This window comes from Capra hircus, chromosome 17 (genome assembly GCF_001704415.2).
Source record: "Capra hircus breed San Clemente chromosome 17, ASM170441v1, whole genome shotgun sequence".
Lineage (NCBI taxonomy): Eukaryota > Metazoa > Chordata > Mammalia > Artiodactyla > Bovidae > Capra > Capra hircus.
The window spans coordinates 52,746,626-52,890,804 of NC_030824.1; the positions used below are offsets into that span (position 1 = coordinate 52,746,626).

The 144,179-nt window shown below is 43.6% G+C and overlaps 2 protein-coding genes and 1 pseudogene across 3 annotated transcripts in view; 2 read left to right on the forward strand and 1 right to left on the reverse strand.

The window, feature by feature from the left end:
• LOC106503018 overlaps window positions 1-197 on the forward strand; it is a 563-nt pseudogene extending 366 nt beyond the window's left edge.
• The window catches only part of RAB33B (RAB33B, member RAS oncogene family), an 18,790-nt gene extending 8,751 nt beyond the window's left edge, over window positions 1-10,039 (forward strand). Inside the window, exon 2 of the mRNA XM_005691232.3 lies at window positions 7,237-10,039. Within this exon, the coding sequence (XP_005691289.2) occupies window positions 7,237-7,677 (441 nt within the window). The 3' untranslated portion in view covers window positions 7,678-10,039. The remainder of the gene's footprint in view (window positions 1-7,236) is intronic.
• On the reverse strand, window positions 47,587-96,223 carry SETD7 (SET domain containing lysine methyltransferase 7). 2 transcript variants are annotated; one of them, XM_018061554.1, is made up of 9 exons: window positions 95,749-96,223; window positions 94,911-95,043; window positions 85,428-85,557; window positions 70,857-71,058; window positions 65,976-66,165; window positions 60,261-60,342; window positions 57,703-57,820; window positions 56,053-56,210; window positions 47,587-50,236 (listed from the first exon to the last, which is right to left on the reverse strand). In XM_018061554.1, the coding sequence occupies exons 1-9, from the start codon at window positions 95,776-95,778 to the stop codon at window positions 50,056-50,058; spliced, it is 1,224 nt and encodes a 407-aa protein (XP_017917043.1). In that variant the 5' UTR covers window positions 95,779-96,223; the 3' UTR covers window positions 47,587-50,055. The 2 variants fall into 2 exon arrangements, with proteins under 2 accessions (XP_017917043.1, XP_017917044.1); XM_018061555.1 differs by lacking the exon at window positions 95,749-96,223 and adding an exon at window positions 95,424-95,711.

A 144,179-nucleotide genomic window follows, 5' to 3' on the forward strand; every position in this document is an offset into this window, starting at 1 on the left:
AACAACACAGTAACTTCTGGTGGAAAAACTAACGAAAGCAGAGGTATGTGGGGAAAGGTAAGTGGCACTTGTGGAGACAGTGGCATGATTTGTATAAAATTCTGAAGCAACCTTCCTGTTAAGGTCCTTGGATGCAGAATCCCTGTGTTGCTGTACCCATCAAGAATTTAAATTTGTCGAACAAAAAGTAAATAAAAGTGTGGATTTGTTAAAAAAAAAAAAAAAAAAGGCTTCGTAGCATAACCGAATCACTGTGGTGTACACCTGAAACTAACACAACTTTGTAAACCAGTTAAATTGTAAACTGTACTTCAATTTAAAAAAGGGCTTCATAGTCTCTGTGTCCTCGGGTGAGTTACCTAACCTTAGCAAACCTCAAGTTGCTCATCTGCAAGACTGGGTAATTGTTACATTAGGGCCATGTACATTAAATAAGGACTCAGCATAGTGCCTGGAACATGCTTGGGCTGTGCAAAACCCCAGGTAAATATGAGTAGTTTAAATTCAGTTCAGCTCAGTCATGTCTGACTCTGCACCCTCATGGACTCCAGCACGCCAGGCCTCCCTGTCCATCACCAACTGACGGAGCTTGCTCAGACTCATGTCTATCGAGTCGGTGATGCCATCCAACCATCCCATCCTCTGTCATTCCCTTCTTCTCCTGCCTTCAGTCTTTCCAAGCATCAGGGTCTTTTCCAGTGAGTCAGTTCTTCGCATCAGGTGGCTAAAGTATTGGAATTTCAGCTTCAGCATCAGTCCTTCCAATGAATATTCAGGACTGATTTCCTTTAGGATTGACTGGTTTGATCTCGTTGCAGTCCAAGGGACTCCCAAGGGTCTTCTCCAACACCACAGTTCAAAAGCATCAATTCTTTGAGTGAACACTAATACCTTCGGGAGAGATGGTAATAATGGAAAATGCATAAATAAGCAGAGAAAGAATAGGAAGGGAAGATAGCTAAGATTGCTGTTTCCAAATTATGTTTATTCTTTACTCTTAAGACCACAGCTAATGAAAAGAAGATGAGCTTATTATGTTACGTAAATTAGCCCTGATTTTAAGGTTAAAACAGACTTTTGAAAAGGTGAATGACTGGATCAAGGCCACAAATTGGTGGCTGGGCTGGAATTTACAGCCCAGCTCTTGCTTCCTTTCTCTCCTTGCTGACTTCCTTTAAAGTATTTCTAGTCACGCAAAATGTGTCACTTCTCCTTGTTAGGGAAGCTAAAATTATTTTTAAAATTTGCCATGTGGATCTATTTGTCAGATGTACATATTACTACCCTGTACAGTATGCTCAAAGGAAAGAGTTCTGTTACAGTGTTACTAATGTTAGTTATGATGTTGATTTACATCATCAAGCTATTAATAGAAGCTTTTATGTAATCATCAGATGATCTCTCATATAGGCTGCTTAGAAGCAAAAATAATAAAAATGTATTCTTTGAAAGAACAGTGCCATGCTTAGTCACTCAGTTGTGTCCTACTCTTTGCAACCCCATGGACTGTATAGCCTGCCAGGCTCCGCTGTCCTTGGGAATTCTCCAGGCAGGAATACTGGAGGGGGTTGCCATGCCCTCCTCCGGGGGAATCTTCCTGCATTGCAGGCAGATTATCATCTGAGCCACCAGGGAAATCCAAGAAGACTGGGTAGCCTATCCCTTCTCCAGGGGATCTTCCTGACCCAGGAATCAAACCGGGGTCTCTTGCATTGCAGGCGGATGCTTTACCAGCTGCAAGTGAAAGTCACTCAGTCATGTCCAACATTGCGACCCCATGGACTATATAGTGCGTGGAATTCTCCAGGCTAGAATACTGGAGTGGGTAGCCTTTCCCTTCTCCAGGGGATCTTCCCAACCCAGGTATTGAACCCAGGTCTCCCGCATTGTGGGCAGATTCTTTACCAGTTGAGCTCCAAGGGAAGCCCAAGAATACTGGAGTGGATAGCCTATCCCTTCTCCAGGGGATCTTCCCAAGCCACGAATCAACCTGGGGCCTCCTGCATTGCAGGCGGATTCTTTACCAACTGAGCTGTTACCAGCTGAGCTACAATAAAAATGTGGTCTTTGAAAGAATAGGGGAAGAGGAAATTTGATAGCTGATCAAAGAAAGAAAGATCATTTGGGCTAATACTTTATCTTCTTTAGTCAAGCAAAAAAGTATTAAATCAGTTTGCCAGATCATTTCTCATTTTGGTAATAAAACTACTAAAAAGAGCTTTCACGAATAGTAAGAAACTTCTCTTAAGATATAGCAAACAGGTTGCCATTTGTATTGGAACTTGATACTTGGATTTAAAGTAGGCATTCATGAAATATTTTTAAAGTATATTTTATGTGGTCTTTATAGTGTCTCAAACGGGAGAATATCTTGTAAAAGCACATTTGAGTCATTCTCTTTCCTAAGATATTAAGTATTAAATTGGGAATAATTGCTCTGAAAACACTTCCTAACTTAACATCTGCCAGACGTAAGCATGTCACTTCCTTAGTTTCCAGTGTCATTGTTTCTTCTTTTCCTAAGCATTGTGAACCACTGCACTCAGAGCTAAACCTAAGGATTTTTCTAGGTTATCATGAGGTTTGTTCCCCACTGGGAAGCTATATCTGTCTCTCTTTCAGTGATGGTTCTCTCTAGCCTTCGTGGCTGACAGCTTTTATCAGTCGTCCTGTCCTCTCTTTGCCCTCACCTCATTGCAGACCTGAGAGGCAGCAGACAGCCCAACAGTGTGTCCTAGGCTTTCACTTGTTCTTGTAATTCAGTGAGTGAAATTTTGAAGCTTCCTTTTAAATTCAGTTGACCCTCTGTATCTGTGGGAGAATATTTTGGGAAAAAAATTCCCCAAAGCAAAACTTGAATTTGCCCACTGCTGGCAACTGTTTACATAGCATTTACATTGCATTAGGTATTATAAGTAATTTAAAGATGACTTAAAGTATACAGATGTAAGTTAAATGCAAATACTATGCCATTTTATATAAAGGACTTGAGCATCCGTGGATTTTGGTGTTAGATTTTGGTGGGGGTTCCTGGAACCAATCCCCCATGGATACTGAGAGACAGCGGCATTTCTTTGTAAGTGACTCACTAACATAGTATATACTTTTAAGGCTCTCCAGTAAAGTGTGAGATGTTCTTATCCCACACTTCTTGTTTCCTGGAAGTCTTGATATGATCAGAATGTTTTGAGTAAGATTGATGGGAAGAAGCTTATTGTTGGGTCAATCCTAGCTTTAACAGTTTTCTTAAAGATGAATATCCTCATCATCACCACTTGCATTTATTGAGGACTTTGACATTTCTTTGAGACAGGTCTAAATTCTGCATGTTTTTTTTTTTTTTTTAACTTCAGTTTGTTAAAACAAATGTATGTTTGTTATGGAAAACAGAAAAGTAGAAATAAAGGGGGGAAAATTTGCCTTAAAAACCATTAAAAAATTACTTTTAATTGGAGGATAATTGTTTTACAGTATTGTGTTTTTTTCTGCCTTTTATCAGTATGAATCAGCTTTGGGTAATATATATGTCCCCTCCCTCCTGAACCTCCCTCCCACCTCCCACCCCATCCCACTCTAGGTTGTCACAGTGTGCTAGGCTGAGCTCCCTGCACTGTACAGCGACTTCCCACTGGCTCTCTGTCTCACACATGGTAATGTGTATATTTCAGTGTATTTCAGTCCTGCTCTCGCAATTCGCCCCACCCTCTCCTTCCCCTGCTGTGTCCGTGGTCTGTTCTCTACGAAAGACAACCAGTGTTCACGTTTTGGTCAGTTACCTTCCTGTGTACTTTTAATTGTTTTAACTTAAATATGTCCTCTGGTTAAAACATTATAAATCATTATTCTTCATCGATGAAATGAATTTTGAATACTTGAGCTGGGAAAACGTTATTAAAAGAGGAAGAAGTCAGTTCCAGTTCTTTGGACGGCTTTTATATAGATCATCCAAAATATCTTTCTGAATGTTAAGGATACAGTTTGAAGTGGGATTTTTTTTCATTCTAAAACACTGAGATATTTAAGATTTGTGCTTTGAAGATAAGCCGTTCAGTGGTTTTTAGTGTATTCACAAGCCTGTGTCACACCATCACTTACGAACTGCAGAGCACCTCACCAGTCCAGAAAGAAGCCACTTACCCATCATCAGTCACTCCTCATTCTTCCCGTTCCCTCAGACCCTGGCAGCCACGAGTCTGTTTACTATCTCTGGAGACTTGCCTTATGGTGGACGTTTCCTGTCCATGGAATCTTATGATGTGTGCTCTTTTGTGTCTGGCTGCTTCATCTATGTTGTAGCACGTGTCAATATTTCATTCCTTTTTATGGCTGAATAATGTTCCATTATTCCCTGGTGGCTCAGAGGATAAAGCATCTGCCTGCAATTCGGGAGACCCAGGTTTGATCCCTGGGTTGGGAAGATCCCCTGGAGAAGGAAATGGCAACCCACTCCAGTATTCTTGCCTGGAGAATCCCATGGACAGAGGAGCCTGGTGGGCTACAGTTCACGGGGTCACAAAGAGTCAGACACGACTGAGTGACTTCACTTCACTTTAATGTTCCATTATTTCCTTCTCCAGGGGATCTTTCTAACTCAAGGATTGAGCCAGGGTCTCCTGCATTGGAGGTGGATTCTTTACCAATATAGTGTAAACGTAATTTTTATATGCAGTAGGAAACAAAAAATTCATGTGACTTGCATTATTGTGATATTTGCTTTATTGCAGTGGTCTGGAACTGAATCCACAACATCTCCAGGATATGCCTTATATTATATTTCTATCTTGAACAAAGTGAGACTTAGGAAGAAGGGGAGACTATTTCAAAAATGGATACACTTAGACTGAGAAGCGCTACCATAAAAAAAAAGATGAAAAAATAAGAACTGAAAAATTAAGATAGCCTGAGAATGGTGATCAATATTTCCATCTCTAACCACATTTTTAAAGTGTATTCATTAATTCATTACATCTTAATTGAACACTTACTGCCATGTTTCAGCACTTCTTCTTTTATATGCTACTTACTTTGGGGGTCATCTACAGTATCCCCTCAGTTTTCCTCTCCTTTGGTATTGCTTTCAGTTCACTCACTCAGTGATGTCTGACTCTTTGCCATTCCATAGACTGCAGAATGCTGGGCTTCCCTATCCATCACCAGCTCCTGGAGCTTTCTCAAACTCATGTCCATGGAGTCGGTGATGCTATCCAACCATCTCATCCTCTGTCGTCCCCTTCTCTTCCTGCCTTCAGTCTTTCCCAGCATCAGGGTCTTCTTTTCTAATGAGTCAGTTCTTCACATCAGGTAGCCAAACTATTGGGAATTTCAGCTTCAACATCAGTCCTTCCAATGAATATTCAGGACTGATTTCCTTTAGGATTGACAGGTTTGACTGATCTCCTTGTGGTCCAAGGGACTCTCAAGAGTCTTCTCCAGCACCGCAGTTCAAAAGCATCAATTCTTTGGGGCTCAGCTTTCTTTATAGTCCAACTCTCACATCCATACATGACCACTGGAAAAACCATTGCCTTGACTAGTTAGATCTTTGTTGGCAAAGTAATGTCTCTGCTTTTTAATCTGCTGTCTAGGTTGATCATACCTTTTCTTCTAAGGAGCAAGCATCTTTTAATTTCATGACTGCAGTCCCCATCTGCAGTGATTTTGGAGCCCGAGAAAAGAAAGTCTGCCCCTGTTTCCATTGTTTTCCCATCTATTTGCCATGAAGTGATGGGACCAGATGCCATGATCTTAGTTTTTTGAATGTTGAGTTTTAAGCCAGCTTTTTCACTCTCCTCTTTCACTTTCATCAAGAGGCTCTTTAGTTCCTCTTTGCTTTCTGCCCTGAGGATGGTGTCATCTGCATATCTGAGGTTATTGATATTCTCTAGAGAAGTCATCTATTTAGGCTTCCGTACTTGGAGTATCTATAAATAATACAAGTCTTTCAGTTAAAAATTATCTAAGGGACTTCTCTGGTGGCACAGTGGATAAGAGTCCTCCAACCAGTGCTGGAGACACAGGTTCAATCCCTGGTCTTGGAAGATCCTACGTGGGTCAGAGCAGCTAAGCCCATGTGCCACAGTTACTGAAGCCCGTTTACCTAGAGCCCATGTTCCACAACATGAAGCCCCCACTGGCTGAAACTAGAGAAAGCCCATGTGTAATGATAACCCAGCACAACCAAAATTAAAAAAAAAAAAGAAGCTGTCTGAGCATCTCTGTCCCTAGTCTTTTCCATTGTGATTAGTACTCTCATCATTTAATTTTTCTTAGGAACAAAGCACAGGCACAATAAATTCCATGTTTTAAGAGAATCGTAACACATGACTTGTATTTAGTTTTAGATATCATTCCCCCTCTACCACCCTGTATTTCCACTGGGAGGTATTGGAATCTTTTTATTGGTAGAGATGTTTAGGTAGATGGTAGAGATGTTTAGAATAGATAAGTGATTTCCTAGTCATTTAAATTTTTTAAAAGGGGCCTGGATTTTGTCAGATGTATATATATGTTGATGTGGGGGGCTAGACCTCATGACTTTTCACATCTATCCTAATTCTACTATTTTAAATTACATGAGTGAAAGGCAGGGAAGGGCATATTGTAACCAAATTTGTGGAAATTCGACACTTAACATGTTTTTAAAATCTAATATCTGTTTCTTTTAGCATTTTAAAATCAATTTTTGAGGTATAATTTTTCCAAACTTGACTTACTGAATTGAAGTGCTAAATTAAAGTACTTGTTCTGACGCTTGTGTTAATCATGAAGTAACTGGACTAGTATCATGACATTTAAATCACATAAATAACACCAAAAAGGCATTTTAGAAGGGAGCAACGGAGAAGGCAATGGCACCCCACTCCAGTACTCTCACCTGGAGAATCGCATGGATGGAGGAGCCTGGTGGGCTGCAATCCATGGGGTCACTAAGAGTCGGGTACGACTGAGTGACTTCACTTTCACTTTTCACTTTGATGCATTGGAGAAGGAAATGGCAACCCACTCCAGTGTTCTTGCCTGGAGAATCCCAGAGACAGGGGAGCCTGGTGGGCTGCCGTCCATGGAGTCGCACAGAGTCGGACACGACTGAAGCGACTTAGCAGCAGCAACAGCAGCAGAAGGGAGCAAAATAGTATAAGCGAAGAAGTACAAAGGGCCGTGCAAAGGTAGTGAAATTTTTCTATGTGTGTAACTGGATGAAATTTTCAGTTTTTCTCTTCTTTTTTCCACTTTCAGATCCAGTTATGGGACACGGCGGGACAAGAACGATTCAGAAAAAGCATGGTCCAGCACTACTACAGAAATGTGCACGCTGTTGTCTTCGTGTATGATATGACCAACATGGCGAGTTTTCATAGCCTGCCGTCTTGGATAGAAGAATGCAAACAGCATTTGCTAGCCACCGATATACCACGGATTCTTGTTGGAAATAAATGTGACTTGAGAAGTGCCATTCAGGTACCCACAGACTTGGCACAAAAATTTGCTGACACACACAGTATGCCTTTGTTTGAAACCTCTGCTAAAAACCCCAATGATAATGACCATGTGGAAGCTATATTTATGACCTTGGCTCATAAGCTTAAGAGCCACAAACCCTTAATGCTTAGTCAACCCCCTGATAACGGAATTACCCTGAAGCCTGAACCAAAGCCTGCAATGACATGCTGGTGCTAAATCACAGTCTTTATTACAGTATCTAATATTGACTAAAGAAATACTTCCGAAGTATGACGGTGATAAGTCATAGAATTTAATCTCAGATACAATGGATCATCCTGACACGTTACTGTTTATCATTGTCATGCTTAATTTTGTATTTTGTGTCTACTTAATCAAGTTTGTCACTGTGACACCACAAGGAATAAGTTGTTCAGGTGAGGTTGAAATGAAGCAATATTAGGATGAATCAGAACATCTTTGCGTTGAGAGCTCAAGGAGGAGGCTTCATTTGAGAGCATAATGGGATTTTAAGAGTCAGTGATTGTTTAATCCTGTGCTCCTGAAATTGAAAAAATATGTTAAGGGTTTAGGACACTTACTGGTATGTCCTTTGAATAGGAAGTCTTCTCAATAGGATAAAAACTGGTATTTGCCTCTCCATAGAGTTCTTTCTTTGTATTGTTAGTATATTACCTGCATTATTTCTGGTACATTTTAAGAGCCAAGACTGCAGATCTGGTGGAAGAAGTCCTAGAATGTTTTCTGGTTCTCAGCCCAGAAAGAATGACTTTCCCAACAGTTCTAGACGTTTGATCTTTGTAATCAGTGTCAATCAGGTCTATAAAAATATTATCATTATTTTTAAAAAGAGTAATTCTATAAAATATGCAGAAGTAAATCAGATTTTAATGCAAATGAAATGACATCATAAGGTGCTTTATACTTTACTTTGATATATTTAAATAGTAAAAAACTAACTGAAAGATTTGAGAAAGTTATAGTTGAGGGGAAATAAGTGAACATGGCTCCTGGCTGCCACGAGAGACCTTCCAATCCCTGGCTTTTAGTCATTTCAAGCTGTGTATCTGACATAGGATCTCATGCTCCCCCCATCCCCAGTCAGCTTAATGCCTAAACACATTCATCTTCTCTTAAATTTGGATTGTAACTCTGAGGGCATACCTATAATTGCTGTGAGTCTACATTTATTTCTGTAATAGAATTGTGTCATAGTATACTGCTGTTTAAATCTTTAGATTTTATGGTCACAACAAACTACTCCTCCTCAGTATGAAAAATAAATTAGGTATTAAAAAATACCTAGTCAGTCCGTCAGTGGTGGAAAGAATATTTCAGAAAGTATTTTGCCCTAAATACTTTGGTTTTGAATGTAAGACTTTGCACAGAGGAAATAATAAGCGTGCATAGGAAGCTATTACGTGAATGGAATGTAAGCCATGAGCTCTGTCTGAAGTGTGCACATTCACTGATTCTGAAAGATTGCTGAATTTACCACTTAAGAGGAAATTAGACCGAAAGGTGATTATACTTAAAATATTTTCAGAATGTGGGAAACCAATGAAATATGAGATCTAATCTAGTTTAGAATTTTTTACTTAATCATCATGGTGGTCCTGGCTGAGTAATTTAGTTATAAAAACCAGATAGTTCTATTAAATAAACTAACTGAAAATAATAATTAGAGGAAATAATTATCCTATTTTAAACATGAGACCTTAAGGAAAGAGAAATTGTCTTTGTTTTTAATGGGATTAATCCATTTTTCTTATGCTAGAATTAGAAGTGGTTTGACTTTATCTAAATTGATATTAATTTGTAACTATTTTTATAGTAAAACAATGACAGCTGTTACAATTGTTGTGGGTGTTAACAGTTTTTTAAAGAAGGGAATCTGTTTATTGCTTATCAAAACATTTTCTAAAGTGGGGGAAGAAAGTTTACAGACTTTCCAAGCACATTTATGTTTTTTCAGTGCTGTTATTAATAATTTTTTTAAAAGTAATTTAATTTCATTTCTTTTTGTAAGGAGTTAGTAGTAAATATCCTTTAAAGTTCTCTGAAAGGACTTATTTTTTCCACTTTAATATTTATTAATTTAAAAATATTTGTACCCCATTGGTGGTGATTTTTTGTTTTAATTTTTTCGATACATGTTTTCATTTTTTAAAAGAACATACTTATTAGTTGAATGGGGATGAAGCTTTTAGATATTTTCCAAAATATTTATAAAACACTTCACCAACTATTGACAAATCACTTGCAAAATGGTGGCTATTATTAATTTTTAAAGCACAAATCACAAGTTTTATAACTTCAATGTGAGTTTATTTTAACTGTGTCCTATAGTTGAAAACCTCAGATATGTTTTGGAAAAGTCATAGTTTGGGAGAACACCAAAGGAAGCTAATCCAGGCTGTAATAAAGTTAGTTCTTAATGACAGTGCTTTATTGACAGTATGTTGCTAATACATTTCTTCATGAAATCTAAACCAGAGTTAAATAATTTTGTTGTGGAGTAGCGTCACTGTAATTTTGCCCTCATGAAGTTCAATAAACCAGCTTTGACATAAGGAAATGGTAGCTTATTTTCTTTCTTTGGTTGAGTAGAAAATAAAACAAACAAAAAAAAAGGTTTTTTTTTCTTTGGCTTCTAGGTAATGTGTAATATATTAAACAAACAAAAACATTCATTTGAAAATTTATTTGGAAAGACATTCGAGGTTAAAGAAGTTTTCAGGTAAAATCCCTAAATTTTAAAATGAGCTGATAGGGTAGCTTTTTTATTTGTGAGGCTGAGTAGTCCACCTTGTTCAAGAACAAACACTTCAGTGCAGTTGGCAGATACCGCAGGAGTGATTGACATTTCCAGATTTAGAGGCCAGAGGATTTAGAAGAGTGAATAACTATAAAACGTGTGAGAAAGAAGATGTGCCAAGTGTGAAATTACCGTCTCTGTATCAGATAACTGCTTTAGGAGAGTGTGGCCTGGGGCTTGGGGCCTCTGCAGCTCATACTGCTTTCCCTGGTCAGTTTATCTCATATATGTTCCTCTTCTGTTCAAACACAAAACTGCATTATTCATGAAAAGACTGCTTTTTTAAGTGAATAATAAGATAGTAGGTTGGTCTTTTGGGGGCAGACTTACTAGAGCCTGTGTATGTGCACGTTCAGTCACTCGTCGTGTCCGACTCTTTGCGACCCCCTGGATATTGTAGCCTGCCAAGCACCTCTGTCCATGGAATTGTCCAGGCAAGAATACTGGAGTGGGTTGCCATTTCCTCTCCCAAGGGATCAGTCTTCCCAACCAGGGATCAAACCCGAGTCTCCTGCCTCTCCTGCATTTCCAAGCTGATTCTTTACCACTGCGCCACCTGGGAAGCCTCTGTGGCAAACGCTAACACTGCGTTTGCTGAAATAACCTGATTTGTCAAACATTTGTCAAGTACCTGCTATGCACTTTCCAGTTGTGTTAGGCGGTGAGCTGCATAGATAGACAAGATTGTCCTTGAAGAACTTAGAAAATAATACATAAACCAGTAGGGATTCTACAATGTCATGTGGTAGATGTAATTAAAGAGGCAGATACGAAAGACAGTGAGCACAGAAAGGGCACGACCTTGTGGCTCTAGTGCAGAGGAGTGAGTGTGTGGTGAAATGAAGGGGTGGTCGGAACACTGGAAAATGAAACCAGCAAGGCAGGGTGTGGTTGAACCTCCAAGTTGCCATATGTAGTGGAATTAGGACTGACTTGGGTGCAGGTATCAGAAACTCAGTTCACATCAGCCTGCTGCTGCTGCTAAGTTGCTTCAGTCGTGTCCGACTCTGTGCGACCCCATCCCTGGGATTCTCCAGGCAAGAATACTGGAGTGGGTTGCCACTTCCTTCTCCAATGCATGAAAGTGAAAAGTCAAAGTGAAGTTGCTCAGTCGTGTCTGACTCTTAGCGACGTCATGGACTGCAGCCTACCAGGCTCCTCCATCTATGGGATTTTCCAGGCAAGAGTACTGGAGTGGGGTGCCATTGCCTTCTCCACACATCAGTCTACAAGGGGACATTTATGGCCAGAGTCTGACTTGTCTGACTTTGGGTCAAGCTGCATCCTTGTCCTGGAGTCTAAAGAAGAGCTGGGATGGAGCAGTTTCCTATCTGTGGTCTCAACTTGCTGCATACCTTCATTCTCTCTCTCTCCATACCTTCATTCTCTCTCTCCTTTGTTAACTGGATTTCTCCACTTTTCTGGTTCACTTGGCAGAAAACATGGCCACTGACAGCTTCTGAGCTTTTGCATGCTGCAGAAATCCAAAGAGAAACTGACTGTCAGTCCCAAGTTAAAATGTCTAGGATGACTTGGCTAGATTCAGGAGCCCAGCATAAGACCAGTAGCTAAGAAAAGATCAGTTAGCAAATTTCCATGTTTGGGGAAGAAGGAATTTTGGAGAACTGAAGGGAAAAAGCCACACAAAATCATTTGAGCTTTACTGTTGAGACAATGGGTTGTTCAGTTGCTAAGTTGTGTCTGACTCCTTATGCCCCCATAGACTGTAGCATGCCAGGCTTCCCTGTCCTTCACTATCTCCCAGAGTTTGCTCAAACTCACGTCCATTGAGTTGGTGATGGCTATTGGTAGAAAAAGCATTTAAACATGAAATGCTTAAGAAAGCATGAAAGCATTTTAGCAAGGAAGTAAGTAAAATAGTCAGATTTATGCCTAAAATTCCATTAGCAAGGGGAACGTTGAGAATGGAGACACGGGGGCCAGTTTACTCTAGTAGCCTAGAAGAAAGAACTTTCAACTGGGATGTTGACAGAACAATATGCCATACAGCACTTATCTTCCTCTGGCTGGCTTATTTCACTTCGCACGAGGCCCTCCAGATTTATCCATGTTGTCTCAAATGTCCGGATCTCCATCTTTCTAAGACAATAATATTCCTGCATGGGAGTATATGTATCATATTTTCTTTATTCATTTGTCAGTGGGCACTTAGATTGTTTCCATGCCTTGGCTATTGTGAATTAAGGGTCCAATGAGTATGGTAGTATAGATCCTTTTGAGATAGTGATTGCTTTGTATACCCAGAAGTGGGATTGTTGGATCATATGGTAGGTCCATGTTTAATTTCTTGAGATATCGCCATACTGTTGTCCACAGTAGCTGTAGAGTTTACTTTCCCAGCAGCAGTACACAAAGGCTCTCTTTTCTCCACATAGTCATCCTAAGAGATGTAAGGTGATATCTCATTGTGGTTTTGATTTGCATTTCCCTGATGATTAGTGATATTGAGCACCTTCTCAGGTACCTGTCAGCCTCTGGTATTTCTTCTTTAGAAGCATGTTCAGGCTCTTCTACTTTTACACTATTTACTTACTTTTGCTATTGAGTTGCATGAGATTCTTGTGTATTTTGGATATTAACTGCTTACTGGATACGAGGTGTGTAAAGTTTCTGCCATTCCACAGGTTGTCTTTTAATTTGTTGATGGTTTCCTTTGCTGTACAGAAGCTGTTTAGTTTCACGGAGTCCCACTTGCTTATTTTTGCTTTTGTTGTCATGTAGTCATTTGCTTAAAGAAAGGGTCAACCAAAGTAAAATCCACCAAAAAGAAATCAGGTCTCCCCAAACCCGGATACTCATCTGAAGTGGTGTATTCACTCTGCGGGATACTTGAAACACACAAGTGGTTCATCAGTGTTCCTAGCGTTTATGTCTGCCCGTCCCGTTCCATCACGTGCCCTCTAGGTTTGGCTTACTGACAGAGAGCCTCCAGTTTCTCAGGCCCGCAATTCACAAACTTCTTAAGCAAATATAAGATTAGTAAATGTTATCTGCTTTGTGGAGTCTATTAGTTCACTGTATATCCACAGACGCTGTATTGCACGCATTTAAACGTTCTGAAAACTCTGGGAACTTAATCACAGAAGGTCACGTGTATCATAAACTGGACAAGGAGGCACTCCCTAAGCCTTCGTCCTTCTTGCTCTTCTCTTCTAGCTGAACACCCTTTCCCTTTATGAGCTCATCTTCAGAGGGCTCTTGATTCCCCAACCCACTTCCAGGGCCTTGACTTGGCCCCTGAATTCCTGTGGGCCATCTTCCTTTTAGGGTACCAGTGACACACGCAACTAGATACGTCAAAATCCAAACTTATAATCCTCTGCCCTAAACTACCCCCCCCCGCCCCGCCCATGTTTCCTCAAAACCCCCAGGCTCTGTTTGAGGCGTCCTTTCCTGCACCTCCCGTGTCTGGTCCCCCACCAGGATCCATTGCTCAATGAGTTAGTATGTGTGTTCTCCAGTTGCTGTATAACAAATATTTCCACAACTTAATAAAACCACACTCGTGTGTTACCTCTCACTGTTCTGGTGAGTTAGGAGTTGGGGAGCTGTCCAGCAAGGCAGTTCTGGCTTGGGTCTCTCATGAGGCTGTAGGCATCTAACAGCTGGGGCTGGAACAGTTGGCACTCCCCAGACATCTCCTTCTGTCTGGTATCCCCACATGGTGGCCTCACGGTAGCCAGACTTCTGCTAGGATGGCTGGATGTACCCTGAGCAACAGCCCCAGATACACCTGCAGATGCCCAGGGTCTCTTCTCACTTAGCTCAGAAGTCCTGCTCTATTATCTTGATCGAGGAAAACCTGCTGGGGAAAGAAGATCTAAAGAAAGAGAAAGAATGAAGATGGATTAGAATAAGAGCTGACTCATTGGAAGGGACCCTGATGCCAGGAAACATTGAGGGCAAGAGGATAAGATGGCTGGATGGCATCACTGACTCAGTGAACATGAGTTTGAGCAAACTCCGGGAGACAGTGAAGGACAGGGAAGCCTGGCGTGCTGCAGACCATGGTGTCACAAAGGGTTGGACACGACTTAGTAACTGAACAACAACAAAGAGAATAAAAGGGAGGCAGGGAAGGGAATAATAGGAATCCTAAAGGACAAATATAGAGGATAAAATGATGAATCAAAGAGGCACTGGTGGAATGCTGTAAAACAAAAACCCCACGAGAAACCTGCCAGGATTGAAAGTGGGGAGATATAAACTCCAACTCTGCACGGAGGCCTGTCAGCACACCTGTGGACCTTTCTCAAAACCATCGCAGAGAGTGCCCGTGAGTGTTTTGTTCAGATGACTCACTGCGTACCTCATGGCAGTCTTATTAAAAGACTGGGACTGAGATGTGCTGTATGATTTTCTGTCACAAAAAGATACGATCCAAATTCCTGGCCATTTCTATAATGATGGGTGTCTGGAATGTATTTCATACTAAAGAATATGCTACCTTAATAGTTGTTTTTAGAAAAGCACTATTTCTTCCTAGAGGGTGTCTGAAAATGTTTTTATCTGACGTGCTTTTATTTCTAAAGTCTGTGTCACCTCTACAAATTCTATCTGAGCATTCTGAAAGTTGGAATTTTCCATTCTGTTTAAAGTTCTTCCAAACTAAGACTTACACTAGACTTTGGATCTGTTTGTTAAAATGAAACAATTAGTTTGCAAGAATGAACTGGGGAGATGGATATCTAGCAAATGGTTTCCAGTAAAAACCTTTGCATATCTGGTAGGTGGAATTGAGAACTCAGCATCAAGGTTTAATTAGGCCTGTGAATGATGTTCTTCTGTTTGGACCTAAGGATCTTCATGGGTTTTTAATTTTTTTCTTAACTTTGGTAGTCATAAAATGTGAGTATCAATGTAGACTCAGTTTCTAAATAGACTTTTTCCATGCTTTATGTTGAAGTATTAAAGATTTTCAAAATAATGAAGCATATTTAATCCTACCAATTTCACTGAAAATTATTTTCAGCTAAATAGGGCTGTGTGAGAGACAGAATAAAAAGGCTCTTTAAGACTATGTGAAAAATAACAGTAATTATTTAAAACTATACTTCATCTCATTTCTTAAATTTCTATTTTGTGTATGTTTCTTAATCTACTTAAGGTTATCAGTACAGTTTTTTTATTAAACAGTTGCAAATTCCTTTGTTTTTTATTTTTAACATTTTTATTTATTATTTTTTGACCATGTGGTGTGAAGGATCTTTGTTCCCTGACCAGGAATTGAACCTGTGCCCACAGCAGTGGGAGCATGGAGTTGTAACTGCTGGACTGCCAGGGAAGTCCCTTGATTGTGGTTATAGTTTTAGGGGAACCAATGGATAGTCACTGGAAGTGTTACCAAAGCGATCTTGGGTGTGCTCGCCCACGTGCACACTAGAGTCAGTTGACCAACACAAGGCTGCGGTGAAGAAAAGTGCAGTGTTTTGTGCAGGGCGCCAAGCGTGGAGTCCAGGGTAGCTAGTATTTGAAAGACTCACACTCCCCAAAGGCTTTCAAGATTTTTAAAGACAGAGTGAGAAGGGGATTGTGGGATTTTGATCAACTTATGGACATCCTTCTGATTGGTAGTGAGAGAGAATGTCATCAACCTTCTGATTCCAACTGGTCTGGGATCTGTGTTCTTTCTCTGGGGTCAGTTGACTTCTTCCCCCTGTTGGGGGGTTTCAGTATCTGCGAAACACCTCAAAGGGCATGACTCAGAATATTGTTTATAACCCTTGAGGAGGAACTAAAAGTCCTTGGCTTGGCTTAATGGCTAAAAAAAAATTTTTTTTTCGCCTTGCTTGACTGTTTTCCTTTTTTTCCCCCCTGCATTTTCTTACTTCTCTGATGAAGTTTTCCTTTGACCAAAGTTTTTTTATACAGACAGAAGGTCAGCGGAGGACATGGGGGGGAATCTATTTGGGGAAGGCCTCAGAGGGTCCTGCTTAGTTACAGAAGTGCTGGTCACACACTCTTTCTGATAAGAGTGTCTGGTCTGAAGAGTTTGAAGACCACTGAGGTGCACACTTCCATCAGCGTCTGTAAAACACCCTGAGCTGCTGGCACGCATGTCCTCCTGCATGTTGTGGGTCTGGGCTGTGTCTCTCTATGAAAGAAGGCTGAACACCAAGTAATTGATGCTTTTGAATTGTGGTGTAGAGAAAACTCTTGAAAGTCCTTTGGACAGCTAGGAGATCAAACCAGTCAATCCTAAAGGAAATCAACGCTGAATATTCATTGGATGGACTGATGCTGAAGCTCCGATTCTTTTTGGCCAATTGATGCAAAGAGATAATCATTGGAAAAAAAAAAACCTAATGCTGGGAAAGATCAGAGAAGGCAATGCCACCCCACTCTAGTACTCTTGCCTGGAAAATCCCATGGATGGAGGAGCCTGGTAGGCTGCAGTCGATGGGGTCAACTAAGAGTTGGACATGACTGAAGGACTTCACTTTCACTTTCACTTTTCACTTTCGTGCATTGGAGAAGGAAATGCCAACTCACTCCAGTGTTCTTGCCTGGAAAATCCCATGGATGGGGGGAGCCTGGGGGGCTGCCGTCTATGGGGTTGCACACAGTCGGACACGACTGAAGGGACTTAGCAGCACCAGCAGCTGGGAAAAATTGAGGGCAGGGAGAGAAGGGGATGACAGAGGATGAGATGGCTGGATGGCATCACCGACTCAATGGTCATGAGCTTGGGTAAACTCCGAGAGTTGGTGATGGGCAGGGAGGCCTGGCGTGCTGCAATTCATGAGGTAGCAGAGTCGGACATGACTGAAGCGACTTAGCAGCAGCAGCATCTGGGAAAGACTGAGGGCAGGGAGAGCATGGGGCAACGGAGGATGAGATGCTTGGATGGCATCACGACTCAATGGACATGAATTTGAGCAAACTCTGGAAGATAGTGGAGGACAGAGAAGCCTGCTGTGCTGCAGTTCATGGAGTCACAAAGAGCTGGACGTGACTTAGTGACTGAACAGCAGCAACTCTCAACAACGTGGGAAGAGGCAGGAGCCACTGGCTGGGGATTTGTGCTAGGCATACTCCCCTTAATTCATCCCTCCCTAGGATATCACAGGGGGAATGAGAAGGAACCACTTTCCTTAATTCTGCTGATGGTAGCCTTGATTATCTATAATAATCTCCGCATTTTCACAGTCAGCATCTAGTCTTTGAATGTCATTTGTTTCCTCCACAGTCACCCACTTTCCCGAAGTGCTCGCCATTTGAAAATCACTCATATTCAAACAATTCTTCTTGATTCGTTAATGATTTGACTCCAAGGGCTTTCAAAAGGAAAAAAATATTCCTGATATGATGGTTGAGTCATGCCTGGTGAAATGAGCAGTTCAAGCCTGGCGCGATGCTAGAGCAATACTGCGTTCAGAGTTTGGCGAGAACATGTGTCTTCTGGGAATTGTGTTACATGAAAGTAAAAATGAAGTCACTCTGCTTTTAACTCCTTTGCTAAGGTAAAAAAACAATAACTAAACAAAATCAAAGCGGGCTTTCTTAATGTTAGTAAACTTAAAAACACTGAGGTCCTCATGTTTATCTCTTGTATTGTGATGGCAAGTGAGATCAGGTTCTGCCAGCTGAACCTGGGCAAGACCCTACAAGCCGTGTTACACGTCCCTCAGCCTCAGTTTCCCCATCTGTAAAATGGGGCCAGTAACAGTCTGTAATAATACCTACTCCCTTTTATGCCTTAACATAGTTATTATAAAATTGATATATGCTAATGAAATCCTCTTAGAAGTGTAAGACTTCTTTCTTCTGCTGTTGACAAAGTTGTTTCTGATACAAACTTCTCTGCTTTGTATTGTATTTTGTCTGGTGCGAACCATTGTCCCCACATTTCCTACAGCCAGAGTCTCTTTTAGCCTTATGAATTGAATTTAGACCAGATACTCTTGATTTCTGCAATGGATATCCTCCACTGCAGAAATGGAATGAAACAAACAAAAATCCATCAGACTCTTCCAAACTGGTTGTGCCAGTCTGGAGTTCCTGACCGGCACAGAGCCTTGCTCAGATTATATCTGGTTACTGTTTTTTTTTTTTTTTTAGTGTATATGGTATTTATTTTTTAATTTAAAAATTATTTATTTTTAATTGGAGGATAATTGCTTTACAATATTGTGTTGGTTTCTGCCATACATTATCACGAATCAGCCATAGATAAGATATATGTCTCTTCCCTGTTGAACCTCCCTCCCACTCCCCGCCCATCCCATCCCTCTAGGTTATCACAGAGCACCAGATCTGGGCTTCCTGTGTCGTACAGCAAACCAGCACTGAAACATACATTACCATGTGAAACTAGGTAGCCAATGGGAATTTGCTCTATTTGGCTGCTGTCTTAAAGGCTGTTTTCCTCGAAGGTGGCTCATTAACACTGGACTGCATAGGCAGGAATCTCTCACCCTTGCCGCCCTTGGAAACTCAGGACTTCTTACTTCAGCCCAAGTTTTGGAACTTGTGCAATGGCAGCTGTCTCAGGAGGAGGGACTTCCCAGGCTTAAATGGATCTCTGTTTTGGAGGCCCTTCGCTGAGTCACCCATTTCTAACTCCTGCCTCCACAGGCTCTTTACTCTTTAGGCAGCCACTAAATGGAGCCTAGGACAAAGAGCTTTCTGAAGACCGATGACAATTTTTGAGACCTAGAAAAAAAAGGGATTGACCCCAAAATATGAAATAAAACACAACTAAGAATCATTTAATTAAATGTCTACAAACTAATAATTAGGCTATTATTAGCAAAATGTTAATATTCAAAAATCATAATAATTAAAAAAAAAAGGAGGTTAGATTATTCCCCTTCAAAAGGACCATGTACCATGCTTGCTGAGAAATTGATTACAAATGAAATGGCTGACTTGTAGCTAAATTGTTAAAACTTTTTTATCTCAGAAAAACAGTACTGTAGGTGCATTTTGATATATTTGATATGATGTAGAGGGCTTGGGAATTTGAATGAAGACTGTATATATATATATACTAGATGGCATTACAGAATGATTGTTAATTTTCTTAGTTGTGATAATGATATTGAGATTAAGTGGAAGAATCTGAGGAGCTACTTATGAAAGTATATTTAGGGGTAAAGTACCTTGATATTAGCAACTTGCCATCAAAGTGTATGAAAAATAATAACTATATGATGGAAAGAAGGAAGCACTAATTCCATTTCTTCTGCTTATGGGTAGCCTTGATTATGGATAAAAATTTATGTGTCTTTGTGGTCAGTATCTTTTATTTGAATGTCATTTGTTTTCTACACAGTCATCCTTTTCTCTTGGGTGTTTGTCATTTGAAAATTACTCAGCATGTCAGCCACCCACTTTCAAAAGTTTCTGAAAAATGATAATAGCAAATATATGTGTGTTTATATACACACGCATGTACAGGATAAATGCGGTGAAATGTTAATAAGTGTTCTGAAGACTAGAAAAGCAGGTTAGAGGAATAAGAATGATGGAAGCCAAGGGGCATTGTTTGGATAGCGCAATCAGGAAGCCTTTGGGAGGAGTGACATCTGAACTGGACCTGAGTCAGATATGAATGAACAAGATACATGAAGATTTGAAGGAAGTATTTGTTGTTGCTGCTGCTGCTAAGTCACTTCAGTCGTGTCCGACTCTGTGCGACCCCATAGACAGCAGCCCACCAGGCTCCCCCGTCCCTGGGATTCTCCAGGCAAGAACACTGGAGTGGGTTGCCATTTCCTTCTCCAATGCATGAAAGTGAAAAGTCAAAGTGAAGTCGTTCAGTCGTGTCTGACTCTTAGCGACCCCATGGACTGCAGCCTCCCAGGCTCCTCCATCCACGGGATTTTCCAGGCAAGAGCACTGGAGTGGGGTGCCCCTGCCTTCTCTGGAAGTATTTTTCAGGCGTATGCAAAGGCCCTGAGGCAGGACTTCAAAACACCTGATACTGTCCAACAAATTTTTTGCTGTTGTGAATCTAATGACAGTAAAACAGACTTTAATTATTTTGAATTTGTATTTCCCTGTTTACTAATAAGACATTTTTAGCATATTTATTTTCATGTGTGCCTCATTTTTTGTGTGAAATTCTTATCTTTTGTTTATTGTTCTATTGGGTTGTCTTTTTCTTATTGGTCTATAATCCTTATATTCTGGATAATGACTCCTTTGCCCATTATATGTGTGGCATTATCTTCTTCCTATTTATGGATCTTTTCTGTCTTTTTAGGGCATCTTTCAAGGAATAGGTGCTGTTAATTTTAATTCCACTGAGTTTAGCAGTCATTTGATTTATGGTGTGCATTTTTGTGTCTTAATTAAGACCATTTTTCTTACCCTGAAGTGAAAAAAGATGTCCCACTAAGCTACTCTAAGTGTTTTATGATTGTTTTTCACACGATGTCTTTAATCGGCCTAAAATTGATTTTTATACAGTAAAAGGTGAGAACCCACTTTTGTATTTTTTCCATATTGAATATCTAATTTTTCTGGCACCATGTATTAAGTAGTCACTCTCTCTCTAATGATCTGTAGTGATCAATCTTTGTCAATAAGGGCTCCATATATTCCTGGATCTGTTTCTGGGCTAATTTTATTCCATTCATCTATTTGGCTGTTACTGGACCAATTAAGACTACTTGTCTTAATTTCTAGAGCTTTATATCTTGATATTTGGTGAGGCAAGTCCCTTGCCTTTTTGTGGAGTCTTGGTTATTTTTTGACCTTTGTTCTTCTACCTAAAATTTCCATTCAGCTTGCCAAGTTCTATGAAAAGCTCTGTTTGGATTTTGATTGGAAGGCTCTGAACTTAAGGGAATTGACATCTTAACAGTGTTGAGTCTTTGGAATGGTACGTCTTTCTATTTATTTAGACTTTTTATTTTTTTTAATTTATTCATTTATTTGGCTGCATTGGGTCTGTAGTTGCTGCGGGGGAGGCCTTCCTTGCAGCTGGCAGGCTTCTCTCCAAGTTGTGGGCTGTGGGCTTAGTGTTGTGGCACACCAGCATAGCTGCTCCAAGGCATGTGGGGTCTTAGTTCTCTGACCAGGGATTGACCTTGTGCCCCCTGCATTAGAGGGCAGATTCTTAACCACTGACCCACCAGGGAAGTTCCCAGATTTTCCTTTAGTCTTTCAATAATTTATAATTTTTTTCTTAAAGGACTTAACAGGTCTAAGAACTTCATTTTTTTGTTATTTTTTGAAGGTTATCTTTACACAGCTTTTAACTGTTTTTTGCTGTTGTTTGAAAATGCAACTGATATCTGTGGGTTGATTTTATCTAGGAACCACGTAAAACAATAATTCTAATTATTATAGATTCTTTTTGGTGTTTTGCATAAATAATAACTTGCAAATGAGAATAACCTTTATCATTATTTCCAATTCATATACATATTTAACCTTTATCTTTTTCTTATTGCACTGACCAAGATGTCCAACACAATATTAAATAGGGAGGTGACAGCTGACATATATGTCTTATTCCTGATCTTAAAGAAAGCGCTTCAGGCATTTCACAGAATATGAGGTCTGCTGTAGGTTTTCCATGGAAACTTTTTCTAATGTGTGTTTTCCAACACCACCAAGCAATTCTCCAATTCTCAGCAGACACTGACAAGTTGTCCTACAAATTTAACTCAATTCTGACATTCTCAATCTGGAGATAGGTCTCACAGGTTAGGAGCTCAGTCTCTGAAGACAGCCCCCACTTCACATGCCAATCAGAAGCAAGTCTAGGTTGTTACCTGTGCTTCTGGCCAACTGGCGATAAACTGGACGTTCCCGTGACCCCTCCTCGGCTTCAGCTAATTTGCTAGAGACACTCATAGTACTCAGGAAAACCATTTTACTTTCTAGATTACTTTCTAGTTTATGACAGGATCTTAAAGGAATGAAGAGATACATGGGGTGAGGTCTGCAGTGTTCTTGAACACAGGAGCTTCTGTCCTGTGGAGTTCAAGATGGGCCAGCCTCTGGTCACATGGATCCATTCTGATTCACCAACCCTGAAGCTCTCTGAACCCCATAGTTTAGGAAATTTTATTAAGGCCTAATTACATAAGCACAATTGATTAAATCATGGACCATGGGTGATTGATGGTGAATCAATCAGCCCCTGTCTCCTCCCTGGAGGTTAGGGGATGGGCCTGAAATTTCCAACCCTCTAATCACATGGCTGTTTCCGCTGGGAACCAGCCTCCATCCTTAGACGACCTCCAGGTGTCCAGAAGTCACCTTGCATTGACATAAACGTACATGTGGTTAAAAGAGACTTGTTATTAATAACAAGACACCAATTTTATCTTTGTTGTTTAGGAACTGAGGGCAAAAGATCAAATATTATAACAAAAGATGCTCCCTCTGTTTTTTCACTTAGGAAATCCCAAGAGTTTGGGGATCTGTGAGCCAGGAACTGGGAATGAAGACCAAATACACATTTCTTGTTATAAATCAAACATCACACATTTTCCCCCTTCTTTTCCTCATTAAATTCCCTCCAAGGTCACCTGTTTGTTTTCAGTTTATAACTTTATTATTCTGGTCCATCCTGGGCCAGGTGCTTTAAGTATTATTTCCTTCAATCTTGACAATAACCCTTATGAGGTAGGTATTATTCCTTCTCTTAGAGAAGTAACTTTCATAAAACTATATGCTACAAGGGGATTGATCAAAGCTTGTCTAACTTTGCAGGCTCTTTTCATCCCAGAAATCTTTGCTACCTCTTGAGTTGAAATTTACTCAGTACAGGGAATCCTAAGGAGATGAATCAGAGCAGTTGGTTTGAAAAAGGGAGGCGTATTAGGAGGGGAAGTAAAGAGGAATGGAAATTTAAACCGACAGTGAATGACATCTCACAGGCATGTGATGCTGAGTTTGCCAGAAGCAGGCATTTCATTTTGACTGGCTGGGTCACCTTCACTTCCAAATGTCTCCTCCCAAGAACCCCTGCGGTGCTCAGAGCTGGGGCAATCCACACAGCTATTGGGCAACACTGTAAACCATCCATACTTCAATTTTTTACAAAAGTGAAAAAGCAAAATCAAATAACAATCAAAAAACCCAAACAGATATTGGGCAATGAGAGTAACACAGTATTTTTTTTACTACATTCCATTCTTGGCCAATCACAATTGTTCCCTTACAGTTTTGGGTTTTTTTCTGGCTACCAAACTGGCTTCCCTGATTATCCGTTCCTGGAGTTCATCCAGTGGTTATACATATTCTGTGTTAGGCACTTGTTATTCCCACTGTGAATTGTTAGTCCCACGACTCAGTGGACATGAATTTGAGCAAACCCTGGAAGACAGTGAAAGTTAGGGAAGCCTGGCATGCTGCAGTCCATGGGGTCACAAAGAGTCAGACACGACTTAGCGACTGAACAGCGACAAGTGAATAGAAGATGGAGATGGATAGGCAAAACCCATTCACTTATTCAGCAAGTACTGAATGAGTGTCTGCTATATTTCATGTACCAGGCAAGGAGCTAAAGACAGAGCAATAAATGAGACAAAAGGCTGTACCTCAGGAATGCCTTTATTCTAGTGATAGAAGACAGACAACTAACATAAGCAAAGAAACAACATAACTGGGTTGGGATACTAGATAACAATGAAACAAATTGGGTCGGGAGATAGAGAGGCTGAGTGGAGGATGGTCAGGAAGGAAGGGCTGATGGGTTACACTAGCCGCGCAAAGACCTGGAGCAGCGCACTGGGCAGAGGAATCAGCAGGTGTCAAGGCCTCGAGCCAGGGCTACACTTGGCAAGTCTGAGGGACAGAAGGTCCGACTGGAGGATGGGGGCCGGGGAAAGGGCTGGCTGACACTGGGGGATGCAGAGGGAGCCAGGCCAGTGTGCATAGTTCGGATTTTATTCTAAACGCAATGGAAAGGGATTCAATAAGGCGATGGAATGACCCACATCACTACTTGAAAAGCTCGTCTCTGGTTACTGGGTGAAAAGTGGAGAATGTTAGGACTCCCTGGTGGCTCAGAGGGTAAAGAGTCTGCCTGCAATGTTGGAGGACTGAGTTCAATCCCTGGGTCAGGACGATCTCCTGGAGAAGAAAATGGGAACTCACTCCAGTACTCTTGGCTGGAAAATCTCATGGAAGGAGGAGCCTGGCGGGCTATAGTCCATAGGGTCGCAAAGAGCCAGACACGAGTGAGCGACTTCACTTTCACCTTCAGGAGATGAAGGCAGCACGCCTGCTGGAGTCTCTTTCTTTCACCTAGTTTCCCAGAGGCTTGATTCACTGACTCACCACTTGCCGCCAACATCTCTTGGGCCAGAACTGGGTCTTCGGGCCAGCCCTAGCTGCAAGGGATTCTTTTTGTTTTTGTTTTCTAAATTTATTTTAATTGAAATGTAATTGATTTACAATGTTGTGTTGGTTTCTGGTGTGCAGCAAAGTGAATGTTATACATATCTACTTATTTTAAGTATTGTTTAGTCACTAAGTTGTATCCAACTCTTTTGTGACCCCATGGGCTACAGCCCACCAGACCCCTCTGTTCATGGGATTTCCCAGGCAAGAATACTGGAGTGGGTTGCCATTTCCTTCTCCAGGGGAGCTTCCTGACCCTGGGATCCAACCTGCATCTCCTGCATTAGCCCATGGATTCTTTACCACTGAGCCACCTGGGAAACCCATATACATATCTATCTCTCTACATCAGTTCAGTTCAGTTCAGTCGCTCAGTCGTGTCCGACTCTTTGTGGCCCCATGAATCACAGCACGCCAGGCCTCCCTGTCCATCACCATCTCCCGGAGTTCACTCAGACTTGCGTCCATTGAGTCCGTGATGCCATCCAGCCATCTACCTAATGACCTGGGGAGTTCCTCTTTTGGTATCCTATCATTTTGCCTTTTCCTACTGTTCATGGGGTTCTCAAGGCAAGAATACTGAAGTGGCTTGCCATTCCCTTCTCCAGTGGACCGCAATCTGTCAGACCTCTCCACCATGACCCGCCTGTCTTGGGTTGCCCCACAGGCATGGCTTGGTTTCATTGAGTTAGACAAGGCTGTGGTCCTAGTGTGATTAGATTGACTAGTTTTCTGTGAGTATGGTTTCAGTGTGTCTGCCCTCTGATGCCCTCTTGCAACACTTAAAAATATGGAACGCTTCATGAATTTGCTTGTCATATATTTTGTATTATTTTTCATCATGGTTTATTAGAGAATATTGAATACAGTTCCCTGTGCTATATAATAGGACCTTTTTGCTTTTCCATTTTATATATGACAGTTTGCATCTGCTAATTCCAAACTCCCAATCCATTCCTCCCTGTTAGCAACCGTAAATCTGTTCTCTAAGTCTTTGAGGGCTTCCCTGGTGGCTCAGAGGTTAAAGCATCTGCCTGCAATGTGGGAGACTTGGGTTTGATCCCTGGGTCGGGAAGATCCGCTGGAGAAGGAAATGGCAACCCACTCCAGTATTTTTGCCTGGAGAATCCCATGGACGGAGGAGCCTGGTGGGCTACAGTCCACGGGGTCTCAAAGAGTTTGAAGGATTATTTCCTTTTTTCTTTTGGAATTGCCATAATAGAGCATTTTAATTTTTTAATTTTTGTTTTATTGAGGTATAGTTGATGTACAATATTATATGTTTGAAGTGTACAGCATAATAATGTTTAAAGGTTATGATAGCTGACGGTGGACAGTGTCGGATTTGTGATCTCCAAAGAAGATTTAGCTTCGGGACCAGGGACCAGTCTTGATCACTCAAGAGCTTTTGAGTAGCAGAGTTTTATCAAAGCATGAAAAGAGACAGAGAAAGCTTCTGACATAGACATCAGAAGGAGGACAGAGAGTGCCCCCTTGCTGGTCTCAGCAAGGGAGCTATATACTTTTTCAATTGGTTATGGCAGTAAATCAAAAGAATGTCTCAACATTGTAAAGCTCTTACCAGACCCACTCCCACAATTTACATTTTAAGATAATGGGATTAAAAATAACAATAGAAAGATCTTACCAGACCCACTCACATAATATACACTTCAAGATGACAGGATTAAAAAAAAAGATTTAAAAGATTTAATTTAAAAGATTAAAAGATTTAATTTAAAAGATTTAAAAAAAAGATGACAGGATTAGTCAGAAGTTCTCAAGTAGGAGAAACATGTCCTCAAGCAGGATACATTGTTGTTATATAATCATTGGTACAGAGTTTAAGGAAAAACACATCCTTGAGCAAGATGAGTTGTTTTGTTGTTCAGTCATCAGCTCTGGGCTTGAAAAAAAGAAGTTTGTCCTTTTCTCTTCCTTGAGAGCCCCAGACCCCTTTCTCCTCTTTGGGGACCCCAGACTTCTTATCAATCTACCTAAGAGTTGACTCAGTTACAAACATTTGAAGGTTATATTCCAACAAAATATTGGCTGTATTTTCTGGGCTGCATAGTATATCCTTATTACCTGTTCATTTTATACACGGTAGTTTGTACCTCTTAGGCCTCCTATCCCTGTTTTATCCCTCCCTCCTTCCTTCTCCCCACTGGTAACCACGTTTGTTCTCTCTATCTGTAAGTCTGTGTCTGTATTGTTATGTTTGAGTGGTTTACTTTTAAGGTTCCAAATATAAGTGATACTATACAGTATTTGTTTCTCTCTGACTTATTTCATTTAGCATAATACCCTCCAAGTTCATCCATGTTGTTGCAAATGGCAAACTTTCATTCTCTTTTTCTGACTGGGTTGTATCCCATTGTTTATATATATACTACAAGCTCTTTATCCATTCATTGGTTTATGGACATTTAGTTTGCTTCCACATCTTGGCAATTGTAAATAGTGCTACTGTAAGCATTGAGGTGCAAAGGAATTCTTAAAATGTGAGTATTTTAGGCACAGGAAGGCAAGGAAAAATGGCTTGTAAATTACTTTTTGGTAGCCATTCTAGTCTGTCAGTAGGGCCATCTGTACTATTCCTAAAAAGAGCCTGTGAAATAGGTGGGGCAATCTTTTTTTTTTTTAATAAATGTGGTAGACATCTTTTCTTTCTTTGTCACACCACACAACACTCGGGATCTTAGTTCCGCAATCAGGGACGGAGCTTGGGTCTTCTGCATTAAGAGTGTGGAGTCTTAGCCACTGGACCACCAGAGAAGTCCCTGGGTAGGCCAGTTTTTATTGGACTCATTTATAAAAGGAAGATAGCATTAAAAAGCACAAAATTCAAAAGGCTCGGATCTCGATCTTTGGACCTCAAATTGAATGTGCTGTTTTCAATACTTTTCATTATTCTGGGCCCCATAAATGACTGAACCTAGTCACCACATGTCCTGTTACAACTCAGTGTCCATTGTCCCTGAGCAATTATCACAGCTGAATGGACAGTGGAGGGAGATCAGTTCAGCAAAACAAATTTTTGAAATGGAAAGAAACCTTCTAAAAAAGAAGAAAGAAAAATATAATAATAAATAATGTCTTCTGTTATATTAGGAAAAATTGTCCCACCAAACAGGTGGAAAGAGCACACGCCCCGGGAGGTGTGGGAGGCAGTCCACTGGAGTGTGGGAAGGACGCTGAGAATTCTGTGCTTGCATGAATATAGATGATACCCCTATAGACACAGGAGCTCAGCGCTACTGATATCTATTTTTATTAGGCTGCGCTGGCTCCTAGTGGCAGCACGTGGCTCTAGCTCAGGCATTGAACCCGGGCCCCCTGCATTGGAAGCATAGAGTCTTAACCACTGGACTACCAGGGAAGTCCCAGCATCGCTAACATTTAATACATGAATTGACACTGGGTGTCGGACAGGCACATGCCTTACACGTCTGGGATTCAAATCACATCCTTATTCTACAGTCTATACTATGGCGAAGTTAACAGTAGTACTCTTACTGTTTATTTATTCACTGTCAAAGGATTGTGGCAACAGGGGTTGCCAAGTGCCTGATTATGTGGATTTACTAGTAATGTTATCTTAAATGGTAAACTCTTCATATTTTTTTTTAATGAGTTGGAGAGTTTCAGTGAAATAATACTTAGGAGAACAATGCTTAACAATCATTACATATGTGTACATGTATATAGCTACATATAGCCAGACAATCATTATGGATTATATGTAGTAAGAATTCAACATAGGTATGTCATATACACAGGTGTGAATGTAATTACATACTACAGTGTTTTCTACTGTGAAAATTAAGACAGCTAACAGAAAGCACCTTGTACAATGCCTGCCTAGTATGTATTTTCATAAACATTCAATTGATCAAGAAAAACAATCACAAACTGGCTAGAGTGTTTTTCACCTGGCTGGCCTCTTAGTGGATACATCAGGAGATATTCCTTGGGAAGTTTTCCTTGGCTTAATGCTTTTCCTGGGTTCAGACCCTGGATATTTGTCAGCAAATTATTAATAGCTTCACCTTTCAGGACAGATTAATTAATCAAACTTACAAGACCAGAATCAAACCCAGAATGTGAATTTGCTTACATGCTCAGCCACTAAGTCGTGTCCGACTCTTTGCAACCCCATGGACTGTAGCCGGCCAGGCTTCTCTGTCCATGGGATTCTCGAGCCAAGAATACTGGAGTGGGTTGCCATGACCTCCTCCAGGGGATCTTCCCGACCCAAGGATTGAACCTTGCGTTTCTTGCATCTCTTGAATCCGAGTTTAGTGACGGATAATATGACTGTCATATGGATTGTGAAGTGATGCTAGCATGATCAGAATATTTTCTCCCTGAAGATGGACTGACAAGCAAAGAGCACTTGGTGAAGAACAAGGGGAGCTTTCACTTATACACATGTCCTGTTTAATGCCCTCTTATAGATCCATTTCACAATAGGGATTAATTTGCCAACACACTCAGGAAATTCAAGGCAGGCAATTCCTTGGACAGGATCAGGGCAGGTAATGTGTTTGCCTCTGTGGCACTTGATTTTGAAATTGTAGGGGAACAAGACATGCCACCCTCAAACGTGTCTCTGGTATATTCATTATATTGGTTATTTTCTAGGAAACATCAGACATAGGAAAAACTCTGAAAACCAAGTAGACGTTACCCTTTGGTAAGAAACACTCTGATTTATAAGAGAAACCTCCAAGTGGAAGGGTGTCTCCCTGGCTGTACCAGGATGAGAATGACCAGATCTCTAGACACTTTGATGAACGGAGAAGATAACGACTTAAATCTGCGTAAGAACCTTACACTGGCTTACTGTGCTTTTCCAGTTAACTCTCCCTAACTGACTCTTCCCATCCTCTTGTCTTTAGCAAGGGTGATATTTAGGGTGAAGGATTCAGCCATTTCTTTTGGTAAGTCACTCAGTCCCCCTGGGTCTCTCCCATGAACATTCCTGCCCAGTCGCTCACTTGTGTCTGACTCTTTGTGACCCCCTGAACTGCAGCCCACCAGGCACCTCTGTCCATGGAATTTTCCAGGCACGAATACTGGAGTGGGTTGCCATTTCCTCCTCCAGGGGATCTTCCAGAGCCAGGGACAGAACCTGTGTCTCTTAAGTCTCCTGCACTGGCAAGTGGATTATTTACTACTGAAACACCTGGGAAGCCCCCGTGTATACATGCTATTAAACTTGTTGGACTGATTTTCCTCCTGTTACTGTCTCATGTCAACTTTATTCTTTAGACCAGCCAGAAGAACCTAGAAGGATAGAGGAAGATTTCGTCCTCCTTGACAACATGTTTATGATTAATAACATTCTCTTTTTCAGTTCCTTTTTTCTCCTTTAACTCTTTATTATAGAGATTCTAAAACATACACAGTGTAAGTTAATGAGCCGCATGTACCCATCACCTAGCTGCAATCTCTATTCACACATGCTCAGTCAGTCCGGTTTTATTTACATCCTCACCCACATCTCCTAACCTTCTATATTGGAATTTGAGGAAAATTCTAAACATCCTGATTGGTTTTAAAGATATGTTATTGAATCAAGTTCTGCTGGTTTGAGCACCATTATTATTTTTTTTCTTTTTCTGGTGACTTTAGTTATCTCTGCTCTGATCTTAAAGTGCCTCCCAGAGAGTGAGTGTTTAGTTCTCAAGGGAAGCTTAAGGTTTTGTAAACAATTACCATTATCTTTATGCAGGGTACATTCCACTTACTTTTATCTTTCCTTAATTACCCAGAGATATCACTCTGAGCATCATCTTTTAGGATTTGAAATAGCTCAGCTGGAATTCCATCACCTCCACTAGCTTTGTTCCTTGTGATGCTTTCTAAGGCCCACTTGGCTTTGCATTCCAGGATGTCTGGCTCTAGGTGAGTGATTACACCATTGTGGTTATCTGGGTCATGAAGATCTTTTTTTGTATAGTTCTGTGTATTCTTGCCACCTCTTCTTAATATCTTCTGCTTCTGTTAGGTCCATACCATTTCTGTCCTTTATCGAGCCCATCTTTGCCTGAAATGTTCCCTTGGTGTCTCTAATTTTCTTGAAGAGATCTCTAGTCTTTCCCATCCTATTGTTTTCCTCTATTTCTTTGCGCTGATCACTGAGGAAGGCTTTCTTATCTCTCCTTGCTATTCTTTGGAACTCTGCATTCCAATGGGTTTATCTTTCCTTTTCTCCTTTGCCATTATCTTCTCTTCTTTTCTCAGCTATTTGTAAGGCCTCCTCAGACAACCATTTGCCTTTTTGCATTTCTTTTTCTTGGGGATGGTCTTGATCACTGCCTCCTGTACAATGTCACGAACCTCTGTCCATAGTTCTTCAGGCACTCTGTCTATCAGATCTAATCCCTTGAATCTACTTGTCACTTTCACTGTATAATCATAAGGGATTTGATTTATGTATACCTGAATGGCCTAGTGGTATTCCCTACTTTCTTCAATTTAAGTCTGAATTTGGCAATAAGGAGTTCATGATGTGAACCACAGTCAGCTCCCAGTCTTGTTTTTGCTGACTGTAGAGAGCTTCTCCATCTTTGGCTGCAAAGAATATAATCAATCTGATTTCCGCATTGACCATCTGGTGATGTCCATGTGTAGAGTCATCTCTTGTGTTGTTGGAAAACGGTGTTGGTATTTGCTATGACTAGTACGTTCTCTTGGCAAAACTCTGTTAACCTTTTCCCTGCTTCATTTTGTACTCCAAGGCCAAATGTGCCTGTTACTCCAGCTAGCTCTTAACTTCCTACTTTCGCATTCCTGTCCCCTATGATGAAAAGGACATCTTTTCTTGGTATTAGTTCTAGAAGGTCTTGTAGGTCATCATAGAACTGTTCAACTTCAACTTCTTCAGCGTTAGTGGTTGGGGCATAGACTAGGATTACTGTGACATTGAATGGTTTGCCTTGGACATGAACAGAGATCATTCTGTTATTTTTGAGATTGCACCCAAGTACTGCATTTCAGACTCTTTTGTTGACTCTGAGGGCTACTCCATTTCTTCTAAAGGATTCTTGCCCACAGTAATAGATGTAATGGTCATCTGAATTAAATTTCCCCATTCTGGTCCATCTTAGTTCATTGATTCCTAAAATGTCTGTGTTCACTATTGCCATCTCCTGTTTGACAATTTCCAATTTACCTTGATTCATGGACCTAACATTCCAGGATCCTATGCAAATCCTAAAAGTTGATGCTGTGAAACTGCTGTACTCAATATGCCAGCAAATCTGGAAAACTCAGCAGTGGCCACAGGACTGGAAAAGGTAAATTTTCATTCCAATCCCAAAGAAAGGCAATGCCAAAGAATGTTCAATCTATCTCACAATTGAACTCATCTCACATGCTAGCAAAGTAATGCTCAAAATTCTCCAAGCTAGGCTTCAACAGTACATGAACCATGAACTTCCAGATGTTCAAGCTAGATTTAGAAAAGGCAGAGGTACCAGAGATCAAATTGCCAACATCTGCTGGATTATAGAAAAAGCAAGACAGTTCCAGAAAAATGTCTACTTCTGCTTTGTCGACTACACCAAAGTCTTTGACTGTGTGGATCACAACAAGTTGTGAAAAATTCTTAAAGAGAAGGAAAAACCAGACCACCTTACCTGCCTCTTGAGAAATGTGTATGCAGGTCAAGAAGCAACAGTTAGAACCAGACATGGAACAATGGACTGGTTCCAAATTGGGAAAGGAGTATGACAAGGCTGTCTATTGTCACCCTGCTTATTTAACTTATATCCAGAGTACATCATGTGAAATGCCAGGCTGGATGAAGCACAAGCTGGAATCAAGATTTCAGGGAGAAATGTCAATAACTTCAGATATGCAGATGACAACACCCTTATGGCAGAAAGTGAAGAAGTAAAGACCCTCTTGATGAAAATGAAAGAGGAGAGTGAAAAAGCTGGCTTAAAACTCAGCATTCAAAATACTAAGATCATGGCATCTGGTCCCATCACTTTATGGCAAACAGATGGGGAAACAATGGAAACAGTGACAGATTTTATTTTCTTGGGTTTCAAGATCACTGTAGATGGTGACTGCAGCCATGAAATTAAATGATGCTTGCTCCTTGGAAGAAAAGCTATGACAAACCTAGAGAGGATATTAAAAAGCAGAGACATCACTTTGCCGACAAAGGTCCATTTAGTCAAAGCTATGGTTTTTCCAGTAGTCATGTATAGATGTGAGAATTGGACCATAAAGAAAGCTGAACGCAGAAGAATTGATGCTTTTGAGCTGTGGTGTTGGAGAAGACTCTTGAGAGTTCCTTCAGCTGCAAGGAGATCAAACCAGTCAATCCTAAAGGAAATCAGTCCTGTATATTCATTGGAAGGACTGATGCTGAAGCCAAAGCTCCAATCCTTTGGCCACCTGATGTGAAGAACTGACTCATTGGAAAAGATCCTGAGGGAAAGATTAAAGGCAAGAGAAGGGGATGACAGAGGATGAGGTGGTTGGATGGCATCACCAACTCGATGGATATGAATTTGAGTAAGCCCCGGGAGTTGGTGATGGACAGGGAGGCCTGGCCTGCTGCAGTCCATGGAGTCGCAAAGAGTCGGACACGCCTGAGCGACTGAAGTCAACTGAACTGATCACTCTGAGCATCACTTACTGGACTGCATGGCAAAGCATACATGCCAGACGTCTGCGCTTTGCCCAGGGGACTGGATCCACATGCAGGGTCTCTGAGAGCTAGGTCCAGGAAACTGCATCCGTAACGAATTCCCAGGTGACTCTGCCCTTGAGGTTGGAGAATGCTGCCAGAGTTTGCTAGGGCTTCAAAGTACTTAGGTTTCCAGCCACGGTGCTGAAAAACTGAAAGAGACTTTTAGAAAACCAGCTGCATTTTTCTGGTGCTTCCTTCTTCCTTCTGTTGCTAGTTGTCACACCTCTTGGGTCAGAGGCCCTGAGGCTGGAATCTATTCCTTGGTGGCTGTGCCAAGGTAGTTCTGCGGAGCAAAGTGCATGAACTTCGAAATAGCGATTGGCTGCTTAGAAATCCCTGATTTCAAGTTCCTGGCTGTGTCCTACGTAGCTGTGGGTGCTGTAGGTCTTACCTAGGTAAGTGGTGTTCCTTGGTGGTAAAGTATCAGCCTGCCAATGCAAGAGACCCGGGTTCGATCCCTGGGTTGGGCAGATCTCCTGGAGGAGAAGCCCGTGGACAGAGGAGCCTGGCACTTTACAGTCCATGGGGTCGCAAAGAGTCGGACACGACTAAGCAACTGAATACACACACAAACACACACAGGCTGAGTACTAGATTTGCTTTTTTTTAAAATTGAAGTATTGTTGATTATTAATGTTGAGGTAGTTTCAAGTGTACAGCAAAGTGATTCAACTATATTCTTTTTCCTTTATTTTCCATTATAGTTTACTATAAGACATTGAATATATCTCCTTGTTCTATAGGTCCTTGTTGTTTATATATTTTATATTTAGTAGCATGTATCAGCTAATCCCACACTCCTAATTTATCTCTCCCTTCAGCCCCTCACCCTTCCCCTTTGATAACCATAGGTTTGTTTTCTCTGTCTGTGAGGCTGTTTGCATTTTGTAAATAAGTTCACTTGTATCATTTTTTAAGATCCCACCTATAAGTGATATCATATGATATTTGCCTGTCTCTGTCTGATGTACTTCACTGAGTCTGAGAATCTCTAGGTTTATCCATGTTGCTGCAAGTGGCATCATCTTATTCTTTTTTATGGCTAAGTAACATTCTATTACATACATGTACCATATCTTCTTATCCATTCCTCTGTCGATGGACATCTTGGCTATTGTAAATAGTGTTGCTATGAACATTGGGGTGCATGTATCTTTTCAAATTAGAGTCTTCCCTGGATATGTGCCCAGGACTGGGATTTCTGGATCACATGCTACTAGAGTGTTATATTTTGAATGGTTCTCCTATATAGCACCATTTTGAGAAATTTCTCTAATATCTCGGTTCTCCTGGGATAAATTTTCCTTTGAGTGACCAGATTCAGTAGCATGGGATGAACACTCATACTCCCCGAAGTGTTCATCCCAGTCCTGACTCTGTTTTTTATTTCAAGCTTCTTAAGATTTCCTTGTTTTGGAGAAACTATATTCCTCTGTAGACTCCCCGGTGGCTCAGTGGTAAAGAATCCGCCTGCAATGCAGGAGACTCGGATTTGATCCCTGGGTTGGAAAGATCCCTTTGAGGAGGAAATGGCAACTCACTTCAGTAGTCTTACCTGGGAAATCACATGGACAGAGGAGCCTGGTGGGCTACAGTCCATGGGGTCTCAGAAAGAGTGTAGTTTGTGCAAGTGGGTGGCTGGGAGATAACTTCCCCTGCTGATCCATGACCCTCTCATGACACCATGGGGGTGACTCATTAAAAAAAAAAAAAAAAGATATGTCAGGGAAATACAAGATAAGATTGATTTAGGCCGAATGAACTCACAACCCATATTTTGCAGAAAACAGTGCTTTTAAAGAGCTATATGACCTTAAAATGCTTTTTAGATTTTGTTTTAGTTTGAAAGGAAAACAAGCTTTGTTCAACATAGTTTATTGCGAGTTCCCAAACTGCTATTCTGTGCTTAGTCACTCAGTCATGTCCGCCTCTGTGACCCCAAAGTCTGTAGCCCGCCAGGCTCCTGGAAATTCGTGCGGATTTTCCAGGCAAGAATACTGGAGTGGGTTGCCATGGTCAAATCCAAGACTCCAGCATTGCAGGCAGATTCTTTACCATCTGAGCTACCAGGGAAGCCCTTGCGTAATTTGGGTGTATTTAAAAAATAAAAAAAGCCCTGGAAATTGTGTCTTCATTTGTCTGTTCAGTGTTCAACCTGATGATGGGAATAAATATCAGCTCAGTTTTCATGTTTGTTTTCAAAATGTATTAAATCATCCTCTTGCTTAAGTTCTTTCTGTTCTACAGCCTCAGGTCAGAAACAGTATGAGAATAAATCCTTACCACAAGAGGGAGCTGGATCATGAAGAAACTAACGGGTTGTTTTGGAAATAGAAATGAAAACTGGGAGAGTGCTGGTGTTTCATGGCAAGACCGTCAGCATCAGCAGTGGTGACAGAAGCGATTTTCACAAGCGATTATTTCATTCTTGTAGTTGTTCAGACTGAGAGCAGAGTCGTCCTTGATTCCTTACTTCCCAATGAGTTACGAGTGTCTTTCTCTTCTGATGCTGTTGACATCTGAGGCCTTGCTGAGCTGGGCCGCCGATTCCTTTAGCAAACAATTTGTCCTTTCATATGCAAACCAACCCATCCAGAGCCCATCCTGCAACCCGCTTCTTCATCTTATTTTTTAATCCATAAAGATGCTCATTGCAGTGTTATTTATAATTCCATAGTGCTAAGCAACTTGAATATTCAATAGGGGATAGGTTAAAGAAATCATGCTACTGTCATATAATATAGCACAGTGTAGCTTTTAAAAATTATGCCTGCGTGCTAAGCCACTTCAGTCGTACCTGACTCTTTGTGAACCCATGGACTGTAGCCCACCAGGCTCCTCTATCCATGGGATTCTCCAGGCAAGAATACTGGAGTGGGCAGCCACGCCCTCCTCCAGGGGTTCTTCCCCACCCAGGGATCAAACCTGGGTCTCTTTAAGTTTCCTGCACTGGGAGGTGTGTTCTTTACCACTAGCGCCATCTGGGAAGCCTAGAACCCAAATTTTGCAATGGAAATATATTTATGATATATGTTATTTTAAAAATTTATTTAAATTAGTTTTTATTGGAGCATAGTTGCTTTACAAACCAGCTTTCTTTTTGGCTCTTACACTCCAGACCTCCATCACCCCAGGGCCAGGTACTGAGCAGCTAAAAGCACCCCCGACACTCCACAGCCTGTTGAAATTATTCAAACTTGTTTAGTTGCTAAGTTGTAACTGACTCTGTGACCCCATGGACTGTGGCCCGCCAGGCTCCTCTGTCCGTGGGATTCTTCAGGCAAGAATACTGGAGTGGGTTGCCATTTCCTTCTCCAGGGGATCTTCCGGGTGTTCTGCATTGCAGGCAGACACTTTATCCTCTGAGCTACCTGGGAAGCCCCATTTGTGGAATACTCTGTGACAGACACTGTTCTAAGAGCTAAATCTCACAACCACCGTATAAGAGAGGAAGCAGCCTTTTTCCCATGTCTCTCCCTTTCTTACTCTGCCTCTCAGACTTTGAATATGCCGTTCCCTGCCTAAAATACTCTCTCTTCCCTTGCTTTTTGTCCCTTCTCCTCATAATTCACACTTACATGTAAGGTCTCCGCTTATTCAGCACTTTCTCCATGAAGCAGTCCTTGATCTTCCTAAATCTGGGTTACTTATCCCACCCCATGTGTGTTTTGCATTGGCAGGCAGATTCTTCACCGCTAAGCCACACCCCAGAGCCCACTGAAATTATTCAAAATAGTTAATTCTAAACCTTCCGTGCCTGTTCCTTCCCCTAGAAACCACGGTCCAGCCTCTAGTCCCCATTTTCCCTGGTCCTCTCTGCCTCCTGATCCACCCTGGGTCCCCCCTCCTCCAACCCCCGCCGCCACACACACACCATGGCTTGGTACCCCCTCCCCTTGGGAACTGTGAGTTGACAGCACTGATCAGTTGGCCTCATCACCTGAGTGATAATAAAACCAACACCTTAAAATCTCTAACCTCGCATCTCAGCAAATCCTATTGCCACTGTCTTTACGGCATACCCTCAAGTCAAGCCCTCCTCATCGTCAGCGCCCCTTCTGTGTCTTGTTCTTCCAGCTCCCACCTGGGTCCCCCGCCCCCCATTTAGTCTGTTCCCCACCCTGTGTGCAGTTAAGCTGAACCTGTTACACAGGTAAGGCCAGTCTTATCACTCTTCTCTTTGGAGCCCTCCAATTGAAGGGCTAACCGCAATTACAGTTTCAACAGCATTTTTGGAACTGTCAGCTACAAATGGGCGCTTGCCAAGCTCGTCGCCAGAGGCTGAACAACAACAAGGGCACTTCCATCTGCCTCTACCGAGACTGAACCCTGTGCTGCTGTTCCTGCTGACCTTTGACCCCCCTTCAGGGGGATTCAGGGCAGAGAGCGAGGCACTCTGTGCTCTGGGGAAATTGATGGAACAGGTCTTTAGATAATTAGATATTTTCGGGAACTGATTTCATGACCCCAATCCTTGCATCTCCTCATATCTAGAAAATCACTAAATCCCTTCTTGATGACATCAGCTCCTTGTGACTAGCAGAAAACCTTTTGTAAAGTAAGCACTTGATTGCTTTGAACTCCCCTTTCTCAAAAACCTTATATATTGACCTTCCCCCACTGCCTCTTTGGAGCAGTCTCTCTGAGGTGCTATCTCCCAGGCTGCAGTCCTCATCTTGCCCGGAGGAAAACTTAACTCGAAACTCTCAAGTTGTGAATCTTTTAATTGATAGAACCGTCAGAAAACTAAGATTGGATAAAGCTGTTTTGTTTTTTTAAAAAAAAAACACAGAAGTAGTTTTTGTCATTGGTTGACTTTTCATCCATTCTGAGTTAAAAACCAAGTCCTTAAAATGGCTTTGGGGGCCCCTATTGAACTGGAAGACAGTGAGAGTGGCTGGAGAGGAAGCAAGAGGGTCAGGGGAAGAACAGGGCTTGCAAAGGTTCAATCTTCACAACCTCCGAGCAACTCTGTGCCACAGGTGTTATCCACTTTTGCTAGACAGCAGTCTAAAGTCCACTGTCCTGTGGGCAGAGCTGATACAAACCAGTCTAACTCCAGAGCCAGGTCCTCCCCACCTCATAACTCTCCCTGCTGCCACCACGGAGAGGTGGGAATAGTGAACCATCCCTAAGGGAGCTTCAGGTAGTGAAGGTGAGGAATGAGAAATAGGCTGGGGTGGAGAACTGAAGAAAGTAGGGAAAACCACTAGACCAGTCAGGTATGACCTAAATCAAATCCCTTATGATAATACAGTGGAAGTGAGAAATAGATTTAAGGGCCTAGATCTGATAGATAGAGTGCCTGATGAACTATGGGATGAGGTTCGTGACATTGTACAGGAGACAGGGATCAAGACCATCCCCATGGAAAAGAAATGCAAAAAAGCAAAATGGCTGTCTGGGGAGGCCTTACAAATAGCTGTGAAAAGAAAAGAGGCGAAAAGGAAAGATATAAGTATCTGAATGCAGAGTTCCAAAGAATAGCAAGAAGAGATAAGAAAGCCTTCCTCAGTGATCAATGCAAAGAAATAGAGGAAAACAACAGAATGGGAAAGACTAATGGCACCCCATTCCAGTACTCTTGCCTGGAAAATCCCATGGGTGGAGGAAAGATCTCTTCAAGAAAATTAGAGATACCAAGGGAACATTTCATGCAAAGATGGGCTCAATAAAGGACAGAAATGGTATGGACCTAACAGAAGCAGAAGATATTAAGAAGAGGTGGCAAGAATACACAGAACAACTGTACAAAAAAGATCTTCACGACCAAGATAATCAACGATGGTGTGATCACTCACCTAGAGCCAGACATCCTGGAATGTGAAGTCAAGTGGGCCTTAGAAAGCATCACAAGGAACAAAATTAGTGGAGGTGATGGCATTCCAGTTGAGCTATTTCAAATCCGGAAAGATGATTCTGTGAAAGTGCTGCACTCAATATGCCAGCAAATTTGGAAAACTCAGCAGTGGCCACAGGATTGGAAAAGGTCAGTTTTCATCCTAATCCCAAAGAAAGGTAATGCCAAAGAATGCTCAAACTACTGCACAATTGCACTCACCTCACACGCTAGTAAAGTAATGCTCAAAATTCTCCAAGCCAGGCTTCAGCAATATATGAACCGTGAACTCCCTGATGTTCAAGCTGGGTTTAGAAAAGGCAGAGGAACCAGAGATCAAATTGCCAACATCCGCTGGATCATGGAAAAAGCAAGAGAGTTCCAGAAAAACATCTATTTCTGCTTTAGTGACTATGTCAAAGCCTTTGACTGTGTGGATTACAATAAACTGTGGAAAATTCTGAGAGAGATGGGAATACCTGACCACCTGACCTGCCTCTTGAGAAATTTGTATGCAGGTCAGGAAGCAACAGTTAGAACTGGACATGGAACAACAGACTGGTTCCAAATAGGAAAAGGAGTACATCAAGGCTGTATATTGTCACCCTGCCTATTTAACTTATATCCAGAGTACATCATGAGAAATGCTGGACTGGAAGAAGCACTAGCTAGAATCAAGATTGCTGGGAGAAATATCAATAACCGAGGATATGCAGATGACACCACCCTTATGGCAGAAACTGAAGAGGAACTACAAAGCCTCTTGATGAAAGTGAAAGTGGAGAGTGAAAAAGTTGGTTTAAAGCTCAACATTCAGAAAACGAAGATCATGGCATCTGGTCCCATCACTTCATGGGAAATAGATGGGGAAACGGGAAACAGTGTCAGACTATTTTTATGGGCTCCAAAATCACTGCAGATGGTGATTGCAGCCATGAAATTAAAAGACGCTTACTCCTTGGAAGAAAAGTTATGATCAACCTAGATAGCGTATTGAAAAACAGAGACATTACTTTGCCAACAAAGGTCCGTCTAGTCAAGGCTATGGTTTTTCCAGGGGTCATGTATGGATGTGAGAGTTGGACTGTGAAGAAGGCTGAGCGCCGAAGAATTGATGCGTTTGAACTGTGGTGTTGGAGAAGACTCTTGAGAGTCCCTTGGACTGCAAGGAGATCCAACCAGTCCATTCTGAAGGAGATCAGCCCTGGGATTTCTTTGGAAGGAATGATGCTAAAGCTGAAACGCCAGTATTTTGGCCACCTCATGTGAAGAGCTGACTCATTGGAAAAGACTCTGAAGCTGGGAGGGATTGGGGGCAGGAGGAGAAGGGGACGACAGAGGATGAGATGGCCGGATGGCGGCACTGACTCGATGGACCTGAGTCTGAGTGAACTCCGGGAGTTGGTGATGGACAGGGAGGCCTGGTGTGCTGCGATTCATGGGGTCGCAAAGAGTGGGACACGACTGAGCGACTGAACTGAACTGAACTGAACTGGGGAAGCTACGACAGGAATCCAGGCAGAGGCTGTGCAAGTTCTGGGTCAGGGCAGACGGTGATGTGTGCAGGAGCATGGGAAGCTGGTCCGGGTGTTGATGCCAAAAGCTCCGCTTCTCTGCACACCAGCGCTGAATCAAATCAGAAACAAGAGTTTTAGGTGAAGCGAAAAAAGGATAGTTTTATTGCTTTGCCAGCTGAAGGGGGATACAGTGAGTTCCTGTCTTTGAAAATCACATGTCCCAATCCAGGAGGAGTTTTACAGCAATAGTTCAAGGGAGGGGTTGCTGACAAGATTAGGGTGTGTGCAAGGTCTCAGGTGGTTGGTCTCCTAGTCTTGATGAGCTTCTCAGACTCCTTTAATCTCTCCTCAAGTAGCTGCTTCTCCCTTGGTTAGTAATGGTTTGAATCTGCCCTTTGGAACACAGGGAGGTTCACGGAGGCTGGAGTACTGCCTATAAAAAAAGGCCTCCTTGCCTGGGAGCCCCATAGGGCCCAAACTCTGTTTCACTATTGCATGAATTGGACCAAGTAGGTCCTGGGTCCTGGGACATCAGTTCATCGGGTGGCTAAGTAAATGATCAAGGGGATAGAAGCTGGCTTTACCCTGTGGAGAGCATGAAGAAGTGAAGGGCAGAAGGAGAAAGGAGCTCCTTCTGTATGGTCTGGAAAGCAGCCTGGAGCCCAGCGGTCTGGCTTCATGCTTTGCCTCTGCCGCTTCCTTGTTAGTTCTGTGACTGCTTACTTAACTGCAGTTAAGTAACATCTCTCAACATAGAGATGTTAAGGTAACATCTCTCAACATAGAGATGCTACGGTAACATCTCTATGCCTCGGTCTTTCCTTCTCTAAAATGGGGTGATTAGCAGTACCTATACACATGGCTGTTTGAGAAATAAACGAATAACCTAAACATTTAAAACTGCCTTATAAACTTGACCTACATGTATCTTTGTAGAACCTCTCCCACACCAGTCACTGGAAAATTCTGAGTTGATTTGATTAATTAGAAAATCCATTTGGGGATTTCCCTACTGGTCCAGTGGCTAAGAAAACATGCTCCTAGTGCAGGCAGCGTGGGTTTGATTTCTGGTCAGAGAACTAGTTCCCACATTCAAGTAAAGATCCCACGTGCTGCAACTAAGACCAGGTGCAGCCAAATAATTTTTTAAAAAGAAAGCAAAGAAAACCCATTTATTTATTTGAAGAGACTAATCTCCTTTCTTCTCAGAAGAAAATAAGACAAAATCTGTGTTGCAAAAGAGACAAACACTGTGGGTGGTCAGCCCAACCCTTATTTCTCTTTCCTTCCTTGCTGGGAGAATCTCAGCTTTGTTCAGGCCCTGCTATCCTTCCCCTCACAGCTATATGCTTCCCTCAGATACTAATGATGCTCCTAGGGTCCTCCCATGGAGGACCAAGGTTTCCTCCATGGTAGAGACCATACAAGAGACTTACCTTTTCACCCACAGTATATTGCAAAATCTGGCTGTGATGTTTGGAACTGTGACAGCCACTTCGTGACCGTAGGGTGAACTGGTCCCTAAAGGCAAACCTGACCTGCTAAGAATTGCAAAGCAGAAAGACAGAAATTTTGTTAGAATTAACCAACTCCAGGGCCACTCAACACTTCTTGTTATGTGAAAGAGTAAATCTGAATTGCATCAGCTATATTGAGGCAGGTTTCTATGTTACTTAAAGCTAGAAACATTCTGATACTTGCAAAAGTAAAAATTTGGTAGCAATGTAGATGGAGCCATTCATCCTTTGGTATGTATATTGTAAGAAGTGAAGCTCTAAATTAAAAATCATGGCTTTTGGTTTCACACCAATATGTTGCAGGGGAGTTTGCATCATCTTTTTATATGTTGCTTTCTAAAATACATGGGGCAAAACTTTCTAGTTGAACAACCCCAACCCCCAATCTTCTGAATGACTGTTATCTAACTCTAGTTCTAGAGATGACCCCTGAAATAATTTCAAATTTAGTATGAATTATCAGCCTGAGTGATCTGGAACATTAAAGCCCCAAAGCAGATATTTTATAAGCAGTATATGTGGGGCGATTACTGAGCATAAAACAATTTGGTCTCAATCTTCCTCACAATCCCTTATTCTACAACCCTTTAGCCCACATCCATCTTAAACCCACAAAAAATTTGCCTGATCCTTCACTTTTGAGAGTTTAGCCTCTTAGATTTATTCCAGTTTTATTCATTTTAATCTCATAGTCCTCTTCCTCACACACAGGAAGAATACTGTGCGTTGGTGAGTGAAACTCTGCCTTAAGGAGCCAGGGTATGGATGTGTCTTCATCCAAGTGGTAAAGCTGGTCCAGGGCTGGTTTGGACTGAGTCATCTCAGTTGCTTCAATGGAAGGAAGTGTGATAAGAGCTAGGAATGGGCAGCCAAGGGGGCTAAGAGAAAGCAGGCGTGCTCACGTATTGCTTTAGTTTGACACCCAACTGACTCACATAGCTTGGCCCAACTTGCTGGAATTCACTGCTTTGGGACCCTGGGCAGATGGCGCAGTCCATAGCGAAGTACTATTTTTATCCCCTTTGTCACTGGCTTTTGTGCTTTGGGAATGTTGTAGGGGAGAATTTGGGGAAGTTGATTGTGATTAGGCAAAAATAAGGGGTTCCAACTGAGTGAAATAAGTCAGAGAAGGAGAGCTACTGTATGACATCCTCCATATGCAGAACCTGAAAAGATATGATACAAATGAACTTATTTACAAACAGGAACAGATGCACAGATGTAGAAAATGATTTATGGTTGTTTGGGGGGGTGGGCAGGGAGAAGAGTTAGGGAGTCTGAGATGGACATGTATACACTGCTACATTTAAAATGGACACCCAACAAGGACCTGTGGGAACTCTGCCCAATGTTGCGTGGCAGCCTGGATGGGAGGGGAGTTTCGATATTTGCATCAGTTCAGTTCAGTCGCTCAGTCGTGTCCGACTCTTTGCGACCCCATGAATCGCAGCATGCCAGGCCTCCCTGTCCATCACCAACTCCGGGAGTTCACTCAGACTCAGGTCCATCGAGTCAGTGATGCCATCCAGCCATCTCATCCTCTGTCGTCTCCTTCTTCTCCTGGCTGAATCCCTTTGCTCGTCGCATGAAATTATCACAACATTGTTAATCGGCTAATACTCCAATTTAAAATAAAACTTTTTTCTTTTTTTAAAGCAATAAGGGGCTCCTGGCTTCCTTGGCTCAAAGCTATCCTAAGATCACCAATATCTATCATGATATCTGACAACATTCCTGTCTCTTAACCATGAGTTTCCCATTCTTCTTACCTTTTCCCTGATTTTTCTCTTTTCCGTTCAATACTCCTAACGTTTATGGAGTCAATCAGGTATATTTGGCCGATGTTGCTAATTTTTCTGGAATCATGGGTGTATGTGGTATTATGCCAAATACACGGCATGCTTCTAATCTTTGCATAGCCCTCTCTCAGTTCTTACTACAATGCTTTGAAAATGGTAAAAGGTGAATACCATTTTGAAACGAGTTCAAATGTAAAGTTTGCATAGTAATTTAAATATATAGATAGACATGGCATGAGAAATGTTACCGCTTTTCTGTCTCAGGCAACCAAAGGAAGACAATGACAGGTGATTGTATATTTTGTTTAATACTTGCATTGTTTCTATAGCGCAATTATAGCAATCTTTAAATTGACTTCTCATTACAAATATTTGTCAAGTTTTGTTTCAGAAACATTTTTCCTACTCTCTTGCACATGCACCCAGACACACTACAAAAAACTCATTCATAACACAGTAAGGGCAAACATTATTCATGTAAACATCTTTCATTAATTTCCCATAATTTAAAAAAACCATAGAATTATAGATATTGAATAAGGCTCATTGATTTAGTTCAAATTCCACAAAAGACCAATCAAAGATGCTCATTAACTGTGATGAGGTTAACTTTTGGTTGCAATAAATGCTGAAAGCATTCCCTTGGCTTCCAATCCTTAAACATACCTCACAACCTAATTGATTTGTTTCAGGATAAAAAGAGAACACAGAAAACGCAGGAGAAAAAACTCTTGAAGTAGGGAGCTTGGAACCATGAACCCAACTCTCTTCTATGATAAGTAGACACGACGTAGTCCCTGTAGCTTCCCAATGCATGAATCGAGATGAGTGACAGTCATCCAAAATGTAACCAAGTTGTATATTAAGATACATCAGTACGTGTGTACATATTGCTAGTATACACAGTGAAAATCTGTCATCATATTTATCATTTCATCCAGGACCAAAGTGGAAAAAAACAAAACCCACTCAAGCTGACTATCATTATAAAGGAGTGTTCTAGTTAAGAGTCAGGGCAGTTGGGAGGTATGTCCTAGGGAGGTGACTGGTCTTGATGTTAAAACGACTTCTAACGATGGTGTGTCAAGTCACAGACAGAGGAAGCAATGATCTGCGTTATCCAAGGATGTCTCTCTCTGGTGGAAAGTTCGGTGCTTGGGTGCATAGTCGCCCAGAGCCGAGACAGGAAGTGGACTGTGCTGAGAAATGGGCCCTGCCTTGCCAGCAGGACCCTCCTCCATCCTCTCTCGAGGTGGAGGCCCGGAGGCAGGGACTGCTGGCAAAACCGAAGAAGCCCCACCCGGGGGATCTGAACCCCAACTCCACTGAGGGCAGCCTCCCTGACGTGTGTGGCTAGGCAGTAAGGGTGGCGGTGGACGGCGGCCAGAAAACCTGTTCCAAGGTTCTCCCGGCCACGTCTGGCTTCTGATTCTGCTGCCCTGCAAAGAAATTGTGCTCCAGATAACTGCACCGGTGTCTCTAATGCCTCTGAGTCACTCCCCGGCCCCTGAAGGCCTGGAGTGATGTCACTAAAGGGTGGACGCAACTCCACGAGCACCTAACTTCCACCAGGAAGCGGCTGAGGCACTGGGGAAGCCTACGAGCTCTCTCCACGTCGGGGGCAACAACGCGGGGAAGTTGCCACGCGTCAGAGTTATTTGTAGGCTTTTGATTCTTTAAAAATCAAAATTGATCTGCATTATATCTCAATAGACTCAGAGAATTCTCACCAAAAATTTTTGCAATTTGTTTAAATAGCACTGGAATAATTCAACTTCATTTAAATATATTCATTCTACCATGAAAATAGTTCATACAAACATCTATTTACATACAAACACATTAAAATTTGTGAAAAGGGTTTCCATCCCTGTGGTTGTATGGCTTGAAATCGTTTTCATTGCTTTGAATATGTCTGCACACATTTGGCAAAATAAAACCTTAACAATTTAGTATTTTTTAAATAAAAACAGACACCGAAGTTCCAAATTCCTAAAAGAACAGAAAAAAAAAAAAAACCAAACTATCAAGGTACCTCAAGTAGATGTAAAAATTTCATATATTTTGTGAACCTTTGATCTGCGGCAAATAAACATTACCACTATCAGTCTTGCAACACAGTTTTGCTTGTTTTTCTAAAACAGAAGATGTCTGGATTCTAAATCACTACTCTTAAGACAGAAACTTGAGGCAACTGTTTTAAAACAAAGCACAACAGAAAAACTATACCTTCCTGGAAGATCTTAAATGCAGTTTGCATTGAGTGATTTAAAATTTCATAGATTAAAGGAAAGTTACTAAAGTGCCACATATGACTCACGGAGAAGACAACCCTTGAACTCACTGTTCACAGTTACTGCAATTTTATGGTTACAACTAAATATCGTCAATGGTTACACTTGGCCTTCACGCTGGCCTTTTTCAGGTTGTTGGTGATGAGGAAATTGTTTTTCAAGTGTGAAGAACCCCCAGAGGGCAGATAAGTTTAAAGACAGCCTCAGACAGGTTCAAAGGGGTCTTCAACAACAAATTTTCTTCTCAGTTTCTCAGGGAGACCAGGGATGAAGCAGGTTAAAATAAGAATAGGTACTGCAAAACTCAAGTCTTCCACGCCAGTTGCTTTTTAATCTCATCATTCCTTTTTCAGAAATTCCGTCCTTACTTTTGTTTTTTTTCTGAGTCCATTCAAATGCCCATTTGGGGACATACTCCTACAGATTAGTTCCTATTCCTAACTCTAACACAAGATAATATTTTGTCATAGAAAAGCGGCTAAGGAAAAATCTAGTCATGCAGGAGTTGGACTGAGATGGCTCTGAGTGAATCTCCTGGGACCATGGCATCACACACCCATCTCAGCGCTGGCCCTTTTTGGGGAGCCAGAAATTTACTCCTCTATCCCCACTACATGGATTCTTCCAAATTTCTGTGCTGTTGCTCGTGAAGCTACCTGCTTCCTGACACAGCTCCTTCCACAGCGGATATCAAGACTCAGTAGAAAAATATATCCCTCAGCTTTGGCTCAAACAGGGAAAAAACACCCTTATTCCCTCAGCAGTTCATTTCCTAGGGGACCCCGACCCCCTTGGCAGTTTTGTCTACCTACAGAACACAGTGAATCTTAAGGCGCCCTCTGACCCCACCCTGTGACGAAGTCTTACATTTAGGAGTGTGTCGGGGGAGGGCAGGGGACAGGAGGAGCGGTAGATTCAGATATGGATGCAGAATGATGGAGAGAGGTACTCCCGGAGGGAAAGACAGACAGACAGGTCCCCATGGGCGCACACAGAGGGAGCAGGAGGGGGGGATCAGCTGGTGGGAGGGGGGGATCAGCTGGTGGGAGGGGGGGATCAGCTGGTGGGAGGGGGGGATCAGCTGGTGGGATGGGGGGGTCAGCTGGTGGGAGGGGGGTCAGCTGGTGGGGGGGATCAGCTGGTGGGGGGGGATCAGCTGGTGGGGGGGATCAGCTGGTGGGGGGGATCAGCTGGTGGGAGGGGGGATCAGCTGGTGGGAGGGGGGGATCAGCTGGTGGGAGGGGGGTCAGCTGGTGGGAGGGGTGTCAGCTGGTGGGGGGATCAGCTGGTGGGGGGGATCAGCTGGTGGGAGGGGGATCAGCTGGTGGGAGGGGGGGATCAGCTGGTGGGAGGGGGGGATCAGCTGGCAGGTTGTTATGTAGGCACACTAGGGCATTCTCACAGATGACAGAGAGAGAAGAAAGCGGAGGGCAGGAGAAAGAAGAGCCCAGAGATGCAGAGAGGCTCGGGATGGGGCACTGCCTCCTCTGATGTGTCTGAATGTCACAGACACACCGCCAGGCTCTGAACTCAAAGTGTTGTCATTCACGATCTCATCTGAAAAATGGATTTGTGCTGGTTAATCACTACTATGTAATTCACTTCAATAGCTTTTATCAAAAGAAAAGAGAAATTCCATTTGAAGGGGGTAGCCCATTGATATAGAAATGACACCCCAGGGCAGCCTGAAGTCCTTGCTATGGGGTCGGTCCTGTGCCAGGCTTCCCCCTGACCTCACTCCCAACGCCACCGACCAGGGTTAGTTCAAGCCATCTTTCTCTGGAGACAGTCACTCACTTTGGGACACGTCTGAATGAAAGCACCTGTCGGAATACAAGTCCCAAGACTCCGTCCGTCTGTCACAGTTCACTGAACGGTCTCTTTCTACAGAATAGAAGCGATCCTATCCTGGTGCCTTTTAATCTGAAAACTTCTCAGCTCCCTTCCTGGAAGATCTTTCTGGCAGCCCTCAGAACTTCTCACAAGCGAACCAGCAGCATATCTCCCTGAAACCAAGGCCACTTAGCCACTCTGCCGGGGGGGACACAGGGGCTCTGGGAAAGCCTGCCAGAGGGAAAGGCTGAATCCTGTGCCTGGAGCAAACTGCCAGAACTGAAAGCTGTGAGCAGCCCTGGTTCAAGCACTTCTGTGAAGTTCTTCCAAGAGCACGTGTAACTGACACAAAACAGAAAACTTCCTCCTGCCTGTTTCTCTTCTGCTTTCTGAGCCTTCCCTAGTTACAGGAGCTACAGCGTGGAAGGCTTCAGCTTTCAAGACCAGACTGACTTGGTGACAGGTGCCCTGCCGCTGACAGCTGCGACTTGGAACAAATGTTAATCTCTAGACGCCCAGCTCCACAGCGAGGCATCTAGGGAAGGCAGAGCTGTGGCATGCGGCGAGGGCGCTTGCCATAATCCCCAAACTCTCAGACTCCATTCAGAGCAATCCCAGTTAAATTACACACCTAATTAGCTAAACTAAAAAATAGGGGGTTTTCTCTTTATTTCTGCAGTTGTGATTACACATGGCTAGCAAAATGACTGAAATGCTATCGATACTGTTGCTTTTAAACTATACAGGTGTTAATCTTAATTCACAAGGCTTAGAAGCAGGTAAATGCTTTGAAATTACAATGATGAGTTTTAGCGGTTAAGGTTTGATTTGTACCTAGTGATCAGTACGTCTCTCTTAATAGTAGCGATTTAAAAAAGAAACGAAACAAAGGACTTTCAAATTCTGGATTAGAATTCAAGTTGGCTATTTGACTTTTGAATTCAATGCACTGCGCCACAAGCCAGACTGCTCTATGTTATGTACATTTAATGTGTATCTAAGGAGAAAAAAAATGACTAGCACTATTGAAGATACTGCAGAATCGCCACAGTTACTGCTTAGAAATACTAATTTCCCTCTCTTCTTCCTTAAAGTATATATTACAACTCTTCCATAACTTAATGCAAACAAAGTAAATTCATTTCTTCTCACATCTTAAAGCAAAGATATCTTTGTTTACATGCGAGAATAATAATTCTATAATAATAGCCTGGCCCTAGGAGCCAGGTCTTTATATTAGGACATAATAACGAAACAATGACAGATTGATAGAAAGAGCCAGAGAGACCTACACGCTGGCGCTGACACGGAATCTGTTTGGAAGTTTTCTCTTGTGAAAGATACCTAAGAGAGAGAAGAGGACTAAGGGGTGAACTGACCCCAAAAGTGGGGTTCTGTTCACTAGGGGGGAAAAAACAAAGCCATTCTATTGCAAGAGACAGATCAAAGGTTAAAAGGCAAATTATACTACATTTAGAGAATAAAAATGTAGTAATTCTCCCCTTCGTATGGCGCATATGCAAGCGTGGCAGCACAATTTGCATTGGCCATAGAAATAAACCTCATGGAAAACCCACTGACTAAAAATGACTGAAAAACCCCCTTATTTTCCCTTTTTTCAGTCTAATCATTTGGCATCTCTGAAGCGGTACAGATTTAGACTTGAACCACCCAAGAACATCATGCTGTCTTCTGTCAAGTGCTCGACAGTACCTCTCAGGAGGGTGTTGTTGCGAGGCTAGCTAATTTTAAATCTGGTATGAGTAATACAGTCAGACCTAGTTAGTATTCGAGAAAGTCGGAGCGAACGCAGAGTGAGAGGGTGTGATGTCACAGCATGAGCAGTCCCTGGTTGTCCCGTTGTCGGATAAACGTAGTGCATAGATCCAAGTTTCTATTCCAGGTCCCCTGAGGCCCGGAGCCAGGCCTTTCACTTCTGCTGGGTGGCTTGGAAGGCCTTCAGCTCCACCTGGTACCACTCGGGGGCTTCTGGCCCGCTCTTCCCTGGGGGGCTGTGGTCGTAGCCGTAGGCAACGGTGAGTTCCTCGTCGGCCTCCACGGCTCGGAGGGTGCGGATGCATTTGATGGGCCCGAACCGGGGGTGGACAAACCTAGACATCAAGATGCAGACAGTCATTCCCGGGTGGACCAGAAGGTCAAACGCAAAGCCTAGAAGGGCTGAGACCGAATCACCCACGTGCTGTGGCCTGGACACCAGGGGCAGGTCCTCGGGGTGAGGGTCACAGAGGAGCCAGCATCAGCGTTCCCTGGGAGCCTGGTGGTCACGGTGACACAGGCTACCCGACCCAGACCCGCAGCGGAGTCTGCATTTGCACACCACCTCCCCCTCCGCGAGCCGACTCTAATGTGCGCATGCTCAGTCGCTCAGGCATGTCTGACTCTCCGTGGCCGCATGAACCGTAGCCGCCAGTCTCCTCTGTCCTTGGGATTCTCCAGGCAAGAATGCTGGAGTGGGTTGACATTTCTTCCCCCAGGGGATCTTCCTGATCCAGGGATTGAACCCTCATCTCCTGCCTCCTACACTGCAGGCAGATTCTTTACCACTGCATTGCGGCTTAAAAAGCACGGCCCTGGGACTTCCCTGGCGGTCCAGCTGTTAAGACTCTCTGCTTCCAATGCAAGAGGCTGGGTTGGATCCCTGGTTCCAACTAAGATCCCACCTGCCATTTGGGATGGCCAAAATAAGGAAGTAAGTAAATAAAAAGTATGGCCCTATCTTCCTTTTTGAGCATATTTGGCACTCTGTATTTATAAATCAACAGCCAGATCTACCCCCAAAATCTGTCTTTAATGAGAAATCAGATTCAGTGTAGTCTGTCAGCATTTCAGCTCATCCGGCCTGTGGCATCAGATTACTTGGCTGTGTCTCAGGACAAGGGCACTTCTGGAGTTTGAAGAGAGAGCCCTGTGGATTTTCAAAAGCAAAAAATGCTGTATTCCATCCTGTACCTCTTGAGGAAGCGTTATTTTGTAGTTTTGAAAGTAAATGAAGATTTCTTTCCAAGAGGGAAGTCCTGCCATCCTGCTTCTTTCAGATTTCCCGCTGACCCACCGCTGTGAAGGGAGAGGGTGGGCTCATGCTAGGATTATGCTCATCTGCCGAAGGCTCCCAGCCTGGCTCACCTGCACAGCTCCTTGCAGGGGAGCAGGGGCTAAATAAGTATTAATAGATTCGTCTCCTCTAACAAGGGACTCCCAAGTGGTGCCAGCGGTAAAGAACCTGCCTGCCAATGCAGGAGATGTAAGAGACCTGGGTTTGATTCCTGGGTTGGGAAGATCCCCTGGAGGAGGGCACGGCAGTCCACCCCAGTATTCTTGCCTGGAGAATCCCATGGAGAGAGGAGCCTGGAGGGCTGCAGATACATGGAAGGCAGGGCCAGAAAAAATCTTCTGTTTTTGTATGCATATGGCTGAGTCTGTCTGGTTCACTTACAGTTACATTTTGAACAAAGGGCACTGACACATCGCAGAAGGTCCTAGACCCTAGGTTAGACGGCACATGATGCATGACGGCAAGCACTTGGCGGGAGAGGTGTGTCTGCGGCGCATGGACATACTTTGTGTGGGATGAAGAGGAACAACCGCACCCTCACTTCAAGGGGCCTCAATGTCTATCCGTCCTGGGTGTCCCGCTCCCTGGCAACCACACTTGATTTGGGGTTGAAGGCTCTGGTGTGAGTCCTGGTTCCATACGTTGTTCCTGCCTCCTTCTGGAAATTCACCTCTGCACCTCTGAGTCTCACTTTCCTCCTCTGCAATCATAAGACTAGTGATTCTTATCCTCCAAGAGTTCCTGCGGTGACCAAGTGCTGTGCTCTGCTCAGTCACTTCAGTCATAGCTGTCTCTCTGTGACCCTCTGTAGCCCGTCAGGCTCCTCTGTCCATGGGATTCTCCAGGCAAGAATACTGGAGTGGGTTGCTGTTTCCTTCTCCAGGGGCTTTTCCTGCGCCAGGGACTGAACCTGCATCTCCTGTGTCTCTTGCGCTGGCAGGCAGGTAGGTTCTTCACCACCACATGTCCCTGGCACAACTGAAGACTCTCCAGTGACTAAGCATGTAAGCTAGCCTGTGGGTGTGTGAGATTGCGCACATGCACAGAATTCTCGAATGTGCTCTGGCACGAAAGATATTCCTGGACCAGGGATGTGGGAATTACTTATGAAAATCACAACTCTTGGTCTCTAAAATATTTCACTAAAAAAACAATACTCCTTACAGTAGAATATTACTCAGCCATAAAAAAGGAAGAAAAATTGCCATTTGCAGCCATGTGGACAGACCTAGAGCTTATTATACTAAGTGAAGTAAGTCAGACAAAGACAAATATCATATGATATCGTTTATACATAGAATTGAAAAAATGATACAAATGAACTTAATTTACAAAACACAGACTCACAGACATAAAACAAAACAAAACAACTTACGGCTACCAAAGGGGAAAGGTGGGGAGGGAGGAGGGATAAATTAGGAGTATGGGATTAATATTAATAAATACACACTATTAATATTAATATTAATAGATACACACTACTATGTAGAAAAGAAACAATAAGAACCTACTGTACACTACAGGGAACTATATTCAATATCTTATAATAACCTACAAAGGAAAAGCATCCGAAAAAGCATACATACATATATATATATGAATCATTTTGTCCTACACCTGAAACTAACACAATATTGTAAATCAGATACTTCAAAAAAAAAGAAAAAAATACTCCTGAAATGGAGCTCTAGTTAACCTTGTGGCACACAAAAAAACACAAAAAAATCCCACAAGAAGCCTGAGATTTCTCTTATTATCCTCTTGCATTTTCATTTTCCTACTCATTTTCATTATTTTCAGAGTAGAAAATAGACTGAAAGGAAAGAACTCAGTCTCAGGTGCCGATGCTTCAAGGCAGCCCTTAAGCACAGAGGTTGAGAGCACTTCACTTTGACAAGAGCCCTGTGTTTCTTGTCCCTGATCTGGGATACTGGTAATACTCACCAGTAATACTGGTGGCCCCACGAAGCTACTGGGAAGATTGAATGACATCGTGCACAGAAGCCTGTACCACAGTACTGGCCTGGAGGAAGCGCTCAGGAAACAATGGGCAAGACCAGCCCTCAGACCAAACCTCTGACCACGCAGTCCGGCTCCCTGTTGATGAGTAACCTGTATCTACGGCAAGGGAAGCAGTTCCTGTCTGTCCATCTGGCACACTGTGCTGGACTACAGGTAAAACCGCTTACAGAAGTTGTTGTTCTGTGTTAGAGTGTGCTAACAGTACCAGTGATTTCAGAAACCAGTGAATCCCATGCACTGGTATCTGAATGTTCTATCTGATTATTACTCAGGGAGTCTCTCCCGGGGCTTCTCAGGTGGTGCTCGTGGTAAAGAACCCACTTGCTAAGGCAGGAGACATAAGAGATGCGGGTTTGAGCCCTGGGTCAGATCCCCTGCAGGAGGGCACGGCAATCCACTCCAGTGTTCTTGCCTGGAGAATCCCATGGACAGAGGAGCCTGGCAGGCTACAGTCCATAGGGTCGCAGAGTTGGACACACCTGAAGTGACTTGGCACAGTCTCTCCATGACCCCAAATAATTAATCATTCACATTGGGCTTGAAAAAAAATTTTTTTCTGAGGAGAGACTTGATTTTGCACAAACGGTGCCTTCTCTTTTCTCCTATGCTCTCTTACTTTTGATGAGAACAGTCATATCCTTGCCATGAAATCACAAAACTTGTTCGTTTTAAGGGGTAGCATTTATAATCCTTCGTTACCATGGGTTTAAATGGTTGCTGTTCAGCTGTGTGCAGCCTGGAACGATGCTTTGGCCTAATTTACATTGGCCATGAAAGCCTTGGAGTTAATAACAGTGTCAGTTTCATTTCACATGACGCATGTCCTTTGCCATTTCTACTCGCCTTTTAAACAGAACTTGTAGCTTCAGTGCTTGGTACTGGCTGCCAAGGAGAGCAAGCGACTGCCAGAACAATTTTAAAGCCATCTCAGGGATGCAAGAAGGGACACTCGAATCCTGGCACTGCTCCTACAGATTAAACGCACACGATCTGATCCTGCTTATGTTAACGAGCAAGAGGACCAAGCACAGCAAACTACAGGTGAGCAGGAAAGACTGCACACGGCTCCTGGCTGCTAGGAGGAACTGTCATCCTCAGGCTGAGCTAGAGACAGCAGTGACATGGAATCTCAGCTATCCCTTTAAGGAATAGTCAGAGATGCTCGACTTTGGGAAGACAGTTTGGGAGCGCATGAAAACTACTATGATGTATGTAGGACTACTATGTGGAAGAGACATTGACATTGTACACAAGCAGAAAAGGGATAATTAGGGCCAAGGGCTGGAGAGTACAGGGAAACCCACTGGGGCTCAATAGAAAGAACTTTCTAGTCACCAGAGCCCAACAGCTAACTCCATAGTATGTATTTGTTTGTCCAGACAGCTGCCTTTGTGGATAACGGTAAGGTTCTCATCCATGGAGGTTTCCAAGAGGTTCAGTGTGCCATTGGAAGGGGAGGCTCAAACTGACAGAGATTATTTGAAGTTTTAAAACTAATGACTGTGGTGAGATGTAACTCATGCTCCATAAAATGTGCCCATTTAATGTGTACAATTCAGTGGTTTTCAGTTGTGCAACCACAGCCACTAACTTTGGAAGCCTCAAAAGGAACTTCCCACAACCTAAATGTCTATCAACAGAGTGATGAATAAAGAAGACATAGTACATATATACAATGGACTGTTGGAAAAGAATGAAATAAGGTCATCTGTAGCAACATGGGTGGCCTAGAGATTGTCATAGTGAGCGAAGTAAGTCAGACAGAGAAAGAGGAATATGATATGATATCACTTACACATGAAATCTAAACAGGTGATACAAATGAAAACTTATTTACAAAACAGAAATGGACTCCCAGACTTAGAGAATGAACTTATGGTTACCAGAGGGGAAAGGTGAGGGGAAGGGATAGTTAGGGAGGTGGAGATTGCCATGTACACACTGCTATATTTTAAGTTGATAACCAACAAGGACCTGCTGTATAGCACATGAACTCTGCTCAAGGTTATGTGGCAGCCTGGATGGGAGGGGACTTTGGGGGAGAATGGATACATGTATATGTATGGCTGAGTCCCTTTGCTGCCCAATTGAAACTACCACAACCTGCTAATCAGCTATACTCCAATATAAAATTATAAAAAGGAACTTCCATGCTCATTAGCCATCAACTTTCACTCCCCCAACCCCGGCCCCCAGCTCTAGGCAAGCACTGATGGGCATTCTGTGTCTGGGGCTATAGCGGACTGTTCATACAAATGGAGTCACACACCACACGGTCTTTAGTGACTGGCTCCTTGTGTGTTTTCAAAGGCTCATCCATGTTGTTGCATGTGGCAGTATTTCATTCCTCTTGGCTGTCAAATGATAGGGACTCTGATTTTATGTTTGTTTTTTTTTTCCCCTAACACCGAGACCTCACGCCCTAGTTTTAGGATTTTACAGTTCTCCTTCTTTTCACATAATAAAAGGATTCCCTAACCTCTACAGTGCAATTTCAATTTGTACTATTACTTCCAATGACACTATCCTTAATTTTCCAGAATGAGAGAGCTGAAGAACAGAAAAAAAATCCACAATAAAACAGCAAACATGAAGTATAGTGTATTCCCACAAAGTATAGTATTTCCACGAAGTATAGTATTTCCACAGCATGTCTACACTTTGAAGCACTTTTCTATTTCTGAGTTTCAAGCAATAAGCATGAGCAGCCCCCTGGCAGAGGACCCTCTGATATTCTGAGGGAGCCACCTTCCTTGGGGTGGGATAACACCTCTGAGGTGCCCTCCTCATTCTCGGGGCCCCGCGGCACTGGCAGCTTGGTGTCCTACTCACATGTCATAGATACAGTTTGGAGTGAAGGAGTGATTTGCCTTGTGTCCCAAGGAGGCACAGTACTTGGATACATGGTTGTAGGGCTCAGGCACATCAATGACCGTTTCCTCATCAAGGGAGAGCGTGTTCCCGTTGAGAGCCCAGTCCCTGCTGTCAACCTGCAGGAAACAAGAAAGTGAATGTTGGAAACGAGCTTCCTCCCAGGAACTCAAAGGACACTGAAGATATTAACTCGTTTATCCCTAACCTCATGAGTGCCACGTATATGGCAAAAGCCTACGGCAGCGGTCCCCAACCTTTCTGGCAACGGGGACCAGTTTTGTGGAAGCCAGTCTTTCCATGGGTCAGAGTGGGGGGATGGTTTCAGGATGATTCAAGTGTATTACACTTATTGTGCACTTTATTTCTGTCATTATTACAGCAGCTCCATCGCAGATCATCAGGCAGTAGACCCTGGAGGTCGGGGACCCCTGGCCTAAGGCATCTCTTGCACTTTGATGGTGCATACTGCACACACTGATGGTGGGAAGGGTATGCATGAGCAGTGCAGGGCAGCTCAACTTACTACTTATTTTTTAAGTAATTAGATTGATTGACTGATTGATTGATTTTTGCCTGTGCTGGGTCTTCGCTGCTGCGAGGGCTTTTCTCCCGCTGCAGGGAGCAGGGGGTTCTCTCCAGCTGCGGTGTGCAGGCTTCTCATTGCGGTGGCGTCTCTTTTTGCTGAGCACAGGCTCTAAGGCAAGCGGACGTCAGCAGGTGGGCACATGGGCTCAGCAGTTGCGGCTCCTGCACTCTAGAGCACAGGCTCAGTAGTTGCGGCACCAGGCTTAGTCATTCTGTGGCATGTGGGATCTTCCCAGATCAGGGATAGAACCTATGTCTCCTGCATTGGCAGGTGGGTTCTTCACCCCTGAGCCACCAGAAAGTGAAAAGTGAAAGTGTTAGTTGCTCAGTCATGTCTGACTCTTTGCGACCCCATGGATTATAGCCCACCAGGCTCCTCTGTCCATGTGAATTTCCCAGGCAAGAATGCTGGAATCGGTTGCCAATCCCTTCTCCAGAGGATCTTCCCCACCCAGGGATCAAACCTGGATCTCCTGCATTGCAGGCAGATTCTTTACCGTCTGAGCCACAGGGAAGCCCATGAGCCACCACAGAAGTCTTCAACTTACTATTAACTAACTTTCCCCTATCTTCTATAAAAAAGGAATTTGGAAGGTGTTTAGGTCATGGGGGCAGGTAGAGCCTTTATGAATAAGACCAGAGTTCTTATAAGAGACCCCTGAGACTCCCTCATCCCTCCTGCCATGTGTAGTTACAGCAAAAAAAGGGACATCAACGAAGCAGGAAGCAGGCTCTCACCAGACACTGAATCTGTTGGCACCTTGATCTCTGACTTCCTGGCTTCTAGAACTGTGAGAAAGAAGTTTCTGTTGTTCATAAGCTACCTAATGTACAATGTCTTTACTATAGTAGTCTGAGGTTGGCCATAGAATGATATCTGACCAATTTTATAAAAAGCCTAGTCTTTTGTCCCTTTATATTCTTAGTGAACATTAAGGTAAAAGGACTAATGAGAAAATTAAGGGTGTGTGAAACAAAGCCCTTTAACCAATCAAACTGAGTTCCCACTTCTACCCCACTCACCTCTTGGTGTGTAATTCGGACTCCATTGTAAAAAGACATAACAGTACTGGGTCCCGCAGCTACCTTTGAAAATAGTCCTTCTCCAGCACTGGAAATGAGAGATTCAGCAACATAAACCCTAAAAAGAAAAAAAAAAAAGTAAATCATTTGTTTTAGTTTGATGATATCATCCCTTACTAACCACCCAAATACCGTCATAGCTATAGAATCCAAAATGTCAGTTCATAGTAATCCAATGAGGAAGAAAGAAAAAGTGAAATACAGATTTTGGCACTGAAAACTGGAGAACGGCGTATACTTATGACTCTCATTGCTCTCTAATAAAGGGATCATTACTATACATCCACAAAGTAACTCAGTGCTTGATATAAGGTTTTTAAAAATTTGTATGTTTTAATTAATGACAATTTCCACTGTCTTCTTGGACTAAAACATTTCTCAAAGCTAATTAAAGCTATACCCAAGGTTACCAATCCTGTGATGAACCTTCTACATAAAAGAGTGACAAATAATTAATAAAAGATACTCAATAAGTACTTCCCAACAAAGGAGTTTATAACAGATTAGCTAACTCTGGCCCAAGGATCAAATCTGGCTGTTGTCTGTTTTTGTAAATAAAGTTTTATTGGGACATACCCACACCTATTTGTTCAGTGTTATCTATGACTGCTTCGAGGTTACAAAGGCTGACTTGAGTAGCTGCTGTAGAAACTCACAAAGCCTAAAACATTGACCACATGGTCCTTTACAGAACAAGTTTGCCAAGTGCTGGTTTTAAGAAGATAGAACTCATGATTACAGAACAAGATTTATTAAGAGAGTGAAGGTGTGCATGTTAAGTCGCTCAGTTGTGTCGGACTCTTCATGACCCCAAGGACTGTAGCCTGCCAGGCTCCCCTGTCCACAGGATTTCCCAGGTAAGAATAGTGGACTGGGTTGCCATTTCCTTCTCTAGGGGATCTTCCCGATCCAAGAATCGAACTCACATGTCCTACGGCTCCTGCGCTGGCAGGCAGATTCTTTACCCCTCCACCACCTGGAAAGCCCCTTATTCGGAGAATACATGCCCCAATCACATAATTTCAATTATTCCAGCCCCTGTGGTGGATAAAGAGTCTGGTGGAAATGGTCATTTGGGATTTCTGTTATGTAGATCTTCTGCTTATTAGATGGCCTGGAAGGCTGAATTACTGCTTCCACCTCCCGACTCTCTCCCTGGGACAGTCAGTCTGATTCTTGGTCACGTGACTGCCCTTCTGCTTATATGGAGGATAATGTCCCTGCCTGACTTGGTCCTGGCTGTGTGATCTGCTTTGTCACTAGGCAGAAGCGACTGCAAAGCTAGGTCTTGGGTGTTAAGAAGCATGGCAAGTTTCTGCCAGCTTCCTTGAGCTTCCATTCATCTCCACAAGGAGAAGATGCCCCAGGGGGCTGTTGTTTGCTTAGCCTGAGTCTTGGAATGAAGGCATGTGAGACAGACCGGAACCCAACTTGAAACCTGGATCACAGCCTAGTCCAGCTGAGCCGAGTGGAACCCAGTCAAAAGTGGCTGAGCCTCAGCCAATCTACAGAAGTATGAGTGCAAAAGAAAATATTTGATTTCATAAATCGCTGGTAGTCTGAGGCCACTGTTAGGTGGCATTATCAGAATGACAGTAACAAAAACAGACAGATCCATACGGTTAGGGGACCGTTGTGTTTGGGGGGCTAACAAAGACCAAATCTTTCTTTCTGCAAACAGGCCAGAGCCTCATCTCAAGAAAGGGGCCATTCATTCATTGTAACATTGTCGTGTCAGCCCTGTCAGTTACACCAGGGAAGAGGCCTTTTCTCAGATGCAGACAGAAGAGAAATGGAAGGCATGATCACAGAGTGAGGTCAAGAGAAAGTCAAGTGCAGATGGCACTCTTACCCACAAACAGGCCAGTCACTGGGGGATACGAACCACAGTCAAGAGATGAGAGAAAGCCATTCCAGGAATCCAGAGCTAGAGTTTAGCTAGCATGTCGAATGGAATGGGGCTTGACACTCTAGAACGGAGCTTATAATAGAACTGTAGTTTGTAAGCTGGAATGTTTTTATGCTTCTTACATTTTATTTACTCCTGTCTTCCCGTAGTGAATAAAGAAATTATCTTGTGCTCCAGACCCTCTCAGCTGGGCTAAGTAAAGCAGCAGACATCTGGTCCTGCCTCGACTAGAGCTTTCAAGAGTGTGAAATGCTCACAAGGGGCTAATAGAGCCTCCCACGCCAAGAGCCCCAAGAAAGCAGACACCTGGGCAGGGTTATATTGGGCTGCCTGACCCAACTGCTGTCCCTTTGTAGAAGCTTCATTCTGGGACCGACACACAGGCTGTTCTGTGCTTTATGGACAGAGAAACTCTCTTACAGGGACAGATGCTGTATGACCATAAAAATGCTCTTTCTCAGAATATACATTTTTTTTCTGCTAGGGAACTCAGCCTGAGTAGAGGGCCACCAAGGAGCAATAATTCCCACCACAAGAGTTATTTAATCTCACATAAATGATGCCATTAAACCCACAAGGGAACAATTACCTCTCTGATTCATATGGGTCTGGAAGAAGAGCATTGGTAGAAATGCAAGATGAAGTTGACTTATCAAAGTGGTACACCGAACCTAAAAAACAAACAAAAATTTCAGTACAGGCCCAGAGTTAGGGAAGTGCATCAAGAACATTTCTCTCATCAATGGGGCCAGCATAAGTTAAATAATGCGAACTGTTTTACTCAAGTTAGACCAACTAGAATGAAATTCTTCAGTATAAACAGAGAGCTTTTTTTAAATAATAGTTTTTCATGATAAGAAAGTTTACTTATTCTGAGTGTGCAAACACAATAAAATTCTTAGCTTCATTCTCCATCATATTCATTAGGCATCTCTTGGTGACTATAATAACATTCATTATTTTTAAGATAATTTATTAGTGAATACATAAATCCCAACCCATTTTGTCACCTAGTAAAAGATGCACATACGGGGTTTCTTTCTTTTGCTGAATATCCAAGTGGAAAAAATACAGAGATACTTTGGAAAAAGTTAATCTTAAGTAATAATTTTTTATTACTCCTGAAATGCTTTCATTATGTTCAGGAATATAATAATGAAGATGGATACCATGTTACAAAGCATAATTAACTTTCACTCTTTCATTCTTAAAATATCTGCAATTACATGAGTGATCTACATCTAAGCATCATCCAACCTATTGGTAGAACTCATGTTATACTTCTAAGATCATTCCTGATTTGAGAATCGTTAAGTATAACAAATATTGTTATAACATCAAATATTCTTATACTAGGGGATTAAAATCTGATGGTTCGTTTGTTGAACTTTATGATGCTGAATTGAGTTGCTAAAAGATATTTTTCGGTTATTATTGAATACAGCAATTGGATGCTTAGTAGATGGCATGGGTACCAGGTGATAATGTTAATTCTAATTAAAATATGTGATAGGATGAAATAGTTGCTGGCTGGCTAGATAACATGCTTCTTACAAGCAGGTTTACACCAGTAATTACAAACTGCTGTGCAAAATATAAATGGTTAGTTTTCCGATTTGCTCTGGAGTTTTGTTATCAGGTCTTCACAGCCATCAGGAATATCTCCTAAAATTCCATTTTTGCTTTTGATTCACATTTTTCTTTATTCACATGATTTAAAAGCTGCTTGTGTAATTAAAATTTTTAATCGAGAAAAGGCTTTGTCATGAAAACTTGAGATCTCTCTCTGGTTGGATAAGATTGGATAATAGTTTTAAATTTTCCTTGTGGTTTTTTTCACACTAGACACAGTCTGTAGAATCCAACCACCCACCCTTGGCAATTGTCTCTTTCACTAAAAATAAACATTCAGCCTCACTAGAATTAAGGAGAACAGACTTCTTTTGATAAAGCATTAACAAAGTCATCTTATTTCTATTAAAGTGGTTCAGAAACCAATTAGTAATTTATTTCAGAAATGAAGGCACACAGCCACTCTAGAATTAACATTGCTGCTAAGCTGCTAAGTCGCTTCAGTCGTGTCCGACTCTGTGCGACCTCATAGACGGCAGCCCACCAGGCTCCCTTGTCTTTGGGATTCTCCAGGCAAGAACACTGGAGTGGGTTGCCATTTCTTTCTCCAATGCATGAAAGTGAAAAGTGAAAGTGAAGTTGCTCAGTCGTGTCCGACCCTCAGCGACCCCATGGACTGCAGCCTTCCAGGCTCCGCCATCCATGGGATCTTCCAGGCAAGGGTACTAGAGTGGGGTGCCATTGCCTTCTGTGAGAATTAACATTACTTCTCTGCAAAGAATTAGCCTCCAAGAACCCTCCCAGAGCACGAGGAAGACATACGGTGTTCCAAAGGCTAATAAGTAAAGAAACAAGTTTACTCCTGAAAAGTCAATATTTTAGGCACTAAGGCATCATAAATTATCCATTAAGCAGTTCCTAAGTAGTTACCAATGGTTACCGGGTCCTCTTTCTTTCTTTCTTTCAATACAATCAAAACCCAAATTAATGTCTCAGACTAAGTCTGAGATCAGTCCATGTCACAGACCATTTGAGTATTTTCAAGAGAGAGAATTTAATACAGGGAATTGGTTACACAGAAGATAGAAGAGCTGAGAAGCCAAAGAAGGCAATGAAGAGCCCAGAAACTGTCAAGAGCAGAAAGCCATAACCCTGAGTCACAGGAGCAGTGTTAGTCACTCAGTCGTGTTCGACACTTTGTGACCCCATGGACTGTAGCCTGGCAGGCTCCTCTGTCCATGGAATTCTCCAGGCAAGGATACTGGAGTGGGTTGCCATGCCCTTCTTCAGGGGATCTTCCCCACCCAGGGATTGAACCCAGGTCTCCTCCATTGGCAGGCAGATTCTTTACTGTCTGAGCCACAGAGACATTCCTGGACCTCTGGAGCTGCGGGAGCCCAGGGAAGCTGGATCCGAGGGGAGCCGTCCTGCTAGGAGATGGAATTAGGAGACAGGCCCCTGCTGGGGACTCTACGGGACACACCGAGGGCTTCTCCCTGCTCCTGTCCCTGGTCTGTGGCCAAACCCAGACAGAAGCTGGAGGCACGGAGCCTGGGAAATGCACCAGGCAAGGGGCAGACACCCCCGCCTGCAGTAAAGCAGGGCAGGGGAGGCTGAGAACCAGCACACAACTGATTAAAGGAAGTTCAAATAAGAAAAGAAAAAAAAAAAAACAAAACCCCCAAACCTCACATTCCCAAACCAAACATTTCTGTGGAACAGGCATCCTATTGTGCACAAATTCTCCTAAGAACTCTCATCTCCTTTCCTTAGACTAAAACTTTCCTCACCAATGTGCTAAGTGCCAACTACACATAAAACACCATGTTGGGGGCTGTGCAGATACAAGCAGTCATATCATATCTCTTCCTGCTTTCAAGGAGTCAATGTGTCTTCTCCAACGCTGACCGTCCCTCCCTCTGCTCCCTTAGACAGGCTGAAGGCACCCTCTCCTCCCTCTATTCCCCTGTCATTGGTACTATGATCTGGGACTGTAATTCATCCATTCACTTGACGAACATTACTTCTAAGAGGGGAGCCAAGCCATAAGGATGGAACAGGCAAGGATTTCCCTTGCAGTCCAGTGGTTGGGACTCTGCACTTTCACTGCCGAGGGCCCAGGTTCAACCCCTGCTTGGGGGACTAAGATCCTGCAAGCTGCATGGAATGGCCAAAAAAAAAAAAAAAAAAAAAACCCACAACACTAGTAAGGACCTATTGTATATCACAGGGAACTCTACTCAATACTCTAATGGCCTATATAGCAAAACAATCTAAAAATGAGTGGATACATGTGTGGGCATAACTGATTCACTTTATTGTACACCTGAAACTAAAACAACACTGTAAATCAACTATACTCCGATAAACATTTAAAGAATTAAATTAAAAAAATGAAACTTCTGATTTAATAGTCCTGAAGGGGGCCTGACAACCTGCATTTCTAAGAAACATTCAAGTGATGCTGATAATTGCACCAAAGAAGAGACGGAATAGGCATTAGCCTGGGAATGGAATTGCCATGCAAAGAGGAGAAGAAGAAATGAGGAGAGAAGAAATTCCAGGCAGAGGCACAAGGAAACTCAGCAAGAAGCGTGGAGAGAGAGAAGCAGGTTGTTGACCCGAGAGCACAGAGTCAGGAGAAGGCAGTGAGGAGGGTTTGAGGTGAGACACTTGCATTCTGTTTGCTCCTCCCCCAACCGCTGGGCCAGAAGCCGCATGACCCGAAAGCCCTCATCTGTCAGCCAGTCGGCGGCTCAGTACTTTTAAGTGGAAGAGGAAGGAGACAGAAACGAAAGGGGCGGAACACAGAGCAAAGACTGGGCCTGGTTCCTCCCAGCCACCCAGAGCAACTGTGCCTTCTGACTCTTTTGAGACCCAAATTGTTCAACCCAGCCTTAAAAGAACTGAGGCCTGCTGGAATCTTGCCAATAAACCCACCCCTCCTTTTCTGGTCTTAAGTGAGTTTGAGGAAGGTGCTTGCTATTTGCATCAGGAGTTCTAAGAAAAACCATAATTCCCCTGAGACTGATCATTCTCACTTTCCAAAATGTGCTTCATACTTATACCAAGAAGAGTGTAATAACCACAATAACTTCCCTGATGGGGCTTTATGGTAGGTGCCAATATCTGTATTTTATAAGGAAGAAACAGGTTCTAAAAGGATAAGTAACCTGCCCCAAGCCACAATACAGTAAATGCTGGAGCCAAGACTCCAAGGAGGTGACTCTCAAGTTCAAGACTCTTGCAGCTAGAAGTGTTGCCAGTTCTGAAGTTTTAAAATCTGCATCACCAACTGGGATCTCCCCCTGCCTGGAGTCTCCTCATTTCTAAACATTGTAACACTGTCTCCTATTGAAATGGACATGAAGAGTGCAGATATTAAAGTTCAAAGATTACCTTCACACTTAAAAAAAAAAACCACTTCATTGTGGAATGATTTTAAATTTACATAAAAGTTGCAAACATAGTACAGAGAGCTCCTGATGCCCCTCACTGTTCTCCTAATGTTAATTTCTTATGTTACATGGTACATTTGTCCAAATTAAGAAACCAACATAGCATTACTATTGAGTGAACTCCAGACTTTATTCAGATTTCACCAGTTTTTCCACGAATGTCCTTTTTCTGTTCCAGGATCCAATCCAGATTCCCATACTGCATTTAAAATGCCTCAGTTTTTAACTTAAAAAAACAAAAACGGAGACATTTATAACAACCCAAGTTGCAGCTAAATGTAAAGTGCTAGCTTTCCTATTTTTGGACAACCACCCTTTGGAGAATCTCCTTCCAATCCACAGAGCTAAATATTATCTAGGCCCAGCAATGCCTAGATGCACTATCGTTTCTACTTTATTCTTCTTATACCTTAACTTAGATTGGAAATGCATACATGTTGGGAAGATCCCCTGGAGAAGGAAATAGCAACCCACTCCAGTATTCTTGCCTGGAAAATCCCACGGACAGAGGAGTCTGGTGGGCTACAGTCCATGGGGTCGCAAAGAATCAGACACGACTGCGCACTTGGCTTTACTTTCATACATTGTTTTCTCAGGAATCAGACCAATTTAGCTTTCTTAATATTGCGCCACTCAGAATACAAAACCTTGATTTCTTTCTTTGTATATTTTCCAGATTTTCTACAGTAAATAATTTTGTAATAAGAAATAAAGCTTGGTGCCATCCTGTATTTCTAAAAGGAAACAGGACTTTTTCTAACATGGAGACCAACAGGTTCATTTGTGCATGGAGCATGTCTTCCAAGAAGATGCTAGACCTTCCCCTCCCCCCTTTTGCATCGCTCAGCATGTGAGATCTTAGCCAATCAGGGGTTGAACCCATGCTCGCTGCAGTGGAAGTGTGATTCATGGGGTCTCAAAGAGTTGGACACGACTGAGTGACTGAACTGAACTGAACTGACTCCAGTATTCTTGCCTGGGAAATCCCATGGACAGAAGGGCCTGGCTGGACTTCAGTCCATGGGGTCACAAAGAGTCGGACACGACTCAGCAACTAGAAGCCTGGAGTCGCACCTGGCCTGGCCACATCCCACCTGGACCAGTTGGATACAGCTGCTTATCAGACTTGTGTTTGCTATTGTAAACCACTGAGGTGCTGAGGTGTCTCATAAGCAGCCAAGCTGATACAGCAGACAAGACAAGGACATTAACTTCTCCCCAGTAACAACCTGTTTTGGAATTAAAGCAACCCATCCAAAGCAGATTCAACTTACTTCCAGGCATCAGTTCAAAGTGAGGCCTTCCTTCTTCAGTGGACAGAAGAGTAGCCAGCTTCCCTTCTATCATCTCTCCATCGATGAATTTTCCATACAGGGCTGTCCTTTCATCAGGGTACACGTAGGCTATCTTCTCTCCCGTCATCTCCCCATCTTCATTTACTTCTCCTACAAGGCTGCCTCCATCCTGATGGCAGAAACCCAAAACCAGAAAATATTATATTATAGTATTTATCTATAGGACACGACCAGTATTCTTGGGCTTCCCTGGTGGCTTAGCTGGTAAAGAATCTGCCTGCAATGTAGGAGACCTGAGTTCGATCCCTGGGTTGGGAAGATCCCCTGGAGAGTGGCTACCCACTCCAGTATTCTGGCCTGGAGAATTCCATGGACTGTATAGTCCATGGGGTCCCAAAGAGGCAGACACGACTGAGCGACTTTCACTCACTCACTCATATGACACGAGTTCAAGATACTTCTCTTATGCACGCCCACTGTTAGTAGCACTAATATGGATCACAACAGTTTAAGAGCTCAGCTTTTCACATGAGCATGAACAGCATGAGGCATATCATTCCCCCCCACCCAGCCCCCTATAGGCTATATGCACGGGGAGCTTATAAACCTGATTTACAGAGTCAGAGATGGAGCTGTACTTTATAATCCTGGACAAGTTACTGATTCTCTCTAACTTGGTTTCTTATCTAAGAAACAAACATGCTGTATTTGTGCGTGTATGCATGCTCAGTCCCTTCAGTTGTGTCTGACTGTTTGTGACCCCATGGACTGTAGCCCACCAGGCTCCTCTGTCCCTGGGATTCTCCAGGCAAGAATGCTGGACTGGGTTGCCATGTCCTCCTCCAGATCATTCCCACCCAGGGACGGAACCTATGTCTCCTGCGTTGCAGGCGGATTCTGTACTCACTGAGCCACCCATTTGTAATATGTCATAAACATTGAAAGGAAATGTAACAAGGGTTACTCTGGGCCAGTATAAAATGTGATGAGGATCTGTAGCAAAACGGTCTTACTCACTATGCTTAGAAATTCGCTTTTCAAATATTGAATTCTGAATTTCTGGTCTATTAAGAAAATCTTTAGTCCAAAGATACTTAAGAATTAGTTCAGTGTACATGAGTAGAGAGTTGTCTGTGTTTTCTAAGGAATAAACAAAAGAACGTTGAGATACTGTCTTTCTGAGAGTCCTATATCATGGCGTTTTTTTTTTTTTTTTTGAGCTAGAATGCAAAGTGAAAAAAGAACAACTAAACTCTCCTCCTTTGCCCATCACTTCTCTCTTCCCACTCTTCTTTATTTACTGCTCCCTTCTGCCTCCTTCCAGGAGAGGAGCCAGCTGCGCTTCCTGTTTTACTGTCCCTTGCTTCATTCCCAAGGGTCCGTAAATGCTTTAGGGCAGAGGCTATCGTAGAATTCTGTGTCCTGGTACCAGTGTTAGGGACACAGGAGGTGATATAAACACTTTGTAAATTGCATTGGGACACTAAAATTAAACCAATAGTTAGTTATTATTGAATATTAAATTATACAAATAAATATTATTATATATTATTAAATAAAAAGAGTTAATTTTTAAAAATCGAACCTAGGGTATAAGATATGTTTCCTTCTTTTTCCTTCCCATCTAGGGGGGCCTCATGGGTATAAATAGAAATCTAAGACCTTTGTGGGTTTGACCTAAGGCTAGTAAGGCCATGACATCTTCTAAAAGCTTGGTTATTTCCTCAACTGAAAGGTTCTAGAAGCAGCTACTCAGAGTCAGTGGTGTGGGATGACTTCTGAGTGATTTCAAATGCTGTTTACTGAGAGAGAGCAGGAAGAAATAACCACCAGGTACAGGATCTCCACAGTTCACTGTAGTCTAATTGCTCTTTGGAGAAAAAAAAAAAAGTTATAAATTTAAAAATGAATCACAGCACTTCCATAGAAAGAAAAATACTTGGAAGCATTTTTCCCAGATAGAGAGGACATTAGGGATGTATTATTGCTCTGCCTCCTCCCTGAGTTAATTCTTAATAACCCAGCCCGAACAGAGATGTATTTCCTGCAAGATCTGCCTTCAGACTTTCAGTGATGATGACAGCTGAGTGGTGTTAGGGCACATGCGCTCCTCACACACCGTAACTAATTAAACCATCAGGATTACTATTTATTCAGCATTCTTTCTAGGGTCTCAGGTTTTCTTCCCCCTTACGTGCCTTAAACTTCATTTTGGGGGCAAGTGATTTTATTTGTCTAGAACAATAAAGCAGAGATTCTTCTTTTATTTTAGGAAGGAGTTGGTGGTTTTAGTTGCTAAGTCATGTCTGACTTCACAACCCCATGGACTATAGCCCTCCAGGCTCCTCTGTCCATGGGATTCTCCAGGCAAGAATACTGGAGCGGAATGCCATTTCCTTCTCCAGGGGATCTTCCCAACCCATGGATTGAACTTGGGTCTCTTGCATTGCTGCAGGCAGATTCTTTACCGACTGAGCTAGCAGGGAAAGGAGTTATGAGTTTTTAATTAAAACTCTCCATCACTGTTCCAAGGTAAACTTTTGAAAGACATAAACTACCCTTAGAATGAGCTTACAAATCCTGCATGGAGGATCATTATTTTTTGCCTCGCTTTGTTCCTACTTTGACCTCATGTCACAAACACTTCCTTGTTGGCTGTACCGGGGGAGCAGAGGGAAAGCTGCTCCCCTGTCTCCTCTGCTGAGTGGCTCCCCCTCTGGGAAGAGGAATCCTTCACTTGGTTGGTGAGAAGGCAGGATCTGACACCCATCTCTACTGACAGGGGTTAACAGGATAAAGCTCTCACGTGTTCTGCACTTTCGCTCACCTGTTCTGAGAATTGGCAGTGCCCATGGGCTGCTCCTGCTCCCCTCTCACCCTCTCTTCTCCTTGGGGAAGCTCCCCCAGCCAGCCCTACTCCCCAAGGGAAACCTGCAGCTTTCCAGCTGCGCTGTGGGCGCCTGGCCCATCTGTTTAGTTCAGAGGGGCAGAAGTAGAAACCCACGATACCTCTGCATTCTAACTCTGCCATAGTGAAGTCCTGATCCCTGACACCTATGTCCATTTCTCAACTGCTCAGTTGAGTCTGACTCTTTGTGACCTTATGGACTGTAGTCCTTCGGGCTCCTCTGTCTATGGAATTCTCCAGGTAAGAATGCTAGAGTGGGTTGCCATACCCAGGGACTGAATCTGGATCTCCTGCATTGCAGGCAGACTCTGTACTGTCTGAGCCATCAGGGAAGCCCACTTCTCAATTGATTCTCATCCCGGAGATCAGAGCAGCGGGATGTGATCACCAGCCTCATGCCTGGCCCCAATGCCAGCAGATACTATACACAAAATGTCATCAACCAAGTTGATTTTGACAGCTTGTAATTCCCCAGTGCTTCTTCCTTCCTAAGGTGGAGTCCTCTCCTGGTGTTTAAAAGGACACTAATTCAAGCTGAAGGCTAAAAGGCAGCTGCTCATTTTAGGCTTCAGACTGCAACTGCATTGAGTGAATCAGGTCCATTCACCTTAGTGCCTCTTTGATCTCCTCTAGGGACTTAAATTGATCATAGTTACAAGTAAAATTACAAGTAGTGGGAGAATCTTGTAGTCCATTACATTTCCCTTATTTCAGCCCCCAGGAAGAATGCCACTTTGCCTGACTTCAAGATTCACTGTGCTATGGGCAGCTCCCTAGCACGGGGCAGTAGGAAGCTTATACTGCCTAGTGGCGAAGCAACAGAAGTGTCAGGCTTCCTAATCTGGTAAGTACCTCCACCTCTTCTCCCTCTGTGATAGAAACTTCTGAGCTATTGCAGATCCTACCAAGAGAATGTGTAAATGCTTTAATAATTATTAAAAAAAAATGTTTCACAACCTTTTTCTTTGGGTAGAGTATAACTTATTTTTCAGCAACAATAATGTGTAAGTAGATTTTCCTGGCATTACTTTTCTTGTTATACATATAATAGCGACTTTGTTTTTATTGATACTTTTAAATCATAAAAGGAAAGGATTAAGAGTAAGAAAAAACATATTTTGACTTAAGCTCCGGACAAAATAAAATATTAGATAAAATATTTTTGCAGGTCTATTTTCTGAAACATTTTCTGGAAACTCACTAAGAACAGATGGGGTATTTGAAATGCAAACACAAATTACAGCATTAATTCCCAGCCATGGGTTTTTGCTGCATCTTTCTGCTCTAGTCAACTCCAGAAAGATCATAAAATAGTATCAAATATTCAAAGGCTAGTTAATTTTAATCACCTTGATTTAAGCAATATAAACCAAAAAATGGGGAGGGGGATTGGAAAGTCAAGTAACAATAGTGTAATAAGTCCCAAAAGATGTGAAATTGTTGGAATCATTCTTACACATGACAGAGAATAAAATTGCAACAATGAAACATTCCAACATTCTTTCTATATCCCAAATAAATATTTTTTTAAATCAATGTATTTCTGTTTTTATTGGTGGTACAATCAAGCCAGTTTGTCTCAGTTTGGTTTCAATTTTTTAAAAGATATTTACTGTGGGATCAAACTCAGGTCCCCTGCATTGGCAGCATGGAGTCTTGGCCACTCGACCACCAGGGAAGTCTGCTCCATTTTGTTTTGATTGTGACTAATCATTTCTTTCCAAAGCCACCCTGAAGAGGAATTTACAGCAGATCGGAGGACAATTAAAGTCAACTGTTTCACCGTGAGAGGACAACCCCCCTAAGTTGTTGGCTTCAGCTACTGGCTCTCAAGTTTTCACAGCCTCACATTTTCTAACATAGAGAATACATTTTATTCTTCACTGGGAAGACTCAAAGCCTTGTCTTAAAACATGCTATTTTTCAGCAAAATGAGCAGTGACAAGACTTACTGGGTAGTATATCCAGCACACTCCATGCCGAATGTTATCTTTGTATTGTCCCTTGAAGATCAGTCTCCCATCTGTGTCGTACTCCTGGGCCGGCCCATTCAGCTCTCCGTCTACATACATGCCCTGGAGAACTCCTCCATCCTCATAAGTGTAAACTCCCTGGCCCTGCAGGGCATCGTCCACATAATATCCCTCCAGGGTGCTGTGAAAGAAGGGAGAACAAAAGAGGAGAGTGAGACCGTGACTCAACTCTCCTAAAAGAAAGAATCGTATCATGCCCACCTCTGTTCCAATGGCCACCTGCATTCAGTACATCTTCCTGAGTTCTCTGCGACCGCTAGGGGAAAATACTCCTGAGATATGGGTAGGATTAGAAACAGAGGAAGATTTAATTCCTAATCTAGCTCCTATTAAATCTAGTTTCTCTACTGAAAGAGACATAAGAGAAAGAAACCACAAGTGGAAACCGAATAAGCTCATCTAAGTTTTGTTTCCTGGGGCTTCCCTGGGGGCTCAGATGCTAAAGAACCCGCCAGCAGTGCAGGAGACCTGGTTTGATCCCTGGCTTGGGAAGATCCGCAGGAGGAATGCATGGCAACCCACTCCAGTATTCTTGCCTGGAGAATCCCCTTGGACAGAGAAGCATGGTGGGCTACAGTCCATGGGGTCACAAAGAATTGGATACGACTGAGTGACTAAGCACACGTGTTTCCAAGGCTAGATGCTGACCAATACCAGGCAACAGAAATGCTGGTGTTACCCTTGCCACACATACACCATTCCTGCTTAACTTCCCTCAAGAGTGGTTCAGAATTCACTGGGAGTTCTCAAGGGTCTTTAGATGGCGTGTATAGAGTGGTCTCCAATAATACACACGTGGTTTAGAAAGTGTAGGTGTCTACCTATCTGTCTTACACTATTAATGCATTATTTATTGGTGACAACCATGATTAGTATCCAATCAAAAGAATCCCCTTGCATCTCTTTGGAAGATATATGGGGAGGTACTTGTGTGTGTGTGTCTATGTGTGATGTGTGTGTAATCATGGGCAATGGGGGTAAAGGATGGAAGATGGCAGGCTAAACCTGACTAACATCAATTGCTGTTGTTTAGTCCCTTTAGTCATGTCCAGCTCTTTTGTGACCCCATAGACTGTAGCTTGCCAGGCTCCTCTGTCCATGGGATTCTCGAAGCAAGAATATTGGAGTGGGTTGCCATTTCATTCTCCAGGGGATCTTCCTGATCCAGAGATCAAATCCAGTTATTTGAGTCTCCTGCATTGCAGGTGGATTCATTAGCAGCTTGATAGAAAGTTTGAGATCCATAGTCCCAAAACTGAAGAAAGCTCACAGGGGTGTTTATGGTGATTTTATAAGAACCTTTTTTTCTCTCCTCATAAAATACTTTTTGGATTTCATAACATATTTTGAGTGTCAGCCTTGCAAAGGCCATTATGCAACAAAGCTAACTTTATCCAAAAACTCCTTCATGAACTGAAATTTGGAATAAAGGGAAAGACCAACTCAAATTATTATTTTTTTTTACAATGAAAACATAAGATGCTTAGCAACAAAGAGTTTGATTATTTTAACATGCACAGATAACACTCATTCATTAATTCAACTAACAGATATTTATACAATGCCTTCAAGTAGTGAGTACAGTTGTATGAGGATCTAGGAAGCATTATGAACAAGCAACCACAAAACCAGGAGACAGATACTGGGGACAGGAGGGAGCCATGGGACGGATGCGGCTGCACCTGACTCTGCCCGGAACAGTCTTATCTTACTGTTAATGAATGACAGCATGATCTGTAATTATTAAAAGAAAAGCACAGTTGAAATAACGATACCCTCTGATTACAATGTAATTAGACTATTTGTAGTCTCCCAAAGAGATAAATCATTCTCTTTCAGTTTTGTTTGTACGATCAATGATAAATAGGCCTAGTAAATTCATGTAGAGACGAAGGTGTACTTCAGCATAGCCCTTGCATCAATAATCAAAATTCTAAATTAGTGAGGTTAGAATTAATGAGATTACACTGTCCTTAGATTCCAACCACGGAAAAAAAAAAAAAAGAAAAGAACAATCTTGGTGAAGGATAACTAATCAACCGATATAATGACGCAACAGACAGGACAAAAAACTATTCAATTATCCATTTGGACTTGGGGAATTACCAGATAAAATGCAGGATGCTCAGTGGAGTTTCAGATAAATAACAAATAACTTTTTTAGCATAATTATGTCCCAAATATTGAACAGGACATAGTTATACTAAAACATTTTTTGCTGCTTATCTTTGTGTGTGTGTGTGTGTGTGTGTGTGTGTGTGTGTGGTCAGTCATGTCTGACTCTTTGTGACCCCATGGACTGTAGCCTGCCAGGCTCCTCTATCCATGGAATTTTCCAGGCAAGAATTTTGGGATGGGTCGCCATTTCCTATTCCAGGGGATCTTCCCAACCCAGGGATTGAACCCAGGTCTCCTGTTTTGCAGGCAGATTCTTTACCAGTGAGCCACTTGGAATACCATTTTAACTGGGTGGCCTGGATTTTTATTTGTTAAACCTGGCAACCCCATTGACTGAATTCTCAGTGGCATTCAAAATGTTACTGTGTGTGTTTGGGCAGAATTATCCCCTGACAGACTAGTCTGCCAATATTTCTTAGGTTTATGATGAAATCTACAAGGCATGGGTCTCAAGAATCAGTTAAACGATCATGTGGATTTGCACATATTTCCCCCGGTCATGTCCAGTAGCTTGTCTCCCCCTCCCTAACAGCAGAGCCCACCCTTGTTAGTATCATAATCCTAAGAACAAACTGCTATTTCCTGTAGCTCAATAAACCTGAGATTCCCGAATGCAAAGTCTCAAGATTTTGGAGAGCAAAACTTACTGCATTGTTTTCCAGCCCCTGCCTGAGGAAACAGCTTAGCTTCCTTGGTAAATTTTTTTGAAACTTGGGTGGAATCTGATAACAAAATGGGACATGTTATCATAGGAACTGTGATCTCCAAGGCAATAAAAAATGTTAAGGCTCTGCAATCCTCTGTCACTGAGGAAATAAAATAAAAAAACTTCTTAGTCTGGTGTTAAAGGCACCACTTCTTTCTCTAACTTTTTCCTCCCGAAGAGGTTGGCAAACCGTAGCTGGCTGCCTGTTTTTGTAAATACAGTTTTACTGGAACGCGGCCACGAACATTCCTTTCCGTATCCTCTGTGGCTGCTCTCATATCACAACAGCGGAGTTGAATAGTTGCAACAGAGGCCATATGTGGCCCCAAAGCCTAAAATATTATCTCCCCCTGGGTAGAAAAGTTTTGCCCGACTTCTGCTCTACAAGCCCCTGCTTGCATTATTCACTGGCATCAAGCACACCTCTATGGATCTTAGCTTCTATACTCTGTTTTCCCTGGTTATTCCCTTAAAACATATGTAACTAAACTTTTAAAATTCCTGAGGATGCCTTCAGGAAAAAAAAAAAGTTATGGGTCATATTTGCCTTTTTATCATTCAAAACAAAAATAACTTTGGGAAAAGAATGAATATTCTCCAACCTCTGGTCTTTTTCTATTTAAAGAAGAAATAAACTATGAGAAAATGGCATTTTGTTGCACTCGATGGTTAGTATCTGGTCATATTTGAGAAGTAGCTATGGAGGGAAAACTTTCTAATCTTTCTTGCTGAAATGGCACAGAGAAGGGTGCCATTCTCTAAATGCTATAGAGAAGGGTGCTCATCACTGGCCTCCCTGGAGCCTACCTTTCCACCACATGGAGCCCTGCTTCCGAAGGAGGCTACCTTGACCTCTGCAACCACAGTCACCGGAGCCTAGCCATGGCCTAGTATAGGATGTGCCACGTGTTATCCATGATCAGCTTATGGGTCCTATTTCTCTAAATAGATCGTAAGCCCTTTACAGGAACAAATCAGGCATTATGTATTTCTCCCCTCACACATAAACACAGCATATCTTCAAGCGCTGTTTCCTAAATGAAAGAGTGGAACTGGGATAGTCTTGCTCTGAGAAGAGACAATTGAGAGGGAACATAACCATGCTAAGAGTATTTCTCAAGCGCAGGGAGAATTTTTTATATGAAGTGTATGTGCATTTAAAAAAGAAATCAACTATGAGAAAACGGCATTATCTTGTAGCCACTCAACTGCAAGTGAGGAAAGTTTCTTAAACTCTGCGGTTTATTTCTCCATTTGTAAACTGCAGCTACTCATGAGGCTATTCAGGATTACAAGGTTTAATACATAGCAAGTGCTCAGAAGATGTTAGGACATAATGACTGCTTGAATAACAACTAATATTATTAAGCATGCACTTTCATTTATATGACGGTGAGCTTTTTACTGAGAAGCTTAGCTTAAAACAGCAGCACTAGGGAACTGGTTATGAGACACTGGAGTAGACAAAGAAATTAACAACACTGCTCTAGATTTACTTTTAAAAAAACCAGCTAGAAAGAGTCCTCTCTGGGGGAAGGATGGAATAAATGCTTCGTTAAGTGAAAAAAGGAAAACATCTTCATTGTAAAATGAACAAACAAACATAAAGCAAATCAAACACTACAAAGATGTGGAAAGCAGAAACCCCCCGGACTCTTCCTCAGTTCGGCATATATCATTTAAGACTTTTTTCCATTAATACATTATGCATTTTCCAACCTTGCGTGGTTGCTGTTTTAACAAAAATGGGATCATACCATACCCAATGTTCTTGACTTGTATTTTCTTAAAATTTCTTTGAACACTTGGCAGATATTTTAGTATGTTAAGAAGCTACAAAAAATGGTTTGATTTATCTGGTACCAGCACTTGAATCAAATAACTTGAAAACATGGAGAAAATTTAAAAATCAGTTTTAATGAGATTTCTTTCTTCCCATATACACACAGACCATTTTTATCTGTTTTATCAAAGCTCTTGTACTTAACTTTCCAGTATTAAGTTAAATGAGAAAACCTAACTTACAAAGAAATGAAAAAATTTTATGACTGTTTACCTAGGCAGATACATCTGCAGTCTATTCAACTATTTTCACTGAAGAATTCTCTTCAGTATCTGAATACACAAAAGTGTTCTTAGGAGAGTAAACAGCTTTGGCTTTTCCTTCACATTTTGGGCTCTAGAAGGTTTGGGGGGCATAAGCTCTGCTCTCTCCAGCACCATCTTCCCTTCCTTCTGTCTGGTACAGAACCTAGAGGGAAATTTTATTTTAAAACTTATTTATTTATTTTTTGGCCATGCTGGGTCTTGGTTGCGGCACATGGGCCCTTCAGTTGCAGAATGGGGGGTCTAGTTCCCTGACTCGGGACCAAATCTAGGAGCCCTGCATTGGGCAACCACTGGACAACCAGCAAAGACATAAGAAAGATACTTTAAATGAAGGGTAATTCAACTTTAAACTCCTATCTCTAACTAAATTGTGACTAAGTATTAAAACATTGTTATATGACAATATATATATTTTTTAATGCTCTTTTTTAAAAAATTGAGATATCACCAGCATACAACATGATACTACATATTATCTCTTAAAATATTGAGAACTAAGTAAAGAAGAGCAGCAATAAAAACCCCAGGTCATCTGATAGGGCTCTATCCAACCTCCTCCAGGATGTGACAAGCAAACCGCACAGAGCTTTGTCACGCTTCCATGTAGTCCTGTTCTATCTTCAGAATTTCTTACCTTTTAATAGAAGATCTATGAGTCTGTAGCTTCTGATTGTTATAAAGTTTCAAGATAACAGTAGGATATGTGAAGAGCAATCAGTGAAATTGAGTTTTGCTCTGTAAAAATAAGCCCTGGGAAAACCCTGCTGGTCACTGTTAACTGATAATAATAACATCAGTAATAAAATATAATAGTAAAAAATCATAACAATAATAATCCATCCTCGCTCTTGAGAGCATTGTGTTAAGTAAGTCAGACAAAGACAAATACTCTATGTCCCCATTCATATGTGGAACCTAAAAAAGCTTAACTTGGGACTTCCCTGGCAGTCCAGGGGTCAGGACCCCTCACTTCCAATGCAGAGGGTGAGGGGTCAATCCCCGGTTGGGGAACTAGGATCCCACATGCCTTTTGGCATGGCCAAAAAATTTGAAATAAAAAATAAATAAAAGCAGAAAAGTCTAACTCCTCGAAACAGATTAGTAAAGAGTAGTGGACCCCAGGGCCTGGAGGGTGGGGAAGTGCGGATAGGTTGGTCAAGGGCACAAACTTCCAGTTATAAGAGGAGTAAGTTCTGAGTATATACAGCATAGTGGCTATAATTAACAACACTTTTATACTCGAAAGTTGCTAAGAGAGTAGATCTTTTTTCTTGCCCATGCCGCATAGCTGTGGGCTCTCAGTTCCCTGACCAGGGATTGAACCTGGGCCTTGACAGTGATAGTCTGGAATCTTAACCACTAGGCTACCAGGGAACCCCCAAGAGAGTTAGATCTTAAGCATTATCACTACACACACATACACAAAAGGCAATGATGTGGGGAAATGGAGGTGTTATCTGATTGTATGGAAAAAAATGCATAGTAATAGGCAAAAAGCAGGGAGCTTCTGGGTTGGTGAGCTTGTGAAGACGCGGGGAGAGTGCTGCCCTTGGAGGGGGTCTGGGAGCCCCATGCCTCTTCCTCTTACTTTGCTCAATGCATCTCTTCCCTCTGGCTGTTTCTGAGTTTGGTTGCTAAGTCGTGTCTGACTCTTTGTGACCCCATGGACTGTTGCCCGCCAGGCTCCTCTGTCCATGGAATTTTCCAGGCAAGAATATTGGAGTGGGTTGCCATTTCCTGCTCTAGGGGATCTTCCCAACCCAGGGACTGAACCCAGATCTCCCGCATTGCAGGTGGATTCTTTACTGACTGGCCACCAGGGAAACCCGTTATAAAGGGTTATATCCTAAACTGAGTTATATCCTTTTTTAAACAGACTGGTGATCTAGTTTTTAAAAAATTACTAGCAGAGCTCCTTCTAGGTACCCTCCTAAGGTCATTACAGGTTTTTTTCACTCAGTCTTCACAACTAGGAGAAGCTGATAATAATTATCCCCATTTTTCAAATGAGGAAACAAGTTTAGGGAGGCCAACTTGCTAAGGCAGGGCTCTTCTGAGGTGATTCCTCAGAAAAATTTCCCGTCAATGTGCCCAGCTCCCAAGTTGTTTAAGCTCCTACAAGAAAGTAACTGAATTCACCCCAGGACTCCTTTGAATTTTCCACAATTAAAGCTAATGAGTAACCTCAAGTGAAATGAAGGCATGGAACAAAGACTGTCAGGATCAGACATTGCCTTTTTTTTTTCCCCTTGGCATGTGGGATCTTAGTTCCCTGACCAGGGATTGAACCTGGGCTCGCTGCAGTGGAAGTGCGAAGCCTTAACCACTGGTCTGCCAGGGAAGTCTGGAGCTATATCCTCGCTTCCTGTGAGAGGAAGGGTGCAGATTCAGGGAGGAGAGGGGTGGCTTCGGAACTGAACTCACCTTGGCTTGACTCTCAGCTCCAGCTCCTACCGATGAGGTCACCTCGGGCAGGTCACCTCACCTCTCTGTGCTTTAGTTTCTTCACAAGTAAAAAAGGACTATGAAACCTACTTCACAGATTGTTGTGAAGGCTATGCCCAGTGCTGAACAAATGGTAGGTATTCAAAGTTCTCCATCTCATTCCCTCTCCCTTTCTTCTCATACATCACAAAACACTTTGCCTCAGTCAGAACTGTTCCTTAGAAAATAGATGAACGTATTTGTTGAGCCTGGTTCCAACAAAAGCAACATAGAAGGGACTTTTGCCTTGTGTGGGAGGTTGGGATACATGACTTCAGAAGTCTGTTCCAACTCCAGTTTCTCTGAAATGCAACCAAGTGCTTTCTGAAAACCAAACAAAGAACTCCTCTGCAGACCTGTCACCTGGAAAATATCACCCTTCTCAGTGGCTCATCAGATGGGCAGCTTCTCTTAAGTTATCTGGTCAGTGATTAACTACAAGGAGCCCTCTTAGCCAGATTCATTAGGAACAAATCAGCATCAGAAAATGACTTGGGCAGAGGAGGATGAAGTCATGGAGTAACAAATAATACTTTGAAATCTAATTGGCAGGTCAGGAGGAAGCATCAATAATGTTAAAAAAAAAAACTGAATTCACTTATCTCTATTTCATAATCAGGCTAAAAACCACATGATGTCCTAATATCACACAGCCCAAAGCCACTCTACATTGAAATATCTTTTTCTTGTTACCGTTCTAAGATTTCAAGAAGTTCTGCTAAATTGTCTTTACATCCACAAATCTTGGTTGAGATGAGAACAATTGGGACATTAAGATGTCCCAGAATCTGGGATTATTACTGTATAAAAATCAGAGATGTGTATATTGAAGCATTTTGCATACTAAACATTTTGTAATCCCCTACAGGACTCCAGCGAATTACTGGTGCCAGAGAGACTCCAGAACCACACCAACAAAGCCTCAAGATTCCTTTCTCCTCCCCACATACATACCTTTGTGTCAGGACCAGAGCAGATGTTGCTGCTGCTGCTAAATTGCTTCAGTCGTGTCCGACTCTGTGCGACCCAATGGACGGCAGCCCACCAGGCTCCCCCAGGAAGAACACTGGAGTGGGTTGCCATTTCCTTCTCCAATGCATTAAAGTGAAAAGGAAAGTGAAGTCGCTTAGGGAGTCCCAATTACCTAATCTTAGGACAATCCTCTTCTTTCCATTAGAAAGGGGGAAAAATGGGGAACTGCTTGGTAGCCCAGTGGTTTAGGACTTGGGGCTTTCATGGTGGGGCTTGAGTTTAATCCCTGGTCAGGGAACTAAGATTCTGCAAGTAGCATGATGTGGCCAAAAAAAAAAAAAAAAAAAGCTGGGGCGGGGGTGGGGGCGGGAGGGGCAGACTGGAAAACAACAGCTGCTTGAAAAGACAGTTTAAAAAATCAGGTCAGTTTTCTCATTCATTCCTCATTTGTGGGATAAACTATGCGGTTGGTCAGACTTTAGGTTTCTGACATAATAAGCCAGATTTAACTTAAGAAAAGACAGGTCAACTGTTTGTCAAGATCTCAAAACTGGCGACAATTCTGAAGCCTCTGAAGCTAAGACAGCAGTAAAAATGTACATGTTGGCTATTTATACTGATTCAGATAGCTAGTTTCTGATGTCTCAGACGGTAAAGAATCTGCCTGCAATGTAGACCTGGGTTCAATCCCTGGGTTGGGAAGATTCCCTGGAGAAGGGAATGACAGCCTACTCCAGTATTCTTGCCTGGGAATTCCCATGGGCAGAGGAGCCTGGCAGGCTACAGTCCATAGGGTCAACATGACTGAAGTAACTGAGGATATTCACTTTTTACATTTCTGTATTTATTGAAGTTCTTTTTTCCACCTAGTATTTGCTATCTATGCAATTTAAAATCAAAATAAAATATTCTGCTTCTATTCTTCCAGGCCATCTTTCCTGGCAATCTGCACATTTAAAATTCTTATTCAGATTTATCATATTCTGTGTAATGGGAAAAACTGATTCCAGACCTTTCTTGGTATAAGTTTTTATTTGTTTGAAAGCGTCTCATAAATCACACACCCAGTCTATGGCACAGATTGTGGTGATGGTTTCATGGATGCAGACTATGCCAAATTCAAGTTGTGTACGTTAAACATGTACAGATTTTTGTATATGAATCATGCCTCAAGTTAAAAAAAAATCATACACCCAGGTTCAGGTTTTATATAAGATTAAAAATGCATCAAGCTAACTCTTCTGTCACTACCCTGGAATTTTCCAAACACAGGCTCCTGTAACTGCGAACAAAGCCTTTGATGGGAACGTAAGCTAGTACTACAGGTTTGCACAACTTTAAAAAACTTTATCAGAAACCTTTTGTTTCCTCAATGGTTATTTCCAAACCTTAATTTCACCCTTTTTGGAGGAATTTTTCCAGACTAACGCCTCCTGACTGCTAGTAAAAAGCCTTGAATGCCCACTTTATTTTACTCAATACATCAGATCCCCCAAAATTGGAAGCAGTAATGGGGAGAATAATTAATAAAGCAGTGTAAACTAAGGTGCTGCTCCAGGTAGAAACTGACTTCTTTAGGACCACTTCCTGCACCTCTCCATCAGATCTAATAGATTACATAGCATCTTATTTCAGTCATAAGACTCACTAATTTTTCCACAAATTCTTTTTTAATTTTAGTTTTAACTGGAGAATAATTACTCTATTATTACAGTATTAGGATGGTATCCGCCATACATTAACACGAATCAGTCATAGGCATACATATGCCCCTCCAGCCCGTCTCCTGAAGCACCCTCCCGCCTCTCCCCATCGCCCGCTCCAAGTCATCACATTGCACCAGCTTTCAGTTCCCTGGATCATACAGCAAATTTCCCTTGACTGTCCACTTCACATACGGTAACATATGTTGCGGGACTACTCTCTCAAGTCACCCCACCTTTTCCCTCCCCCACCGTGACCATAAATCTGTTCTTTCACAAATCCTTCTAATAGATGTCTCCCAACATGATCGTTACTGGGCTTAAGAAAGAAGGTTGATTATGACCTTTTGAGAACCTGTCACCACACGACTTCATCCCATGTCACAAAGGCAGTGAGACTGACCTTCTCCCCTCAAGGGATTACCTGCCACGTGCACAAGGCTAACAAGGGTGAGCTTTTCAGGTCCTTGCTAATACCATCATTCTATGAGTCTCCCATTGGACCTCAGTCTCTTCAGGTGTGTGAGTGGTAGGTATAAAAATCAGTGAATTTGTGCCCCAAAAAGAAAAAAAGAAAAAAGTGAATTTCTTTCTATTCCTGAGATAGTTACTGACCTAATGCTTCAGCCGTACCTGGTGCTCCAGTTTGCCCTGGTCTGGACCCACAGGCAGATCGCTGCATTAGTAAGGCACACTGGAGGAACTGCATGAAGCTGGTCAGAGCTGGACGTGACTAGCTTGACAGAAGGAGGGATGCGTCTGGAAGTCTCAAGGTCCCACTCAGCACCCCAGGCCTCATTCCTGGCACACTGGCTGGGAAACTTAGCCTAACTCTTGAGTACAGAGCAAGCCCATGTGCTCAGTCACTCTGTCATGTCAGACTCTTTGTGACCCCACAGACTCTAGCCCATCAAGCTCTTCTGTCCATGGAATTCTCCAGGCAAAAATACTGAAGCAGGTTGCCATTGTCAAGTAGATCCCCTGGGATCAAACCCAAGTCTCCTGTGTTGGCAGGTGGATTCTTTACCACTGAGCCACCTGGGAAGCCCAAAGCAAGCCCACAACCAACACTAAATTCAACCAAACCTGCTGGACTGTTTTCCCAGAGTCAATCAATTAATTAGGTATGACCTTTAAAGTAAGAGATTTAAAGCATTCTTTAAATACTTGTGTGTGTGTGTCTATGTGTGTGAGAATTCTACCCTCTTTTTCATCTCCTATTCTCATTCAGCAAGAACTTTTTTCCTAGTACCAAACTAACAGAAAGTGCTATTAAGCATAGAAGATGAAACAGACATAGATTTTGCCCTCAAGGAAACCTCACTTCTGTAAGGGAAATAAGGCTCATTTTTGGCTGCGCTTGTTGCTTGTGGGATCTCAGTCCCCAGCCAGGGATTGAAGCTGCACCCCCTGCACTGGAAGTGAGGAGTCTTAACCCCTGGACTGCCAGGGAAGTCCTTGGAAATAAGACATCCATATAAATATATATTTGTTGAATGAATAAAAGCATAACTGCCTGAGGTAAACAGTGACACTTTCCAAAAAAGAGTTATAAATAAACTCTGGAAACAAGGCGGGAAAAATCTCCCTCTGGATGGCTTAAAGGGGTTGTGAGAGAGAAAAGCACTGATACCAAATCCAGTAAGAGGCCACTACAGGCTCTGGGTATCCACCAGGGCAGAAAAAAGGAAGTAGAATACTGATGAACATGAACAGTTTGGAAGCCAGTTTCTGCTAAAATGAGGTTGAGTGTGGGGCTGGGGACAATGGGGAAGAGAAGGTTGGAGTTAAAAGTTTACAAAAGTTCTCTGAGGCTTTTATTGCTTTCTTCACCCCTCCTTATTTGAGATAATTGAGAGCCTGAGGACGTATTAATATTTTTTTAAAAAAAGCAACTCACTCCACCTAGAGAAAAGGGATGGGATGTGGCTGGGTCACAAGCCAGTGTCTATGATCACCCTTCAGCTATCAGCTTAGACAGTTTCTCTCCTGAAGGAATTTCAAGGTTTGTGGAAGCTTCAGCTTATTACCAATGTCAAGAATTTAGCAAGCGGTGCTATGTCTGATACTGAGCAGGACCCTGTGGGGCTCCTGGGCAGAAGACCTTTCTGCGCTCCCATTTCTTTGATTACAGGCAATAACCTTCATTCAGCCTCCATGACCTCCCCTGAGTTTCAAGGGGCAGATTCAAGCAGTTGTTAATTAGGGAAGGGAGGGGATGCAAGACCAGGGAGAAACAGTCCAGAACAGCTTTGGGGCAAAGTCCTATTTTCCCATCAACAGTTACAGGTGACAAACAATATCTTTGAGCCATTCTGCAGAGACTGAAACCCCCTCCAGGTGGGAGAAGTTAGCGATTAATGACAGTATGCTGCCCACAAGCAATGTAGACCCCAGACCAGTTGGACCTGAAGGCTGACCATATGGACTCCTACTTATCTCACTGCCAACCCATCAGAAGAATATCTATGAGTTGGTCACACCCTATTTGAACAATTAAGATAAAACTTGTCACTGTCTTCCCCAAGCTGGGACACTTGGTTTTGAGGGTATTAGCCCGCTGTGTTCCCCTCTGTCTGGCAAAGCAATAAAGCTACTCTTTTCTAGTTCACCCAAAACTCTGTCTCCAAGATTTGATTTAGCATGGGTGTGCAAAGCTGAGCTTTCAGCATCTTGTCCCACAGAATTCTATAATCTGCTTTAGCTAAATCCACTTCTGGGGTCTTCCCTGGAAGTCCAGTGGTTAGGACTCTGAGCTTCCACTCAGGGGGATGTGGGTTGGATCCCTGTTCAGGGAATTAAGATCCCACATGCAGCCAAAAAAAATCCATTTCTGTATTACTCAGTCAAGTGGTATGAAAAGAGCCGGTTCTTCCGTGCCTCTGAATTCCTCTAATTGCTGGAGAAATTCACCCAGCCACTCCTCATTTCTGAAGATGACATGGCTTAAAAGTCACTACTGGCAAGCTGGGCCTGTGTAACCCATCTCTTTTGAAAGAGACTAGTCCTAGCTATTCCCACCTATCTCAAGAGGGTGAAGAACTTCTGCCTCATGGTGTTCTCATACAGGAGGTGAAAGCAAAGTGAAAGAATCCTGCTGAGAAAAATATTTTAACTAGAGGGAGAACATAGGAAACACTATTACAGCGTCAGCATTAAGGTATCACACGCAGTGTCTAGTCACCCCAAAGACAAGCGTTTACAACATTGGGCCTGGAGCTGGCCCCGCCTATGTTCACGCGTCTTACTGCGTGAACCATAATGACGGGGCTTTGAGGACCTCTGCTAAATATTCTCTTGACTAATCTCAGGAGGAGAGAGAATACGCTGAGAAAATGATGAAGCTGCACGAACAATGGGGTGGCTGAAGCTTCTTTCAGGAAATCAAGAAACTGGACCATGATATCTGAGAATGGGCTGAATGTAACGGAGTAAGTGTGCACTGCACTCGAAAAAGAGCGTGGGTCAGTCACTACTGGGATGGCACACACTGGTCCCTGACGAAGAACGATCCCCACTTGTGTAACTTTATGGAGACGCATTACCTGAACAAACAGGTAAAATCCATCAAAGACCCACCAACCTGTTTAAGATGAGGGCCCCTGAATCTGGCACAGCAGAGGGTGTCTTTGACAAGTGCATCCTCGGAGGTGATGATGGCAGAGCTGAGTCTCAGGCCATAGCCATGGTGGGGGGGTAACCAAGCAGGACCCTATGGGATCTTCCCGGGACAGACCCCTCCCCCATATCCTCTGCGGTAGCTCCCCTCTGAAGTACCTGGATAACAGTACTGATGCACATTTCCCAAGTTGACTTACAGATGCTAAATCCCTCACCAAATGGAAGAAATGGACCCCTTGATGACCATGAGCGAGTAGCCCCCAGACTTACTGGCGCCTCTGGGTTGGTAAAGCTAACCCCCGTGACACCGCCCGTTACCTCACCGTCAATCAGAGAATTGTACACAAGCTCATTACATATCCTGGGATACCCCGGCCTTACCTTGTCTTTAAAAATGCTTTCCTGAAACCCGTGCAGGAGTGTAACAGGCAGCACTAGGTGCCCTGGCCTGCTTGCTTGGTGCCCTGCACAAAACACTTTCCTTCTCCACCCTCTAGTGTCAGCAGACTGGCTTCACTGTGTGCAGGCCACTTGAGTTCTGTAACAGGGGCTGAATTCCCTGGGCCCCAAAGCAGTACATGCATGCTGGGCTTACCCTGACCTTTTCTATACATTGTACTAAAATACTGAAATTCTCTCATTCATATCATTCTTCCAAATAGTTTGGTACCTACCTCCTACCCCCAAAATGAAACAAAACCAAACCGTGAGTGCTACCTGCCATCAAAGAAGAAGAACTTGCCCCTTCCATTCTTTTCTCCATGAATGAAGTTGCCCTCGAATCTGTCCGTGGAGGAGTAGGTGACTGTGCAAAAGCCGTGCGGCAATCCATCGTCGTCCAGGTGCCCTGGGAAAGGGAAACACGAGACAAACCTTAACATCTTCCATGCTCCCCCACCCTCAGGTCTGTGCTTAGATGCTGCCAGCAAGTGCCCTGAGCAGCCTGGGGGTCCCTTCCTTGCTCAGGGAAGGGCGAATGCCAAGCTTTCTCTGCCTGCATCAGCACCATCAATTCCACTCAGATACTCTTTCAAAAGGACGAGTCCACGATAGAGCACCTTAGACACATGTAAGAATAAGAACCCAAACCACACTCATATTTTACTAGGGACTGAAAGTTATTCTCAATAATAACCTCTGCAGTGTGAGTTTCAATTGATTCAGTACCAAACTGCATGGTACTCCTCAGGTTTGGAATTAATGCCCCTGAACGGTCATGCTTAACCGAAATGTGGTTGAGATGGCACATGTGTGATGTGATTCTAGAACCAAGCACAATACAATTTTATACATCATTATATGGCTATGGTTTTTCCAGTGGTCATGTATGGATGTGACAGTTGGACCATAAAGAAAGCTGAGCGCAGAAGAATTGATGCTTTTGAGCTGTGGAAAAGACTCTTGAGAGTCCCTTGGACTGCAAGGAGATCCAACCAGTCCATCCTAAGGGAGATCAGTCCTGGGTGTTCATTGGAAGGACTGATGTTGAAGCTGAAACTCCAATACTCTGGCTACCTGATGTGAAGAGCTGACTCACTGGAGAAGACCCTGATGCTGGGAGGGATTGGGGGCAGGAGGAGAAGGGGACGACAGAGGATGAGATGGCTGGATGGCATCACCGACCCAGTAGACATGGGTTTGGGTGGACTCCAGGAGTTGGTGATGGACAGGGAGGCCTGGCGTGCTACAGTTCACGGGGTCACAAAGAGTCAGACATGACTGAGTGACTGAACTGAACTGATATGGTCTGATGTGGAGCTCTGCTGGCCAAGCACCCTCTAAAACCCCCCGTTCTTTGTTACCTTCTGACAACAAGAGCTCGACCCACCTAGTCTCTACAACTGCCCTAACATCAGCACCTCATTGTACAAACACACAAACTCAGAGTCCTTCTAAGCTTGAACTTAAGCTTAACATTGAACTTACTGCTTTACTTATAAAAATCTTTCAACTTTCAATGTTCAGTAATAACCTTGTCATATACCTTCTGCCCATTGGGTTCAGAGGGTTTGTGCTTTAAATGTAGCCAGAAGTATCCACATGACCATTTAGGCAGTGATTTTGAACATCAGTAGCCATGATTACACTGTGATCTTTAAATTGCTGGTTCTTCTCGCATCACCGACTGGTATATTTTAACATTTATGTTTCCAGTCAACATTTAGGTTTCTTATTATTATCCACATATTTCACAAAACCCAGGAGTCACCTCCTTGGTGCCTCCCCAGTCATTTTGCTGAGCTAATTTTGCAGAGGTGGGTTGAAAATAAAGGCAGCAGTTAATCTGCTGACTTTTTCCTGGGTTAATGACCTGAGTCATGGATGAAAAGGTATAAAATAATTAAATACTGTGCAATGCAAGGACATTAAACACATAAATATGGCTTCCAGATGGCTCACAGACATTAAAAACAAAAAAAAGGAACACAGACCATAACACCACAATGAATGCTTTACTCTCCTAAAATAATTTCTTTTAAAATGATAAAAGAATATCATCCCTTAGAAGGGATAGTAAGCAAGCACTCTTATGAAGAACAGAAAAACCTGTTTATTTGTATTATTGATTACATAAACATAAAATACAAATGAACAAAGATGGTTTTATTGCTATATCTCATTCTGTATAGAATGAATTACCTAGAATATATCACAAGAAAACATGGCTATTTAAATAAATCACAATCAATAAGGATCCTTTTCTCTTAACACATTTTTTTTTTCACCAAGGGCCAGGAGGTTAATGATTAGGAGGGAACCAGGTCACATTTGCTTCCTTGCTCAAAAACTGTATGTGACATGATTCAATGACACTTGAATCATATGATATAATTTGGACAATTATTTTCTAAATATCTACTGATGACATTTTTCTCATTGAAATAAATTAAATCTTTTTCTTTTTTCATAAAAAAACCACTCAGTGTGTAGTTAAAAGCTTTTTTTTAATGAAATGTTGCTCAGATCAAATTAAATTTAGCTGTTAGCATTCCTACGAATGTAGCACCCCACTTTTGATTTAGGTATAACTATCAGAATAACCATTTTAGCCTTATATTGAAGTACCTACTAATTTGTTGAAAATGCTTTCTCCATATAAAACAGGTCACATATTTCAGACATTATAAAACTAATGTTTGATGAAATTAGTGATTCTGCCTCGTTTTTTTTTTTAATATATTTTAAAAATTTATTTGGCCATGCCGGGTCTTAGCTGTAGCATGTGGGATCTAGTAATAGTTTCCTGACCAAGGATCAAAACTGGGCCCCTTGTGTTGGGAACACAGAGTCACTGGACCACTGTGGAAGTCCCTATTCTACTTTGGATCAAGAGAAGTATTATGATAAATATGTACACTAAGGGGAAAAAAAAACGCAATGTAAATTCATTTCCACTTTTCCTCAGTTGCAATGGTCCTGTCCTATTTCTGAGCAAAACATTGCAGGTGCACCCTCAGCAGCGGCATTTAGATATTAGAGAAAATTGGAAGCATCACAGAACACAATAAAAACACCTGAGGGACAGTCTTGAATCCTACTGAGAGGAAAGCGGTAACATCAACCACGCTCCATGAAGGATGCTTGCCTCTGTGCAGGCCAGTGGAGAGAAGTCCCATCGCCTTCTTAGTCTCTAGGGAGAAAGGAACAGAGGGGCTGCTGAATGATGGCCATTTTTCTGGTGATACCACGTGTCTAGGAAGAAGGCTGGGACAGGTGACCCTTTATTGCCTTTCCAAAGCTGTTCAGGTTGCGTGCTCGTGCTGCAAGAAATCTCTGAAATCGCCTTCTATCAGATCACAGCAGGGTCCCGTGGTTGGCTTGTCTGTTCTCTTCTCATCCTTCCAAAAGCAGGACGATGTGATCAATGACCAGGATGTGATCAATGACCAGGATCAATGAAAAGGAGCTAAAAGTTAATATGGCTTATGATCATTCAAGACTTCCATCCTGAATATTTAATAGCCTGGGGTGGTGTTTCTGGCAGCAGAACTTTATATTTAAAACAACACCCACAACCAAAACAATAACAGTTAAGAGACTTTCCAAGAAAAGAAATGTCAGGAAGAGAAGAGGCTGGGTTGCTATGACCTCACATCTCCTACCAACTAGTGCTACAGGAGCTTCTGGTACAACTCTTGTTCCAAAGCCATTTGGACAATTAGATCATGTACTATTTATCTTGCCAGTAAGTCAATTTAACGGAGAGGGAGACTGAAACACAGAGATGAAAAAAACATCTGTATACCTACTATGCATCAGGCACTGAGTTATGTAATTTCCTATTATCTAAATTAAACCTCACAACCATCCCTTGAATTCCAGTCTTACAGATGAGAAAGTCATCTTATTGCCCAAGAAGCACATTAACAGCTACCCTGAAGGAGCTAATGGATGCTAAGAACTCCTTCCCCCACTCTTTCAACCCTGGGATAAGAGCAAACTGGCAGGGTGTCCTTTCCTGCCAGTGGCAGAAGTGGTGACCTCTAAAGAGAGGTGATCTCAGGTCCCAGGCAGCGAAATGGAAGAGGCCTTCAGAGTTAAGAGAGTTCTCACAGCACCAGCACATCCTGACGGCAAATGCCTGTCTCTTCCACGTGTCACCCAACGCAAAGAGCAACACTAGTCCTGCCTGCTCGGATCGGGGTCAGCCTGTGCAATGCGCCAAGTCAGCCGACAGCCTTCCAGGCCAGTTCGCACTCAACAGAGGTTGAGGGCCAGACCCAAACAAGGAAAACCCGCTTGAACGACAGCTGTGTGTTGCGAGAGCAGCCCCAGCTCTGGTGTTGTATATCTGTCTGCAGCACGGTGTTCAAATATTGACAGAAGTTAGAGAAAGGGGAAAAAAAGGAACCGTCTCACAAATCTACTTTTTCACTTTGCTCTCAAGATCATTATCTACTGCACAGACAGAAGTTCAATTTTTTTTTCCCCTCGGGTTCCCTCAGAGTTTTTTTCCTGAACCTGATGAGAGCGAGGGCTGTATTTTATGCAGTGATGGTTCCTCTCAGCAGAGGAAATTCCCTCTGGATCAGACACTGTGCTGCTTACAGCCGCAGGCTTTCTCACAGGAGATCTGAGTGTGTATGTGTGTGTGTGTGTGTGTGAGAGAGAGAGAGAGAGAGAGAGAGAGAGAGAGAGAGAGAGAGAGTGAGTGAGTGTGTGTGTTCCTCTCAGAACCAGAGACCCTTACGCATTGTTGGTTTTGTAGAACAGAATTATTTTTAAAAGGGTAATAATCATTAAAAAGGCAAACTTATTCTGTTTAGTGCAAGAATGTGCCTTCATGATGAAGCACTTATGCTTGTGGTTAAAAACACAATTTGATTTTTGAAAGTCATCCTTTGCAAGAGCTCAGGTATTAGTTGTGAGGGTCATAGTTTTAATGTGAGGCCCACATACAAAGGGTGTTACCAGAACACCTCGCCTGTATTCTTCCTAAGTTCAGAGCATCAGCAGTCTTGTTAGAGACAGGTAGGATAAGTGATTAGGAGGACAGTTAAAAATACTCTTAATATTTGAGAGAGCAGCATGGAAGCATGGGACTTCCCATGAAGAATCCACCAGCAATATGGAAGACCTGGGTTCAATCCCTGGATCGGGAAGATCCCCTGAAAGAAGGCATGGCAACCCACTGCAATATTCTTGCCTGGAGAATTCCATGGCAGGCTACAAGTTCATGGGGTCGAAAACAATCAGACACGACTGAGTGACTGAGCACACACACAGCATGGAAGCATATACATTAACATATGTAAGATAGAGAGCAAATAGAAATTCGCTGTATGACTCGGGGAACTCAAACCTGGGCTCTGTCATGACCTAGAGGGGTGCGAAAGGGTGGGAGGTGGGAGGGAGGTTTAAGACGGAAGGTATATGTGTACACCTATGGCTAATTCATTTTGATGTATGGCAGAAATCAAACCAATATTGTAAGGCAATCATCAATCAATTAAAAATAAACATATTTTAAGGGGAAAAAAATCCTCTTACTATTTGAGGGGACTGGGGCAGTGAGACACGGAGATTCTTGTTTTCATTCTGGCTTCTTCGTTCTAGTGATGCTGCTCTTTCCCCTCTTTTGTTTCCTCCATGTCGCCTTTATGCTTCCAGGTCTGTCTGATTTTTCCTGCCCGCATAACTGCTACTTCAAAGAGCCTTCTAGATGATCGCTTCACTTGCTCCCCACTGCCTGTTCATCCTCCCAGAGCAGAGCGCCCATCCTTCCACTCTGAGCTTTAAAGAGCCTCTAGGACATTTCATGGTCTGGGCCTGTGACAAGACTCCGTTCCTGTGTTACCCTCCACTTTTCTCCTCCTCGACTCTCTGTTATAGTAGAAGCCAGTGGTTCGTCTCTGAATGTGCCTGTAATAATTCCACTCTCCCCCTCTCTTTTTTCTTTTCCTTTTTTGTTTTGGTGTACCTGGGTTAACATTTGATTAGCTGAAATTCCCTGATGATACTAATGAATCATACATAAGTCCCCTTCTTTGCAGGATGATACTAGTCTTATTGAATTTTGCCAACCTAATTAGAGAAAACCTTTATCTCAGCATTTGCATTTGTATTTATTTCGTGAAGTTGTTTCTTTTCAAATGCTTGTTGGTCATTTGTTTTCTTTTTCCCCGTGAATTGTTGTTTCGTTCCACACCTCTTTTTTCTCACAAAGTGCCTCTTTCAACTGGACTTAATTCCACACCAGCTCTTCGGGGAATTCCTTCCCCAGCTACTTCCACAAGCTGTATACAATTCCCACTTGCTCTCAACCACCATCACTCATCTGATTAGATATGATGTATTTATTTCAAATTACATTAGGGACCACCTTGTATTCATCTTTGGGTCTACTGGCAGACAAAGAAATAGATGTAATAAAAAAAATTCTATTCCCAAAGCTAAACATCACCCTTCACTGAACCAATGAGCCTCAAAGAAAAAAAACCACAGCAAGGGGACTTCCTTGGCCATCCAGAGGTTGAGACTCTGCGCTTCCAATGCCAAGGGCATGGATTCGATCCCTTGTAGGAACTAAGATCCCGCATGCTGTGCAGTGCAGCGAAGAAAACCTTTAAAATAATAATAATATAAAAGAATAAAACCCACAGCGGGAGCTCAGGTGATGTTTGCAGGCCTGCTGAGGCCCAGGGCAGCCTTCCCAAGGAAGCACAGCCAACATCATAAAACAGAAACTCCCTCCCCTCCACCCATGTGCCCTCAGGGATTCCTCCACCAGAGCTTAGAACTCCAGCTAAGCTGCAGTTCCACCCTAACAGAGAGGCAACTAAAAGATACGACAATCAACACTCAAACTTAAGTCCTGAAGAGACCAGTTTCTTCCCCAGAGTAAATTTCCAAGGAGGAAGAAAAAGGATGTCGCTGGCAGAGGCTATAAGTTGAATTCTCTTTCCCCAAATATATTTTTTTCTGAAAGTCACTGAACTCTTTCAGAACCAGTCTCTAAAGAGTGACACTGATAAAGAAGGACACTGACACATTTAACTGTTGCTTTCAAACTCAGCTACCAACTGTTTCCTATATGTGACTGGCTCATTAAGAAATAAAAAATAAGAAGGGTGGAGGAAGACTATCTGGAGAAGCGAATGGCAATCCACTCCGGTATTCTTGCCTGGAGAATTCCATGGACAGAGGAGCCTGGCAGGCTACAGTCCGTGGGGTTGCCAAGAGTCAGACATGACTGAGCAATTTACACACACACACACAGGGAGACAATGTAGTATGGTGGAGCAGGGTTCTGGGGTCCCAGCCTGTCCCCTGCATGGCTGAGGGTCCTTGGATCAGTTCTTAACTCCTCTAAGCCTCAGTTTCCTCCTCTGTAAAATTAGGACAGTATGAGTACCCACATCATGAGACTAAATGCATAATGTGTATGTGAAACACTTAGCACAGAGCCTGCACATGGTAAGAACTAAATAATTACAGCAAGAATGATAGCTAAGACAATGAAATTACAGAGAACACACGCTCTGTATATGGACAGAGGTAGGTTAGCTGGTTCTTCAACACCAAGATGCTCAGACTAGCCTTTTACCAGTCCCCCGTGCGTGCGTTAGATCTTGACACTATTACAGACAGCACTTTAAAAGGCCAGGAATGGCTGGAAAAAAGCCTACTTATACACATGCACGCTCTAGACACCGTGTGAGTCGGAGCCTTGTGCGCCTCTAAGGACTTAAAGACTCTGCGTTAATTTGTTTACTGTTGGTATTACTGAGTAACCATGTGTCCTGGATTGCTCCAGACATTCAAGGTTTAAGCCAGTTGTGCCAGCATAAGTATTAAATAGTGACCCTTCTCAAGTATATTCTGACTTTGGATACAATGTCTATTAACATACCCCCACATTCTATATAACAGAAACTTCCTTGCTTATGTAAAGAAGTTTCTCTGCTTCCACCCATTGAGCAATCTCAAAAGCATCGATGTATTTCTAAAGCGGCTTGTTCACATTCTGCAAGGAGCCTGGGACTGTGGACAACTGAGTCTTAGGTTTCCGAACAGCTTCAAAGGGTAAGGTAGTTTAACCTTGGGAGCACTGCCTGTGATCAAGGGTTTGCATTATTTTTACGAGTCTAAGTAAACTTTGAAGAATGAGAGCAAGTCCTAACAATATGAGAGTAGCATTTTTCAATTATCTTTCATAACATGAAGGCATACGTAGTCAATAATTTAAAGAAGATTACCAATCAACGTCTTTGGGCCCCAGGAAGTTCCAGCATTGGCTTTACTTAGAAATAGTTCAGGGCATTGTGAATTTAAAACAAACCAACACTCTTTGAAGCACGATAAAGAAATAAGAAGTTTCAACATTTACATGAAGACAGCTTTTAGAGAATTCAAAAATATTATCCAACTTAGTCTCTCCCTAAGACCTTGGGAGCATTGGAAACGGAGTCAATTATGTTGATATAAAAATGGATTTTTTTTCCTCCCAAAGCAGCAGTAACTGCATTCTCATGAGTCTGTAAGCCTTGTCACTTTGTTTTTCTTTACCATTTCTAAGAACTTGTTTATACAAATTAGATAGAAAGCAGTTTCAACCAAAAGCTAAAAAATGTTTACTTAGCTGTTTGGTTAAAATATTCTGGAATAATACCACGCAACACTGCAAAACATCACGACGTACCGTCCAGGGTAGAATCATAGAAATAAATAACGCTAACGTGTATTTTCCAGTATTCACTGTTACAAAATCATAACGTCTCAGGATACAAACAACTAGATTGTATAACGTCCCCACCTCGTTTTTTTAGAACTAGCCAAAAAAAAAAAAGAAAAAGAAAAAGAGGTGGAGAAACTCAGCAAAACAAAGTGGCGAGAAAAGTCGGGGGAGGGGCGCTGGAAGCGAAGGGGCGGAGAAACACGACACAGAGGCGGTGATATCACCCACAGCCAACTGCATGGAATTCAGAAAGTTAAGTGTCACCCAGCAATTTGGGTCCGGGCTTGCGGGGCGCCTGCACAGCGTGGCGGCGGCGGCAGCCGCCGGGGAAGCAGGAAGGGGGAGGGGCGGTGTGGCCGAGTGCGCTCCAGGGCAGCGGAGGCCAGGTCGGCGTGCGTTCAAGCCCCGGGTCCGGAGCCTTGTCCCCGGCCCTGCAATGATTTCATCTTTTCGGAGGAGCGACCGCCCGAGCCGCGGCTGCCACGTGCCTGGTCCAGCCCTGTGCGCTGCGCCGGGGGACGGACCCGGACGCGACCGCGGTCACCGCGGATCGCAGCGGCAAGCCGAACGAAAGGGCTGGCGCCGCGAGAGGGGCTCAGGATTGCTCCGCCGAGGTCGCCAGCGGCGGCGGGGGAGGGGGTCCGGGGGGGGGGTCTGTCCTCCTGCGCACCTCCATCCCCCATCCCCGAAAAGGGGAAGGCCGGAGTGCCGGGCAGGTTTTGTAACTCCGAGGGCGGATGCAGGCGGTGGCCGGGCAGGATGGAGCAGCCGTGCCCCTCTCCTGACCCCCCGGGGACCCCGGCCCAGCTGAGCCCGGTTCCCGGCCTGCGCCCCGCCGCTCAGTGCGCGTCCCCGGTGGCGTGGCCGTGGCCGTCCGGCCCCTGCGCGAACCCGGCCACCCGCGTAGGGGACAGTGGCGGCCGCTGGGGGCCCGCAGCCGCGCCGGTCGCAGCCCGCCACTCCTTCCGCGTCCCGTGCCCCCTCCGGCGCCTCCTCCCGGGGCCCCACAGAGATGCTTGTACCTTCCACCGCCTCCTCCACCATCTCATCGTCGCTATCCATGGCGGCTGGGGACCCTGCCCAGCTCGGGGCCGCGCGGCTGCCTCGCGTCCCTCCGGGTGCTCGCGGCGGCTGAGCGAGCGCTGGGGCTGAACCCTGCGAGTTTGGAGGAGGAGGAAGAGGAGGAGCAGTCGGGGCTGGCTCGCACTGCCTCCCCCTACAGCCCTTTCAATTCCTTGGCCTTAAGCTGCTCCGTCGGCAGCCGTCCCTCCTCCCTTCGCCCACTGGCCCCCTTGCCTCCCAGGCTCCGGGGTGCCGCGGTGGCCGCCGCCGCCGCCGCTGCAACTTTCTCCTGTAATACCCCCTCTTTGTTATCGAGCAGCTGATCCGCTGACATCACCCAGCGCCGGTGCGCTCCCTCCCTCGCTGATTGACAGTTCCCTGTCCCTTCCCAGAAGTAAGGCTCCTTAAAACGAAAGGCGCTCCGGGTCCGCGCTGGCTCTGCGCCCCACCCCTCCAGTCCCCCGGCCCATTACGGGTTTAGCTTTTGCTTCTGCGAGGCTGGGTGCGCTCCGAGTGCTCTCCTCGCGGCACTTGGGACCTCCGGGTAGCCACCCTTGGGGGTGGGGAGGGCTCAGAATGCTCGACCTCCAACTATGCCAGGGACCCCTTGGAAGTCCGCGTTCAGTGCTCGCCAGTCGCAGCAGCCCTCCCCTCCCCGCCCCGGCTCCTCGGGACAGCCTCCAAAGAGCCGGGCAAGCTCAGGCAGCGTTCCTGATACTCCAGCGCCTCAACTTCCTCTCGCCCTCGCCCCCACTTCATCCCGTTTGCCACCCGGAGCTGCACGAGTGCGGCACGCACGGGAGCGCAGGTGTCCCCGCGTTGCAGCATCACATCCGCGAGCAGGTTTCCCAGGCGCCAGGGGGTGACATCCAGCCCGGATGCCGCCGGACTGCGGCTCCCACCCTAGCGCGCTGCGTCCCCACCCTCCTCGGGATCATCAGGCGTCTCGTCTCGAGTGATTCAGAGCTTCAGCAAATCCAAATGGCAGCGGGCTCTTTATCAGGCAGGAAATAAGCCGCGCGGAAGGCCTGGCAGGTCCCTCCTCGCGGTGGTGGTAACGGAAAAGGAGCCACCGAGTGGAGCTCCCGAGGAAGGACCCTCCGTCTGGCGCGCCTCCTCCTGTCGCCTCCCGCCCAGTACGTGTGATGTCCCCAGCCGTCTCTTGGTTTCTCCAAGTGCCAGCCCTTCACAGATTCCTGCTCTTGAAGTGTAGAACATCACGGGGCCCCCGCTTCCCGGCCCCGCCACTTAGTGTCATTACGGCGTTGCCTCTTACAGGTGGCGGTAAAGGGCGGCTGTAAATAGCTGGTTAAATGGATGCAAATGTACACAATGTACCGTGGAATTACCGGGTGCCGCTCTGGGCATCTGCCAAGAACAGCTACTGCACGCAGCGGGCGAGGGCGGGGAGAGGAGAGGAGGGAGCAGAGAAAGTTGTTCTGTTTTGTTTTCTGAACCACGAATGAGACTTTGCGGATTTCGGAGTACTTCCAGTACCCGGGAGACCACGTCTTGTTTTGGGGCTTTGTGCTTAAATGCCAGGTATTTTTTTTTTAATCGAGTACTGTGTTTCTTCTTAAACTCAGTTTTTATTCTGTGAAAAAGAGCACAATGTTAGGGACATTTGTCTCAGCACTGCCAGAAATTTCAGTCCGTTTTGATTGAGAAAGAGAGGGAAGGCCCCTGAGCCAGGGGTTAAGAAGGTTGTGTCCTGGTGATGCTCACCTGCAGAAGGGCTTGGGCAAGCCACCTTTTCACAGCTTGAATTCCTCCCCTAGGAGATAAGAGGCTTAGGCTACACTGGTATCAGGTCTGCCAGCTCAGGCTAGACTGATCAGAGGTCCTTCAGCCTAGTCTATACTTTTCTAAAGTCTTCTGGCTTAAATATAACCTTCTTAAAGTCCTCCAGGGCAGACACCTGGGCTCCAAAGCTACACAAAGAACCAGTTTCTGCAGTGGAAGATGAAAGAGCCACTTTGGATTACACCATTTTCAGACATGAACTGCAGAAATAGGATTTTATTTCTGATATTAAAAAAATAAAACCATCAGGTACTGAGCTTGGTCAAGCACTAGTTTTGAGTTGTATGATTTTTTTTCTTATTTCCCCTTTTAAAACATATCATCTCCTCTCTTACATATTAAACACGGATGCACAAAAACACACAGATACTCATCTTCTTCAGTTTCCAGTTTATTTTCCGGGGGTGGGGGGGAAGATGCTGAAAGCTAAAGGAAACACAAATTATTTATTTACTCAAAGGGGGTTGAAACAGGGGCATAGTAGGTTAAAAGAAATCTTCCCTCAAAACACACAGGTCGAGTCAACTGAGACCCAAGTTCGAGGTGGGTGTGGGGGTGTGTGGTGGGGGGAGGGGAAGGAATCATGTTGCAAGTGACCACAGCTTGAGGCTTATAAGGAGGATGTCTAACTGCCCCTTGGTGCTGGGAGGTTTTCCCAACTCCCATCACTTCAGCAGACCTCCTCTGGATGTAAGGGGGGTGGGAGTGGGGGGGAAGCAACCAGGGTCTTCCTGCTAAAACCTTCCTCAGGTCTGCACAGGAGGCAGGCAGCACCCAGGGCACAGTCCCAAGTCCTCCCTGCCCCACTCCTGCCTACTGGCTCTGGGCCCAAAGTTTAGGCAAAATGTTTTGATGACTCCCCTAAGAGCCATTTGCATTTTAACACCTTGTTCCGTGTGTTTTCAATCCCCTTCTCTAGACTGACTGATTCTTTCTAGCCTCAGAACCCAGCACAGTGCCCAGTACAGAAGGGAGGTTAAGCCTTGTCCGTGATGGTTGTGCAAAGAGGAATAGTCTGCTTTATACAAACAGCGCTGAGCCTTTCTCATACACTGGATCCTCTTCCTGTGTTTGCTAAAATGCTGTGTTCTTAGTTCGAGTTTGAAGAGCATTTTTGAGTTGTTCTACTTTCCCACATCTACTGGCCCCAGATCTGCTTCCATTGCATTCTTTCCCACAGTTTTCTTCATTGAGAGCTCATTTCATAAACCCTCTTTCCACTTGGCTTCCCGCCAGCCTCCTCTGCCATACCCTGTCCCCACCAATGTGGTCATGGGCTAGAAAATCAATCATTGAGCTCTTAATCACAGTGCTGGGCGGCAGCAGCAGCAACCAGGCTCAGTGCCTCACTCAGCAGATCCCAACGCGCCAGAACAAGCCCGACCCGGGAGGAATGGCTGGCTCGGAACAACCATCGACCAGGCCTGGGGGTTGGGTTGGGGACTTGCTCCCATGCTCACACCAAGGAATGACTTGTCTCTACACTACTCTGCCTTGTTCCTAGGCATCCAAGGATAAATCCCTCTCTTCCCACTCAGCTTGAGAAACAGAAGTCCCTCTTCCACTGCAGCGAACAGTCAAAATACTGAGTTATTTTATTCATTTTTCCCACCCATGCCTTTCCCCAGAGAAGGCTGGTGCTTTCTTACAAGACTGATATAACTTTTGCAATAAATATATTTTCACAGGCATCATGTATTTTATGCATCTTCCTACACTGAGGGGGAACTTTTCTGTCAGTTTACCGCTGTGTGTGCTGGCTAATAGTGAAAAAGCCTAGTGGATGTGGGACTCGAGTGGAGTTCATTAGCCTGGCTGTCTCTGAGCCCTCGTCTTGTCCCGCTGATCCGGGCTGGAGGGGCGCAGGCGGTCTTCAGGGTCTCCAAGCTCCTAGGAGGCGGAGCCTCCCCAGGTGTCCTGGTGGGTCTGTGACTGGTATGCATGCTCTGCTTTGATCTTTTGCTCGCACTGCTGGCAGGGAGATAAGAGCAGAATGAGTGAAGGAACTCTGAGGTAATCATCAAGTCTTGTCTTGGCACTGCTCACCCCTTAATAAGATTTTTTTTCCCCACCAAATTTGCCACTGTACTTGAGTTTTCACCCCATTTGTTTTGGTTCCTCCAAGGGCTAGCCATGCAGCTGCTCAGTTAAACCCTCTGGATCTTGGTTTTCCCATCTGTAAAGGAGGAGGTTGGTCATCCATCAAAATCCTAAACTTAAATCTTCTCTGTCCACCTTTCCTGGGGAAAAGTTAAATAGAGCGTGAAGAGCTCCAGGGACACACACAGAAAAAGAAAAGAGAAGAAGCATGGCGGGGGGCTAAACTTGGCAAATGGAATCTTCAAGGCCCCCGGTCATCTATACTGAATGGTACAGAGATCTAGGGGTGACGGACTTGATCTGACTCTGAAAAGAGAAGCAGAGGCCTCTGCGGAGAGCTAAGGTTCTTGGCTTCTGAATCACTGAGTTGCTAATCAAGTGGCTAACTGTGTTAGTGACAACTGCAGAAGCTGGAGGGAGGGGCAGAAAGCAGCCCTGGGGGAAGGGTGTGGGGGAGGAGACGTGGATGAAAGGGAAGCTTTTACAGCGTGTGGAGCTCAGCGAAGAGCAACTGGGAACATCAAGGGCACCAAAATAAAGGTCCGGGAGCAAAGGAAGAGATGGAGAAAATTCATTCTGCTGGAAATAGACATGACTGCAGTCGTGAGGAGGACTCACAGATTCAGGGTGACCTGATTTGATCACTGCAACAGGAAGTGCAGGGGAGAGAGGGCAGGATAACCTGACCCGAGGAAGTGAATTAAATAATGGAGAAGACATCATTGTTGCCATGGCATTTAAATATCTCGCACCACATTAAGCTTCTTTTTCTCTCTTTGGCTTGATTCTTGTTCTTGCAACATGTTAATGTCATTGCAGTATATACGGTAAACTAAATTTAGACCTTTTGGAGCATGGAGGAAGGGAAGATGAAGCCCAGGTCTCCCTGTCTGGGTCCACTCTGAGCACATGGTCTTCCTCTGCCGTGTACCTAGTTCTTTTGGTCTTTGCATTATGGGTTATGAAAACCTTTGTCAGTCGGGTTCTGTGAAGCTGCTGAATGACATAATTAAAAAAAAAAATTTGAAACGATTTCAAAGAGGTGACTGCTTTAGAAAATACTTCAGAAAAATCAATAAGGTGCAGGAATTTGAAAAATAACGACCATCAAAACTAAATGGGTTTTCTTAAGTATCATGTTATTGTGTTGCTTTTTATAAAATATTTTAGTGGGCTGCAGTTAAGGTTATTGGGTCCCATAATCAGTCATGTGCAAATGCTAACATTGCTGGGCGTGGGTACCTTGTGTATCTTTTAACATTACTGTCCGCAGAGTGAATGGAAGGGCATTTCCAGTTGTCTTATTTACCACAAACGTAACAACATTCATCAAGGCCCAGATTCTGAAATTCCTCAAATAAGCTCACATTAAACAGACCCCCAGAGACTGATGTACATACCTGAATTATGAGCAACAGACCAGAATACTCACGCTGCTGTAGCAAGCACAGTCTCTATAAATAAAGATATTTGAGAAGACAAATTCTATCCAGATGTTTGGTTAAACGGGATTGAGAATAAATGAAATTAGTTGTATGGTCACAGAGAAATACCCCTGACACAAGTCCCTGAAAGACTGAGGCAGCCCACCCACCCTACCCATACTTGCTAGATGGGCCTGCCAGCTTCTGAGAGTTTAGCCTTCCTTTCCATGTGCACGTGTCTCTTCAAACCAGTTTCTCCCACACAATATCCTATATGGCCAACTAGGCGGAGTTACACTTTTAAAGTTATAATCACATTCCGTGTTTCAGTTCAGTTCAGTTCAGTCACTCAGTTGTGTCCGACTCTTTGCGACCCCATGAATCACAGCACACCAGGCCTCCCTGTCCATCACCAACTCCCAGAGTTCACTCAAACTCATATCCATCGAGTCGGTGATGCCATCAAGCCATCTCATCCTCTGTCGTCCCCTTCTCCTCCTGCCCCCAATCCCTCCCAGCATCAGGGTCTTTTCCAATGAGTCAACTCTTCACATGAGGTGGCCAAAGTACTGGAATTTCAGCTTTAGCATCAGTCTTTCCAATGAACACTCAGGACTGATCTCCTTTAGGATGGACTGGTTGGATCTCCTTGCAGTCCAAAGGACTTTTAAGAGTCTTCGCCAATACTATAGTTCAAAAGCATCAATTCTTTGGCACTCAGCTTTCTTCACAGTCCAGCTCTCACATCCATACATGACCACAGGAAAAACCATAGCCTTGACCAGACGGACCTTTTTTGGCAAAGTAATGTCTCTGCTTTTTAATATGCTATCTAGGTTGGTCATAACTTTCCTTCCAAGGAGTAAGCGTCTTTTAATTTCATGGTTGCAGTCACCATCTGCAGTGATCTTGGAGCCCCCCAAAATAAAGTCTGACACTGTTTCCACTGTGTCCCCATCTATTTCCCATGAAGTGATGGGACCGGATGCCATGATCTTCGTTTTCTGAATGTTGAGCTTTAAGCCAACTTTCCCACTCTCCTCTTTCATCAAGAGGCTTTTTAGTTTCTCTTCACTTTCTGCCATAAGGGTGGTGTCATCTGCATATCTGAGGTGATTGATATTTCTCCCGGCAATCTTGATTCCAGATTGTGCTTCTTCTAGCCCAGTGTTTCTCATGATGTGCTCTGCATAGAAGTTAAATAAGCAGGATGATAATATACAGCCTTGACGTACTCCTTTTCCTATTTGGAACCAGTCTGTTGTTCCATGTCCAGTTCTAACTGTTGCTTTCTGACCTGCATACAGGTTTCTTAAGAGGCAGGTCAGGTGGTCTGGTAGCCCCATCTCTTTCAGAATTTTCCACAGTTTATTGTGATCCACACAGTCAAAGGCTTTGGCATAGTCAAGAAAGCAGAAATAGATGTTTTTCTGGAACTCTCTTGCTTTTTCCATGATCCAGCAGATGTTGCCTATTTGATCTCTGGTTCCTCTGCCTTTTTTAAAACCAGCTTGAACATCTGGAAGTTCACGGTTCACATATTGCTGAAGCCTGGCTTGGAGAATTTTGAGCATTACTTTACTAGCGTGTGAGGTGAGTGCAATTGTGCAGTAGTTTGAGCATTCTTTGGCATTGCCTTTCTTTGGGATTGGAATGAAAACCGATCTTTTCCAGTCCTGTGGCCACTGCTGAGTTTTCCAAATTTGCTGGCATATTGAGTGCAGCACTTTCACAGCATCATCTTTCAGAATTTGAAATAGCTCCACTGGAATTCCATCACCTCCACTAGCTTTATTCGTAGTGATGCTTTCTAAGGCCCACTTGAGTTCACATTCCAGGATGTCTGGCTCTAGGTGAGTGAACATACCATTGTGATTATCTTGGTCATGAAGATCTTTTTTGTACAGTTCTTCTGTGTATTCTTGCCACATCTTCTTAATATCTTCTGCTTCTGTTAGATCCATACCATTTCTGTCCTTTATCGAGCCCATCTTTGCATGAAATGTTCCCTTGGTATCTCTAATTTTCTTGAAGAGCTCTCTAGTCTTTCCCATTCTGTTGTTTTCCTCTATTTCTTTGCACTGATCACTGAGGAAGGCTTTCTTATCTCTCCTTGCTATTCTTTGAACTCTGCATTCAGATGCTTTTATCTTTCCTTTTCTCCTTTGCTTTTCACTTCTCTTCTTTTCACAGTTATTTGTAAGGCCTCCCAGACAGCCATTTTGCTTTTTTGCATTTCTTTTCCATGGGGATGGTCTTGATCCCTGTCTCCTGTACAATGTCACGAACCTCCGTCCATAGTTCATCAGGCACTCTGTCTATCAGATCTAGTCCCTTAAATCTATTTCTCACTTCCACTGTATAATCATAAGGAATTTGATTTAGGTCATACCTGAATGGTCTAGTGGTTTTCCCTACTTTCTTCAATTTAAGTCTGAATTTGGCAATAAGGAGTTCATGATCTGAGCCACAGTCAGCTCCCAGTCTTGTTTTTGCTGACTGTATAGAGCTTCTCCATCTTTGGCTGCAAAGAATATAATCAATGTGATTTCACTGTTGACCATCTGGTGATGTCATGTGTAGAGTCTTCTCCTGTGTTGTTGAAAGAGGGTGTTTGCTATGACCAGTGCATTCTTTTGGCAAAACTCTATTAGCCTTTGCCCTGCTTCATTCCGCATTCTAAGGCCGAATTTGCCTGTTACTCCAGGTGTTTTTTGACTTCCTACTTTTGCTTTCCAGTCCCCTATAATGAAAAGGACATCTTTTTTGGGTGTTAGTTCTAAAAAGTCTTGCAGGTCTTCATAGAACCATTCAACTTCAGCTTCTTCAGCGTTACTGGTTGGGGCATAGACTTGGATTACTGTGATATTGAATGGTTTGCCTTGGAAATGAACAGAGATCATTCTGTTGTTTTTGAGATTGCATCCAAGTACTGCATTTCGGACTCTTTTGTCTAGGAATCAGCGAACTATAATGGACTGGAATGGGTGAATTTAACTCAGATGACCATTCCATGTCTACCTTCCTGATATTATGGTCAAGTCACTTCGATGGGAATTTGAGCCACGAATTCTTCAGTCACAAATTCAGTTAATGTCTCGGTTTACTCTGGCTGAACTCTAGTCAAATCCATCATACATGTAGATTTTGCTAGTCTGACTTTCTGAGGGTGACCTGGTTTACAAGTTCTTGGAAAAGCAGCTCATTTTTGCTTCATGTGGTACTGACAGTGACCTACCCCTTCTTTTGGTTATCATGGACTTTTAGTAAAGGTATCAGGCTTATTAAGGTCAAGAGGTCCTGGGATGTGATAGAGCTGTCCATCTTTTCCTGGGCACCCAACTGAAGGCTATTTTTCCTCTTCTGTGTGGGAGTAGAGAGACTAGCCTTTTCCCATGATGACTTAGGCTGTGGAATTCCACCTTGAGGCTGCAGGTCCTATCTGCTCTAGCATAGATGGAGAGCAAACAGGACTCTGATTTTTGAGCTCCGTATTCAGAAATGAAAATATTCACGTGGCTTCACTAACTTAAGTTGTAAGCAAGGGCAGATTGACAAAGTGTTTCTGAAATCTGGCATTGAAATGACATCCTTGACCCATAAGTATCCCCACCCAGAGAAGCTGGATGCTAAGCCATCCCTTGTTGAGATGGACTTTACTGCTACCTGCCTTGCAGTCCTTTTGACTGTAGAGTGTCCCTTCAGGTCACTTAAGGTCCTATTGATCCTCCTTGCTGAGCCCATAAATCAAGTCCCAGGAAAAGATGCTGTGGCTAACTTTTGAAATATCTTTTGGTCCAACTTAAAGAGCCCAGCTCAAATACTCTTGTGCTCAAGATAGAGGAACATAAAGGAGAAGCCCAGGGGCAGGCCCTGTACTGTCCCCTTGGAGAGCAGTGCTAGCTGAGCAGCTGTGCTGTGGGAACAGGTCTTCTATAAGCCCTGACCATCTTTTCCCAACCTGGCATCTGGGTGGTGCCCCACGCCTGGGCTGGGCATCAGTTCACTATGGAGGTAGGCTGTCTAGTTATTGCTCAGCTAGGAAGACAGGGCATGTCCTCCACCTTGCCTGTGCTCCCCATCTCTGGACTGGCTTCTCCTGGGCTTCTCTACCCATTCAGGAGTGACAAAAGATTGTGATATGAAGCAGGCTAGTTTCTTTGTAAGTTGTATATAAGAGAGATGGGGAAGTCAGTTTTCTTTCCCCTCCCACCAATCCTATATAATTTGGGTATTTTGTAATTAACTTTCCTATTTCAAAAGAATCCTTCTGAAAATACCCATTGAAAACTTTGGGGTTATAAAATGGATGCCTCTCATTTATACATTCATTTTTCTAAGGGCTTATTTCTCTTGTTACCATGTTGTTGTCATTGCTTAATCAATAAGTTGTGACTGACTCGTTGTGACCCCGTGGATTGTGGCCCACCAGGCTCCTCAGTCCATGGGATTTCCCAGGCAAGATACTGAAGTGGGTTGCTGTTTCCTCCTCCAGGGGATCTTCCCAACCCAGGGACTGAACCCACATCTCCTGTGTCTTCTGCTTGGCAGGCAGATTCTTTACCATTGAGTCACCTGGGAAGCCCTTTTGTTACCATACTCATCTAGTATATGGAGAATTTTATGTTGAATAGAAAGCAATTTGTTATCTATGATCTCATTAGTATCTCAAAGAAAGAAAGTGAAAGTTGCTCAGTCGTGTCCGACTCTTTGCGACCCCATGGCCTATACAGTCCATGGAATTCTCCAGGCCAGAATACTGGAGTGGGTATCCATTCCATTCTCCAGGGGATCTTCCCAACCCAAGGATCAAACCCAAGTCTCCTGCATAGTAGGTGGATTCTTTACCATCTGAGCCATTAGGGAAGCCCAGTATCTCAAAATAATCCTCAAGACCATGATGATTTAAAGACTTGCCCAGGATCCCACAACAAAAACATAGCTTCAGTTTAGTTCAGTTTAGTCGCTCAGTCGTGTCCGACTCTTTGCGACCCCATGAATCACAGCACACCAGGCCTCCCTGTCCATCACCAACTCCTAGAGTTCACTCAGACTCACATCCATCGAGTCAGTGATGCCATCCAGCCATCTCATCCTCTGTCGTCCCCTTCTCCTCCTGCCCCCAATCCCTCCCAGCATCAGGGTCTTCTCCAATGAGTCAGCTCTTCGCATCAGCTGGCGAAAGTACTAGAGCTTCAGCTTGAGCATCATTCCTTCCAAAGAAATCCCAGGGCTGATCTCCTTCAGAATGGACTGGTTGGATCTCCTTGCACTCCAAGGGACTCTCAAGAGTCTTCTCCAACACCACAGTTCAAAAGCATCAGTTTTTTGGTGCTTAGCTTTCTTCACAGTCCAACTCTCACATCCATACATGACCACAGGAAAAACCATAGCCTTGACTAGAAGGACCTTTGTTGGAAAAGTAATGTCTCTGTTTTTCAATATGTTATCTAGGTTGGTCGTAACTTTCCTTCCAAGGAGTAAGCGTCTTTTAATTTCATGGCCACAATCACCATCTACAGTGATTTTGGAGCCCAAAAATAAAGTCTGCCACTGTTTCCACTGTTTCCCCATCTATTTCCCATGAAGTGATGGCTTAATGGAGCTCAAATCAAGGTCTGTTGGGTCTTCAATCATATCACACATCTCATGCAGAGTGATGAGACCCTTCAGAGGATAGGCATAGGAGGGCAGGAGACAAGTGAGAAGAGAACAGTCCTTAGAGACAGTCTGCTATGTCCCAGGACCTTGATCCATGTGAGTTCATTTAATCCTGAAATGACCTTATGGAATATTATCTCCTTATAGAGATGAGGAAACCTGAAACTCTAAATAACTTGCCTACAGTCATTTCTGTAGTGATTTTGGGACTGGAGTCCAAGATATCCAAACCATGAAGAGCCACATACAGAGGAAAGGGAAGTGATAGGATAGTGGTGGAGAAACAATTCTAGAAGTTGACTGAGTAAAGGAAAAGTACATCAGTTTTCATGGTGTCTTGCAAGATGGATTTACGGGAATAAAACCACAGGAGCATATACATGGTTGACCTTGGATAGCAGAGGAAAGCTTTGACTTTATCTCTGAAGGTATGCTCACCCTTCTGAGTTTTATTGAGACATAACTGACGTACATCACTGTATAAGTTTAAGGTGTACAGCATAGTGGTTTGACTTAGATATATTATGAAATGATTACCACAGTATGGCTAGTTAGCATCTGTCATCTCGTATAGATACAATAAAAAACAGCAAAAAAATTTTTTTTCTTGTGACGATGACTCTTAGGTTTTACTCTCTTAACAATATTCCTGTGGGTCATACAGCAGTGTTAATGTGGTCATCATGTCCATGCATCTTTAGTCCTTGCTCACCTTATAACTGAGGGTTTGCACTTTTCCACCACCTTTGGAGGTATGCTTTTATAGGTGACCTGGGTGACCTTCATTCATCTGAGATGGCCTACTACTTAGGCCCACATTACTCTGTTTTCCTGGTGATGGTGGCTGAGATGGAGGGCAGAAGTGATGTCTGCTGCTGCTGCTGCACTAGGCTCATGGTGCCTCGTACAGTCTGGACACGTAGGTGTTGAGGAGATGTGTGCTTGTTGCCCAGAGGTGCTCTCTACCATTGAGGGACTGATTCTAACAAGCCCACCAAGAGCCTGCTTCTGGGAATGGCCATCTTGGGAGCAACTTATGTCTGACAGATGACTTCTGAGCCAGGGATGTGGCAGAAGACTGAAAAATGGTTTTTGGAGAACTTCATCAAGTTAAAAACGATCTAGTCTGGTTTTTTTTTTTTTTTGGCTGTGTCTTGTGGGATCTTAGTTCCCCGACCAGAGATCAAACCTGGGGCCCCAGCAGTGAGAGTGCCAAGTCCTAACTACTGGACAGCCAGGGAATTCCCAAAGATAAACCAATCTTAATCTATAATTTTAGATCACCACTTACTTTATTACTTTAAGAAGCAAAACACTCGTTGTAGAGATATTAAAAAAGTAGAACATCAAAAAGAAGAAAGAAAAACTCACTTGATATCCTAACAACCAATAAAAAACTCACTTGAAATCCTAACAACCAATAACAAGCAATAAGTAACTTATAAAAAAAACAGTGTGGTATATGACGGCTCAAACAGTAAAGAATCTGCCTGCAGTGTGGGAGGCCTGGGTTCCATTCCTGAGTTGGGAAGATCCTCTGGAGGAGGAAATGGCAACCTACTCCAGTATTCTTGCCTGGAGAAGCTCATGGACAGAGGAGCCTGGAAGGCCACAGTCCAGGCGGTTGCAAAGAGTCAGACACGACCGAGTGACTAAACACATGTACTCTTTCAGACACTTTCTAAAAATATAGACACACAGTTGGCTTCCCCAGTGGCTCAGCAGTAAAGAATCCACCTGTAACGCAGGAGATGCGGGAGACTTAGGTTCGAGACTTGGGAACCAGGGAAGATCTCCTGGAGGAGGATCTTCTTGTATTCTTGCCCAGAGAGTCCTGTGGACTGAGCCTGGTGAGCTACAGTCCATGGGGCTGCAAAGAGTCATATACAATTGAGCTACTGAGCAGGTCATAGTTGATTTACAATGTTACTTTAGTTTCAGGTGTAGAGCAAAGTGACTCAGGTACACATATAAATACATATAGACATTTACCTATATACTTTTTCAAATTCTTTTCTATTGCAGATTATTATAAGATATTGAATGTAGTTCCCTGTGCTATACATACGTCTTTGTTGTTTATCTAGTTTATATATAGCAGCGTGTACATGTTAATCCCAAACTCTTAACTTATCCTTCCCCCAATTAACACTGTTTTAAATTAATATTTCATAATGGTTGACTATCCAATAGTATACTTGATTCTGTTTATCATAATTTAACATTTTTTCATACTGTCATTCAAAATGGATTTCTGGACAGTAATCTTAAAAGTAGCAATAAAAATGTTTTTAAAAAGCTCTGTAATCTAGGAATTATGTCCTGTATAGAAGTAAGTGGTTTTATGCTTTTGAGAGCAGTGGACAATGTATTTGGGGCTTCCCTGGTGGTTCAGTGGTAAAGAGTGTGCTTGCCAAGCAGGAGACATGAGTGTGGGTAGGGGAGATCCGCTGGAGGAAGGCATGGCAACCCACTCCAGTGTTCTTGCCTGGAAAATCCCATGGGCGGAGGAGCCTGGTAGGCTGTAGTCCATGGGGTCGCTAAGAGTCAGACACGACTGAGTGACTTCACTTTCACTTTTCACTTTCATGCATTGAAGAAGGAAATGGCAACCCACTCCAGTGTTGTTGCCTGGAGAATCCCAGGGACGGGGGAGCCTGGTGGGCTGCCGTCTATGGGGTCGCACAGAGTCGAACAGGACTGAAGCGACTTAGCAGCAGCAGCAGCAGCAGCAAAGAGCTGGACGTGATTTCAACTAAATCACCACCACCAGCACCAGGCAATGTATTTGCACAGCACAACGACTGGAAAAGCATAAGCTGAAATGTTCACAGCAGTTATCTCGGGGCTATGTGTCTCAAGTGTTTTCGTTTTTTTCTTTTTGCTCACTTAAAATAGTTTCCTTATAGTAACTATTATTAACTTATATAATTATAAAAGGAGGTTATTAAGAAAAAAACCTACTAGCTGGAGGCAAGTTTCTTTACTTTTTTAAGGCTTTATGTGTCATATAGAAATTCTAATAATTTCTAATAATTTCCATTCCACAGAGTGGATTCATCAAACTAATGCAGGTAAAGCACTTTTTAAAGAGTCCCAGGCACGTGGTGAGTACACTGTACCTGTTGGCCGTGAACATCCCAACTGTCATTGAATGAGTTAAAGCTTCAGCTTCTTCTACTCCTGTCTTCTCATGGAGTAGGAGAGTGACCCTTCAGGTCAGTTCACATACACCATCGGCCTGCTTACAGCCTCCCAGTGTTGCCTGTGCACTTGAGATCAGATCTAAACAGCTTACCCTGGTTGCAAGGCCCTGCAGGATGTGGTTCCTGATCAGATCTGCAAGCAACTCCCACATCCTTCTTCCTTCCCTGACTCTCTTGTTCCTGGGATAAAAATCAAGTTCCTTCCTACCACAGGGCCTTTGCACTCACTGTTCCCTTTACTTGGAATTCTCTTCCCTATAGCCTCTCACAGCTGGTTTTCATTTTGTTTGTTTTTTAAAAATCGGAGTAAAATTGCCTTACAATACTGTGTTAATTTCTGCTATACCTTGAAGTGAATCAGCCACATGTGTACATCTATCCCCTCTCTCTTGGATCTCCCTCCCAACCCCGCTTCCCATTGCACCCTCTAGGTCATCACAGAACGCCAAGCTGAGTTCCCTGTGATATACAGCAGGTTCCCACTAGCTATCTGTTTTACACATGGTAGAGTATATAGGTCAGTTCTCATGTGTAGCTGGGTTTTGGTGTTAGTATAATAGTCCCTCTTCAGGGAGGCCTTCCTGGCCACTCAACCAAAAGGAGCTGCCTGGGCACACCTCTCCTGTTTAAGTCTTCCTCTGTTTCCTTTTCCTCTTAGCATTTGCAACAGCATGTTCGTGCTTATTTGAATTACTCCGTTACACTATTACTGCTAGTGTTGGTCTCCCCATAGAAGTTCTTCTTTTTGTCAGAATTTCCTCTAGAACACCTACCGCAGTGTCCAGCTGGTTGTAAACACTCAATATATAGTTGCTGGTTGATTTAATTAACTAAGTAATTTATCCTTGTTAAGTGAAAATTATCTTTGAGCAGTTCAATCACTTCCCACCACCTTCTCTTCAGACGGCTGGTGTTTTCCTAAAGAGGAAGAAGGCAGTGGCAGACATATCACTTTATTTCTTTTTCTTTTCTTATTTTTTTTTGGGCCAAGTCACATGGCATGGAGACTGAGCCTGCACCCCCTGCATTGAAAGCACGGAGTCTCAACCACTAGATCGCCAGGGAAGTCCCCACTTTATTTATAACCCCTTCTCCCAGTTAGAAAACGGATGATATAAACATTAAAACCATTTATTTCTTAGGGTCTCCCACATGTGGCTAGATTCATGCTTTCCAACCTAGAGTGAGACTTAAAAAAAAAAAAAAAAAAAAAAAAGAGCTGTCCAGATTTGAAAAGAGAACCCTTAGAGGCTTTCACTCTGATGCATGAGACTGGACAGGCAGTCCCCACTCTACAAAAGAGGTCGTGTTCCCAACATTTCTCTCTGTATGTTGTTTGTTTCCAACACAGAATGCATTTTTCACTGAAAACAATGTTCCCAGACTAGGCCCACAAAAGCCCATTTAACCTACCATGCTCAGTAGGGGAAAAAAAAATACGTTTAAAAGCTAGGAAACAAAGCAAGGAAAACGAATAAGAAATACAGTTTAGATGTTTCTCTTGAATACTAGTGCTTGCAGAGAAGCCGCGTCCAACAAAGGAGAACGGGGTTGTAGGTGAAGGTTGTGGAGGATTCAGATGCCTCAGTCCTGGGTCTGATGGACCCAGGACGTTGACAAAAGCCACATCTCCCAGGAGCGGACAGGTCCAAGCCTGTCTGAGGGAACAGTCCTGCAGGCCTGCGTGCCAACAGAGGGCTGGCGAGGCTGACACGTATTCTGTCTTCCACACGCTGAATTCTAGAGGCTAAAGTCAACATGTGAGAGTTCTCCCATAAGACCAAGTTCTCATAAAGCTGTCATTCTGGTGGTCCATGAGCTTTCTCAGAAAATTTCTGCCTGAGTTATCTGAGTATAAACATGACAATACAGCTAAAAAAAGAGTAAGTTCAGGGCTGGTTTCATCACCGAAGATCACCATTTCATCATTGAAAGTACCACGAGGTGATTTCAAGCCTGTTTTTCCCTGTGTCTGATCTTTGTGCTGCCGCTTTAAGGCCAAAGCTTTTATTGCCTGAAAATTAAGCCCCAGAAAGCAGGGGGGCTCCTTTGATGGCAGTTCTTCTGAAATGTTGTGTATTATTTTGCATAAGAAAGTGTTCCATTTGGGGAAGACCTATTAAGCTGAAACAACTTCAATCAGCTCTAATTCTGGAAGTTTGTAGACAGAGCCTCTCAGAGATCAAAGCCTCGCTCTCTGAAGTAGCTCAGTTTCATCAACTACAAAATAAAAACAGTCACACTTCTTACATCACTGTTTTTTGTCCCTTTTCATATAAATATGTAGATTTAATTGTTGATTAATTTATACTAATAGAAGCAGGGTCTTTATCCCTGTTTACTTGATTTAAATCTCGGATGATTTAATTTAAAGCCATTTTCAGTTCAGTTCAATTCAGTCACTCAGTAGTGTCTGACTCTTTGCAACCCCATAGACCGCAGCATGCCAGGCCTCCCTGTCCATCACCAATTCCTGGAGTTTACCCAAACTCATGTCCATTGAGTCGGTGATGCCATCCAGCCATCTCATCCTCTTGTCGCCTTTCCCTGCCTTCAATCTTTCCCATCATCAGGGTCTTTTCAAATGAGTCAGCTCTCTGCATCAGGTGGCCAAAGTGTTGGAGTTTCAGCTTCAACATCAGTCCTTCCAGTGAACATTCAAGACTTTTACTTAATGTGCTTTGGTATTTACCTAATTGTAGGTATCTGGCCTGGCATTTTACTTTAAACAAAACAATGACACTAGATCCTAAATATTAGCATCGGTCGTTGAGGAATTGCTTAGGCTTTCTTTTCTAGGTTTAGTCCTTCCACAGAGGCTACTGAAGGGTCAGCAGTAGTATAATGTGGAAGGCTTTGGGGTCAGATAGTCTGAGATCAAGTTCAAGTCCCATTCTTTCATAGAGCCATCTGATCTTCAGCAAAATTCTTAATCTTACTTGGTCACACCTGTCCTTTATTTTTTTAAATGGAGATGAGAATAAAATAAAAGTAGGGATGAATCTGGGCTTCCCAGGTGGTGCTAGTGGTAAAGAACCTGCCTGCCCATGCAGGTTAGACATAAGAGACTTGTGTTCGATCCCTGGGTTGGGAAGATCCCCTGGAGGAGGGCATGGCAATACACTCCAGTATTCTTGCCTGGACAATCCCATGGACAGAAGAGCCTAGTGGGTTACAGTCCATGGGATTGCAAAGAGTCGGACACGACTGAAGTGACTTAGCACGCAGGCAGGGATGAATCTACTTCATTGGTTATTGAGAGGATTAAATGAGATCATGCATGTAAACCCCAGCATTAGATGGTGGCCTTTATTGTTATATTATTATTATTTTAAACTCTAGGCTGGTAATTGTATTAATCTTCAAGGGTTGCTGTAACAAAGTACCATACACTGAGTGGCTTAAAATAACAGAAATATATTGTCTCACAATTCTGGAGACTTAGAAGTTTGAAATCAGGGTGTTAGCAGGGGCCTGCTCCCTCTGAAACGAGTAGGAGAATCTTTTGTCTCTTCCTGGTTTCTAGTGCCTTCGCTTGTAGGTATATCGCTCCAGGCATGAGGCATTTTCTCCGTGTGTGCTTTACATGGTCTTCCCAGAACGCATGTCTATCTCTGTGTGTAAATCTCTCCCTTTTGTAAGGACCCTGTCATACTGGATTAGGGCCCACATTCATGACCTCATTTTAATTTGACTTCTGCAAAGATCTTGTTTCTAAATGATGCTACATTCTGAGGTCCTGGAATTCAGACTTCAGCATATCTGTTTTTTTTGGTGGAGGTGGGAGAGGTGGAGACATAATTCAACTTATAACAGTAATGCAAGTAAAAAAAAAAAATCCGCACAGTAAGACGAAATGTCTCACATGTCTAAAATCTTTCCTCACAAGATTTTATTATCACTGAGATTTTTCTCATCAGGGAGGTTTAGGTATAAAGACATAAACTCTTAAGTTGGTTCTGTTGGTCAATCAATTTGAAAGTAAGGAATTTGCTTTGTTTAAAGAGGGAGATGTTCTTTCTAGGAGAATTCTGTTCAGTACATGTTACCAGTACCCTATTCACGGCCTTCCATCCAGACAGGCAGGAACCAAAACCCATTCTCTCTTGGGTGGTCGCCAAGCCCCTCCCTAGGTCTTGATTTCAAATGGTCATCCAAATCCATCCTCGCAGACTCTGGTCTGCAATAGAGACTGGTGTCCCTGTTTCATGTGACATTTGGAACGTACTTGGCAGTACCAGGACTGTGGATGTGTTATCAAGTTGCCCTTAGTGGAGTAAGGGAAACTATCATAAGTTCTTAGAGTTGGAAGATCTCTTAGAGATCATCTCGTTTCAGTCAGTTCAGTTCAGTCGCTCAGTCGTGTCCGACTCTTTGCGACCCCATGAATCACAGTACGCCAGGCCTCCCTGTCCATCACCAACTCCCGGAGTTCACTCAGACTCACGTCCATTGAGTCAGTGATGCCATCCAGCCATCTCATCCTCTGTTGTCCCCTTCTCCTCCTGCCCCCAATCCGTCCTAGCATCAGAGTCTTTTCCAGTGAGTCAACTCTTCCTATGAGGTGGCCAAGGTACTGGAGTTTCAGCTTTAGCATCATTCCTTCCAAAGAACACCCAGGGCTGATCTCCTTCAGAATGGACTGGTTGGATTTCCTTGCAGTCCAAGGGACTCTCAAGAGTTTTCTCCAACACCACAGTTCAAAAGCATCAATTCTTTGGCACTCAGCCTTCTTCACAGTCCAACTCTCACATCCAGACATGACCACAGGAAAAACCATAGCCTTGACTAGACAGATCTTTGTTGGCAAAGTAATGTCTCTGCTTTTTAATATGCTATCTAGGTTGGTCATAACTTTTCTTCCAAGGAATAAGTGTCTTTTAATTGCTGCAATCACCATCTGCAGTGATCTTGGAGCCCCCCAAAATAAAGTCTGACACTGTTTCCACTGTTTCCCCATCTATTTCCCATGAAGTGATGGGAACGGATGTCATAATCTTCATTTTCTGAATGTTGAGCTTTAAGCCAACTTTCCCACTCTCCTCTTTCACTTTCATCAAGAGGCTTTTTAGTTCCTTTTCACTTTCTGCCATAAGGGTGGTGTCATCTGCATATCTGAGGTGATTGATATTTCTCCCGGCAATCTTGATTCCAGATTGTGTTTCTTCCAGTCCAGCGTTTCTCATGATGTACTCTGCATATAAGTTAAATAAGCAGGGTGACAGTATACAGTCTTGACGTACTCCTTTTCCTATTTGAAACCAGTCTGTTGTTCCATGTCCAGTTCTAACTGTTGCTTCCTGACCTGCATATAGGTTTCTCAAGAGGCAGGTCAGGTGGTCTGGTATTCCCATCTCTTTCAGAATTTTCCACAGTTTATTGTGATCCACACAGTCAAAGGCTTTGGCATAGTCAATAAAGCAGAAATAGATGTTTTTCTGGAACTCTCTTGCTTTTTCCATGATCCAGCGGATGTTGGCAATTTGATCTCTGGTTCCTCTGCCTTTTTTAAAACCAGCTTGAACATCAGGAAGTTCTCGGTTCACGTATTGCTGAAGCCTGGCTTGGAGAATTTTGAGGATTATTTTACTAGCGTGTGAGATGAGTGCAATTGTGCAGTAGTTTGAGCATTCTTTGGCATTGCCTTTCTTTGGGATTGAAATGAAAACTGACCTTTTCCAGTCCTGTGGCCACTGCTGAGTTTTCCAAATTTGCTGGCATATTGAGTGCAGCACTTTCACAGCATCATCTTTCAGGATTTGAAATAGCTCCACTGGAATTCCATCACCTCCACTAGCTTTATTCATAGTGATGCTTTCTAAGGCCCACTTGACTTCACATTCCAGGATGTCTGGCTCTAGATGAGTGATCACACCATTATGATTATCTGGGTCATGGTTGTTCCCAAATCTGGCTGTGTGAGAGTTGGACTATAAAGAAAGCTGAGTGCAGAAGAATTGATGCTTTTGAACTGTGGTGTTGAAGACTCTTGAGAGTCCCTTGGACTGCAAGGAGATACAACCAGTCCATCTAAAGGAAATCAGTCCTGGGTGTTCATTGGAAGTACTGATGTTGAAGCTGAAACTCCAATATTTTTGCCACCTGATGCAAAGAGCTGACTCATTGGAAACGACCCTGATCCTGGGAAAGATTGAGGGCAGGAGGATAAGGGGACAATAGAGGATGAGATGGTTGGATGGCATCACCGACTCGATGGACATGGGTTTGGGTGGATTCCGGGAGTTGGTGATGGACAGGGAGGCCTGGTGTGCTGCGGTTCATGGGGTCACAAAGCGTTGGACACAACTGAGCAACTGAACTGAACTGAACTGAAGGGTCACTCAGGGAAATATTAAAATATGGCAGTTCCGAGGCTTCATCTGAGAGATGTTCCATCAGAGTGGTAGGGGAGAGAGGAACCTTAAAAAAGCTCTCTAAATGAGGCCCAGAGAGGCTGTATGACTCCTCATGCTTGGTCGGCATTAAGTAGTTGACTGACTCCTAGTTAAGGGCTGGTTCACGCTCCGACTTTCTACTCCTATGATGCCAGGACTTTTTTTTCTTCCCCGGCTGTGCATGTGAGATCTTAGTTCCCCAACCAAGTATCGAACCCACAGCCCCTGCACTGGAAACCCGGAGTCTCAGCCACTGGACTGCTAGGGAAGTTCCAGAGCCAGGGTTTTAATTCTGGTGATGTTTGCAAGGTGAACACAAAGATTCTCTCACTGCTGCTTGTTCCAGAGAGCATTTCCAGGACACAGCAGGTCTTAGAGCATTTGTGATTTTTTTCGATATGTAAAATAGTTTTGCAACAGGTTGTACAGGCTGGTAGGTCTCCTTCTCAAGGTCCTGTCTTTTATGTTATTTGTTCCAACATAATTTTTTACACCACTGAGCCATATTTTCTCATTTTAAGATATGAATGTGTGTGGTTTTTTAAAGGAGAACTTAAAGGATAGTTATAAAGAGTTGTCAATACCTTTTCATCAGAAACCACCCATGAACGGTAGAGAGCTTAAAGGGAGTGCAGGCAGGGTGGAAAGAAAAACTGCAGGAAATCCGCTTCCCCCAGGGCTGAGAGTCTGGGATGCAGACGAGGAGGACAAGAGAAGCATGACCCAGCTCTGCATGTTAGGACGCTGTCTGGCTCTCAGTGCAGCTTGGTATGAGTCAGCCGTCTCAGAGTCAAGCTGAATGTGGAAGAACATCGAAATCAGAAAGCCAAGCTTTTAAGTCAAGCAGACCCGGGTTCAGATTCAAGCTGTCTCACCACTAAGCCATTCTCTAATGTCTCTGAGCCTTGGTTTTCACATCTGCGGTGAGACTTGCGATGTCTGGTATCTGGTATCTGGTATCTGGTAGAGAGTGTTCAAATATCGATGTTATGATCATTGAAGAGTTACACTTGGGGGACTTGCAGGGACCTTTTTCTGTTCCTTGCTTGAGGCCTTCTGCATATATCTTTCCAAGGGAAAACATGCCACTTTAGCAAAGTACGCGGGGCATGATTTGAATGTGGCCCCACCTTGCAATCAGAGGAAGGAGGCGCTGTCTCTGGGCATCTGTCCACTTTCTGGTCTACTGTTGCTGGATCTGAACTAGCCATCTTTTACTTTGCAAAAATGAGTCCATGCAGAAGAAACAAGTTCTCTCTGGGAGTGGAGAGCACAGGAAAGACCTTGTGTAGAAAAATGTAGCTGGTTCTGGAGAGGACGTGGACTCAGGCAAGAGAGGGCAAACCCCAGACACTGGGGTGTTGGGCAGGCATGAGGCTGAGGAGACAACATCTGCAAAGAAAGTAAGACAAGAGGGAGCAGAGAGAGAGGAGATGACAAAGACGGGACAGGCTTCTGAATCTTAGGATTCCACCCAGGCCTACCTTGCTGGGGGGACTTCATTTTAAGCTTTGAATTCCTCCCCTGATTGTGACTGGTCCACCTGGGCAGGTTGCTTGTCCCCATGCCCCAACTTTTTCATCTCTAAGATGGACAAAACCCAAGGCCTCCCTCATACATTGATTAGAATATAAGGAGAGATCAGAAGAGCTAAAAAAAGTCTTGATTATATTCCTTAAGGGATACATTTAAAGAGACCCTGGAGGGAACCCCTCCTACACTGTTGGTGGGAATGTAAATTGGTGAGCAACTATGGAAAACGGTGTGGAGTTTCCTTAAAAAACTAAATCTAAAATTGGCATATGATTCAACAAGCCCACTCTTGGGTATATATCTAGAGAAATCTCTCATGTGAAAGATACGTGCACCCTCAAGTTCATAGCAGCACTATTTACAATAGCCAAGACACGGAAGCAACCCATGTATTCGTCAGCAGATGACTGGATAAAGATGTTTTACACACACACACACACACACACACACACACACACACACACACACGATGGAGTACTACTCGGCCATGAAAAAGAATGAAATAATACCATCTGAAGCAACATGGATGGACCTAGAGATTATTATACTAAGTGAAGTCAGACAAAGACAAATACTGTCTGATATTACTTGTATGTGGAATCTAAAATATAACACGAATGAATTTATCTACAAAACAGAAACCAATTCAGAGACACAGAGAACAAACAGTTACCAAAGAGGGAAGGAGATGAGACAGGGATAAATTGGGAGTTTGGGATTAGCAGATGCAAACTACTATATATAGAATAAACAACAAGGGCCTGCTGTATAATAAGGAATTATATTCAATGTATTATAATAAACCATAGTGAAAAGAATATGAACAAGAATTTATATATAGTATATATAGCTGGATTACTTTGTTGTACATCTGAAACTAATACAACACTGTAAATCAACTGTATTTCAATTAAAAAAAAAAAGAGAGAGACTCTTTAGGGCACCTTCCTTCTCCCCTGGAACTTTGGAAAGGGAAGTCTGTAACCCTTGAAGGGATTCAGACAAATTTGTATGAGCCAAAAGGCATCAACTCTATTTTCCAGACTGCAGGGGGAAAGGTTGTCCAGGTGGTGATAGGGGCTATAATCTTTATCTCCTGATTTAGGAAATCCCACCTCATTTCCCATAGGTCCCCTTCATTTGTGAGGCATGTACCCCTATTTGGGGCTCAAAATATTTGATCAGGGTAGCCATGGGGTACGAGAGAATTATGAAAAAGCATCCTCCACAAATATCATCTGATAGCACTTATATGTGGAATTTAAAAAGAATGATACAGATGAACTTAGAAAACAGAAATAGACTCACAGACACAGAAAATAAATTGATGGTTACCAAAGGGGAAAGAGTGGGGGAGGGGTAAATTATGATTTGGGCATTAATGTATATACACGTTGCTATATATAACACAGACAACAAGGACCTACTGAATAGCACAGGGAACCGTACTCAGTATCTTGTAGTAAACTGTAGTGGAAAAAAATCTGAAAAAGAATATATTCATGCATATATACATATCTATCTGTCTATCTACCTGAAAAACATAACATTGTAAATCAACTGTACTTCAGTTAAAGCAAAAGGCACCCTGGCAGCCAGTGCTCAACAGTCTGTGGGTCAGCACAGCACAGTGAGATGCACACGTCCTTGCCAGAGACTCCCACCCCTGAAGTCTGCCTTTTACCTGGATGGAAGAGAAGTTCTGCAGATATTTCACTGAACAAACCACTTGCTTACTTCTACCTCTTGAGAGAAATCCCTGATTAATTTGTATCCCCTCACCAGTGCCAAGGGCCAGGAACTGGGCACCCACCCCAAGATCAGCATACAGCAGACTTCAGGATGGAGGAAGCGGAAGACATCTGTATGGATAATTTCCCAGCGCTTGTCACCTTGGTCAAAGTCATCACCAGAACCTCCAGAGGTTGCCTCTTCAGTCAAGTTGTAGGGAGCCAGGATATTTCGAAGCACACGCATGAGAATGACGGCTACAAAACCCACCAGTAAGAGCACAAGCACCATGGAACTGATGATGGACAGTGGATTTCCCGTATCCTGGGAAAGAAACAGCCACCATCACCATGGTGCCTGTCCCTCTAAGGCTCAACTGAAGTCTCAGACCAGTGCACACTGTAGGTGAGGGTGAGGTCGAGGAACTCATGGGGTTGTAACTCATTTAAATTGTGGGGCTTGACGCCCCCAACTGAGACTTGGGCAAATATAATCTGGTCTCCATGGAATTCTAGGTGGAAGTGCAAATGGGTCCAGGGCCCTATTTTGTGGCCATGAGGCAGGAAGTCACTCTCCTCTATGTAGCCTGCAAAGCCACAGATTGGCAAGTCATCCACACAAACTCAGAGTAGTAAAGTTCCTCAATGGCCTGGCGCAGCTGTTCCATCTACAAAGAGCAAGTCAGGGGACTTCCCTAGTGGTCCAGGGGTTAAGGCTCTGAGCTTCCACTGCAGGGGGCACAGGCTTTATCCCTGGTTGGAAGATCCCACATGCCACATGGCATAGTCAAAAATAAAATAATAATAAAAAATAAAACAAAATATTAAAAAAACAAAAGCAAGCAAACAAAGCCTTCTCTACCTCCCCCCACCCTCTTCAGCAGAGGGATAAGCCAAGGTTCTGAAGTGGCCCAGTCTGCCTGGTTGGGGGTGTCGGTGCTGAGTTAGAAGCTCAGGTTATTCCTGTGCGTGAGCTAGGCGATCTCTAAAACCCTAGTTCTTCCCCATCACTCCCTGAGTTTGGGAGGAGGTGGGTGAGATGGGACTGTGGTACCTTAGGATCAGCTCTGCCTATGGTTCTTTTTTCTTAAAAACCTCTTTTCTGGATGTTGGAAGGAATCTCCCCATCAGTCTGTGATGGGATATGGAGGGGTTATTATCTCTCATATTCCAGAGACAGGAATAGTAAAGAATAAAACGCACAAGTCGTGTTCCCAAGGTCTTGTGGTGAGTTAGTAACCGAGCCAGGGAAAGGATTCGGGTTTCTGGTTCTTCCAGTTTTGTTGCCTCAGCATTAGGCCCTGCTGTCTCTTTATATTTCACGTGTAGTTAGGATTAGGGTCTGCAGCTGTGTATTCATTGTTGTTTTAGTTGCTAAGTCGTGTCTGACTCTTTTGCGACCCGGTGGACTTTAGCCCACCAATCTTCTCTGTCCGTGGGATTCTCCAGGTGAGAACACTGGAGTGGGTAGCCATTCTCTTCTCCAGGGGATCTTCCCAGCCCAGAGATTGAAACTGTGTCTCCTGAAATGGTAGGCAAATTATTTCCCACTGAGCCATGAGGGAAGATATCAATTCCGCCTTAACTTTGTTCATTAAAAAAGAAAAAGTGGGGCAACTCTTGCTTTCCAGGCCTCAAAACTGCGTTGTGACTTTATTGGGCAAGACCTAAAAGACAGTCGAATTTCCCCCAGCACGGCTGAGTATGCTTGCGCTTTTGGCTATTGGCATTCTGCAGCAGCTGTCTGAAGGAGATGGAGAGCTCCAACAAGGATGGGCCGGAACTCCAGCTGCTAGTGAGCAAGTGTTCCCTATTTATAGCGATAGAGGGGCTGCGAAGGAATGGAATTTTTTTCCTTTGGAGTCGTTTGTGATGCAACCAACAGGAAGTGGGCTCCAATAGATGCTAAATTGGATGACATGAATGAGGTCTACTACAGCGCTTCTCCAGCCTGCCTATGCATCAGAATCACCCAGAGGGCTTGTTGGAACCTGGGTTTGTTGGGCACCACCCCCACAGTCTGTGACTCAGTAGCTTCTGGGGTGGGGCTCCAGAAAGTACATTCTAACATATTCTCTGAAAGGTGCTGATGCTGGGGGTTGGTGCAGCAGCTGGGGGCTGTTCTTCCTTGCGGTGCACGGGCTTCTCATCCGGTGGCTTCTTTTGCTGCGGAGCACAGGCTCTGAGCCCACAGGCTCCGTAGTTGTGGCACAGAGGCTTTCGTTGCTCCACAGCATGCGGAAGCTTCCTGGACCAGGGATTGAACCCGTGTTCCCTGGCGCTGGCAGGTAGATTCTTAACCACTCTACCACCAGGGAAGTACCATGTTTATCCTTAAGCTTAAAAGGTTTTAAGATTATGACTTTTCCTCTGAATAAATTTTTGACTACATCTCATAGATGTTAGGAGAAGGTGATGGCACCCCACTCCAGTACTCCTGCCCGGAGAATCCTGTGGACGGAGGAGCCTGGTGGGCTCCAGTCCATGGGGTTGCTAAGAGTCGGGCACAACTGAGCGACTTCACTTTCCCTTTTCACTTTCATGCACTGGAGAAGGAAATGGCAGCCCACTCCAGTATTCTTGCCTGGAGAATCCCAGGGACGGGGGAGCCTGGTGGGCTGCCGTCTATGGGGTCGTACAGAGTCGGACATGACTGAAGCGACTTAGCAGCTTAGCAGCATAGATGTTAATAAGCAGTGTTCTCTTGATCATTATTTGCTACATTATCTAACTTCTCCTTCTTACAAAGTTCCAAGGGTTTGAACAAAATGAAGCAATCATCTTTCGCTCTGCTGTTCTCAGTTTACTCTGGAAGCTGCTGTCTTTTCCTAAATCTTTGTAGATTAAAGCCATAAAGCCCTTTTTAATGGCATCTCTGTGACTTGTGTGATAAACAAGGTTACATTGTACTTTATTGCAATTTAAGAGGAAATGGGATTTGGAAGATGAAAATCCAAGCCTGACTCTGCCACTTCATACTGGTAACCCAATAAATGCCCATTTTGAATCTCACTTTTGTCCGCCAGTGTTGGATTGAATTACATTATCTCTCCTGTCCTTTTCAATTTATGACTCTGAGAGATTTGGAATTAGTTTCAATTAAACTGGTTGGATGATTTCTAGGCTGACTTGTTAGCAGATGCAACATGGCCAAGTGGAAAGATCTTGGCCTTGGAAACTGGAAAAGCTGAGTTCAACCCTTGCCACGGGCAGCAAAATGCTTGTTTCCTCGCATGTTTTCTTGTGTGACACTCTCAGAGGAAAGAAAATCACATGGCCCTCACAGCTTATTTCCTCCCCTTTCATGGCAAGAAGCCAGCCTGGTCAGAGTTAGCCAAGGGAGGAAGAGTCTGATCCTGGAGGATGAGCCCGGGAGCCTCCTCATGCTAGCAAGGCTGGCTGGTGACTCAGGAAGCTCCATGACTACGAAATTGCTTAGATGTTCCCGTGTGTCTTTCTCTAACTGTGTATAGAGCACTGAAGACACAGCCCTCCTCTCCTGGGATCTCTCTGTGATGTTCGTATCTCCTGTGCTGAGTCCCGCATACATTTCTAGGTTATAACAGGACCTCAGAATCTCATGACCACACGTTGCTTCTATGCTTGTAAGTTTCCCCCTGATAAATCCTATTTTTAATTGGCATCACGTGTGTTACTAATGTGTGTTCCTGTCTTTTTTGTACAACCCACGCTATTTGATGAGCATCATAATAAGTGCTTTACACACAGCCTTTTATTTAATTCCTATGAGGAGTTTGTGAGGTATATTATCCCCATTTTACAAATGGGGGAAACCCAGTGCCCAGAAAAGTTCAGCAATTTTCTGGAAGAGGCAGAGCCAGAGTTTGAATCCAAATAGTTTGTTTTTCAGGCCTGGCTTTTCACTCTAAAAGGATGCCATTTGCATCCTAGACATCACAGACAATTTTCCTGCAGCTGGTGAGAAATGATCTTATTTTTAAAAAATCAGTATGTTAAGACGATTTATTTTTATTTTAAAAATGTTTACTTTGCTGCAGCACATGGGACCTTTAGTTGTGGCATGTGAACTCTTAGTCCCAGTGTGAGGGATCTAGTTCCCTCTCCAGGGATCAAATCTGGGCCCCCTGCCCTGGAACCATGGGGTCTTAGCCATTGGACCACCAGGGAACTTCCCAGACAATTTTTAAAAAGTAGATTAAGATAAAGTGTAAACGATCCCTTTTCTAATTTGTCCAAAAGCACCATGTGGACAAGCAGCAGCTGTGATGTAACCTGACTATGTCCTAGGAGGGAATTAATACATGGGCATTAATTTTTTTTTTTTTTTCTTTAAGGAAAGGTTCAATTCAAGATGCATTCAGCATTCCTGAGAATGCAAAACCCAGTCTCAGAGAGAGAGAGGGAGAGCAAGGCCAGAAGTGGTGTTTCAGGAAGCCTAATACGTTGACCTCCGTGGCCCTGAGGCTAAAACATTCAGGGTCACTGCCCGAGCTTTCCTTTTGCTGCTCTGTTGATGATTTTGAAGATCTTATAGTAAAATTGCTCAGCGCTCTAGTGGCTGTGACAGTTCCAAGGCACTGCTGCTTAAAAAACATAATTTGTTGTCCTACTGGTGACATGAAAGAGTGTATCTAGGAACATTCATTTTATAAAGGCAGATGGGGGGATATCTTCATTTTTAGGAATTAACTTTATTATGTTTCATGAGCTAGAAATGACCCTTTGAATCCACAGCACTGCAGACCCCTGTGGTTCTGTAGAGATCCCCCACCTTCCTAACAGCATTTCGTTATAGAATATCCTTTAATTCTTTTCCATAAGGCTCAAATGTCCTACTTCCACGTGCTATTTTCAGTTTTTGTGAGCAAAATCCTCTCCTGAGACTTGCCAGCGCTCATGTTAACTCATTCCCTTCTCTTCTTCCTGGTTCAGTGAATGACAGCTTCTCTGGGGTCCGAGCAGGACCCAGTCTTCTAGACTCTCCCTTGACTCACCTGTCATTTGTTTTAAGCAGAGCCAGCAGTCTTCAAATGCCCCCGAGGGACTTCTGATAGCAAATATGTGTCTGCCCTCCCAATACCCAGATATACACGTGTATGCTTCCTTGCTGGGTCATGTGCTGAAAGAGGCAGGGGAATGGTCTCATTGGGCTTGTGAAGTAAAGCACAAGACTTTGCTGTTACACCTGAATGCAGTTGCATGGAGGGTCACCCAGAAACACCGCGCTTATCCGTACAGACAGAGGCACACTACCCAGAGGGAGCAGATGGATGCATGGAGGACTTCCTGTAAGAGGCATATGTTGGGAAGGAAGAAAGTTTCCTCTGCTCCGCTAGGTTTTTCTGGCTGGTCTAAGAATTAAATTGACATGAGACAGATGAGGTGGCTCTAGTGGTAAAGAACACACCTGCCAATGCAGGAGACGTAAGAGACTCGGGTTTGATCCCTGGGTCGGGGAGATCCCCTGGAGGAGGGTGTGGCAACCCACTTCAGGATTCTTGCCTAGAAAATCCCATGGACAGAGGAGCCTGATGGGCTACAGGCCACAGGGTCCCCAAGAGTTGGACATGACTGAAGTGACTTTGCACACTTACATGAGACAGATGAACAGAAGAAAATCATACAAAAGTTTGTTAACATGCATACACAGTGAGAGACCCAGAAGTGAGTACCTCTCCAAAATGGCCAAAACCCTCATGTTAAAGACCATCCTCAGAGACAAAAGAGGATGTTGGGAGAAGTGGTTTGGGATCTTAAGGGGGAGAAAACAATTGACATGGAGATAGAAAAGCAAATGTTTGGTGAACAAATGTTTGCTGGGCCATGCAGAGACAGTGTGACAGAGAGGAGTTTAAGCAAACTTTGCTAGGTTTCTTCTTGTCTACACGCCTAGGTCATACTGTAGTTACCTACGGTGGAACGCCCTTCCTGGAACTGTCCTCTGTCTACAATCTTTAGGCAGATAGACAGAAGGTCAAAGGTTCTTCATGAGTCTTTGAAGCTTTGATTGTTTTCAGTTTGAAATAATCCACATACCAAAGAGACATTTTGTGGTTGGTGAATTTGCTCCCCTACACAAGTAAGCACCTTCATAGACTCTTGATTTTAAAGGATGCCAGGAACTAGGAAGGTCACATTGGCATAAGCTTGAGAAGACAGCTGCCTTGATGAGACTAGGTTCACAGTTGACTCCAAGCTGAAGAATAGAGCCCTGGAATTTCATATCAGTCTGGTTCCTAGCTTGAAATCTAGGAAAAGGAATAATTCTAACAATGTGATTTGCTATGATTTCTAAGCACCACCAAGAAAGGAAGAATGTGATGTACACAGGCGTGTTCCTGGTAGGAAAGTGGTTTTATGTAAGTTGTATGGGTGACTTGAGTGAATGTCCCTTAACTCTATGTGATTTCCATTTTACTGATTCCAGGTCCTTCTATATTAGCTTGCTGATAATTAATGTAGCTCCCCAAGAGGTCTCTAACTACTGCTCAACACAGCAGAATTGTAGTAAAACCAGAGATAGTTCCCTGTGGAGTTTTTTGGGTGCTTCCTAGGGAAATACTAAATCAGATATGTCTCCCACTACAAAAATAATAAGTATATTCTGGTGCATAAACTAGTCTCTTGAGAATTGGGTTAATACAAATTCATTCAGTAGAAATCGAGCTAAGAAAATGGAGTTTATCTTTAACACCAGCTAAAATAGTGCTTCCTATAAGGATTTACACTAGCCCTTCAAGAAGTAATCTCATAGATTTCATTCATTCATGCACTCATTCATTCAAGAAGTATTTATCTAGCATGTGATCTGTGCCAGCCCATCTTCTAGGTGATAGAGATCCATCAGAGAACAGAGTATGCAAAACCCTCATGGAGCTTATATTCTGGTGGAATTCACCCTTGGATTCTCCTTTTATGGAGCTTCACACAACGTGTTGTTTTTCATTTGTGTGATCATTTGATTTGGTTTTTTCCTCTTCTGTAAGGTCCATGAGGACTGGGTCAATCTGGCTAAGCATTGCGCATCTAGGATTCACACAGCGCTGACTCGTAAAAGGCACTCGATACATATTTGTTGAATGAATAGACTGGTAAGTTCTCAAAGCTTCGTAGCTGGTCTCTGGGCCTCAAGCAATTGCTCCTGAACCCTCAGAACCATCCACAGGTTTGCATGTTTGGAAATGACTAATGGGCATTGCTTTCTTGATAGGAAGTTACAGAGCCAGGATTCAAACTCAGTCTCTCTAACTCAAAAGCCAGTGTTTCATTCACTGCTCCAGTAGTCTCAAACTGGGAAAACCATCCTGAATGTATTCAGAGACATTTCAAAGGGAATGTAGGTTCAGGTGCTTTTAAGGGTATGACTGATTTTATTTTTCAAGATTAGCTTAAACAATATTTCCCATCCACATTTTCTGGAACCTTGCCACACCCTCACCAGAAGGAGGAGTCTGTGTATCTTCCCTTTGAACCTGGGCGGGCTTTTATGAATATCTCAACTCACAGAGTGGGCAGAAGTGATGCTACGTGACTTCTGAGGTGAGGTCCACCTGGCGCATTCTCTCAGGACACTTGATTTGGGACCCAGCCGCCATGCTGTGAGGAAGCCCAGATATCATGGAGCAGCTCACATGAAAAGGAGCTGTTGGGGGGGGCTAAAGACCATCCCCAGATTTGATGATTCACTATGAGGTCTCACAGGACTCAGCATATGCTTGTACCCTCAGCTAAGATTTATTATTACGTGCAAGGGTACATTGCAAAATCACAAAGGGAAAAGGTGCGCGGGACAAAGCCAGGAGAGACAGGCACCAGCCTCTGGAGTCCTCGCCTTTGGGAGTCACACAGGATGCCTGAATTCCTCCTGAAACGTGTGTGACCAAGCGTGTGAAATGACATCTACCGAGAAGGGCTTATGGCCTTCTCTGGTGGCTCAGACAGTAAAGGAGCTGCCTGCAATGCGGCAAACCTGGATTCAATCCCTGGGTTGGGATGATCCTCTGGAAAAGGGAATGGCTACCCACTCCAATTTTCTTACCTGGAGAATCCCATAGACAGAGGAACCTGGAGGGTCCATGAGGTTACAAAGAGTTGGACACGACTGAGCGGCTAACGTTTATTGTCATTGTCAAGAAGGGCTAAGAGACAAACTGCCCAGCACTTTTATGGTGGGCTGGGCTTGTAGGCACTCTCTGCCTAGTATGTCCCAAGATTCTAGACCTTCAGAAGGAAACTGATATTTAGCATAAAGTACATTGTTTGTATAAACAATTTAAGCGCAGAGAGCCACTCTCACCAGTTAGGGAGGTGAGACCCCCTTCCTACATCCAAATACTCAAGGACCAGCCTGCACAGGTCTTGAAGCCCCAGCTTCCACCCTCTGAGCTCCCAGTGACAGCTGTGGGTGACTTGACATCCATGTGAGAGGTCAGCTAGGACACACATCTCCCAGCCCTTAGCTAAGTCCCGGGAAGCACAGGCGCGCTTTCCCCTCCCAGTCCCACTCAAGGTACAGATTCAGGAGCAAATTAAATGACTGTTCTCAGTTTAAGCTACCAAGTTTAGGGTATTGGTTATGCAGCAATACACAGGGAATCGTTTGCCACTTTGAATGTTCCATACATCCTGTGAAAATTGATCATCCTAGTTCCTCTGCTGTTCTCTCTGAAACTGTTACAAGATTGTTAATTGGCTGCTGCTGCTGCTGCTGCTGCTAAGTCGCTTTAGTCGTGTCCGACTCTGTGCGACCTCATAGACGGCAGCCCACCAGGCTCCCCCATCCCTGGGATTCTCCAGGCAAGAACACTGGAGTGGGTTGCCATTTCCTTCTCCAATGCATGAAAGTGAAAAGTGAAAGTGAAGTTACTGAGTCGTGTCCAACTCTCAGCGACCCCATGGACTGCAGCCTACCAGGCTCCTCCGTTCATGGGATTTTCCAGGCAAGAGTACTGGAGTGGGGTGCCATTGCCTTCTCCGGTTAATTGGCTATACCCCAATACAAAATTAAAAGTTCAATAAAAAAAAAAAGAATCATCTTGAGAATCCAGCATCATGACAGGCCCTTTCACCATGCCCATCTTCACTGCACAAATTAAGGCGTGTCGTCATCCTCCTGACTTAGGAAGTTGCTTTGTCCTAGATTAGGATTCAGAAAACTTTACCTGAAAAGGGTCAGATGGTAGATATTTCAGAAAATGTGGGCCACATACCATCTCTGAATGTTCTTCTTCTTTGTGTGTGTGTTACAATCTTTTAAAAATGTAAAAACCAAGCTTAGCTTGAGGGCTGTACAGAAACAGGCTGGCAGAATTTGGCCAGCATTAGCTGGCCATTGTTTGCCAATCCCTGTCCTAGATAATTAAAAAAGCAAAACTCGGCAAACAAAACAAAACCTCCAGTGCAGCAAAGAAAGGGATAGTCTGAAATAATGGTGTCAGTACTGAAAAAAGAGAATGACTCAAATATTTGGTAATAAACCCTTTTGCAAAGCAAGTGGTTTCTAATTCTTTGCTTTCAACTGTATAAAGGAGACATAATCACATTTTTAGCTGGTAGATCATAAAAAAATAATTCTAGGTGTTAGATCACTGTGAGATTGTTGGTCCATAACTTGGAAGGCATTCAGAGAATTAAGTAAAGTTGCAGTTACGTAATTTACTCCATTTTCAACATCAACAATATTCTTTGGTGCTGTGTCTATAAAAAATAAAAATAGGAATAGAATTTATGTAGAAGCCTGTATCATTCTAGAATTAAGTAATATTAATTAAAAGTACAAGAACTATTTTTTAAAAAGTCCCATCTTATTGTGGTACATTTCCAATAAAATTCCATTTTTCATCTTTGATGAATATATATGTTGTTTTGTTCAATTATATATTACTACCTACTATAATATTGTTAGTATAACAACAAAAAACTATAACATTTAATCCAAAATAAAAATCTTAAATACTTGGAGCCTAATAATTATAGGAAATTCAAATACATTTCAATTTCATCTTCTAACAAACATTTATGACAGATATGTGAAAAAGTGATCAATAAAATACTTTTAAGAATAAAACATTATATTAGCATAAAATTCAGTGGAGGAAATAGGATGGAAATAAAAGCTCAAAGGGAAAAAAGAGCAATATAAAATTTCCGGTTGTCAAGAGGAGTTTATTCTTGTATTTTTAAAAGTGGGATGATTGTGGCTCTCAAACTGCTGCCGCGGTTAGATTCCACTGAATATATTTAAGGGAGTGATGTGATGATTTTACTTAAAATGTCAATATTTACAGTACACCAGAATAGCAGTTCTTAGAGTGTGGTTCCAGAGCCCTCACCCCTGGGATCACCTGGAAACTTTACAGAAATGCAAATTCCCAGGCCCCACCCAAGACCCACTGAATCAGAGCCTCTTGAGGACAGGCCCTGGTGTTTTCACTTGCCCTCCGGGTGATCCTGATGCCTGCTCAAGTGTGAGACCCACTGTACCACCTGTTACTGCTTTTGCAGGTACTTGAAGTTATAATAGAAACTTTTAAAATGTCCATTTAAAAGGAATGAAGGGACACATGTCTTATAAAAAATCATTTGAGGCAAACACAAGCAAAAGTGTTTGAGGACCACTGCACCAGACCCTGTGGGCTTCCCTGGTGGCTCAGATGGTAAAGAATCTGCCTGCAATGCAGGAGACTAGGGTTGGACCCCTGGGTTGGGAAGATCCCCTGGGAGGAAATGGCAATCCAGTGCAGTATTCTTATCTGGGAAATCCCATGGACAGAGGAGCCTGGTGGGCTACAGTCCATGGGGTCACAAAGAGTCAGACACGACTGAGTGACTCACACACACACACACACACACACACACACACACACACACACCAGACCCTGTACCTCTTGTATATTTAAGCTAAAGAGAGGTTTCTTCTGAAGAGGAATTACTGGGTCGGGACACATGTTGAGGATGGTTTCACATAGAAACAGGAAAGGATTTGGACAGGCATGAGACAGGAGAACATGGCAAAGTGAATTTATTTAAATTTATTTATTTATTTCAAGTAAATCTGGAGAGACAAGACTGCAGTGATGCCAGGACTTCATTTTGAGTGGGAGAAAGATACGGTCAGAGGTGTGCTTTTATGGAAAGAGTCTGGAAGAGATCGGGTGGGAGAGGCTGGCAGCAAGGAAACCCAGGAGGGTCACCACGCTCTCTTAGCTGGAGTGGTCCTTGTCCACCGTCACTGAAAAGTACAGGCGATGCCCACTGGCATATCAGAAGGATATTTGGACTTTCTCCCTGGTTCCTGGCACAGAACGCCTCAATCCCTTGGGATTTCCTGAGTGACAGTGTGTCTTTTGTTCTTCATAAGAAGCCCCCTTTGAGCGCATCTGAGTTCATGCTAATGAGGTGACTTAATGTGGGGCTCCTAGGTTCCCTCAGATGGAACCTGGGGATAGAAGCTCCTATAGTCAGATCCCTTCCAGACTCACCCTATGCACCTCTTCAACTGGCTGTATCTTTTATAAATATCCCTTACAATAACGGACAAATGTAAATGTTTTCTGAATTCTGTGAGCTGCTCCAGCAAACTACTGAACCTAGGGAGTGGGTTGTGGGAACTTCTTATTTATAGCCAGTTGGTCAGAAGACTTGTGATTGGTGTCTGAAATGGGGACCATGGGGCTTCAGCCCCAAGCCAGTGAAATCTGAGCGTCAGAACTGAGTTAAATTTGTAGGATACCTAGTCAGTATCTGCCGAGAATCAGAGAACTACTTGGTGGTGTTGGAAAACATTCCAGACCACCCAACTCAGAACATTGTCCACCCAATCCAGGGAGGCTAGCAAACCCTAGAGATAGAGAGAGTCCTGTTCGGAGGCAGCTATGTCCATCTGTTGCGGCGGGCTTCTTTGAAGTCTTGGCCATTCCCTAAGTCTGGAGCCCACCTCCTGAGATCAATGGGAAGTCTGCAAATGCCAGGAGCTGTTCAGGCGGAAGGAATTCACCAACTCCTGGAGTACTTTATTGTTATCTTTGTTTCCATTTAACCAAGGGCTCTCCAGGGAGAAAAGACATTGCATCATCAAAGCCCGCTCTCATTGGCTGTCCATTCCCCAAGGGGCGGGTTCTCTTTCCAGTCGCTTAGTTCTCCTAAGTATTATATGCAGCGCAGAGTCGTGTCCTGTCACTTCAGTTTCCAGATTCAATGCCTCTGATGTCATTAGGTTATGGCAAGAGAGTGAGAGAACACAGTGATGGTGAATTTTAGTTGACAGTGTGATGCACCTTAGAGTAAGCTGCTCTGAGCTTCCAGTTTTCCCCTTTAAGGTCACTTTCCACTTTGCATCGCTACATTAATTCATAATGCAATATGCATGAGGGACAGGGATAAGGAAATTGTGATACTAGCTCTTCTATTTAGTGTCTTACAAAATGGGATGCAAATGAATTGGTTCCGTGGGAGCATTTCATCACAAAGCTTCCATCTACGATTCCTACAAGGATGGCTGTCCACGGGCAGATGAGTTTCAGGTGCCATCTCAGTTTTCATTTGCAGGTAAATAATTGAACTGACTTTTTAAAAAGTCTTATATAATTATGTGGAAGAAAAGGGAGAAATTGTCACAGTTTCTTTTCTCCAGACTTGAATTTGATATTCCTTTTGGATGCGAGGAGTTAAAAATGAATGTCTCCGTTTTGGGAGCAGTTAAAAAGCAACATAATTCTAAAGTAAAATTTCACTTAATCTATTAAAGAGTCCCAATCAGTCTATTAAAAAATGTCAAGAATAATATTTCAAAGGGATTGGATTTAAAAATAACCACTGGGCACGTACTGTAATAAAACTTTTAACAGCTGGTTTATTTTTCATTCCTGTGCTTGTCTTTAGTGAAATTGCTTGGAGGTGAATAGAGCCAGAGTGATGGCCTCGGAGACAAAAGTCCTTTGTTTCTGAAATAGCAGCAAGTAGCATCCTTTGGTGATTTAGACTGTTTCTTGGGAACTTACAGCTGCCTCTAACTAGGCTTGCCCCATCCCAGGCACATTCAGTCCCTCTGGGCTGATGAGGCTGGAGGGGCTGGAGGCTCTCCTGGTCTTTCAGATGTGTGGGTGAGGAGGCCCTGGAAGGGGCCGTAACTTGTAACTTTCCAAGTGAAACTGAGGCCTGAGGGCTCCTGGACAGAGCCCTTGCATGCCTATGTAGCTCTTCCAGAGTTACACACCCCACGACTTCATGGTTTCAGAGATGGAGTATCGGCGGGGGGGGAGATGCTGTTTTTCCTCCCTCTCTCACTTACCCTAGTTTTTCTGGAACATGTATCAGATTCACTGCAGTGATGTCCAAAGGAAACCTTCAATAAAATGGTGTTTTGTGAAGGGTTTCTCTGATTTCAGAGAGGATGGTTTATATCTGAATATTAAGAATTAAAGCTGTCATTGTAGTCTTGTGTGCATGCTCAGTCGTGTCTGACTCTGTGACCCCATGGACTGTAGCCCACCAGGTTCTTCTGTCCATGGGATTCCCCAGGCAAGAATACTGCTGTGGGTCACCGTGTCTTCCTCCAAAGTATCTTCCCAACCCAAGGATCAAACCCAGGTATCTTATGTCTCCTGCGTTGGCAGGTGGGTTCCCTACCACTTGAACCATCAGAGAAGCCCCAATTAATGCAATGTTGTAATTCAAATTTCAGGCTTAAGAGTTATGCTGGGTTGGGCCCCTGGATTCAACATTCATTTGCTGCATGGCCTTGTAAATGGAAACTTTCTGAGCCTCAGTTTACTTTTCTGTAAAACTGGGATACAAAATCTACATCATAAACTTGATGTGTGGATTAAATAAGATTAAATGCATGTATACATATATAATACTTTACAATATACAAATTTATGTGTACAGTGCTTAGCACAATGCCCAGCACATGTAAACACTCAAAGTAATTTGATTTCTTCTTACCAACTTTACTTTTATAAATCTGATCCTTTGCTCAAAAGTTCCAGATCACTGAATTCTTTTCTCTCTGTAAGATAAACTGACAGTGTGATTCTGGTGAACTAGGGTAGAGAAAGAAGTACTTCTGGTCCCCTTGTAGGGTGTCCCTCTCTTTCCTTGGTTCTGGGAGGCTCCAGGATGGGTCAGTTTCCCTGGTATCTCCAGCGCCACCCTGAGCAAGCTGAGACTTTTCTGTCAGGTACAAGAATATGGAGGTCTGCAGAGGAGCCATGGGCTGGATCCCTCTTCCAGAGGAGGGCTCTAACTGTTCCTGATAATTTCTGTCTTTTGCTGGAATTGGAAACAGTCTACTGTGCTTTAGAGGACAGAACATTTCCAATCCTCAAAAAAATCTTTCTAAAGAAGTGTCTTGGCACAGAGCGGAGACTCAGATGATCCTGGTGATGATGGTCTTTTCTCCCATCAGTCTGTTCACAACCACGGACTCCCCAGGGCTGAGGAGCCTCCCAGGAACACAGGTTCCTACCAACCTTGAGGACGACTTACTGTCAAGGGCTGAAGGAGGACTCTTTCCTGAACTGCCTCCCACCCAGGCAGCATGACTTCATCCCCTGCGGAGAGAAAAGGGCTTCGTGCCTGAAAGGGCTTGTGACTAAGTCTTGTGACATTCTGAGGTTCAAGGACCTGTGTGCTGTCAACCCTCTAACTGAGTGTAGCCGGGAATGTTCTGACTTCATGAGAGAGAGGAGTCTTGTTGCCTGCAGAGTTTCAGAGCCGTACCAGCCCCGCGGGCACCCAGGGAGGCAACCTCCAGCTTGGAGGGGCTCTTCTGGGGTCAGGGTGGAGGTCCCCTCTCAGCCAAGCTTGCAACTATAGGGATACTATAAATACACACCCTGGGGATTCCCAAGTATACTCAAGAGAGGGGAATTTGGATGTCAAGCTGGTGGAGGCTGTGAGTCATGGAGATCTAAACATGAATATTGATGAAATCCCATTTGTGGTCACAGGCCAGTGAGGCCTCAGATAATTTGGCTACAGAGACATCGAAGCAACTTCCACAAGAAGTATTTTTTAGGAGTTAGCCCTCGATTCTCTAATTTAACCATTTATTACCATATTCATGAAAACCCCGAAAATGGCTCAAGATCGAAGCTGCGTCTTTGGGACGCCCATTTGGTGGAAAATCCAGTCCATCACCTCGCGCTGCTTTTCCCTGCGAATGACAAACGGCTTGTTTAACTGCACTGATTGATTTGACCAGATGTTTGGCTCATGTAGCGGATTTCAGTCAAGATGGTGGACTTTTTTCACTTGTCTGATTGCTGTCTTGGTGCCTCAGGTGATGACGCAATTTTCTAGACATAGTTTAGAACCTTTGAAAACAGTTTCTCTCAGTGATTTCCCTCACAGTTCTATGAAGGATGACAAGGTCTTTACCTCAGGAGCTGAAAGTGAGGGAAATGGTGTGATCCTAGGCAGCAACCCCTCCTGATGTTTCCTCCCACCTTGTGTGGGGTTAAGATAGATGCCTTTCTTTCCCTTCTGAGTCAAATGCACGGGACACTGACCCACTGAGAAGGCTTTGCTGATCGAAATAATAACTCAATACCTTAAAAACATACTTCACTGTAAGTCACTTCAGGGTATTCATGGTTTCAATCAAGATGGCCCTGGCTTTTCAACATGATAAAAGAAGAGTTACGTGAAAATTGCGTCATCTTGTTACAGGAAACAGCAGAGGAAACGTCAGCTTTTACCTGAAACCCTAGGCCTGAGAATTTGCAACGTGACACAGCCAGGAGGTGGAGCTGATCACTCCTTCCGCCTTCAGGCACTTCTTCCACTCAGCTTCCAGGCCTTGACGCTCTCCTGTTTCTCCTTCTCCCTGCCTGGCTGCTCCTCTCGGCTCTTAAGCTGGGTCCAGTGAAGGCTGGCACGGCTTCCCTCTGGTCTCCTTCCCTCTCCTGGTTATATCACTGGTCCTGTACCTTGCCATGCTGCCGTATCCTGGTACCTCCGAACTTATCTCTCAAGCCCTGCAGTCCCCTGAGCGCCAGTCTGTTTACCCAGATGCCAGCTCGACATCTCTACTAAATGTCAAATAAGCCTCTCAAACCCAACGTGTCCAACACTGAGGTCCTAGACTCCTCTCCCGACTTTCAACCCGCATCTTCACCATCTCAATGAATGACGATTACACCCTCACATGTGCTTGTGTTAAAAGAACTTGGAGTCACTGCAGTGAATTGAAATGATGTCTCCCCCAAAGACATGGCCATGTCCTAACCCCCGTTATGTGAATGTGACCTTAACTGGGGGAAAGTTGTTGGCAGTTATAATTAAGCCTCTCTAGGTGAGGTCATGCTGAATGATCTGGGCAGGTCCTAAATCCAAGGACAAGTGTCCTTACGAGAGATAAGAGATGACACACAGAGGAGAAGGCCGTGTGAGGAGGGAGGCAGAGACTGGAGTCATGTGGCCTCAACCTGAGGAATGCCCAGATCCCCCAGAAACCGGAAAAGGCAAGAAAGAATATCCCCTAGAGCTTCTGGGGACAGGCACCCCTGACAACTCCTTTATGTCAGCCTTCTGGCCTCCAGAATTGTGACAGGATAATTTTCTGTCACTTTAAGCAGCCAAGCTTGTGGCTCTGTGCTTCAGTAGCCACAGAAAACTAATGGAATGTTCAACCATTCTCTTCTTTCTTTTTCTTGAGCCAACCTCCCAGCAAATCCTGTTGGCCCTTCCCCCAAAACAGGCCCAGGATCTGGCCACTTCTTACCAGCTCCGTTGCTATCCCCCTGGTTTGGGCTCTTACATCTCTTACATGGAACATTGCAATCCCGTCTTCCTGGTTCTGCCCTGCACCACCCCGCCCCCAACCCCACGCCAAAGCCTTCTAACATGAAGTCAGATCATGTTACTTCTCTAGCTCCACCTCAGAGTAAGAGCCAAAGTCTTACGAACAAGGGGCTGCCACGGCTTTCGTAATCTGGCTGGCTTCTTTGATGTCTCTAACTCATCTTAGACGGCGTCCCCCTTGCTTCCTCTGCTCCAGCCACTATAGCCCCTTTGCTTTCCCTGGTATGTACCAATCATGTGTCTGCCTCAGGGCCTTTGCACCGACCTTCCCTTCTGCCTGCAACACTCTTCTCCCAGATATCACCATGGCTAAATCCCTTGTCTTATTCAAGTCTTATGTATTTCCTCAGTGAAGTCTTCTCTGACAATTCCATTTAAAATAACAGCCCTAATAAATGCTCCATCAGCCCTCTCCATACTCGAGCCTGTGTGTGTGCTCAGTGGCTTCAGTCATGACGACTCTTTGAGACCCCACCAGGCTCCTCTGTCCATGGGATTCTCCAGGCAATAATGCTGGAGTGTGTTGCCATGCCCTCCTCCAGGGGATCTTCCTAACCCAGGGATTAAACCCATGTCTCCTGCATTGCAGGCAAATTCTTTACCACCGAGCCACCAGGGAAGACCCTCCATACTCATATTATGGTATAAATACTGTGTATCTTACTTGTTTATTTTAATTGTTGTTTTTCTCCATCTGCTCGAAGGTGAGATCCCTATGGATATTTTTATGTATTTTTTTACATATTTAAAAAATATATTTAACCCATTTTTCTCTAGAAAAAGCAAGCTATAAAATCTCACCAACTGAAGAATCATCTTCCAAACAGTTGCATTTTCCAGAAAGCATTTGCATCATATTGCTTCTTTCTGGCTCTTCGTAAGAAGTACCTTGGGGACAGCAGCGTCTCATGGGTTTATACAGATATACAGTGCTTTGAAAAAAAGGGAACGTAAAACTAGGAATATTCAAAACAAAGTCAGAGGGTGGTTGTTTACATTACCGAAGGACTCTTAATTTAGAAAGGAAACCAGTGCTGAGTGCCTATAAATAGCAGCTCCCTCTGCAAGTAAGTGCTTGTTTATTTGACTAAATGCTTGAGGTCAGGAACACTTCAAACTCATATGCTAGCAGGTCAGCAAGATCCTTTGAAAATCATCAGAAATAATGGTAAGTTATCCCTAAAATAATGGTGTAATTGGTGAGAAAAAAAATGTATTTACTCCATCCACCCAAATCATCTTCAAATGACACTTTGGAAAACACATTCTTGACATGAAGCTAAGCACAGTCATACTTGCATTTGCCATGTGGAACTGTCTGGCATTGCAACTCACACAGAATTCAAATTGGAAGACTGTGTAGCTGTCAGCAGTTTTACAAGACCGGGGGATAAAAAGTAAGTCTGTTTACAGAGAGGCAGCCAGACCCATAACTTCTCATTTACAAGCAGCACACACACGATTGTTTTATGTGTGTGGTTTGTTTAAAAAAAAAAAAAAGGCAACTTGATTTTCAAACTCAATAAAGGTTTAAGGGCCTTGGAAAGCACTGTAGGTCACAGTCATCATAAGCAGCCACATACAATAGAGCGTTAGTTTCCAAATGATAATTGAATTCCACCATTAAAAACCATGGCTATTTCAAGAGAAAGTGTTGTAGTAAACGCAATCTGAAAATTTCATGTTTCATGAGGAAATCTTAATATTCAAAACTGAACACTCAAAGCGACCTCTGCAAAGGCTTTGAAAGTTATGTGGTTTATGTAACTTTTGTCGATTTCTTGGTTAAATACACCTTTTCAGTTGATTTCTTTTAGCAGTAAGGAGAAAATTCAATTTCTTCATGAGAAAATCCCACCCAACGGCAGGAACTAGATGTGTGTCAGTCTTGACAGACTAACAAGAGACAATTTACTTCTGTCACCAGAGGGCACCAAAGCTCAAGCTGCCAGGAAAACTGCAACCCACAAGGACACGACGGTCGGACTAGAAACCCCCTGAAATGTCATACTGGACAAGACCTTTCCTAGTTATTTCAAAGGACTGCCAATGTCTCCGATAAGGAACCACTTCCCTAGCTTGTTGTCATAGCGCAGTCTAGTATTCATAAACTCTCCTAGCCAAGAAGTTCTCAATATCAGCTCATATATATTTACATCCATCTCATATATATTTATTGAGTCCGTACTATGTACCACGCCCTGGGGAGCAGTTGTGGATAAGAAAGGCCGTTTCTGCCTTCTTAAACCTAGCGGGCTACAGTCCATAAGGTTGCAAGGGCTAGAAGGGAAGACTGCCTCTTACCCCACTCTTACAGTGTGGTGTGGGTGATGAAGAGGGCAGAGGGGCCATGGGGGCAGCGAGATGGCCTCCTCACTTATCTTCAGGTCACGGAAGTGTGGTCATTTCCTGGGGCTTCTGTAACAAATGATCACACGTGGAGTGGCTGAGAACAACACAAAGTCATTCTGCAGTTCGGGAAGCCAGAAGCAGAAACTCAGTGCTGGGAGGGCCATACTCCCTCCCAGAGCTCCCAGTGTCTGTCCATCCCTGTCCTAGGGGCTCCAGGCATCCCGGGTTTGCGGCTGAATTTCCCCAATCTCTGTCTCTAGGGTTACATTCCCGTCTCCTCTGGGTGTCTACACTATAAGGAAACATGTGATTGCATTTGGGCTTCCCAGGTGGTGCTCGTGGTAAAGAACCCGACTGCCAATGCAGGAGCCATAAGAGACGCAGGTTCCATCCCTGGGTTGAGACGATCCCCTGGAGGAGGACATGGCAACCCATTCTGGTGTTCTTGCCTGGAGAATCCCCATGGACAGAGGAGCCTGGCGGGCTACAGTCTATAGGGTCGCAGAGTTGGACATGACTGAAGTGACTTAGCAGCCACACATGTGATTGCATTTAGGCCTGTTGTAGATCGAACTATGTGTGCCCCTCAAATCCATTTTCTGAAGCCCTATTCCCAACATGACTATATTTGGAGACAGAACATATTTGGGAATAAGGTTAAATGAGGTCATATAGGTGAACCCGCTTCAATAGGACTGGCTGCCTTAAAAGAAGGTGAGACTTTTCTAGTGGACCAGTGGTTAAGACCCTGAACTTCTACTGCAGGGGGCTCGGGTTTGACCCTTGGTTGGGAACAAAGATTCCTTACGCTGTGCAGCATGGCCAAAAAATTAACAACAACAACAAACAAAAAGAAGAGAAGGGGACATTGAAACCCTCTCTCCAAGGAAAGATCATTTGATGAGAATGAGAATTCAGCCATCTGCAGGCCAGGTAGAGAGGTCTTACCAGAAACCAGCCCTGCCAGCATCTTGATCTTGGACTTCTAGCCTCCAGGACTATAAGAAAATAAATTCTTGTTGTTTATGCTACCCAGTCTGGGGAATTTTGTATGGCAGCCCAGTGCTCCCCAACCCCCTGCCCTGAACAGTCCAGGAAATCTGGAGATGCCTAGCTTAATCACATCTTTTGCCATGTAGGGTAATAGTTACAGGTTTCAGGAATTAGGATGGGGATAGCCTTTTTTGGATAGGGGCACTACTCAACTCATCATGGAAGGCCTCCTTCCCTCCTGAGAAAGTGATATTTAAGCTGAGACAGGAAGACTAGTTGCGGGAAGGAGAGGTGTGTTGCAGGACTGTCTGGGTGAGCTGCGGGGAGCAAGGGGGAGAGGCAGAGAAGTGGGAGGTGTGTCAGAGAGTCTGCGTTTTATCTCAGGGCCCATGAGAAATCTTATAGGAATAATGAGGAAGGGGAGGAGGTACAGGACACAATCTGATGAACATCTTAGATCAGTCAAAGCTGTTTGCAAGGGTGAAGACAGGAAGCAGGGGGACCAGCCAAGAGGGTCTTGCTGCACACCCTAAGCAGGGGCTGGTGCCTGGATAAGAAATGGCCATGAGGATGGAAAGACAGAGCTGGATGGATAGATTTTTAGGTTGGACAATTGGAAGACTTGACTATTAACTTGATGTGAGGAGTTGAGAGAGGGAAGCTTCAAGAATAAAGTCTGAGTTCCCAGCAGCAGCACCAGGGTGAAGAGTGGGAGCATTTCTGTGAGCAGGGGGACCTGCCAGAGTCATGAGATGGGAGGAAGAAAGGAGAGTCATGAGTCAAGTTTGGGATGGAATGAACTTGAGGGGTTTGTAAGAGATAGATTCAGCGGGAGGTGTCCAGGAGTTGCTCAGCCACCCGGAGCTCAGATGAAAGATCTAGACAAGATGAAAAAGGCTTGAGCATCATTAGACTTTAGATAGTAAATGACATCTTGAGAGTAAGCAAGCTCATCCAGGGGGAATTTTAAGAGTAGAAAGAGAAAAGGGCCTTGAACAGAGACTAAAGGGCAAATACAGAACAAGACACGTCCTTTGTGGATGGTCTTGAAAGGAGACTGGAAAGGAAGGGAGAGAGAGAGGGGAGAAAGGAGACCAAGCTGCGGTCTGAGGGGCAAATGGTGCCTGGAGGTCAAGAAAAGCAGAACCAAAGCTCAAGGGCAAAAAGCTTTCTCTGGGTCAGAAGGGGTGAAAGCTATTTTGGTGCAATGCGAGCCAGAGGTCAGCTGGAGTGGGATGAGTGAAGGGTGTGGATGCAGAAAGCAGAGAGGTCATTCATGGAGGGGAAAGAGACAGGACAGAAATGCTGGCTGAGGGTGAGCTTTGATTTTCCTTACTTACTTTCATATTCATTTATTTATTTGACCGTGCTGGTCTTAGGAGTGGCACATGGGACCTTTGATCTTCATTGTGGCATGCAGGATCATTAGTTGTGGCATGCGGGATCTAGTTCCCTGACTCAGGATCGAACCCAGGGCCTCTGTGGTGGGAGCATGGACTCTTAGCCACTGGACCACAAGGGAAGTCCCTGATCTTATTTTTTAAGACAAGAGAAAATGAGGACATTTAAATGTAAAGGGGAAGGGTCCGCAGAAGAGCCTGGGAAAGAGACTGAAGATGAAAAGAAGCTAATTCATCCCTGAGAAGGTGGTTGAGGAGGGGTTTAGGGTCCAGGAGAACAGGAGGCCCGATGGTGACCTGTCCACTGTAACCAGAGGGAGGGGACAGTGGAAGAAGGCGGGGGTGGTGTTTTGGTGGCACATGTTACAGGTGCTCTTTTCTGGAAGCATCTACTTTCTTCTGGAGGAAGCAGGGTGAGATGATCTGCTGGAGGTGCCATGGAAGAGATGAGATCGCAGGTTTGCAGCAGAGTCACCCTGGAGGTCAGGAGAGCTGACTCAGGAAACAAGTGGGGCTGAGAGGTCAAAGAGATGTTGCCTGGACAGTAACTGAATGAGCTAGCTGGAAGGTAAGTAATTGAGGAAGCTAGTACGAAATTACTGTGTTAGGTATGATTTCTGAGGAGGAATGGATCTGGTCAAGGGTGGGGCCGTGAAGTGAAGAGCTCTGTTCATCGTGGTGGATCTTGAGGTCACCTAAGATATTGACAGGTCTCAGAATGGAGAGAAGAGCATAAAACCAGAGCCAGAATCTTCGCTGGAAGAGACGAGCCCATGTGGAACAGGGCTTTGAAGGCGAGGAGTCCTGAAGCCAGGACTTTAAAAATAGTGGTCCTCTGGCTGATGAAGGTCTACAGACCAGTCTAAGGGTGGCTTGGTTGTTTTTTTTTTTTTAATTTCAAATTGTTGTTCTTCAGTCGCTAAGTCCTGCCTGACTCTTTGTTGACCCCATGGACCGCAGCAAGGGATCGCAAAGTTTCAAACTGTGGTGAAAGCCAGTTAGAATGTCCTAGCACAAAAAATTGCCAGATCAACCAACTGGTCCAGTCAATTGTGCAATGAATGAATTGCACAGGAGAAAAAAAGTCTGCAAAGCAGTTAATAGTGGTCTTAATAAAGACATTCCCTTAATACGTGTCAATGACTTCAAAGCCAGTTTTTTTCCGTTATAAACTGGTTTGCATTATCTGTTCCCGGATTCCTTTTGTTAAGTGTGTTTAATCCAGAGTTGGCTAAATCTGTACTTTAAATGCCACAGTTAAGCCTCATAATTCATTTCTGTCTTAGTGGCAATGGGACAGAGCTGACCACTATACTCATCATAATAGCTTTTAATATCCTTATTGAAGACAGCTATTAATTTCACACACTCTTGCCTTCCTTTTCTCCAAGCTAAATCCTGTGCCTGGTGTCTCTTTCACAGTGCATATTTCTTTACCCCTTAATAACTTTATATTTAAGTTAAAAATCCTCCTTTAAAAATGCAACAGATTTGATAGAACCATGTACTTTTACTAAGTGTATCCGAAGACAGGTCAGTACATGGATACTAGAGACATCATATCTAAAAAAATTTCTGCTGTTAACAAGGAATTATTATTATTTTTTGCCTATATAATTTCTGTATCCTATGGGTCAGCCAGGGTCTCTCCTTCTCTAATCTTCAGCAGAACAAAACCGATCCTGGAGGAGTTTCTTTTTACAAACATCTCTACTGCTAGGCCTTCCCCGGTGGCTCAGTGGGTAAAGAATCTGCCTGCAATGAGGGAGACACAGGCAGACGTAAGTTTGATCTTCTGGTTAGGAAGAACCCCTCCAGTATTGCCTGGAGAATCCCATGGACAGAGAATCTGGCAGACTATTCTGTCCAAGAGTCAGACTGAATCAGACATGACTGAAGTGACTTAGTCTTTCTTTCTTTTTTTCTTTTTGGCCTCTCGATTTGTGAGATTTCAGTTCCCCGAAGAGGGATTGAACCCTGGCCACAGCAGTGAAAACCCAGAATCCTAACCATGGGGAACTTCCAATACACCACATTTAAACGTCACAAAGCCCCTGAGAGGTTAATATTTGTATTATTTCCCTTTTATGGATAAGGAAACAAGCCTAGAGTTCAGGTATATGCCTGAGGGGGCACAAATCAATAAAAAGCAAAACCTGAATTCAAAGATCAGTTTAAATCTAAAATCCATGTGATTAATGAACTTTTGCTGCTGTGATGAGGATGCAGGATGAATCCTGTGGGCGTGTGTGTGTGTGAGAAACAGAGCGAGGGAGAGGGAGAGAGAGAGAGGTTGGTGGTGGCAAAGATGTTGGGGGAGGGGCAGGGACTGGCATATATGGAGAGAATCAGTTCAGTTCAGTTCAGTCGCTCAGCCGTGTCTGACTCTCTGCGACCCCATGAATCGCAGCATGCCAGGCCTCCCTGTCCATCACCATCTCCCGGAGTTCACTCAGACTCACGTCCATCGAGTCCGTGATGCCATCCAGCCATCCCATCCTCGGTCATCCCCTTCTCCTCCTGCCCCCAATCCCTCCCAGCATAGAGTGTGGCAATAAATAAAAAATATATATATAAATAAAGAGAAACATCAGAACTAAGAAAAAATGTAATGTGTTTTTTAATGTCAAAACTCCAAAATCAGGTGTGGGAAATCTTTGTTCCTTTAAGAATATGCTTTTTCACTCTTACTCCATGGAAATCTCTAATAGAAACAGACTAGAGTAAATTTTCTTCATCTGTTTTTTTTTTTTGCCACACTGCTGGCTTGCAGTCATTGCAATTCCCCAGTCATTGATCGAACCCAGGCCCACGGCAGTGAAAATGCGGAGCCCTAACCACAGGACTTCCCTGGTAGCTCAGCTGGTAAAGAATCTGCTTGCAATGCAGGAGACCCTGGTTCGATTCCTGGGTCAGGAAGATCCCCTGGAGAAGGGATAGGCTACCCATTCCAGTATTCTTGAGCTTCCCTGGTGGCTCAGATGGTAAAGAATCTGCCTGCAGGAGACCTGGGTTCAGTCCCTGGGTGGGGAAGATCCCCTGGAGGAGGACATGGCAACCCACTCTGGTTTTCTTACCTGGAGAATCCCAGGCTGGCAGGCTACAGACCACAGGGTCACGTAGAGTTGGACAAGATTGAAGCGACTTAGCATGCACATGCATGCAACCACTGGACCACCAGGGAATTCCCTAGAATACATTTCTTAACACTCTTCTAGTTTTCTTATCTGGCATCGTCTCTTCTTGGGTGGGAGGACTGTAATCGGTAGCTCCGCCTTCTTTCAGCCTGGGAGCAGACTAGTGGCTCCAGCTTAGATGTTCTGACTCCAGTCAGATGCTCGTCTCACTTTGGGATTTGACTCAGTTGTGCTGTCTCATCCCTGGGGTAGGTCCTCATCAGAATTCTCCGCCACAGCATTGCTATTTAGTCTTGGAGTTTAAATCTGCACTCTAGGGACTTCCTTGGTGGTCCAGTGGCTAAGGCTCCATGCTCCCAATGCAGGGGGCCCAGGGTTTGATCCCTGGTCAGGGAAATAGATTCCACATGCTGCAACTAAGACCCTGCCCAGTCAAATAAATAAATAAATAAATAATAAAAATAAACATTATTAAAAAAAATGGCACTCTTGGTTCTGTTTCCTTATTCTCTTATTCTAGCACTACAGTCTTGATTGCTGTTGCTTTGGAATAAGCTTTAAAATTGAGAACTCTGACTCCTCCTACTTGGCTCTTATTTTCCAAGATTTCTTTAGTTGTGCTGGGTCCCTTGCCTTTCCGTATGAATTTTCGGACCAACTTATTCATTCATTTTTGTACAAGAAGGCAGCCACAATTTTGATAAAAA

Bases quoted from the DNA above. Each gene is read 5' to 3' on its own strand.
- SETD7 (XM_018061554.1), bottom strand. From the start codon at position 95,778: ATGCTGCAACGCGGGGACACCTGCGCTCCC. The intron at 85,558-94,910 runs GTACAAGCATCT...TCCCTTTCCCAG, and splicing joins GGTGGAGGAGGCGGTGGAAG to GGCACCTGGACGACGATGGA. The intron at 66,166-70,856 runs GTAAGTCTTGTC...TTCTGCCATCAG, and splicing joins TGTGCTGGATATACTACCCA to GATGGAGGCAGCCTTGTAGG.